This window comes from Plecotus auritus (genome assembly GCF_963455305.1).
Source record: "Plecotus auritus genome assembly, chromosome: 3".
Lineage (NCBI taxonomy): Eukaryota > Metazoa > Chordata > Mammalia > Chiroptera > Vespertilionidae > Plecotus > Plecotus auritus.
The window spans coordinates 188,523,069-188,667,247 of NC_137772.1; the positions used below are offsets into that span (position 1 = coordinate 188,523,069).

At 41.4% G+C, this 144,179-nt stretch overlaps 1 protein-coding gene across 1 annotated transcript; it reads left to right on the forward strand.

Annotated features, from left to right (window-relative positions):
* Nucleotides 1–23,423: 23,423 nt before the first annotated feature.
* On the forward strand, nucleotides 23,424–85,997 carry IPO8 (importin 8). Its single transcript, XM_080659148.1, has 25 exons — nucleotides 23,424–23,765; nucleotides 29,941–30,022; nucleotides 32,810–32,966; nucleotides 35,344–35,502; nucleotides 36,544–36,700; nucleotides 41,380–41,469; nucleotides 42,661–42,755; nucleotides 43,365–43,449; nucleotides 45,738–45,872; nucleotides 47,736–47,835; nucleotides 52,962–53,038; nucleotides 53,315–53,431; nucleotides 54,168–54,257; nucleotides 55,636–55,801; nucleotides 57,263–57,423; nucleotides 59,165–59,290; nucleotides 62,981–63,047; nucleotides 65,302–65,427; nucleotides 66,292–66,389; nucleotides 69,079–69,174; nucleotides 71,257–71,477; nucleotides 77,560–77,765; nucleotides 80,770–80,973; nucleotides 82,787–82,903; nucleotides 84,013–85,997. Exons 1-25 carry the CDS (start codon nucleotides 23,682–23,684, stop codon nucleotides 84,108–84,110), a joined length of 3,114 nt encoding a protein of 1,037 aa, XP_080515274.1. The 5' UTR covers nucleotides 23,424–23,681; the 3' UTR covers nucleotides 84,111–85,997.
* Nucleotides 85,998–144,179: the final 58,182 nt, after the last annotated feature.

Below are 144,179 nucleotides of genomic sequence, written 5' to 3' on the forward strand. Positions count from 1 at the left end.
AAGCTTGAGTCTCCAGAGCTTCTGAAGGTTGATTTCAGAGCCTGCTGCCTCTTTAGTCTGAGTTCCTACAACCAGATCCTACTTCACAAATGACCCTGGACAGTAATAAAACCAATAGAAGCCTGAACCCAAACCCTGCCACTGTCATAGGTTCAGTGCTTTGACTTCCTTTTAAGGAGACCTAATGTGGAGAGATTAAAAATGGTGGCAGAGTAAGTGGATGGTGCATGGACATGCTCCCAGAAACAAATTGGAATTACAACTGGAATTACAACTAAAATACAGAAAAACTTCTGGAATAATCAACAGAAGACTCACAGGAGAGAACCCTGATACTTGAGGACCAAAAGTGGAGACTGCATAGAGACTGGTAGGAGGGGTGGAGGCACGAAAGGGCTGGCCCGGCACCCATAGACGGCAACTGGAGTTCTGGAGAGAGAGCTCAGCTGTGGGGCGTTGCCACTGAGAACTCTGGGATCTAATCCCCAAGCTGGCCGCCCCCCCCCCCCCCGGACCCCCTCCAGCAGAGACCAACAAAACTGAGGAGGGTACCCATATAACATCTGGCTGTGAAAAGCAACAGGGTTGCTGTCTGCCAGGGAGTGACAGTTGAAAATTCAGGCACCCTCTTAAAGGACCAATGCACAAAATTCCTTGTGGAGTCACCCACCTTGTACTCCAGCAGAGGGAGGGCAGAGTGGACTGGAGCTGTGTGAGCAGAAGCCAGGATTAGGGGCTTGGGTGTTAGGGCTCAGAAGGCAGATACCCCCAGTTTCCTCTGCTGAGTCATCTCCTCACGCAGTGGAGGACTTCTTTCCCATACAGACATCTGCCTTGCCTGGGGAGAAGACAGTTGACCCACCCTATTGGAAAACACCTTGCCCTGAGGCAACTTAAGAGACTAAAAATAACAGCCTCCAGGCAGAAGCAAATGCCCCAAGCTGTTGGAAAAAAAAATCGAAAAGAACCAAGGTGGTGGCATAGGTAAATGCCTGTACTTGCTGCCTCCCGCAGCCACATCAAAATTACAACTAAAATACAGAACAACTATCATTCAGAACCGCAGGAAAGCTGGCTGAGTGGAAGTACTACAACTAGAGAGGTGAAGAAGAAAGAGCATTGAGACTGGTAGGCGGTGCAGAGGCGCAGAACAGGCTGGCACCGGGTGTGCCACTTTTTGAATCGGAAGAGAGATACAAGCTCCCGCTTGCTCTGAGCTCCAGTTCCGGGTGACTCTGGGGGACCCAGACACCTATGGGGAGAAACTGGATTGTTGGGCATTGGGGCAGGAACACGGGGGCAGCTTTCTTCCAGACAGAGGTGCTTGTAATGGTCATTATTCCTGTGCTGGGACCTCCCCACTGCAGGGCTAACTGGCAGCCATTGCTGTTTGCTCCATCCTGGAGATTCCCTGAGACCCTGCCCCACCAAATTTACAACCCCACCCAAGCTGTGCGCAGTGGCTTTTGCATATGAATGGCCTGTCCTTTCTCAGCCTCAAACCTGTCAAGCTGCAGCTGAGTCAGTGAGCCCCAAAGCTATCAAAAGAAGGCCCAAGGCCAGCACCAGCAGCAGCCTGCCTTGCTTCACAGCTGGGCCTCATCTGGGCACTTCCAAACCTGATCTAAAGAGGAGGAATCTGCAGATCCCTCTGTAGCACCTGCTGGGTGGCTCCAAGCAGTGGCTGACTTTGCACCTCCTTGGAGATCCAAGAGCCAGTGTACCCAGTGGTCAGTGCGAGACCATACCAGATTACAGCTCTTCACATCCTGAGGAGACAAAGAAACAACCCCCAAATGAAAGAACAAGAGAATTCTCCAGAGGAAAAGATAAATGAAGCAGAGATAAGAAATTTATCTGAAATGGAGTTTAGAGTAATGATGGTAAAGATTCTTAACAGAATGAAAAAAGATATAGTAACTATGAAAAAAGAACAGTTGGAAATAAAGAATGACATAACAAAGAACACATTGTAAGGAATACACAGTAGATTAGGGGAAGCTGAGTATTGAATCAGTGAATTAGAAGACAGGGTTGGAAAAAAATCACTCAATCAGAGAACAACACAAACAAACAAACACACACAACAAAAAACAGGAGGACAGCTTAACGGAGCTGTGGGACAATGTGAAACATAACAATATTAGAATAGCAGGTGTGCCAGAAGAGGCAGAAAGGGATAGAGAATGTGTTTGAAGAAATAATGGCAGAAAACTGCTCTAACCTGGTAAAGGAAAAAGTCACACAAGTTCAGGAGGCACAGAGAACCCCAAGCAAGAAGAATCCAAACAGGCCCATGCCCAGACACATCATAATTAAAATGCCAAAAATTAAAGACAAAGAATTGTAAAGGCAACAAGAGAAAAGCAAACTGTTACCTACAAAGGAGTTCCCACAAGGCTTACACCTGATTTCGCATCAGAAACTCTACAGACCAGAAGGGACTGGCATGAAGTACTCAAGGTAATGGAAAGCAAGGATCTGAAACCAAGATTACTATATCCAGGCTGTCATTCAAAATAGATGGTCAAATAAAGAGCTTCCCAGCCAAAAAAGGCCATAGGAGTACATCACCACCAAGTCAGCATTACAAGAAATGCTAAAAAGACTGCTGTAATCAGAAGAAGAAACAGAGTGAGAAACCTAGGCATACAGAATTAAAATGGCAATAAATAAGCACCTATCAATAATAACACTAAATGTAAATGGATTAAATGCTCCAATCAAAAGGCAGAGGTAGCTGATTGGATACAAAAACATGACCCAACTATATACTGTCTACAAGAGACCCACCTCAAAACAAAAGACACACACAGGATGAAAATGAAGGGAAGGAAAAAATTTCCATGCAAATGGAAAAAGAAAAAAAAAAAAGCTGGAGTAGCAATACTCATATCCAACAAAATAGACTTTAAAATGAAGTCCGTCACAAAAGACAACAAAGGTCACTACATAATCCCAAAGGGATCGATCCAACAAGAGGATATAAACCTGGTAAACATATATGCACCCAATATAGGAACACCTTAATATATAAAAAAAACTTCTAGAGGACTTTAGTGGAGAGATCAACAACAATACAGTCATAGGAGGGGACTTTAACACCCTCCTGACCTCACTGGATAGATCTTCCAGACAAAAACTTAACAAGGAAACACTGGATCAGGTGGATTTGACATTTATAGGACATTTCACCCCAATGCAGCAGAATACACTTTCTTCTCAAGTGCACATGGATCATTCACAAAAATAGACCACATGTTAGGACACAAAACAAGAATGTACAAGTTCAAGAAGATTGAAATCATATCAAGCATCTCCTCAGGTCACAGTGGAATGAAATTAGAAATCAACTACAGTAAAAACACCCCAAAATATTCAAACACACGGAGGCTAAATAGCATGTTATTAAGCAATGACTGGGTTACCAGTGAGATAAAGAAAAAAATAGAAAAATTTCTAGAAACAAATGAAAATGAACACACAACAACCCAGAACCTCTGGGACACAGCAAAAGCATGAAAATTTTTTTTCCATCCCTTCACTCTCATCCTGTGTGTGAGGGAAGTTCATAGCACTACAGGCCTACCTCAAAAAACAAGAAAAATCAGCAATAAACTATTTAACCCTGTAACTTAAAGAACTAAAAAGAGAACAACAAGAAAAGCTCACAGCAAGTAGAAGGAAGGAAATAATAAAGATTAGAGCAGAAATAAATAACATAGAGACTAAAAAGGCAATACAAAAAAATCAATGAAATCAAGAGCTGGTTCTTTGAAAGGATAAACAAAATTGACAAACCAGAGAGGGAATAATGGCGGCGGAATAGACAGACGTGTTCCGAGCCTTGTCCCGGAGCAGAAAGAAAGAACAGCTGAGGGTCGCGCAAGGAGTGTTTGTTGGCTGGTTGGGAGACAGCTGAATTCCAGAAGGAGGTGGGGGACTGCTGAACGGGGTTCCCCTGACCTGGCAGCACGAACTGCGGCTGGGTCCCCTCCCGGAGCTGCGGGCTTGGACGCGGAGTCTGCGCCATCTTGATCCGGAAAGTGGAGCTTATCTGAAGCCTGAGAATCCACAACGGCGGCACCCCAGGAACAGCTGCGAGCCCCAGAACAACGCTCCCCAACTGGCGCAAGCACACGGGTTCAGAGAAGCTCTACACTCCACTACGGAAAGGTCAGATTTCGCCTGGGATAAGGTGAGGTCTCTGGTCCCGGCGGGAGAGAGGAACGCGCGTTTTGCGGGAGCTGGAGGACCAGGGAAGTCTGTGCCTAGAAAAATCCGTGGCTGTAGGGGCTGGCGTGATCTGTGACTGTGGAAAGGGGTCCTCAGAGCTGCTAAGAGAAGGGCACTCTAAAAAGCAACCCATTTTGATCTGAAGTGCAGGGACACCCTAAGAATTTCAGGCAGTCCAGACTTACGCGCAGCCCGTGCGCTCCCTGGGTGCCTGGGCTTACTCGCAGTCCCGGAATTCGCACACTTGGGCTTTTTCCTCTTCAAATCCTTGCATCTGATTACTAAGCCCAATACATAGGATCACCCAGTTGGGGACACCCTGGGAGACTGCAGGGGAAGGTTGTTTTTCTGGAACCTGGGGATCGGAGCGGGGAGTGACCATCAGAGAGCCAGCTCTGAGGCAGCCCACTCCCACAGGCCCGTGGCGAGTGCCACAGGGAAAGAAGGCTCTAACACTGCCTAGAGAGGCCATAGATCGACCCGGAAGTCAATCCAGAAACACTGCCACCCAGGGGCTGAATCACAAATTGACTCTTGTGTAATCAAAAATAAAGGAATACGAGAAATTAAGACACACAGCCTGCTTAAAATCAGGACTGGCTTACAACACCGAAGAGCAGTGGATCGCAGGGAACTGCAATACTGCCTGGACTGAGAAACAGGCGTGCCAAACAGAAAAACAGAGGAAGTGAATGACCTTCACTACTCCACATTTTATTTTTACCTTTTATTTTTTTTTATTTTTTATTTTTTTTAAATTTTCATTTTTTGCATCTTTTAATCAAGAAACTTTTTTTTCTTTTTTCATCACTTGATTTTACCTTTTTAATGATTACATTTTTATTTTCAATCCGTATTATTACTACTGCTATTTTATCTTTTTTTTTTTTTTTAAAGTGTCATTTTATTTTCTCTTCATTTTATTTTGGGATTAGGGTTCTACATTCTATTTTTTATCTTTCCTTTAGCATCGTTTTACTCTATCTCAACTCTACCTTTAGGCCATCACTCTCTTCCTAACCTCCCCCTTTTCAGTGTCCTGTTTGTCTTACCCTTTTACTGCTTTAGATTTTCCCTATTCTTTCTGTTTACCCCTTGTTAAAATTTCACCCTACTTACATATCTAATCTCCAATCCCCTGCTCCAAGTCCACATACACCTTTCCCTTCGCTGTCTGAGTTATCCATAAACTTGTCCTTATCTCTGTCCTTTTGTTGTTGTTTGCTTGAATGTAGATTATATCCAATTTTTATGCTTTTTTGTGAGATTGTTTTGCTTATTCTTCTTTTATTTATTTTTTTGTTTGTTTTGTGCTTCAGCTTTCCCTTGCCTCAATCCATATTAGTTGGTGTTGTAGTTTGTACTAATCCCCAGGCACTTGTTGCTGGCATTTGCTGGGATTAGTGATTGTTCTATTGGAGTTTTATCCCCAATATATATAGTCTGTTCCCCTTTCTCTCTTAGTCAATTTCTTGTCTCTCTTACTTTTTTTTTTTTTCTCTTTACTTTCCCTTTTCCCAATTTCATTTTCACACTCCTTTTTTCTTTCTTTTTTCTTTCTTTCTTTTTTCCTCTTCTTCTTTCTCTTCTATCACCTAATTTGCCTTTCTCTGGTGGTCACCTTTATTGGAGGTTATTAATATCGTGAATACATTCCTGTTCAGTGCCTTGTGAGTTGTACCTGGTAGTGCTGTATTTTGTGCCTTTAAATCAACCCAGGAGAGAGAGAACTACATAACCAGACACCCAGAGAAGAGAGACCATGGGGAGACAAAGAAGCAGCCCGCATATGAAAGAAAAGCAGGCATCACCAGAAAAGGAAGTAAACGAAATGGAGGCAAGCAACCTTCCAGAAAAAGAATTCAGAGAAATGGTCATAAGGTGGCTGAAAAGAATGGAAGACAAATTCGACAATATGAGCAAGAACCAAGAGGAAATGAAGAAGAACCAAGAAGAAATGAAAAATGACATCGCTGCTGTAAAGAACTCAATAGAAAGCATCAAGAGTAGACTAGAAGAAGCAGAGGACCGCATCAGTGAGCTAGAAGACAAGATGGAAAAAAATACCCAAGAAAAGCAACTTCTAGAAAAAAAAATTAAAAGGCAGGAGGAGAGTCTAAGGGAACTTTGGGACAACACGAAACAAAACAACATCCGCATAATAGGGGTTCCAGAAGGAAAGGAAGCTGAGCAAGGAATAGAAAACCTCTTTGAAGAAATAATGACAGAAAATTTCCCAGATATAGGGAAGAAAAAACCCACACAAATCCAAGAAGCTCACAGAGTCCCAAGCAAAATGAACCCCAAAAGACCGACGCCAAGGCACATTATAATTAAATTGGCAAACACCAACGACAAAGTAAGAATCTTAAAAGCAGCAAGAGAGAGACAGAAAGTTACATACAAAGGAACCCCCATCAGACTAGCAACTGATTTCTCAACAGAAACTCATCAGGCCAGAAGGGAATGGAATGAAATATACAAAGTCATGCAAAGGAAGGGGCTGAATCCAAGAATACTGTACCCAGCAAGGCTGTCAATCAAAATTGAAGGTGAAATCAGGAGCTTCACAGACAAAAAAGGACTAAGGGAATTTATTACCACCAAACCAGCAATGCAAGAAATGCTAAAGGGTCTACTGTAAAAAAAAAAAAAAAAAAAAAAAAAAAGAAAGAAAGAAAGAAAGAAACAGGAAGCGAAGAAGTAACACAGGGGTAAAGAATAGGAATGGCGACAAATAAGTACCTATCAATAATAACTTTAAATGTAAATGGATTAAATGCCCCAATCAAAAGACATAGGGTAACAGATTGGATAAGAAAACACGACCCATATATCTGCTGTCTACAAGAAACCCACCTCAGAAAAAAAGACGCACACAGACTGAGGGTGAAGGGATGGAAAAAGGTTTTCCAGGCAAATGGAACTGAAAAAAAAGCTGGGGTAGCAATACTTATTTCTGACAAATTAGATCTCAAACTGAAGGACATAACAAGAGATAAGGAAGGCCATTTCATAATACTAAAGGGAGCAATCCAACAAGAAGAAATAACTCTGGTAAACATATATGCACCCAATACAGGAGCACCCAAATACATAAAAAAACTCCTGGAAGATATCAAGGGAGACATTGACAGCAATACAATCATAGTAGGAGACTTTAATACCCCACTATCACCATTGGACAAATCCTCTAAACAAAACATCAGCAAAGAAACATCAATCCTAAATGACTCACTAGACCAGATGGAATTAATTGACATCTTCAGAACATTTCACCCCAAAGCCACAGAATATACATTCTTCTCAAGCGCACATGGGTCATTTTCAAAGATAGACCATATGTTGGGACATAGGCAAAGTCTCTTCAAATTCAAGAAGATAGAAATCATATCAAGCATCTTCTCAGACCACAGTGGCATAAAACTGGAAATCAACTACAATAAAAACAACCCAAAGAAATCAAACACATGGAGACTAAACAGCATGCTATTAAACCATGACTGGGTTACCAGAGAGATCAAAGAAGAAATAAAAAACATCATGACAACAAATGACAATGAAAACACTACAATCCAAAATCTATGGGACACAGCGAAAGCAGTCTTGAGAGGGAAGTTCATAGCTCTACAAGCCTACTGCAAAAAACAAGAAACAGGGGTAATAAATTACCTAACCCAACAACTCAAAGAGTTAGAAAAAGAGCAACAAGAAAAGCCCAGTGTAAGCAGAAGGAAGGAAATAATAAAGATCAGAGCACAGATAAACGACATAGAGACCAAAGAAACAATACAAAAGATCAACAAAACCAAGAGCTGGTTCTTTGAAAGGATAAACAAGATTGATGAACCTCTAGCCAGGCTCACCAAGAAGCAAAGGGAGAGGACCCAAATAAACAAGATCAGAAATGAAAGAGGTGAAATAACAACAGATCCCGCCGAAATACAAAGGATTGTTAAAAAATACTACGAACAACTCTATTCCAACAAACTGGACAACCTGGAGGAAATGGACATATTCCTAGAAAAATATAACCTTCCAAAACTCAATCAGGAAGAATCTAAACAGCTCAACATGCCAGTAACTATGGAAGAAATTGAAGCAGTCATCAAAGAGCTTCCGGCAAACAAAAGCCCGGGGCCAGACGGCTTCACTGGAGAGTTCTACCAAACATTCAAGGAAGAACTAAAACCTATCCTCCTCAGACTATTCCAAAAAATTCAAGAGGAAGGAACACTTCCAAGCTCCTTCTATGAAGCCAGCATCACCCTAATACCAAAACCAGATAAAGACAACACAATGAAAGAGAATTACAGGCCAATATCCCTCATGAATGTAGATGCCAAAATCCTCAACAAAATTCTAGCAAATAGGATCCAGCAGTACATCAGAAAGATCATACACCATGACCAAGTAGGGTTTATCCCAGGAATGCAAGGATGGTTCAATATCCGCAAATCAATAAATGTGATACATCACATAAACAAATTGAGAGATAAAAATCACATAGTCATATCAATTGATGCAGAAAAAGCATTTGACAAAATCCAACACCCTTTCTTGATAAAAACTCTCAACAAGGTGGGAATAGAAGGATCATACCTCAACATCATAAAAGCTATATATGATAAACCCACAGCTAACATCATACTCAATGGGCAAAAACTAAAACCATTTCCCCTAAGAACAGGAACAAGACAGGGATGCCCACTCTCACCACTCCTGTTTGACATAGTACTGGAAGTATTAGCCACTGCAATTAGACAAGAAGAAGAAATAAAAGGCATCCAAATTGGAAAAGAAGAAGTAAAGCTGTCCTTATTTGCAGATGACATGATATTGTACATAAAAAACCCGAAAGACTCCATCAAAAAACTAACAGACTTAATAAATGAATTCGGCAATGTAGCAGGATACAAAATTAACACCAAGAAATCTATGGCATTTCTATACACCAACAATGAACTTACAGAAAGAGAGACTAAAAAAGCAATCCCATTTTCCATCGCACCAAAAAAATTAAGATACTTAGGAATAAACCTAACCAAGGAGGTAAAAGACCTATATGCGGAAAACTACAGGACACTGAAAAAAGAGATAGAGGAAGATGTAAACAGATGGAAGAACATACCATGTTCATGGATTGGTAGAATCAACATCATTAAAATGTCCATACTACCCAAAGCAATCTATAGATTCAATGCACTCCCCATTAAAATACCAACGGCGTATTTCACAGACCTAGAAAGAACTCTCCAAAAATTCATCTGGAATAAAAAAAGACCCCGAATAGCCACAGCAATCCTGAGAAAGAAGAATAAAGTAGGAGGGATCTCAATACCAGATTTCAAGCTGTATTACAAAGCCACTGTCCTCAAAACAGCCTGGTACTGGCACAAGAACAGACATATAGATCAATGGAACAGAATAGAGAATCCAGATATCGACCCAAACCAATATGCGCATTTAATATTTGACAAAGGAGGCATGAACATACAATGGTGTCAAGACAGTCTCTTTAATAAATGGTGTTGGGAAAATTGGACAGATACATGCAAAAAAATGAAACTAGATCACCAACTTACACCATACACAAAAATAAACTCAAAATGGGTACAGGACTTAAATATAAGACGGGAAACCATAAAAATACTAGAGGAATCCACAGGCAGCAAAATCTCAGACATATGCCAAAAGAACTTTTTCAGTGATACTGCCCCTAGGGCAATGGAAGCCAAACAGAAAATAAACAAATGGGACTACATCAAAATAAAAAGCTTTTGCACAGCAAAAGAAACCATCAACAAAACAACAAGAAACCCCACTGTATGGGAGAACATATTTGCAAATGGTATCACTGATAAAGGTTTAATTTCCAACATCTACAGGCAGCTTATACAACTTAATAAAAGGAAGATAAATGATCCAATAAAAAAATGGGCAACGGACCTAAATAGAAGCTTTTCGAAAGAAGACAGAAGGAAGGCCAAGAGACACATGAAAACATGCTCAAAGTCACTAATTATCCGAGAGATGCAAATCAAAACAACAATGCGATACCATCTCACACCTGTCAGAATGGCTATCATCAACAAATCAACAAACGACAAGTGCTGGCGAGGATGCGGAGAAAAAGGAACCCTCGTGCACTGCTGGTGGGAATGCAGACTGGTGCAGCCACTGTGGAGAACAGTATGGAGTTTCCTCAAAAAACTGAAAATGGAACTCCCATTTGACCCAGTAATCCCACTCCTAGGAATATATCCTAAGAAACCAGAAACACCAATCAGAAAGGATATATGCACCCCTATGTTCATAGCAGCACAATTTACAATAGCTAAGATTTGGAAACAGCCTAGGTGCCCATCAGCAGATGACTGGATCAGAAAACTATGGTACATCTACACAATGGAATACTATGCTGCCGTAAAAAAGAAGGAATTACTACCATTTGTAGGCACTTGGATGGAATTAGAGAACATTATGCTAAGTGAAATAAGCCAGTCAATGAAAGAAAAATACCACATGATCCCACTCATTTGGGGATAATGAAAAACATTATAAACTGATGAACAAAAAGATAGTTACAGAGGCAATAAAGCATCAAACAGACTGTCAAATTACAGTGGTAAGGTTAGGGAGAGGTGGGGGAAATAAGAGATCAACTGAAGGACTTATATGCATGTATATAAGAGTAACCAACGGATGCAAAACATTGGGGGGTGAGGGCATGTATGGGAGTGGGGTGGGGGTGGGGGGCAATGGTAAGATATGTACACATATAATACCTTAATAAAAATTTGAAAAAAAAAAAAACAAAAAAAAAAAAACAAAAAAACAACAACAAAAAAAAAATTGACAAACCATTAGCCAGACTCATGAAGAAAAAAGAGAGAGGACCCAAATAAAATCAGAAACAAAAATGGAGAACTATTCACTGACACCACAGAAATACAAAGGATTGTAAGACAATACTATGGAAAACTATATGCCAACAAACTGGACAATGTGGTTGAAATGGACAAATTCCTAGAAAAATACAGTCTCTCAAAACTGAATCAGGAGGAATCGGAAAACCTGAATAGGCCAATAACTACTGATGGAATAGAAGCAGTAATAATAATAATAAACTCCCAGTGAACAAAAGCCAGGTTTGGATGGCTTCACAAGGGAGTTTTACCAAACATTTAAAGAAGAACTAACACCTATACTCCAACTATTTCAGAAAATCCAAGAGGAAGGAACACTTACAAACTCCTTTTATGAGGCCAAGCATTATCCTAATTCCCAAACCAGAAAAATACACTACAAAGAAAGAGAATTACAGGCCAATATCCCTGATGAATAAAGATGCTAAAATCCTCAACACAATATTAGCAAATTGCATCCAGCAATATATTAAAAAGATCATACACCATGACCAAGTGGGATTTATTCCAGGGATGCAAGGCTAGTACAATATTCGCAAATCAATAAAGATGATAAATCTCATAAACAAATTGAAAGACAAAAATAAAAACATGATCATATCAATAGAGGAAGAAAAAGCATTTGACAAAATTCAACACCCATTTTTGATAAAAACTCTCAGCAAAGTGGGAATAGAGGGAGTATATCTCAACATGATAAAGGCCGTATATGAGAAACCTATAGCCAACATCATACTCATTGGGCAAAAATTAAAAGCATTTCCCCTAAAAACAGGAACAAGACAGGGATGTCTGCTTTCACCACTCTTATTCAACATAGTACTGGGAGTCCTAGCCACAGAGATCAGACAAGAAGGAGAAATAAAAGGCATCTAAATTGGAAAAGAGGAAGTAAAACTCTCATTATTTGTAGATGACATGATATTGTACATAGAAAACTCTAAAGACTCCACCAAAACTACTAGATTTAATAAATGAATTCGGCAATGTAGTAGGATATGAAATCAACATCCCAAAATCTATGGCTTTTATATACACCAATAATGAATTCTCAAAAAGAGAAACTAAGCAAACAATCCTACTTCCCATTGCAACAAAGACATTAAGATACTAAGGAATAAACCTAACCAAGGAGGCAAAAGACCTGTACTTGGAAAACTACAGGATGTTGAAAAAAGAGAAGGCGATATAAACAAGAGGAAGAATATACTGTTTTCATGGATCGATAGAATCAACATCATTAAAATGTTCATACTACCCAAGGCAATCTATAGATTCAATGCACTCTCCATTAAAATACCAATGGCCTATTTCACAGAGCTAGAACAAATACTCCAAATATTCTATATAATAAAAGCCTAATATGCTAAGTGTCCAGTTGGCCGTTCAACCAATCAAAATGTAATATGCTAATGATATGCTAAGGCCACTCAACTGCTCACTATGACATGCACTGACCACCAAGGGGTAGACAGTCAACCAGTCGACCAGTCGCTATGACATGCACTGATCACCAGGGGGCAGACGCTTGGGGTTAAGGTAACACAACCCTTGATATTTTAGAATTACAGCAGCATATTGTACAATTATTGCAGGCAAACTTACTAATTCCTTGGATGCTGGGCAGCAATTTAAAAAGGACATGAAAGAATTTAATCCCTTCCACTGGATCTCCTTACATTTGCCTCTCAGCATAACCACTATTGCTTGTCTCATTCTTGTTCTTACATGTTTATTTCTAGTCTGTAGATGCAGAATGAAGAGTCTTAAAAGAACTCGAACCCTTCAGGCAGCATTCACTTTTCAAGATTTATTAAAGAAACGAAAAGGGGGAGATGTTGGAAGCTACCCATTGTCTTCACTATCAGAAAATTGTAAACAAGGAGACTGGAATGCTGGTGAACCTTGAGCTCTGGCAAGGGCCAAAGCTATGCATTGATTGTTTAGTCGAGACAATGGTGACTCAAGCAATTTCCTGACCAAATAGTCTCAAAGTAAATCTTTACTGACCTTTAAGATAATCTGTCTGCTACCAGAATTGTCTGCCTGATTAAGGGCAATATGTGTATCTAAAATTGAATAAAAGGTTGGCAGGGCCTGGGCACCAGCGAAGTGCTTCCCCTAGAGTTGGACCTTCCGCTTGGCCCCCCATGATTTCCAAATTCATATTTCTTGTCTATTCTCATCATTTGCCTGTGGCCCTTCTCCAGGTCCTGAACCCTAACCCACACGGGATGTGGCTTGTCACAGCAGACACTTCAGTAGGTTAGCTTGCTGCTGGGGTCCGGCCCATCAGGACTTAGTGAGGCAGGCTGGACATGCCATGGAGCCCTCCCGTGGTCCCTTCCCAGCTGGCCAACCTCCCATGTCTCTCCCCGGCCCCAATTGTGCACCGGTGGGGTCCCTCAGCCTGGCCTGCACCCTTTTGCAATCCAGGACCCCTTGGGGGATGTCAAAGAACCAGTTTCAGCCCAATCCCACAGGTGGAGCACCGCTCAGCCAGAAGCCGGGCTCATGGCTGGTGAGTACAGCGACAGCACTAAGGATGTCTGACTTCCAGCTTAGGCCTGCTCCCCACAAGGGCTCCTGGACTGTGAGAGGGTGCAGTCTGGGCTGAGGGACCCCCTCAAGTGCCCGAATTTCATGCACTGGGCCTCTTGTCTATGTCTATATATATATATATATATATATATATATATATATATATATATGCGCCTAAGTGACCATTCGACCATTTCGCCAGTAGCTATGATGCACACTGACCACCAGGGGGCATATGCTCCAACTGGTAGGTTAGCTTATGGCTGGGGTCTGGCTGATTGGGACTAGGCGAGATGGGCCGGACATGCCCTGGAGCCCTCCCCGGGCGGCCAACCTCCCATGGTCCCTCTCTGGCTGGCTGGCCCTGATCGGCCCCAATCAGGACTGGACAAGATGGGCCTGACATGCCCTGGACGAATCCATGCACCAGACCAATTTCAGCCTGATTCCTGCAGGCCAGGTGAGGGACCCCACTGGTACATAAATCTGTGCACTGGGCCTCTAGTTTATATAGAATAAAAAAAGACCCCAAATAGCTGCCACAATTTTGAGAGAGAAAAACAAAGTTGGAGGAATCACAATACCAGATTTCAAGTTATACTACAAAGCCACTGTAATCAAAACACTGGTAATGGCACAAAAACAGGCATATAGATCTATGGTACAGAATAGAGAACCCAGAAATAGACCCAAACCATTATGCTCAATTAATATTTGACAAAGGAGGTAAGAGCATACAATGGAGTCAAGAGTGTCTCTTCAATAAGTGGTGTTGGGAAAATTGGACAGATACATGCAAAAAAAAAAAAAAAAATGAAACTAGACCACCAACTTACACCATACACAGGAATAAACTCAAAATGGATAAAAGACTTAAATGTAAGTTGTGAAACCATAAAGACACTAGAAGAAACCATAGGCAGCAAAATCTCAGACATTTCTTGTAGCAATATGTTTACAGATACATCTCCTAAGGCAAAGGCAACTAAGGAGAAAATAAACAAATGGGACTACATCAAAATAAAAAGCTTCTGCACAGTAAAAGAAACCATCAACAAAATGAAAAGGGAGCCCACTGTATGGGAGAACATATTTGGCAATTATATCTCTGGTAAAGGGTTAATATCCAAAATATATAAGGAACTCATACAACTTAACAAAAGGAAGACAATCCATTTTAAAAAAATGGGCAAAGGATCTAAATAGACACTTCTCCAAAGTGGACATAGAGACATATGAAAAAATGCTCAAAGTCATTAATCATCTGAGAGATGTAAATCAAAATGACAATGAGGTACCATCTCACATCTGTCAGAGTGGCTACCATCAATAAATCAACAAATGACAAGTGTTGGCAAGGATGCAGAGAAAAAGGAACCCTCGTGCACTGCTGGTGGGAATGTAGACTGGTGCAACCAGTATGGAAAACAGCATGGAGTTTCCTCAAAAAATTAAAAATGGAGCTGCCATTTGACCCAGTGATCCCACTTCTAGGAATATATCCTAAGAAACCTGAAGCACCAATCAGAAAGAATGTATGCATCCTTATGTTCATAGCATCACAATTTACAATAGCTAAGATCTGGAAATAGCCCAAGTGCCCACCAGTAGATGAGTGGATAAAAAAGCTGTGGTACGTTTATACCATGGAATACTATGCAGCAGTAAAAAAGAAGAATCTTTTAACCTTTGGGACAGCATGGAAGGAACTGGAGAGGATCATGCTAAGTGAAATAAGTCAGTCAGAGAAAGACAAGTATCAAATGATCTCACTCATATGTGGCATCTAAGTAACAAAATAAACTGATGAACGGAGTGGATCCAGAGACATGGAGGCATGGAACAGAGTGTGGAATCTCAGAGGGAAGGCGGGGGAGGGTGGATGGGTGGGAGGTAATCAACCAAAGACCTTTTATGCATATATGCATAACACATGGACACAGACAATAGGGTGCTGAAGGCCTGGGGTGAGGGTGAGGGGCTGGAGGGGTCGATGGGGGAAAAAGAGGGACATATGTAATACTTTCAACAATAAATAATTATTTTTTAAAAAACAAACTGTGGTCAGACAATGCTATGATTGAGTTCTGATTTTGCCACTTAGTAACTGCTCTTGGGCAACTTATTTTACTTCTAAGATCTCTCTCTCTCTTTCTCTAAAAGACCATTTCCACAAATGTACCATGGGGATGATGATGGATCAACCTCATATGGCAGCTGTGAAGGTCAACTAAGAATATATCCAAAGACTCAAAGACTGGCACATAAGGGTTTAATAAATGTTAGGTGCTTTAATTTTTTTCTTATTCTGAAAACGTGAGTGTTTTCTCTGTGTGTATACTGTCTGACGCAGTATAGCAGGCACAGCCAGAATTCTGTATTTATTCTAGATGTACATTCTCACACTTCACAATTTAACTTCTTTGTTTCTCATTAGTAAAAACTTAATATTTTATTTCTCAATTACTTTAAAGAATATATATATTTTTTACAGTAAGCATTTTGATTGCAATAATCTGCAATATATTAAGGGTTTGAGAAGTCCATTCTTACTATGCATCCAAGGCAAGTCACTTCCTGAGGCAGAAAGTTCTTGTTCTGATCCTCCTGTCTCTCTGAGGTGTTAACTAACTTCAGGAAGATGGTATAAGAGCATTATATTATTACTAGAGGCCCGGTGCATGAATTTGTGCATGGGTGGGGTCCCTCTGGGTGGCCTGAAGGGATCATGCCGAAACCCACAGTCCAATGCCACCTGCAGCTCCTACCTGCCACTTCCACTCATCCCGGCCCCACTGCGCCTGCCACAGGCTCACGCCCAATCAGTCCCGATAGGGAGAGGTTTGCGCTGCCGCAGCAGAGCTCGCCAGCCATGAGCCCTGCGTCTGGCACCCTCCCAAGGGGAGTGACCTGCAGGATCGGGCTGAAACCAGCTCTCCGACATCCCCCGAAGGGTCCCGGATTGTGAGAGGGTGCAGGCCAGGCTGAGGGACCCCACTGGTGCATGATTGGGGCAGGGAGGGACCGCGGGAGGGCTCCAGGGTGTGTCCGGCCCATCTCACTCAGTCCCAATCAGCTGGACCCTAGCAGCAAGCTAACCTACCAGTCAGAGCATCTGCCCCCTGGTGGTCAGTGCATGTCATAGTGACTGGTCAACCAGTTGACTGTCAGCCCCTGGTGGTCAGTGCACATCATAGCGAGTGGCTGAGCAGCCTTAGCATATTATGCTTTGATTGGTTGGTCGGTTGTTCTGCCGTTCAGTCTATTTGCATATTACCCTTTTATTATACCTGGTGCATGAATTCGTGCATGGGTGAGGTCTCTCGGCCTGGCTGGCGATCGGGGCCGATTTGGGGGGCTGGCCGGCTGGGGAGGGACCATTGGAGGTTGGCTGGCCGCGGGAGGTTGGCTGTGGGAGCGCACTGACCAGCAGGGGGCAGCTCCTGCATTGAGCGTCTGCCCCCTGGTGGTCAGTGCACATCATAGCAACCGGTTGACTGGTCGTTTGGTTGTTCGGTCGTTCGGTACTTTAGGCTTTTCTATATATAGAATAGCTAATACTTTTGAGTAGGGTGTGGGTTTAGCAATGAAACCCTGAAGACATTTAACTTTCTGTGGTGTTAAATGTTATTATAGTGTTGTCAAGATAGAGGATGTAACGTGATTCACTATTTAACAGAACCTTTTCAATTCATGGTAGGTACCTTGTGGACTAAGGATATTAGTATTCCAGTTAAATAAATTAGTTATTGCTTTTATGTCTAGAACACAAACTAAAAAGTATACAGAAATGCAGAAATATGACCAGATGATTGAGGGGAAAACTTGATGTTTAGAAACTGTTGATCAAGTTCAGTGATGACTTTCGGCCATTTTTACCCATTATGTTTTGTACTACATTAGTGTCTTTCGCTTAGTCTTTTCCCCTGCACCCAATCAATGTTTATGTAAAAGTGTGAGTACCAATCTATTTTTTAAGGTAAGTGTCACAACCAAGAAATTCATTAAGGTATCTTCTCATAATAATTATGTTCTAGGCGAGTATTTTGAATGAAATAAATACTGGTTTGCATAAAGACAGTGAGGTAGAAATTATTCTTAGGCTTATGAGAATGAAAAGACAAGATCTTTTTTTTTTTTTTTTTAAATGTTTCTTTTGGTTTTAGAGATCGAGGAAGAGAGAGAGAGAAACATCAATGAGAGAAACAGCAGCATCAGTCAGCTGCCTCCTGCATTCCCTTGGAGAGAACTTGAGGGTTTTAATTAAGCCTGGGATAATACATGGAAGAGTGTTACTATAAAACACCTAAAAACCTGCCATCTTTTACTAATATTTGCATTTCACCTCATAATTTAGAGAGTACTCTTATCTATGTTTCCCTATTTGCTCCTCACATGGCCCTTGTGAGGTCCACTCTGTTTTCGGGGATAGAAAACAGAGACTCTTGGAGACAGACTTTCTGAGGCCACCAGCAGAAGTGCCAGAGCCAGACTCAGCTCTCTCCAGTCCAAACACAGCACAGCGTTTTCTGCAGTACTGTTCCCTTTTCTTCAGTTCTGACCATATTCCCATTGCCACTGTGCACACACAGGTTTCCAGCGCACTACTCAGCTCTGCTGGCACAAACCGAGCACAGTGAACTGGAGAAAGTGGACTCACTTGAGTCTGTCATGAGGTATAGATCCTGAAGTTGAGGTAGGATGACTCCCTTTCTAATGGGAAATGTGGAAAGCCTGAGGAAACGAGGAGACATGTGGAGAGGGAAAAAACACACTAATTTGAAAGTAAATATTTCTTTTTTAGTTCTAGTTAATGCTCCTATTTTTAGCTCCTATCCCTGCCCACAACCACTACATTTTAGTCCCTTGGTGAAGGAAGTTACTGTTCAGAAACTTCCTAACCCTCTATTATTTTAGCTTTCCTAGCACTGGTTTGTTTGTTTCTTTTAAAATTCCTCTTTAACTGCGAGGTCCATCTCATTCTTTTCGTAAATCCTAATCGGAGCTTTTGGTTACATGTGACGTGTTAAAGGAGAATACTGTTGACTTCTATTAACAAAATACTAAAGATCTTACACTCATAAGATACATGTCTACACTCTTGCATATATTTCAGGTGCTATGATGTAGAGCTCTGCCAATATAGATGCTTTCTGAGTATAAGTGTTTAATCACAAACCTTTGAGCATTCGCTTACAGTTTATCTAGCATGGTCTGAAGGACATACTGTTGAACTAACGGGAGGGATTTTTGTGCATTTGCTCCCATTTTCTCTTTACCATGTGGACTAGATTCAAGCCTCGGAACAGAGCTCAGCAGATGAGCTGCAGCCTGCAGATGGGGAGGACAGCTGTGCTGTTCCATTTAGATGACTAAAATGTTAACTCTCAAAAAAGGCCACTGTGGCAGTGCTTACAGTAAAAAGTCACTTTCTGTCATTTGAGCTGTAATCATGCCAGTTCTTCTCACTGTGTGCTATATTTCTAGGGTAATGGCATCCACTTCTGTGGTGTCACCTAACCTGTATGCACAGGTGACTCACGGTTTTCTAACTCTAGCCCTTTATTCCTTCTCCCTCTTCCAGAGCTTCCTGCCTTCTCACCCAGCTCTTTTGTGAAGGCCAGATGTGGATGTCCAGTTGTCACTGGAAATCTCTAGCTGTATGACCCATAAATAATTCTAGTTCAACATGTCCACAGATAAATTCATTGTTCCTTCGCCAAAACCGGTTTGGCTCAGTGGATAGAGTGTCGGCCTGCGGACTGAATGGTCCTGGGTTCGATTCCGGTCAAGGGCATGTACCTTGGTTGCGGGGACATCCCCAGTGAGAGGTGTGCAGGAGGCAGCTGATCGATGTTTCTCTCTCATCGATGTTTCTAACTCTCTATCCCTCTCCCTTCCTCTCTGTTTCTCTCTCATCGATGTTTCTAACTCTCTATCCCTCTCCCTTCCTCTCTGTAAAATATCAATAAAATATATATATTAAAAAAAAAAGAGAGAAGAGGGCACTGATAAACAACGGACCAAATATAAGCTAAACATAAGTTATAGTTTAGGGAAAACTACTTTAAAACACTTGCAAAGAAATCTGAGAGCAGAATCAGATGACTTTTTCCTGTTGTCTTGGACAATAATTTGACAGCATTGTTTTTTAGTAACCTCACTGAGTCTAAAGCCTATGATGCTTTCATGGGAGCATCAACTCTCTTTTTTAAAAAAATATTTTTTTAATGATTTCAGAAGGAAGGGAGAGGGAGAGAGAGAGAAACATCAGTGATGAGAGAGAATCACTGATTGGCTACCTCCTGCACGCCCCCTACTGGGGATTGAGCCCACAACCCAGGCATGTGCCCTTGATTGTGACCTCCTGGTTTATAGGTTGATGCCCAACCCCTGAGCCATGACGGCCAGGCAACTCTCTTTTAAATTATATAGTTTGGTAGTTAACATTTTTATTTTGAGATAATAGTAGGTTCTCATGTAGTTATAAGAAATAATACAGATGGATCCTGTGTACCTTTTATTCGATTTGCTTCGGTGGTAACATCTTGCAAAACTGCAGTACAATATCACATGCGGGGTTTTGAGACTGATACTTTAAAGATACAGAACATTTCCATCACCACAAGGATCCCTCCTGTTGGTCTTTTATAGTCGCACCCACTTCCCTCTCGTCTCACCTCCACGTTAACCCCTCACCACCACAGACCTGTTATATATAATTTATTTTGAGAATGTTATATATGAAAAGTTACATGAATGGAATCAGTCTGTGACCTTTTGGGACTGGCTTTTTTCTCTTAACAAAATTCTCTGAAGAATTATCCAGGTTGTTGCATGTGTCATTCCTTTTGATAGCTCAGTAGTGGTCCATGGCATAGATGTCCCACCATTTGCTCACTTGCTGTTTCCTAGAGAGGTTGTACTATTTTACACACCTGCCTAAAATATATGTGTGATCCAGTTTCTCTGCATCCTCACCAGCATTTGGTGGTGTCACTATTTTTAAAAATCTATGTTCTCCTTTTATGTTATTAGAATGACATTATCAGGTCTCTCCCTACTCCAAACCATCTTTAGTGCTACCAGAGTTCAGTTTTAGACATGTGCCTTAAAAGATTTGGGCTCATTCAAGAAATGTAGTAGGCACTTGGATACATCTAGTTTGAGGAAAGACATCTTAGTTAGAAGTAGTTTTGTGAGTTGTTCCTGTTGAGTTGATGGTTAAAGTTATGTAAGTGGATGGAATGATGAAACTAGAATGGGTGGAAGAGAAAGAGAAGTGGGCTGAGAAGAAAGTTTTGAGAAGCACTAGTGTATAAGAGTTGGGTGATCAAGTCACTAATCAAAGGGATAGGAATGCATTCTTTAAGAGAAAACAAGGAAAGAGATGAAAAAGAAACAAGAGCATATAATATTGTGTCGGATACCAGAGAGAGACTTTTTAAGATGAGAGCTGAAAATGTTTCTTGCATTTAGGAAGACATTTTCATGGGAGATAGAAACATCATAAAAACATCTTGAAATTGATGAAAAATCAATGTTGATTTTTGCTTGGCAATTTTGGTGGGGATAGCTGATAGAAGCATGAATAGGAAATGTGGAAGCAGAGACAATGAAGACTCTTCTTTGGAATGTAAAGTGGAAAAGAATGAACAATAATTAGAAAGCATTACTGAAAAAATGTATTTTTTTTTAAACTGGGCAAAATGTGTTTAGGCAGAGGTTGAATCAATGGAGAAAAAGTTTTACAAATCACCAACAATGAGCATGCAAGAATGCCCAAAATTTAATGCAAAAACATATAGAAGAGAGGCGAGATATTTACGAAGCAAGGTCCCAGAGGAGGTGGGGAGGGAGTGGGTTCTGATTGAAGGGAAGGAGATTAATTTGTGTTTGCGTGAGTTGAGTCTGATGGCTTTGCTCATCTTTGCAGGTCTCGGTGAGAGGGGTAATTACTGAAGAAGGGGGAGATGATGCTGATCAAAGACATGGAATAGGGTTGTTGAGACGGAGAAAGCAACACACATTTGTAATGGTCTCAACTTGCACAGTGGGTCAAGGGTAGACTTACGAGTGAATTTGGAGTTTAATGGCAAAGAAGGATGTGTAGTCATGAACAAATAGACTAAGGAGCACTAAAAAAGTGATTGAGTTGGAGAACAGGTGTGGAATTAGAGAGAGAGAAAGAAAAATTTCAGAGGTCAAGGAGTTTTTTGTTGTTAATCCTCACCCAATTGATTTTTTAGAAAGAGTGGAAGGGAGGTGGAGAGAGAGAGAGAGAGAAACATTGATGTGTGAGAGAGACATCAATTGGTTGCCTCCTGTACTCGCCCGGATCCTGTGAGCCTGCAACTGAGATACGTGCCCGTGCCCTTGACTGGAATCAATATTGGAAACACTTCAGTTCCCGGTCAATGCTCTAACCACTGAGAAAACTGGCTAGGACCGGAAGTCAAGGAGTTTTAGATTAATTATCATGAGGTCCAAGAGAGTGGGCTAAAGAAATAGTGTGGAGATGAAAGGCACTGTGTTTTCTAAACTCCTGGAGTGCCAAGCAGTTTGTATTTTATATCTTGAAATTGATGAAAAATCATCAAGGAGGGGACATGACATTATTAACCTTTAAGAGACATGACTCTGGCCCTGGCTGGTGTGGCTCAGTTGGTTGGGCATTATCCTGTGCATGGAAAGGTTGCTGGTTCGATTCCCAGTCAGGGCACATGTCCAGGTTGCAGTCCAATTGCTGGTAGGAGGCAGCCATGTCTGGCTCTCACATCGTTGTTTCTCTCTCTCCCTTCCTCTCTATCTAAAAGTCAATAAGATGTTTAAAAAAATGAAACATGACTCTGACGGCAGTGTGGAGAATGGATTAAAGAGGGGCAAAACTGGAAGCAATCAGAAACACACAAAAGTGCCCACTACATATATTCTAGCCTCTTGATTGAATCCAGTTAATTGAACCAATCTATCTTAATTATCTGCTCCTGGAAAGACCATATCCCTGATGCATTTTGTCCACTATAAATATATAATCAGAACTCTCTTTTCTGGTTAACCTCAGGAAAAATTACCTACTTACTATTTATATGAAATTGTGGGACCAGATATGGCCATAATGCGTGGAACAGTATGACCCTTCAGTGCCTTTCACTACTTTTCTGAGGTCTGGACATTTTTCAGAAACCCAGGAGGCATGTAGTTCATTTCTCTGATCTCTGTATTTCCAGAGTTAATATATTTTATCTGTTTACATTCGTCTCTTTTATCAGATGGTAAATTCCTTCAGAGTAACCTGCATCAAATTCATGTTGTTACAATGTGGGACCTGAATATTTCAGTCCTCTGGTTCAACAACCTGTTGAACAAACGTTCAGTGACTGAATGAATGGAGGCTCCCACAGATCGAGGGGACCCTGTCCTCCTGCGGGCTGATCGCAAGGTCCCTGGAAGAGACTCCGTGGTGATGCCCGAACAGCTCTTGCACTAACAAACAGTGCCCGTCTAGCCATATAAGCTTAGTTTGGAAGCAGCTGTAAAGAGACACCTCGCCAACTGGGAGAGGAGGGCGGGGCTTTCCGAGCGCAGCCGGCGGGGAGGCGGGGAGAGCCGAGTCCCTTCGGGCAGCGGCCGAGGCTGAGCCGCACAGCCGCACGCCGGCCGCCAGGGGGCGCCGCCCTCGCCTCGCCGGGAGGAGGCCGCCGTAAAGCGCGCGTCGCTTCCTCTTCTCCCGCCTCCCGCCGACTGTCGTAAAAGGGTGAATGGAGAGCGAGTTGTGGGGGGTAGGCAGGGAGGACAGGGGGCGCGGAGTCGGAGTGGCGCAGCAAGTGGCTGCAGGTGGCGACGGGGGCGGGGGCTGGGGGGTGAGGTAGTGTGGGGGTCCCGCAGGAGGCAGCCGAGGGGTCTAGAGGAGGACGAAAGTTGCAGTCCGGCCTACGGGCCCGGGGGCCGCGGAGCCCCCTCTCCCCCGGGGAGATGGACCTCAACCGGATCATCCAGGCGCTAAAGGGCACCATCGACCCAAAGCTGCGGATCGCGGCGGAGAACGAGCTCAATCAGGTGAGGCCGGGCCCGCGGCGCCCCCCGATCCCCACCCCCGCCGGCGCCCATCCCCACTCCCGCCCCGCCCCCGCCCCCGCCCCCCGCCGCAGGGTGCGGGCTGCACCCCAGGGACCTCCCCGAGCAGCCCCCGCACCTGTTGGCTGCCTTTGCATCCTCCTGTCCTCCCGGAGCAGTGTGTGCGGCGCCGGGTCCGCAGGAGGAAGCCTCAGGCACCTTTGCGGGTGGCTCCAGGGTGTGACTGAAGTCGCGGACGCGGGGACGCGGGTGGGAAAATTCACTTACAGTTCAGCTCTGAGTCCAGCTCTTCTGCAGACCCAGCCCTTCCCGGTGCTGCTGGGGGAGCCCTGCCCGGCGCCTGCTTCAGTGGGGTTGGCCGGGCTGTGGGGCGCCGGTCGGCAGAGTTTGGGGGCGCTGGGGAGCGCCGCGGGGAGGGTGCCCTGGACAGCGGAGACAGGACCCGGGGGTACCGCCTTCCAAAAGGCAAGCGCGAGGATGCGTGTGCGGAGGGGTTTCTTTTAAAATGTGTGAGACTTTCTTTTACCCTCCATCCTCTATTCTCACTCACCAGCCTTGAGCTTGTTCCAGCGTCACCACCGACGTTTCGGAATATTACTGAACCCCAACTCTAGCTTCTGTTTTCCTCTGCACCTGCAGGGGTGGATCCCAGAGCTCCCACGAAAAGCACGAGTTCGGGTCTGCCCCCAGGAGGCAATGCCAGCTGCTGGGATGGTGCTCGTCCTTGAGCTATAATCCTAAATGAGAGGTTCTCAAAGTGTCGCCCGCGAGGGGCAGCGCCCACATCACCTGGGAACTTGCTGGAAATGCCAGTGATGGGGGTGCACTCCACACTCACCAAGGAGTCGGGAGCTCGGGTTGGGGCCCAGGTTTGTGTTAATTAGCCGGCTATCAGTGGTCGGCAAACTCATTAGTCAACGGAATCAAATATCAACAGTACAACGATTGAAATTTCTTTTGAGAGCCAAATTTTTTAAACTTAAACTTCTTCTAACGCCACTTCTTCAAAATAGACTCGCCCAGGCCGTGGTATTTTGTGGAAGAGCCACACTCAAGGGGCCAAAGAGCCGCATGTGGCTCGCGAGCCGCAGTTTGCCGACCACGGGGCTAGGTGATCTGCGCTTCCTAAAGCGTGAGAAGGACTGACCGGAGCACTGGTTTCCGTAGGAGTTCGCGAGGGTTTCCCCTGGTCCGAGGGGACCGAAAAGTGCAGGCGTGCATTGTGGATCTTTGAAATGGATTGCTTTCGTGGGAAATCTGGGCGGAGTTTGGAGTGAGTGTGAATCCCGGATTCCTGGGAGATCAAAGGGAGAATGGAAAACACTGGCTCCGGAGGGAAGGTGGAGTTGAACGGAAGCCCAAAGTGAATGGATTTATTTTTTAAAAATACAGGGACTCCCATCCAGAATAGGAAAAAGTTAAAGCCAGCACCTGTCCCAGGCTTTAAGGACAAGTACTATATGTTGATTGGTTAGAAAAACAGTAATCCAGGGGTTGGTTAGGGGGAGCAGAGCTAGAGCTGAATGGGGACTCTAGTAGCAGGAACAGGAGAGTTTGCCTGCTTGTGACCTCCTCCTCCGCACAGGGGGCAGGGTGTTACTGTGATAGTGCCCTTAGGGAGCCCCTCTTTGATGTCACCATAGCTCTCCTGCGTCTGTTAGCATGCCCTCGCTTTGTTTCTGATTCATCCCTACATACGTGCAGGTGACTTGATAGAAGTGGAAAAGGTAAGTGGGAGATCCTGTAGAACTAGAAGTGATATTTAGATTACATTTTTTTCATGGTGTTCCAGTCCAAATGCATTCCATCCTTGCCCTGCCCCGTATTCACCCAAGTCATCACAGACCGCAATTTCCTCTGTAACCTCTAAAAGTTGCTTATGGCTGTGCCACTCTTTAGCATTTATATGTCATATGGTGCTTTGGGTGGTGATATCCTCCAAATTTTGTTTTTAATGGTCTGTAAGTAGAAGACTAAGTTATGTCATATAACCTTACTGGAGTCCAGGTGCACGAAATTTGTGCATGAGTGTGTGTGTGGGGGGGTCCCTCAGCCCAGCCTGCACCCTTTTGCAATCCCGGACCCCTCAAGGGATGTCTGACTGTTGGCTCCTAATCACTGGCCTGCCTGCCTGATCACCCCTAACTTCTCTGCCTGCCTGCCTGAGCACTCCTAACTGCCTCTGCCTCAGCCTGCCACAACCGCTTCGTCTGGAAGGTCGGTTGGCTGTCCGGTCTAATTAGCATATTGTGCTTTTATTATTATAGATAGCAAAACATGGGTATAATGTTGGGTTTTGTATGCTTATCCTGTACCATCATACTTTGCTGGATAAACAGGTGGGTAATCTACCATAGGTGATTAGGGTCCAGCTCATTGATTTTAGTCTGGGTCCTCCCTCAGCAAATATGCTCTGCATAGGAAATGGGGGCAGCGTCTACAAAGTACTGATTGATTTGTCAATTGCCATGTAGAAGAAAGAAGCAGCTTTAAAACGTAATAGTATTCCAAAGGATAAATTCTTATTTGGAGCTATGTTTTTCTGTGGCCAACGCAGTGTTTGTGGTACCAGTGACTGGTCCCTTGATTGCTATTTATGATATTGTTTGTATGGGCAGATGCATTTTTATTTTTATCTCAGGATATTGAGAATGCTTCCTGTACATATTCCTCACCATCTCTAGATCCAGAAGTCCCTTGGAATGGTAGATATGTTGCTTCAGTAACTCATTCAGAAAATGGTCTTCCTTTAGTAAATAATTCTCACCATGGCCTCAACAAGGAAATAATAAAGATATGTGATATTATTGGCAGGCTTTTATTCCCTGCTTTTCTTGAATCTTTGGTATCCTTTTTATTGCCCTTTAAGGAGTTTACTTATATGAATAACATTTATTGAGTTATATTGCAAGGACTAGTACAAGACTGTGCTCTCAGCGAGTTTGCATTCTAGTGGAGGATACAGACAAGCAATATAATTTCAGGTCATAAGTGCTGTAGAGAGTAAAGCCCCAGAGTGTGTTGGGATGTATAAAGAGGGTGGTCATTCTCTGAAGAAGACATTGAGCAGAGACCTAGATGTTAGGAGTAAACCAGGTGAACTGGGAGGTGAACAGAGAGGGAAGGGCAAGTTCATTAGAAGCCTTCGACTTGTCATGTTGGAGGACTAGGATAGTTAATGTAGTTATGTTTTGCCATCATGCTTTGCTGGCGGCAGTGAGGCAGAGAATGGGAAAGCATCAGGTTTTTGCTTTAAATGAATTCTCATAAAATGCAGAGTTTAGCTAAGCAAATAAACTCTTTATTTTCAGAAAACTTCACAGATACAAAGTAAATATCCTCAAGAAATCATTGAGAAATGCCTCCCCCCCCCCACCCCGCCTTAGAAATGTGAAGCCCAGGTAGAAAAAGAAATTAGATAAATATTTTGTGAGGAAAGGAGTATGAGAATACATCGAAATTTATCATGGAATGTTTTAGCTGGCAAATTAACATAGATTGAATCAGGCAGAAAGGAAAAGATAAAAAGTTGCAGAAGTTCTTTGAAATGCAAACAGTTACAAAAAGAGGAGTTCTAAAATGGCAACAGTGTTGAAATAAAAGTAGTTTCCACAATAACTACTTTCAAATAAGTAGCATAAATTTAAGTATAAAGATTATTTTGTACTTCTGTGTAATAAGATTTAAAAAAATAAATACTAAACTACATAGATTAGAATTAAACTATATAGATATTTGATTCACTATAAAACCTTCCAGTATCTCAAAAGTTACAAACAGGAGTTATTTTATAATGTAAATGTAGAGGTGTAAAAGATTGGGCTACATTTGTGTTAATTTTGATTCCTATAAACTGCCGTTAAAAGAAATCTGTTTTCTTTAACAATACTTTAAAATTCTGGCAGTTTCAATTATGGGTAAAACAATATACTTCATATACAACAGATTTAATATTCTGAGGTTTATAAGGGTGAAAGGAAGAACAATTTTAAGATAATTCAAAATTTTGCTGAAGGATATAGAAAGGATTGGAAAGCATAATGCTCTTTCATGGAAAGGATTAATATTTTAAAGATGCCAGTTTTCTCTCTTTTTTTTTAGTCAAACATTTATCTTAATACATGCTATCTATAATAATAAAGGCATAATATGCTAATTAGGCCAGACAGCCGAATGACCTTCCGGACATCATTCCGGACATCCTTCTGGATGAAGCCGCAGCAGTGGGGGCTGAGGCAAAGTGGTTAGGGGTGATCAGGCAGGCAGGCAGAGGCGGTTAGGGGAAATCAGGCAGGCAGGCGAGCAGTTAGGAGCCAGCAGTCCTGGATTGCGAGAGGGATGTCCAACTGCCGGTTTAGGCCCGATTCCCCTCCCCACCTGGGGATCAGGCCTAAACCGGAGGTCGGACATCCTCCGAGGGGTCCCGAATTGCAAGAGGATGCAGGCCGGGCTGAGGGACTCCCCCGCTCCGCACCCCCCCCCATACGAATTTCATACACCGGGCCTCTAGTTATAAATAAACGGATAGGAAAGGTGATAAGTTAAAAAACTGAGTGGTCTGCCGTAGTAGAATCAGGCTCTTGGGAGAAGGTAAACTGGACAGACTCTGAATCATGTCTGGCTTTAGCCTTACTGAGAATTCAGGAGTCTTTTCTGGGGTTGTCAGCCGGCAAGGCCAGGTCAAAGCTCTGGGAATATGGCAGGGCTGTTATATGGTCTAGGCACCAGACAACCCATGGGAATATGGTCAGAAAGAATGGGCTTGCTCTTGATTTTTTTGTGCTTCTAAAGTCACCCTGACCAAACTCAGGAGACAGTCAAGTTAGAACATGTCTCTGGGTGAAATGACCAGGCAGCAGGCACTTCATGAGCACAGGCTCACTTGGGCATTGCTAAATTTCAGATGCTTCAGCAGCAGAGCTGATGACAGCTCCGTGCGGCGAGGCACCCTCTTGCCATCTGGATTGCGTCCTCTCCAGGGCTCATGCACAGCTATTTAATGTGATCTTCTCCTTTTCCTGTGCTGGATCTCCTGTCTTTTGTAGCACATGTTTTTCTGTTAGTCAAAAATACCATAAACTAAATTAAAGCACAAATAAGCTGGTAAGAAACACTTGAAATGTATTGGTCCCCCCAAAAAGGTTGACATTGTAAATTCATAAATAGCTCATAGAACTTATTATTTTTTTTAAAGTTTCTTTTTTTAAATATATTTTATTGATTTTTTAAAAATATATTTTATTGATTTTTTACAGAGAGGAAGGAAGAGGGATAGATAGTCAGAAACATCGATGAGAGAGAAATATCAACCAGCTGCCTCTTGCACACCTCCTACTGGGGATGTGCCCGCAACCAAGTTGCATGCCCTTGACCAGAATCGAACCTGGGACCTTTCAGTCCTCAGGCTGACGCTCTATCCACTGAGCCAAACCGGTTTTGGCTATTTTATTGATTTTTTACAGAGAGGAAGGGAGAGGGAAAGAGAGTTAGAAACATCGATGAGAGAGAAACATTCATCAGCTGCCTCCTGAACACCTCCTACTGGGGATGTGCCCGCAACCAAGGTACATGCCCTTGACTAGAATTGAACTTGGGACCCTTCAGTCTGCACACTGACGCTCTAGCCACTGAGCCAAACCAGTTAGGGCCTCATAGAACTTATTAAGACTAAAACAAATATTCCATTTACAAAAGGATAAAGGGAAGAAGGAACTTGTAGAAAAACAAACAGGCAACACACAGGAAAAATTCAACCCTGTGTGTTGCCTGTTTGTTTTAGAGGAAATGTAATTTAAAACAGGAATAAGGTTTTAAAGTTTTTGCAGGCATGATAATCCCTATATTGGGTAGACAGACACACTCATTTACTACTGTTGCTGTGGTAAATGGTAAATTGCTGCTCCCATTCTGGAGAGTGTTATGACCATATATTTGAAAAACAACAACAACAAACAAATAAGAATGTTCAGATTCTTTTATTCCCATTCTTAGTTTATTCTCAGTTAATTTTTTTTGACTTGAAGTATTTTAGTAATTTTCATTTTGGAGAATTTCTTTCACTTTAAAAGTTTTATTTAAGTAGTGTCTTTAGTAACAGGTGCTAATAGTTATTCATTTATATTGCCCTATTTTATAAAATATTTCTTTGTAATTTCAGTCCTACAAGATTATCAATTTTGCCCCCAGTTTACTTCGTATCATAGTTTCTGACCACGTGGAATTCCCAGTGCGCCAGGCAGGTGAGTTGTGCTTTTATCTTTATAATTTATTTATGGTGAAAGTAAAAGTAGAGTTTTATTTTAACATTAAAAATATTTGATTTCTTGAAAAAAACAAACAAACCAGGAAATGCACAAGAAGTATTTCTAATGCTTAAAAAAATCACTTTCCTTTAACTTGGAACTGTAGTAGATACTGAGTTCTTAAATCTCTCTTAGCTTTTTCTTTCTTCCTTTCTCTTCTGTCAATCCCTTGCCTCTGTAACTTTGCCATTTTCCCCTTATCTTTCTCAAATTTAAGAGCTTCATCTCCCTAATTTTTTATGATTCCTGGAGGCCAAGCCTTTGGGCCCACAGATCAATATCATGAATTTATATATGTGAATTTATACACTCCATTTGCGTATTAGATCACGGAGGTGTAAAGTATTGCACTGTGATGGAAAAAAATGAAATAAAATAAAGATTAAAAGAGATAAACTGGCCATTAGAACCCAAAAGGTGAAAAAAGGGAGAAAGCCTTGGAAAATCATGAGTCCTGAAAAGATAGTAACTTCAAGATAAAGGTGATAAAATAATAGCTAATTAAAAAATAATTAGTTAAAAATGCTTTTAAAAATTATTGAAGTGACATATACTCATTGTAAATAATATGGACATTGAAGAAGAACTAGAGGCCCGGTGCATGAAAATTCATGCACTTGAGGGGGGTCCCTCAGCCTGGCCTGCCCCCTCTCACAGTCTGGGAGCCCTCAGGGACGGGAGGCGACCCAGTGATCAGGGGAAGGTGACGTCCCCATCACACCTCTGCTGCTGCCACTGCTGACAGTGCAAGCCTCGGCCAGCCCTGGTTACCTGAGCCTTGGGCGGCCCTGGGCATCTGGGCAGCCGCCATCTGAGGCTTGCTTGTGCCTTGGGCCAGCCCTGGGCAGCTGGGGGGCTGAGGGCAGGTTTGGCCACACTGTGCGCCTGCTGCCCCCTCCCCCACCCCGGCTGGGCTGAAAGGACTGGGGGACTCCAGCGGGGCTGAGGGGACTGGGCGCCACCATCTTGTGGCTATGGGCACCGGCATCTTTGTGATGGTGTGATTGTCAATTTGCATATTCCCTCTTTATTAGATAGGATACCAAGAAGAAAGTAAAAAAAGCTACTCAACATTCATTACTTATAAATGAGCATCATTAGCACATGTGCATGTGTTTGGGTATAGCAATTGATGATGTTTTATAGAAATGGGGTTATACTCCACATGCTGATAAAAGTATTTAATTTTACTTGAAATAATAATGAAAAAGTAAAGAATCATTTGGGAAAATATAACAATATGTATGACTTCCTGAAAGATCCCTTTGTAGATTATAAAAATCTATGAAAACATTTGTATTGCAATTTTTACTTTAATAAGGTTTGTAAGATTTCTATGTAAAGTTTTTGAAAGTATTACTCTCAGTTTTATTTAATTTTTGTTTTATAAAATAGGCTGTTCTGAAACTACATTTTGCTATTTTAAATAACCTAAGTATTTATAGGGCCATTCTGAAGTTCCTATGAAAGCTTTGTGGAAGTAGTATTTTTAAAGATTTTAAAGCACTTTATTTAACTAATATGTCTTATTTATATGACATATAAATATTACAGAAACACAGAATTTATACATTAGATTGCTCTTAATCTCACCCCCAAATATAGCTGCCATCAGTTTAGGGGCATGTTCTCCAAATCTATTTCCCCTCCATAGATATATTGGCATTATTATTATTATTATTATTATTATTATTATTATTTTGTTAACCCTCATCCGAGGATATTTTTCCATTGATTTTTAGAGAGAGTAGAAGGGAGGAGGAGAGATAGAGAGAGAGAAACATCAATGTGAGAAAGACACATCGATTGGTTGCCTCTGGTAAGCCCCAACCAGGTCCGGCGATCCAACCTGTAACTAGGTATGTACATGCCCTTTACAGAAATTGAAACCTGGGACCCTTCAGTCCCAAGACTAACACTCTGTCCACTGAGCCAAACTGGCTAGGGCTATGCTGGCTTTAAAAAGTAACAAAGATCTGTTTATATTACATATGCTATTTTATAATTTCTTTTTTTTAAATTTAACCATGTATGCTTGGGGGATTGTTCTATGTCAGTGCATACGCATATACTTTATTCTTTATGACAATTGTTCAGTATTTCTTTGTACAGAGCTACCATACTTTATTTAAACAATTTGATGTTAATGGACATTTCCTTTATTGACCCTTATTATTGTTGTTATAGAGGCAACGCTCAAATGAGCATCCTTGGACATATATCTCTGGATACTTGTGGGAATATTTTCATAGAATAAATGACAAGAAATGGAACTGCTAGGTCAATGGATCTTAATGATGTTAACATTTAGAATTTTGAATCTTAATCACCAAGTTGCTTCTGCTACGTTTTCTATTAATAGTGTATTAGAATGAGAGGTTCCCCATATGATCACACAACCATTTTAATCCCTATAAAACTGGACTTGAAAATAAGAAGCAACCTTCAGACAACAAAGATACACACATGGTAAAATCATGGACTTACTTATAATTCAGTCATTAAATGCTGTTAATTTATAACTAGAAAATACTTTTATTATGGGCACCATACAAGATGGCCTATATAAAAGACACATTATAAGATTTATAATTGCAAGATTTTCCATTTTTTATTGGCTGTCATGTTTAACTTTGAAGGGTTTAAGCCTTTCACACTCTGACAAGCTGAATAAAGTTATCTTTTTGGTACTGCTATACTGGCATTTTTTTTTCTCTAATTTAGCTGCCATTTACTTGAAGAATATGGTGACACAGTACTGGCCGGACCGAGAACCTCCCCCAGGAGAAGCAATATTTCCATTCAACATTCATGAAAATGATCGCCAGCAAATACGTGATAACATTGTGGAAGGAATAATCCGGTCTCCAGATTTAGTGAGGTACATTAGACTATATCTACATGGTTAGTAGTCGGAAGCACAAAATATATGCATTGAGGGGGGAGGTTGGATTTAATCATCAGCCTCAGGTTTGGTTTGTTAAAAAGGTAAATTAATGAATATGGGCACTCAGAGAATACTGTTTTGCTGACTTGTCTTTGCTTTTGTAATCCTTTGCAATATTTTGGGAAAGATTCAGTTGCTTTAAGTTGCCACTAAAAAGAGTTAAGGCAAAAACCATACTTAACTAAAATTGTTGTATAAATCCCTGCTATGGATATAGCTACGTTCTTAGTTATGATCTCTTGACTTTTTCTGTCTGCTTTTCTTTTTCCTGACACAGAGAAATTCACTTCTGGGAGTTTTAACCTACCACTTTTCTTTTCTTTTCTTTTTTTTTTTTTTTTTTTGTAAATATATTTTATTGATATTTTACAGAGAGGAAGGGAGAGGGATAGAGAGCTAGAAACATTGATCAGCTGCCTCCTGCACACCTCCCACTGGGGATGTGCCCGCAACCAAGGTACATGCCCTTGACCGGAATCGAACCCGGGACCCTTCAGTCCGCAGGCCGACGCTCTATCCACTGAGCCAAACCGGTTTCGGCAACCTACCACTTTTCTTAACAGTGGGTCTCTCTTTTCATTCATTTTTATGAACTGAGTATCTTTTCCTTTGGAGAAGACAGGATAGAGTACGTATAAATAGAAGAATCACTTGTGGTTTTTCACATTCGGCTTAGGTGCTGTAGAGCAACGCTGTCCGGGAGAGCGTTCTGCCGTGATGGGAATCTCCTGCATCTGTGCTGTCCAGTATTTAGCTGTGTGGCATACATGGTATCGAGTGCTTGAAATGTGGCCCGTGTAGCTGAGGATCTGAATTTTTAATTTAACTTTGATGAGTTCATCTGCATCTGTGCTGTCCAGTATTTAGCTGTGTGGCATACATGGTATCGAGTGCTTGAAATGTGGCCCGTGTAGCTGAGGATCTGAATTTTTAATTTAACTTTGATGAGTTCATCTGCATCTGTGCTGTCCAGTATTTAGCTGTGTGGCATACATGGTATCGAGTGCTTGAAATGTGGCCTGTGTAGCTGAGGATCTGAATTTTTTAATTTAACTTTGATGAGTTCAGAGTGTGCATATGTAGCTAATAGCTGTTCCTGTCTATTGGACAGCACCGCTGTAGAGTCATAAGGATTTTGCAATCTTAAAATAGGAGAAACAAATTCTCTTCAACCTGAGCTAGTAATTAGATTCCTTTTGAAAATGGGGGAGGGAAATAGACGAAACTGAGGTAGGGGAATGAAATGGTTTAATGTCACGAGATTAGATATAACTTTTCTCCTTGTGTCTAATGTACATTATGACATAAGCAGGAGAAAGGGAGGGAAGTGTGAGGAAGAAACAGCGAGGAAGGACAAGAAACATTACACTGCTCTTTGTACAGTTACTTTGTCTGCTGAGAGGAGAAAGTAGGTGTACCGGTGAAAGAAAACCACCATTATTCTCATTGGTTGTCCAAGTGCCAAGCTGGGCAGTGGCTCCCCTATGGTGTAATCCTGGATCTATTTCTTGTCAACATCTTTACTTTTTCAGCTATCTCTGAGTCGTGCAGTGCTTCTACCTAGTAATGTATGAGAGGATGACTGCTCATAGCCATCCTTTGCTTGGTTGCAGTGAGAAGAGGATTGGGAGGGTCAACCTGAATATGAAATTTTTAAAAAGGAAAAGTTTCAGTTTTCTTGCATACAGATTTGACATACTGGTTGTTTGGGCACAGCTGCTGGTGGCACAAGGGGCGACCTTTATAACGAGACAGTTCTTTGTGGCTTTGCTTCTGTTATGTCCTGAAGCCTTGACTGTAATCACTTTGAAGAAATATTTTTAAGGTTTATTTTAGAGTTTTGCAAAGAAAGATTTTCAAACAGATTTGGTTAACATAAGGAAAAGGCATTATTTTGTTTGTTTCACTTCAGTGAATCCAAGTTATTGGCTGTTTAACTCAACACACACGTTTATTTTTTTCACTGTGGAATCCTAAGTTAGCCAGGCTCACTTTCTGACCTTTTGCAAATGACCATGTAAGGACATATTGATAGTTTATGGAAGAGAGATTCCCCCACCCTGTATTTAGGAGAAGACTGTTTGAAAGACTTATTTATTTTTCTTAGGAAATGACCTGTTCTCTTTATTTTCAGGAAGTTGAGCTACTGAGGAGGTTTGTATTTCTAATACTGTTCTTTGTCCTCCCTCCCAGATATATAACTATATCATGTAGGTAAATAGAACTTAAAGTGATTTTATGTAAAATATTAGGGGTCTTTGAAACCTGATAAACTACTTAGATTTTGGACTTTCTCCCCCCCACCTTATAGAGTCCAGTTAACAATGTGTCTCCGTGCCATCATTAAATGCGATTTCCCTGGCCATTGGCCAGCAGTAGTCGACAAGATAGACTATTACTTGCAGTCACAGAGCAGCGGAAGCTGGCTTGGCGGTTTATTATGTCTGTATCAACTGGTGAAGACCTATGAGTAAGTTGATTTCCATTGGCTAGAAATACCAGCCTTGTGGTACTTAGAAAGAATTAAATTGCATAGCCGGGTTGCTCTGGGTGTTCTGGGGAATCAGGTTAATTCAGCAAATGGTGGATGAGCACAGTCAAACATGTTTATTTACTACAGTTATTTAAAGAACCCTTAATCTGTGAATGTACATTGCTAATCTTTGAGGCAGTGATACGATAGGACAATGCCGTGCTTTTCAAAAATTATTTGCTAGTTTCAGAGGACCACTTATTAACAGCTTTCCTCGGGAATTCCGATATAGAGGTGTCTTCACATTTGTCTTCAAGTGAGCACATTATTAAGTACAGCAAACATTTAACTCTTTGGATGCAAAATAGAAAATATTAAAGTTTCTTTGCTAGTGACTTTCTTTTCCATAAAAGCTGCTTGGAAGGTGGGAGACAAGCACCACATTTAATAGCATTGTTTTCTAGTTTCTGAGAGGATTGCTACTTATTACATCCAAAGTCCTGTAGATCTTTTTACAAGCTACTTAGTTCATGCTCTGTGGAATTTTTAGAAGATATTTTAGATTTGTAGCAATTGAAGTGATCTAATGTCATGTACATTTGTAAACTACTTTAACTTCTTAATTTAGGATATTGTGAGAAGGAATGTATTTCCCCATATTATTTGTTATATAATAAGAATGTCTATTTAAACAGACATATCAAATTGTATTTCATAGGAAGGATTGTGGTATGATGAAAATTAAATTAAGTAGTAGAAAAATTTATTTAGGAAAGTCACAAAATAGACTTGAAACTAGTGTATTTATTTATAGTAAGATATTCAGTATTCTGCCTAAAAGAGGGATGTGTTCTTTTGAAGTTCTTCCAAGTTTTTTTCTAACAATTCAAATAGATAATGTAAGCCAATGGTTGGAATGTTTTTGTTTGGCTAGCTTTATATAGTTTTTAAAATATGTATATGTTTGTTCATTATTTATGGTTCTTTTGCAAGGGTGGGGGCAATTATTTTTCTCTCTTTTTGTCTTTGCTCATGTAGATATAAGAAAGCAGAGGAAAGAGAGCCTCTTATAGCAGCAATGCAAATATTTCTGCCCCGTATTCAACATCAAATCATGCAGCTCCTTCCTGATGCCTCACATTATTCTGTGTTACTACAGAAACAGATTTTGAAAATCTTTTATGCACTTGTTCAGGTAAGTGTCTAGTGCAGAAGACAAATTTGGGGACTTGCTTTTCTGCCTCACACATGGAAGATGCTCAATAAGTGTCAGTTATTGTTAACATTTCTTATATATCCTCACATGTATTTCTTTAAAAAAAATCCTTACGGGAGAACAGGCTCACAGAAATTAACTTGATTGTCCAAAGTTATCCGAGTGGCAGAGCTGAGAGTCAATGTTCGTATAGCTTGTACTCCAGTGTCTGAAGTGCTGGATATGGGAGAACCAGGGGAGTTAACTGCCCTAGAACCTGATTACTTGACTACTCTGTCCATAGCATCTGCCTGTAAATTAGTTATGATTGTAGGAGAAGAGGAAGGAAAAGAAGATACTCCCTTTTATTGGGAAATCATACTGATGGTAATTTGTTTGCATTTGACCTAATTTAAAGCTAACAAAGTAGTTTTGCACTGTTTCAGAATATTTCACTTCAATAAAGATTTATATTTTTAGCCTTTTAACCTTTTAATAGAGACAGTTTGAGGCAGATTTTGTTTTCAGCTCAGCCTTTTTGGAGGAGAGAGGGAAGGGAGAAGGAGGCAAAACTGAGGAGAGATAAGAAACTGGGATACTAGGAAAATATATTCTCCACCCTCTTTTTTTCTCTTTTTTTTTTTAAAGTAAAAGGGAAGGAAGATGTATGGTGCCTTTGCCTTTTTATTAAAGCATTGTTCAGAAATTTTCCTCAGGGGAATCACTTTACTCTGAGGCAAACCTTCAGTGAGATGTTTTGCCATTAGATATAGTAACATCCCATTTATTCCCTTTTCCACTGGGAGAAGTATAGCCAGAAATCAGGAAGTAAGACAAAGGCTGATGAAATAATTGCTCCCAAACTTCTCTGTCTACTTGAGCTAAGAGGGCAAAATCTAAAATGCTTTTTTCAACATATAAATGCTAAAACCCTAAAAAACTAATGAAAAATCTGAACATTTTAAACAATTGTGGTCATCTATTATATGCTGCTAAAGTAGTATGCTCTTGCTGGGTATCCTGGAAGCAGATTTAGAAGGCTTTCAGAGGATTACAGTGATAGTGTAAGTAAGAAGTGATTGAAAATTTGGGAAGAGGCAGAAATATATGTTTTGCAAAGTATGATACAATTAAATTGACTTTGTCTGGCATTTATTAAATACTAGAGGCCCGGTGCATGAAATTCGTGCATGGGGGTGGGGGAGGGTGTCTCCTCAGCCCAGCCTGCACCCTCTTCAATCCAGGACCCCTTGGGGAATGTCTGACTGCCGGTTTAGGGCCTAAATCGGCAGTCGGACATCCCTCTCACAATTCGGGACCGCTGGCTCCTTAACTGCTCACCTGCCTGCCTGCCTGATCTCCCCTAACTGCTTCTGCCTGCCAGCCTAATTGCCCCTAACTGCCCCCCCTGCCAGCCTGGTTGCCCCTTACTGTCCTCCCTCTGGCCTGGTTGCCCCCAACTGTTCCCCTCTGCCAGCCTGGTCGCCCCTAACTTCCCCGCCCCTGCCGGCCTGGTCGCCCCCAACTGCCCCCCTGCCGGCCTGGTCGCCCCACGCAGCCTGCTGTTCAGTCGTTTGGTCGTCCCTCACTAACCCCCCTGCCGGCCTGGTCGCCCACGCAGCCTGTTGCTCAGTCGTTTGGTCATCCCTCACTAACCCCCCTGCCAGCCTGGTTGCCCCACGCAGCCTGTTGCTCAGTCGTTTGGTCATCCCTCACTAACCCCCCTGCCAGCCTGGTTGCCCCACGCAGCCTGCTGTTCAGTTGTTTGGTTGTCCCTCACTAACCCCCCGGCTGGCTTGGTCGCCCCATGCAGCCTGCTGTTCAGTCATCCATCTGGTTGTTTCGGTCGTGACGGCCCCTGGCTTTTTATATATTAGGATTGTGTACAGAGCATTTGGGTATTTCATACATACTTTAGAACTTAGTTTGTCCAAAAGTGAACTCATGCCCTGGCCAGGTAGCTCAGTTGGTTGGAATGTCATTCATATACCAAAAAGGTTGCAGGTTCAATTCCTGGTCAGGGCACATACCTAGGTTGTGGGTTCGATCCCTGGTCAGAGCATGTATGGGAGGCAACTGATCAATGTCTGTCTGTCTGTCTGTCTGTCTGTCTCTCTCTCTCTCTTCATGCCTCTCTCTCTCAAATCAATACACATATCCTCAGGTGAGGATTAAAAAAAATGAACTCATTGTCATTGGCCCCCAACCCTCAGCCTGCTTCTCCTCTGTCCCTTTCTCAAGCCCAAACTACCCATTGCACCAAGAACATAGAATATGAACTTCTTAAATGGCCCCCAAAACCCTTCATCTCTCCACCTTATCTTTTACCATTCTCACCTTTGTGCTTTACACTAGCCATGCTGCAATTCTTTCAGCTTCATGAACAGGTCATGCCCTCTCTTCTAAGCTTTTAAAATACTGTATTTCTGCTTGGAGCACTCTTCTTCCCCTTTACATCCTGGCCGATCTGTGCTCTTTCTCCAGATCTCAGCTTGCACGTCCTTCCAGAAAGTTGTCCCTCTTACTACCAGGCTGGATTAGGTGGCCCTCTTGTATGCCTTCATCAATACTGCGCAGCTCTTACCTGTACACCATATAACACCATAGCATAATACCTTGTTTATATATGTCTCTCTCTCCCCCACCCCCCAACTAGAATGTGAGTCTCCTACTTATCATTATGTCCTTAGCAGGTAGCAGGTTTTGGAAGGCATGGATAGTATTGCCTCATCTCACTTTACCAACAGTGTAGCGAGCGGGACCTACAGTAATATAGTGGCTATGGTATGCCACAGTGTAGATGAAAGTAGTTGAAAAAATGTTTCATGAAGTAAAGATTTTCATTAAAGTGGTTAAAATGAGTTCTCTTTACAAAATAGGTAATTATGTGAGGTGTTATAGGTATTAACTGTAGTAAAAATAATCTTATTGTGGTAATCATTACTCAATATATTCATGTATCAAATCATCACATTGTGTACCTTAAATATATACACACAATGTTATATGTCAACTAGAGGCCTGATGCACGAAATTCATGCACGGGTAGGGTTCCTAGACCTGGCCAGCGATCAGGGCCGATCAGGTTCCCCGCCTCTCTGCCTCCCCGCATCCCCGCTTCCTCCTTCCCTCGCTCCCTCAGTGCCCTGCAGCCACCGCTGGTCACCCGCCATGTTCCATGCTGCCCCTTGGTGGTCAGTGCATGTCATAGTGAGTGATCGAATTCCTGTTCTCCTGGTCAAACTCCCGAGGGGACACTTTGCATATTACCCTTATATATATATAGATTATTTCTCCATATAAAAGGCTAAGTGTCCGTCTGACCGACTGGTAGTCATGACGCGCACTGACCACCAGGGGCAGATGCTCAATGCAAGAGCTGCCATGACACAGACTGGCCATTTAAAAATAAATGGCACAACGGACCTGGCACCGACAAACCAACACTTGGCTTCCCCCAAGTGGGACACAGGCCCCGCCACCATCCTGTAGTGACACCCCACCAAATCGCAGCCAATGCTGCCAAGACTTCATGGTGCAAAACGCGGCCCACAGCCCAGCCCAGCCCAGTCCAGCCTGGAAATGGTTGCTGTGGACGCCGGGTAATGACGTCACGTAGCAACGCCCAGCTTTCTCTCCCTAGTGACTAGCCTCCTGGGAGTTTCTTCAGCCCAGGAACACGATTTGCTTTATAGCCAGGTGCAAGCATTTTACACTTTAACCAAATGTCTGTGAAGCGTTTTCCCATGCCTCATCTCATTTGATCCTCACAGAAGTCCTGGAGTAGGTAGATAGGAGACTCAGTAGAATCCTATTTTCTTTTCATTAGCTGGAAAAAGGAGATTTAGAAAGTTTAGAAACTTGACCTGACTGAAATGGAGTAAGAAATGGTGGAACTTGAAAATGACTTTAGGTTTTCTCACTGCACAGAATATAGTCAAACACTGCTGTAGTTAAATATTTTACCCTTTGTTCTCCCTGCATGATCTACAATAATAATCTGCTTTGTGTTGATATTTACTGCTGTGTTGCTGACAATTACCTGAAAGAGAAGTTGGGGTGCTTCACTGGGCTGGAAAAGGTTGAGCTAAATCAGAAAGCAGGTCTAATTAAGTAAGTTTATTCTCTCTATATAAGAGGCTAAGTTGACTTGCGCATGTGTGATACATATAAAGCTCTCGCTGGCGCCAATTGCATGCGTTTGTTTTGATCTGTCATTGTTGATCATGAATTTGGTTGACACTTCTATTATAGAGAAAGGGCAAATAGTGATATTAACAAATTTCTTCTAATTAATTTCCTTTCAAGTGCATGAATCTGTGCACTGGGTCACTAGTATCTCAATAAAGTTGGGAAAAAAGTGAGTGGTTGAAGTGAAAAGTTTGACAAAGGGGTAAATGGTAAAAATCACTTACCTGGAATCTCACACTGAATAAATGAGACCTTACTATATAAAATTTTTTTTTCATTTAAAAAAGTAGCTCAGAGGAAACAATTCATAGCATATATACTTCTAGATTTTAAATTTAAAATTAAATTTTAGGTTGAACCATATGAAATTACTATTTTCATGGTCAAACGTTAGCCATTTCATGTATTTCAACCTTCCAAATGTAGCTGAGATTGCTGACTTGTGGAGGGAGGAATGACTGCTGATGGTGATGTTCTTTTGTTTTCAGTATGCATTGCCTCTTCAGCTGGTGAATAACCAAACCATGACAACGTGGATGGAGATCTTTCGAGCTATTATTGATAGGACAGTTCCCCCTGTAAGAAAGAGCTTCTATTCCTAAGAAAAACTGTGAAAACATGGGTTTGGGATATTTGTGGTAGACTGATTTATGATCTTAGCCTATCTGGGGGAAAAATTACTGTAGTGAAAATAATTAATAAAACATACTCATTTTGGGATTGTTCAGGTAAGTAAAACCAGTAAAATAACTATTTTATCCTACTAAAACCTTAAAAAACATTTTTGAGAACTGGTATTTATTCCTCTAGCCTTTTTTCCTCTGTGTCTATTACAACAATATTTTATTTATAAAAATGGTATATGTAGACACTGATTTGAAATTTATTTTTCACTTAAAATCTCTTATAAATATTTTTTATGATACAAATGTTTTTAAACTCTATCATTTTTGTTGAATGCTTCATTTGCTGGGCATTTAGATTGTTTTAGTTTTTTAGTATTTTAACTATAAGGATATAGTTAAAATTTTTATACACATACATGATTGTTTTCTTTGGATAGACTCCTGGAAGGTTTAAGACTTTGACAGATCTTGGAAAGTACTCTCCAGAAACATTGCCCTGGCTTACACTTCAATAAGCAGTGACTGAGAATATTTTACATAAAAGTCTAAGTTGACAGTTTGATGGGTGAAAGATGGCGTCTCATTTTTATCTGCAGTAACTGTGATGCTATAGTTTACTTATCAAATTAACTGAGATAACTAATGCAATTCAATTAAAAAATACAAAATATTTTAACATTTAAGCTTGTCTTCAAATGTGCAGGACTTTTCTCTTATTCATATTTTGGGACAAATTATATTTAAGTTTAAGTTATATACATAAATGCACAGAACTTATTGAACAGCTCAGTGAATTATGGCAAACATACACTTGTGTTACTGTCACCCAGATGCAGATGACATGGTAGAACCTTTCTGTCATCCCAGAGTTTCCTCAAGTGACATGGTATTTTGTATTGGTTTTCTACTTATTTGGGCCTTTTGAAGATGGGAGATAAATGTGAACAGCAGCATTCGTTAGTTGAAATTAACTTTGCTTATTTAATTTTTACCTTGCAATCTCTAAGAAGGAGTTTGCATTTGTATGACAACCTAAATTGACAATTAATATGACTTGGTCTATAGCAAGATTTATTCTGCCTGTTATTCACACAAACCTTTTTGTTATGCAGAAATGTAATCTTGGTGTTTTTGTCCTTTTAGGAGACTATGCAAATTGATGAGGATGATCGACCAGAACTAGTCTGGTGGAAGTGTAAGAAGTGGGCGCTGCATATTGTAGCTCGTCTTTTTGAACGGTAATTCTCTGTATTAGATTTATGATCTTAGGTCAGTATCTCAGTATTGGATATAATAAAGTTGTATAGGTCCCTTGATGGCCCACAGTATATGGTTATTTGTCTTTAGTGCCATAGAGGGCAAAAAGTCACCCTCTGTTTTAATTGTGATCATTGACTTTGCGATCATAATGAAGTGCTCAGTCTTCTCTGAATCTTTCTATTTTTCTGTAAAAAGAATGGAAAATGACATTGTTTAGCTTATTGGAAATATCCAGGAATTGTACAAGAAGGTGCTTAGTAATTCAGCTCCATAGGAAAGTTAGTCAAATTTAATTATAGGAGCATTTATTGGAAAACATGTTAGATATAATTTTATTTGAAATATTTAACATTTAGGGGATCATCGTTAATTAAATAGGTAGAAGTTTCTGTCTGAAATTTTAAGTATGACCCAGAGTCATAGTATAGCTTATCATGATTTCCTTTTGGGGCTTGTGAAAAGAAGGGAAAGTGTTAGTTTTCTACTCCAATAGAATGCATCTTTCAACAAGGGACCATATTTAAACTAGTGAACATGCTGGTTTAAAAAACTCACAGTATTTAAACATTTTCTCTTTCTATTTTAAGATATGGAAGCCCAGGAAATGTCACAAAAGAATACTTTGAATTTTCTGAATTCTTTTTGAAAACCTATGCAGTGGGAATTCAGCAGGTAATAAACTTACGCTTTTAAAATAGAAGTAGTTAAGGCATTTCTATCTATTTAAAAGTAGGTTGCAAACATGTTAACATGTTACATATGATAGGGGATGAAATGGTAGCTCTGGGAGTTTAATGCACTGCAATGAGCTTTAGACCCCAGTGGCCGAGGCAGCTGCTACAAGAAGTGCCCTTCTAGACAGCTAGCGGCTGGACTCAAACCTTTTAAGTTTGTTGATCCTGCTGTAGCAGTCACCAGTATTTGATTGGATTCTTCTATTGACGTTCTGACTTCCTATGAGTTTCCTACCCTCTATTTCTTTGAGCCTCACTTCTTTGTCCCAAGCTTTTATATCATAAGAGTTCATGGAATACGAATTGATCTATTTCAAGAGAAGCTGAGCTCAGAAGTTAAGAATTTCAGCCGAGAACTTACACATTTTTTATGGAAGTTTGGGAACCATTTCTATGCAGTGAAAGTTGGGCATAATCTAGCTTGATATTAGTATTAAAAAACTATGAAGGACAAGTGGACATGAAGATTGTTTGATCTGTATTGCCATTTGAATCATATTTTTGTTTATATTTCAACAAATAAAATTTAATAACTATTGAGCACTGTCTGTCAGGACCATATTGAGGAAGCAAAATTAATCAGACATAGAGATAGCAAAAGGCTCTAATGATGAGGTAGAGGGTGTTTCTAGGTTTTTGTAAGTTTATGCATATTAGTCTTCTTTATTGTAAATGATATAAAGTTAATACTTCAAACCTGTCATCTGAGACAGAATATTTCCTTTGATAGATGATCGTTTTGTCTAGTATCATTTTATGGATTACCATTTCTAAAAAGTACCTTGCAACATTTCAGGAAACCTATGGCTGTAGTTTTTTCACAAAATATTTTGTTGGCCCTTGAGACAGTCTATAGGGAAAACTAGTGAACAATGAACAAAATGATCAGTTCAGCAATTCACTATGGATACTAGCATAATCAGGTCAGCTTTGTCTTCTGCTCTTTCCACTGCTGTTAAACTTACTAAGCTTCCTAAAGTTGAAGTGTGTTCAGTAAAGTTTTTCCAGTGTCACATAAACGCGTGCGCGCGCACATACATTTAAATTTTATACCACTGCAGCCATGTCGTAAACTATTTATACTTTAGTTATTCAGGGTATATATTCCTAGTATTTAAAAATAGTTTTCTTATCAAAAACTGTTCTCTTCTTTACTCTTATGTGTCATCTGCACTTGTCTGAGCCACAGCTGTACCTGGCAGAACCTGTTCAGTAGCATCCATTTTTAGCCTGCATTGCTGAACACTGCAGAGATGACGGCAGAACTCTGACACTTTTATCAACCTGGATTTTACACAGCTTGAACTGAATTTATAAGTTCTGCACTTGTTTTGAAAGAACCCTTTTTATTCATTCACCAGTTCATTTAATGAGCTTTCTATAGAGCAGAACTCTGGAGACCAGATGTTAGAAGCCTTGGACTTCGTTTTGTTACCTCTGACTGAGAGTCCTCGGCATAGTCATGGCTGCTTTGGGCATGGTTCCTTCCATATAAACAGTCTCTCTCTTTTTAATCAATCTTTTAAAAAATGACTTCTCAGTTTTGTGTTATGTTTATAAAGACTTTCTGTTGTCTGAGATTCTAAAAGGAAGTTCTTCCGTATTCTAGGAATTTTATGCTTTCTTTCTTTTTGTTTGTTTAAATATTTCCCCATCTAGAATTTATTTTGGTATGGAGTTTAGTTAGGGAATCAACTTCATTTTTGTTCACAGGGTTAATAGAGTTGTCCCAATACTATTTATTTGAGTCTACGGCCATACCACCCTGAACACGCCAGATGTCTTCTATTTTTTTGATAACTTACTGTTTCTGTCCTGGTTTGAAATGCACCTTTATCAAATGTTAAAATCTGCTTGTGCTGTCTTTTGCTGTATGGTTTTTTCAATGTTTATTTAGTCAAGTCTGTTGTTGTTTTTTAACAGAAGTCTTAATGTATTTGAATAACTAGTATGTGGAATAGAGCGAAGACTTATTCTGAGTAGTTCCATAGGTTAGAAGTAGGACACATGGCTGGAAATTACAGTGAGACACTGTTCCATATAACATGACCCTGTCTAATAATTAAAACTGCCCTGGAACTTCCTCACAAAATATGGATTCCCCTTAACATCTGTTAGTTTTTATCTTTATGCATTCTGGGTTTTAGGTCATGCCTAAAATGCCCCTCCCCTTAACCTTAAAATTGTACATGTTCTCCTATCTATTCTCTTCCTATTTTCCTATAGGTACTACTAAAAATTTTAGACCAATATAGACAGAAAGAGTACATCGCTCCACGGGTTCTTCAGCAAGCATTCAACTATCTCAACCAAGGGGTTGTTCACTCTGTAACGTGGAAGCAGATGAAGCCGCACATACAGGTCAGTGTCAGGGAGCAGTTCTCTAAAATTATTCTCTGGTTAAATCCGGTTTTCTAGACAAAGTAAGTGTTACTAATTCCATATTTTATGCTGAGTTTATTTTTATTTCCATTAATAATTTCAAATGAGTGCAGTCATATCTGATATGAAGGGCTTGGAAATTTGAGAATTGAGAAGAGTGAAAACTTCCAAGTTTTATGAGTTGGAGGACTTGGATTCAGTTGACCTTGCTTAATTGTTTACTTAAAGATAGAATTCCACATTGTTATTTAATCAAAGGACAAATGAGAATGAAAATTTACAGGCCATTAATAAATAAATTCTTATTTGCATGCAGACAATTTTGGGTAATTCAACAATGTCAGGAACCAAATTTTTTCCCCTCTTAAAACTGTAAATTCCTGCCCTGACCGGTTTGGCTCAGTGGATAGAGCGTCGGCCTGTGGACTGAAGGGGCCCGGGTTCGATTCCTGACAAGGGCATGTACCTTGGTTGCGGGCACATCCCCAGTGGGGGGTGTGCAAGAGGCAGCTGATCGATCTTTCTCTCTCATCGATGTTTCTAACTCTCTGTCCCTCTCCCTTCCTCTCTGTAAAAAATCAATAAAATATATTTTAAAAAAAACAAAACTGTAAATTCCTGAATTCTAATCTCTAAGATGGTATCTAAAAAGAAAAAGAAATTTCTTTTCTTTGCCTTTGGTGTCTAGGTTAGAATTCATTTAGTGTTATCTTATTATAGGTGTTAACAACATAATATTTTTTGCATTGTTTTCTGTGGACATCTTAATAATATTTGCCTAAGCTCCTTGATCAAACAGGGGTCATTTCTTTGCAATTAATAGATACTAGTTTCATTTTATTTGCTGTGTTTCTATAAAGTAAGGATTAATTGCGAAGTATTTTTTCTACTTGATGCCTTTGACCTTAATTTTACATGACTGTAATGTAGGAATAAGAAATGGATCCTTAGGCTGAATTTTTTCTCTTAGAAATATTTAATTTATTTAAGAGATGGCTCTGTGGGTTTTTTTTTTTTTTTTTTTAATCCTCATCTGAGAACATGCTTGTTAATTTTAGAGAAAGAGGAAGGGAGAGAGAGAGACAGACAGAGACAGAGAGAGACGTTGATCTGAGAGAGAAACATTGATCAGTTGCCTTCCCTCCCGTGTGTGCCCTGACCGGGGATCAAACCCCGCACTTTTGGTGTATGGAATCAACTGATCCACACCGGCCAGGGTGAGATGGTTCTGTTTTTACATATTTAATTGCTGGAGCACAAAAGGGCTTAGTAGAGCATTAGCAGCAGTGGACATACAGATGTGTTTTTTTTTTCTTTTCCCCCTGAAACCTTCATTTGTAGAGTAGGAAATTAGGTTTTTGTAAATGGAAGAAGAAAAGAAAATTTTAATATTGTTGATATGCTGACATTTATAACCAAAATGGAAATGTAAAAATGCGCACAAAAAGAAATATAATAGTAAATATAACCTTTGCTTGATATTTATTTCTTCTTAAAGAGTCAAGGTATGCTTACTACTGTTTGTTAGTAAAACTTTATTATCCTTTCTATTGCTTCAAAGAGTAGCATTTACATTCATCTTTCTCTATATCTTTAATCAATTGTTGTTTAAAAACAAACTTATGTTTAACCCACCCCCTCACTCCCTCATCCCCTCAACCTCTACCCCCACCCTAAGCTCTTGCTTTCCTGCTCCCACCTTAGCTGCTGCAAGCTTAACAGGAAGATTAATAGAACAGTTTGGAAAACTAACATCATAAAGGCAGTCAGTAAATCCATTATTAGTGTTCCCCAAATTAGAATAGCTATACCCAGTTGCTGTTTTGTTTTTTTCTTTCTTAGAATATCTCTGAAGATGTCATTTTTTCTGTGATGTGTTATAAAGATGAGGATGAAGAGCTGTGGCAAGAAGATCCCTATGAGTACATAAGGATGAAATTCGGTAATCGAGATGGTTTTTTTCCTCATTAGTTCCTGGATACATAAAGTAATATACTTAAATTTGTATTTCAAGGAGATTTTATGACTTTGTTAAATTCCCAAAGTTCTGCTTTGCACGATAGATAACCTTTGAAACTCCTGAGAGTTTGATGTTCTGTTGAACCAATGAACTTGAGGCCTTTGGGTGTGGGAGATGAAAAGCACCTTTATGTATCCATCCTTTGGGGCTGAAGCAGTCTTGGCGCCATCTGTATTCTTTTCTATTGTGATGCTGATCTGCAGGGACCATCCCTCTCTGAGCCTTTTGGGGTACCCACTTGTAGATTGGGCTGTGCTTAGTCTGGCAGATCCTTTAGATTTCTGCATATTTTAAGAGCACCCCAATTTAGTTTGCCTCCTTATCTTAGAGATAAAGTTTTCCACAAGGGAATGAGATTACCTACAGTGGTCACACTATGTGGCCCAGTTCTCTGAGTGGGGGAGAGGGGAGTCCATTTAGCTTGGATTTTCCTGGAAGCTCTTGAACTGTGTAGATTGCCTCAGTTCATTTCCATATCTCTGGTTTGAATTAATTGCATCATGGAATACTCAAACACTTCACATAGCGAAATGTTATTTGTGTACCTCTGTTTCTCCCACAACTTAGAGCTATCTGAGGTCAGAGGCTGTATCTTATTTATTTGCTTTATTTTGCATTCTCCATTCCTTCTACATCTCTACAGTCCTCTACTAGTGTTTGGCTCTAGTATGTCTTCAATAAATGTTGAAATAAATAATTGATAAAACTGACAATGCATGGCTTTCTCTTGTGGACCAGGTGTCTCTGGCTACTTGAGTTAAGCCTACTGGTATTGATGCTACTGGTGTAGATGCTAGGTTGTTTTACAGTGCTCTGTGTTAGTACTATTTGACTGCGTAAATGAGGAAGTGCCTCTTATCTGGAGACAAAGTACAGAAAAAGCCAATGAATGAGAAATGATATTTACCATTTGCTTTATCCCCCCGTTCTACTTTTTCCTTTTAAAAGTCATTACACGTGGGCATGATTTCCGCCCTTCCTGGTGCTTTTGCTTTCCTAGGAACAGAGTGATTAGCCAGTCTTCTGTCTTTTTCATTGTATTCTTTTAATGTTTACCTTTTTGGTGATACCTTTATTTTTTGTAATGTGCAGAGTATTTGTTTAGCTTTCAGAAAGCTACCATTATTTCACTTATTCTTCATATAAAATATGAAGTTTTTAGAAGAAATAATTAAGAGCTATGAGTGTTGATTGACAGAATTTACATTTTATTGACTAGAAGAGAATATGGATAACGCAAGACTAGTTGAAATGCTTTTTCTTTAACCATTTCCTTCTGGAAACTAGAATGCAGTGGCTATTATTTGATATGTATATTTTACTTTGGGAGAACTATAGGGAAGAACAGCTATGGCATTCATTTTCTTTTTATATTTTTGTCACTTGCAGTTGTTTATATGAACAAAACTTTCCTATGTAAAGGTATTGTCTGCTTCTAATAATGAAGCTTTTGGATTTGGTATAAAGTTCAGGAGCTCAGGCTTTAATGTTAAGGCAACCTGGGTGTGGTGCTGGCTTGGTCACTCACTCGGGGGACTGTGGGCACAGCACTTAATGCCTCTGAAATGCGATGTTTTCAGCTATAAAGCAGGCAATGACAATAATGCTGGATGGAGTAAGTGGGATAATACACATAATTAGTTATTTAACAGCTTAGTGTAGAATGCTACATGCTGGGAAAAACCTTAGTACAGTGCCTGCCACAGAGTAAGTATTCAGAAAACGTGAGTTATTAGTATTATCATGTTGTGTTTTATATTTTGAGGCAAAGATGTAGATTTGGTTTTATTTTTATATTTAAATATGGATATATCAAGTTTTCATATCCTATCTAATAAAAGAGTAATATGCAAATTAACCATCACTCTGCTACACCCACAAGCCTCGCCCACAAGCCACACCCACCAGCCAATCAGGAGCGAATATGCAAATAAACCCAACCAAGATGGCTACAGCCACAGAGAGCAGGAGGGAGGCTTGGGTGTCCTCGGCAATGGAGGAAGCCAAGCTTTCCACCTGCCCTTGCCGGCCTAGGCCTCCACTCAAGGCTACAAAGTTTCAATGATAGAAGATACATAAACCCAAACAGAAATGGCGGCAGCCACAGAACTGGAAAGAGCAGGAGGCTAGGGTTGCCCCCGGCGATGGAGGAAGCCAAGCTTTCCACACACCCTGGCCAGCCCAGGCCTCGCTTAAGGATACAAAGTTTCAATTATAGAAGATACATAAATCCCCCCCAAAATGGCTGCCGCCATGGAGCAAGCAGAAGGCTTGGCTCTACTCCAGGCTACAAAGTTTCAATTGTAGAAGATAAATAAACTCCAGATACCAGGGCCTCTGCTTGGGTCACCAGGGGGCGTGGCCGGCCTGCAAACCACCACAGGCCCCTCACCCAGGCTGCCCCATGCCCCAAGGGAACCCCCACCCTGATCCGGGACACCCTTCAGGGCAAACCAGCTGGCCCCCACCCGTGCACCAGGCCTCTATCCTATCTAATAAAATAGTAATATGCAGATTGACCATCACTCCAACACACAAGATGGCTGCCCCCATGTGGTCAAAGATCCTGCCCCCATGCAGACATAAGATGGCCACCACAAGATGGCCAGCAGGGGAGGGCAGTTGGGAGGGACCAGGCCTGCAAGGGAGGGCAGTTGGGGGCGATCAAGCCTGCAGGGGAGGGCAATTAGGGGTGACCAAGCCGGCAGAGGAGGGAAGTTGGGGGCAACCAGGCCTGCAGGGAAAGGCAGTTGGGAGGGACCCAGGCCTGAGGGGAGAGCAGTTGGGGGGTACCAGGCCTGCAGGGGAGGGCAGTTAGGGGTGACCAAACCTGCAGGGAAGGGCAGTTAGGGGTGACCAGGCCTGCAGGAAGGGCAGTTAGGGGCAAACAGGCTGGCAGGGGAGCAGTTAGGCATCAATCAGGCTGGCAGGGGAGTGGTTAGGGGGTGATCAGGCTGGCAGGCAGAAGTGGTTAGGGCAGCCATGGGCAAACTACGGCCTGCGGGCCGGATCCGGCCCGTTCGGCTGTTCTATCCGGCCCGCGGAGCTGAAAGAGCGGAGGGTTCTCTTGCTCTCCCCTTCGCTCCTTTACTTTGAATTTATATTAATTCACACAAACACTCCATCCATGCTTTTGTTCCGGCCTTCCGGTCCAGTTTAAGAACCCATTGTGGCCCTCGAGTCAAAAAGTTTGCCCACCCCTGGGTTAGGGGCAATCAGGAAGGCAGGCAGGCGAGCAGTTGGGAGCCAGCAGTCCTGGATTGTTTTAACGGGCAGTCGGACATCCCTTGAGGGGTCCCAGATTGGAGAGGGTGCAGGCTGGGCTGAGGGACACCCCCCCCCCCCCGTGCGTGAATTTCGTGCACCGGGCCTCTAGTTCTTATATAAAACAGCCTATTCTGAAATTTTCATGTAGTTAAGTAATATGTTTTACATATGTGTATATTCAAACAAATACCCTTTGAATACCTGCTGTGTTTTACATACGTGTATATTCAAACAGATACCCCTTGAATACCTGTTGACAGGGCCAAGTGCTGTCCAGCAGTCCCTCAGGACTTTTACACTTGCTGTTTCCTCTGCTTTATCTTTAGGTTTCCATGTAGATTTCTCCCTCAGTTTCTACTCAAGTGTTACCTTAATTGAGAATTGGAGAGGCTTTCCCTGACACCCTCCCTATTTAAACTAGCACTTCACACTCTGTTTCTCTTTACCCTGTTGTACATTTGTTCTTAGCCTGACCTATTATATGTACATGTGTGTATATGTGTAGAATGTTCCTTACTCTCACCTTATAAACTCCATGAACTGTTTTTGTTTGATCTTTGTGTCCCCAGAGCCTACAAACAGTGCCTGGCACATAGTAAGCACTAAATAAAGCTTTATTGTTTTTTTATAAAGATACAGCACCTTTCCTATCCTCTGTGAAGCAGCTGTGCCTAAAATGTATTTAGTACATTTCTTTACTACTAGGGGCCCAGTGCATGAATTCGTGCACAGTGTGGGCCGTGAGGCTGTGGTGGGCACACAGGCGGGTCTTGGCCCATCCTCCGCTCCCCCGCCTGGCCCCTCCCACTGTGGCCCCAGTCCCCTGTCTACTGGCAGCCCTGTTCCTGCCGCCGCCACGCGCTGATGGCACCGGCTCCACTCACACCCGCTGATGGTGCGGAGCAGTTGGGACTAGTGCCAGCAGTGGATGTGAGCAGCAGCTGCCGCCCCGATTGCCCCTCAGGAGCAGGGGGAGGTGGAGAAGCCCTGAGGGGCGATCGGGGGCCGGCAGCTGCTGCTTGCACCTGCTGACAGCACCGAGTGATTGGGTATGAGCGGGGCCATTGCCAGCAGTGGGTGTGAGAGGCAGCTGCCGGCCCTGATCTCCCCTCAGGAGCAGGGGGAGATGGAGAAGCCCTGAGGGGCGATCAGGGCTAGTAGCTGCTGCTTGCACTTGCTGACGGTGCCAAGCGATCGGGGCCAGCGCTGGGCGCCGGCAGTGGGTGTGAGCAGTGGCTCCAGTGCCAGCAGCGGGTACGAGTGTGGCTGGCGTCGGCAGCAGGTGCGAGTGCCAGGCGGGACCGCAGTGTGTGGGAGCAAAGACTTTTCAGTAACCACCAGAGGCCCTGATGACAGTGACCTGCGCCCCGCCTTGGTCTGGTGCCCCCGCTCACCTGCTCCACCATCTCGCCACAGCTGACGCCTGCCATGTTCTGTGCGCCCCCCCTGGTGGTCAGTGCATGTCATAGCGACCGGTTGTTCAGTTGTTTGGTTGTTCTGCCATTTGGTCTATTTGCATATTAGGGTTTTATATATATAGATGATTATTTAAAAAGACAGGCCCTGTAGAGTTTGATATATACTTTTGTGCATGAAAACACTTGATGATATATCCTTAGAGAAAACACTGACAATATATCTTCTAGCTTTTTTAATTCTGTAAACCAGTGTCATATGTGGACTTTTTTTTTCTTGATTTTGGAATAGTGATTAACCAGATTTAAAATCTGTAGTAAGTAATTGTATTTTTACTAAAATGGTTTAATCTTTTAAAATCTTAGACATTTTTGAAGATTATGCTTCTCCTACCACAGCAGCCCAGACTCTCTTATATACTGCTGCAAAGAAAAGAAAAGAGGTACATAGTTATTCTTTTTAAATCCTGTGTTGATTTGATATTCCAATATGATCCTAGTATTTGAAAAATTGTCTTATTAGTTATAATCTGTCACTTTAAGAATATTTTATTATCCTAGTAAGGGCAAAGGGTTATTTTGTTTTCTTAATTATAAATACTTTATGAAACATAGTATCATAATTTTGAAAATTAGTGCATTGTATCTAGTATATAAATAATACTATAGTAACACAGGAAAGCTAATGTAGACTGAAATGGATTCTTCTATTTCTTTAGGTCTTGCCAAAAATGATGGCTTTCTGTTACCAAATCCTAACAGACCCGAACTTTGACCCAAGGAAGAAAGATGGAGCCCTGCATGTGATTGGTTCCCTAGCTGATATTTTATTGAAGGTTAAATTACTTATACTTTAATTTACTTAAAACTGTGAAGCACTGGCAGATGTGAGAATATGAAAGTTACGGATAATTTAAAACTGGTGTCTGCTTCTGCATAGTTGAGTTGACTGTAAATATTCTTTTTGTCACCTGTTTCTTGAGTTAAAAAGAACTTTTGACTTTGTTCTTACAAAAATCAATCAGTGTCAAATTATATTTAGGTACTGTTTTTGTCTCTTTTTTTAAAAAAAATATATTTTTATTGATTTCAAAAAGGAAGGGAGAGGGAGAGGGAGAGAGAAATATCAATGATGAAAGAGAATCATTGTTTGGCTGCCTCCTGCACATCCCCCACTGAAGATTGAGACTGCAACGTGGGCATGTGCCCTGATCAGGAATTGAACTGTGACCTCCTACTCAAATGGTTGACACTCAAGAAGAAGGGAGGGAGAGAGAGAGAAACATTGACTGGCTGCCTCCTGCACACCCCCTCACCTGGGATCAAGCCCAAAATCTGATCAAACCGGTGACCTCTTGGTGCATGGGTTGATGCTCAACCAACTGAGCCACACAGGCCAAGGCTATTTTTGCAATGTTTTAAAACATGCAATATATCAGTGAAATAGTTTTACAAAATTGGAAATAGAAGTACGGTAAGTGTTAAGTCATAATAAACATACTTTGTTAGGATGTAATTTTTATATATGCAAAAAAATTGATAATTTGAAACTTAATTTCTATATCCTAACAGAAGAGTTTATTCAAGGACCAAATGGAGTTGTTGCTGCAGAATCATGTATTTCCATTATTATTGTCTAATCTGGGATATCTTCGAGCTAGAGTAAGTTTTCCATATTTCCATTATGTATCTTAAAATCTTCATTTTAAGATAATTATTGAACTTAATGTTTTTGGATAAAGTGACACATATTGAGGCAAACTGACTAAAGAACAAACTGGTAGATAGAGGGATTTATGGATTTTAATTCCACCTGTTTTCATTTTTTATCCTACTCTCACTTCTTGAATATGCAAAACGTGATGAGAGTGATGATGTTACTGAAATGGTACAATGGAAATTCAGAAACTGATTAATTTTCAGTGTCCAAAAACATGAAATTCTAGTTTAGCTAAAAACTTGTTTATGATTTCTAGTATGTTAGATAGCTATACCTTAGTAGAGTGAAGAAATTAATAATCCATGTAAACTTATTTGTGTTCTAAGTGTGTATTACTTCTAGAATCAATATATTTTATGGAGAAAGAAATAAAAATAGAACTTTAATTTAAGAGCCTAGTATTTATAACTATGTCAACACACAAACAAATTTCTTGCTAAGCACAGCATATGTTAATAATACCTTATGCATTTCAAAGCATTTTATAAATAGAAGATAATCATCACTGGAGAAATATTTGGACAAATGTAGATTAGAGATGTTGAGGCCACACAAATATTTTTATAGGTAGGCTTCTATCTTTTGAGAGGATGTATAAATTGTAATTCTCTTGATAAAAATCTTTAGTAATTCAACTGTTGATTGTGTTTTATGCACATAGAGAGTTTAAGAAAGTAATATGATTCTGTGGTCTAATAGTTTAAAATTTGGTAATCTATACAAGGTTTAAATTCTTTGTACCTTATGTGAATGAAAAAAAGGAAGTTTGCTGTAGTGTAAGGGAAAATAATGTTTCATTTGTTTGCTGTAAAGGCTAGCAAATAAATGTCAAACATTGGTTTATAGTAGCTTTTATATGTAAATAATAAATTAGTTATGAATCATAATACTTACTAAAAGCATAAACAGGACTTTTTTTTTCAGGGCAAGTTCTCTGAATTTATTCAGTACATGGTTCACAGATTTGAAGGCAATTCAAGCATAGGGGCTGGGATTTATATATGAAAAAGGGTGGACATTTTTTTCCTCAGAGACACTTAAATTTGGCTCTGTTTTCTTTTTCCTGTGAAAAATGTTATTGCATATAGGTAATTTAGAAGTAATCAAACTGCCCTTTTTAAAAAACAAACAAACAAACAAAAAAACCCCCCAAAAAAACAACAAGAGAGAAATCCAGAAATTAGCAACTAAGGCTTATATGCTACCCTTTAAAAAACAAATAGTACTTGGTAGAATTAATGACATTTTAATTAGTAAGAAGTTATGCATGACATTATTACAGAGTGCCATAATCCTATTTCCTTTCTCCTTTTAACATAGTCTTGTTGGGTACTTCATGCGTTTAGTTCTTTGAAGTTTCATAATGAGCTCAATCTGAGAAATGCACTTGAACTAGCAAAGAAGAGCTTGATTGAAGATAAGGAGATGCCTGTCAAAGTTGAAGCTGCCCTGGCTCTTCAGTCATTAATTTCTAACCAGACACAAGGTAAAGCCAAAAACACCTTTTAGAATATTTGTTTGTTTGTTTATTTTTGGATGTGGCCTTCTCAAATAGTTTTATTCATTTTCTTTCCTACTAAGAATAATTCTTTAAGTCTTAAGGTTTAGGGTTTAGATTTCTGAACTTTTGCCCTTCACAGTTTTATAGAATTTTACTTTTGACCTTTTTTGGGAGTTCCTTTTTACTGTGGTTTCCAGAAAATTTTTAGATTAGGGAACAAGTTGATAATTGTTGGGCATTAGGTGGACTGGGAATTAAGAGAACTGGTGTCTAATTTTGATTGTGCTACCAGTCTATATATATAAAAGCCTAATATGCAAATTGTCCCCTCGAGAGTTCTACCGGGAGACCGGGAGTTCGATTGCTTGCTATGACATGCGCTAACCACCAGGGGGCGGCATGGAATGAAGGAAGGCCTTGGCTGGCAGCTGGCAGGCGGAAGGAAGGCCCCGGCTGGCAGCCGGAAGGCCCTGATTGGCTCTGATCGCCGGCCAGGCCTAGGGACTCTACCCATGCATGAATTTCGTGCACCAGGCCTCTAGTTTGCATATAAAGCTGGGCAAGGCACATGGCTCCTCACGACTTGGATATCTAACACATTTAAATTCAGGGGGTTGTAGTAGATGGTTTCTAGATTCCTTTCAACTCTAGGATTCTGTGGTTCTGCTACTTCTGAAAGTAGCAAGTAGTATTCTAGTGAGTGATAACTCAGATATCTCATTTGTTTGTTTAGAAGAATATTCTGTCCAAAGTTCAAATAAACCTTTGAAAGTAAACATGCACCTAGTTTACCTCCAGTCAACAGTGTTTTAATAGGGGTCTGAATATTGCATAAGAATATGGGGGAGGAGGGTGAGCAGAGATGGGGTGGGGGCAGGGGATGGGCACCATCAGTAATGTGCATAGTTTTATGCACATCATTTTTTATACTTGTGTCCTGGTATCATATCCATGTGGTATAGTCATGGTGGGCTATTGGCATTTTGGTCAGGACAGTTCTCTCCTGTGCAGGACTGGTTCTCTCTGTATTACTTTGGGGAATATTGATATATTGATGAAGATTGTTTTGGTACAGCTTTGTAAGTTACCACAGAGCAAGTATCTATCTAGAACAGCCGTGGGCAAACTACGGCCCGTGGGCCGGATCTGGCCTGTTCGGCTGTTCTATCCAGCCCGCGGAGCCGAAAGAGCGGAGGGTTCTCTTGCTCTCCCCTCCGCTCCTTTACTTTGAATTTATATTAGTTCACACAAACACTCCATCCATGCTTTTGTTCCGGCCCTCCGGTCCAGTTTAAGAACCCATTGTGGCCCTTGAGTCAAAAAGTTTGCCCACCCCTGGTCTAGAACCTATTACCCTGTGTCACTTACCTTTGTGAGCAAGTTGATTCCTTTTATCACTTGTGAATGGCTGATTTTTTAGTGATTGTGTTTATTTTATTGCATTAGCTAAGGAATATATGAAGCCACATGTGAGGCCTATTATGCAGGAGCTGTTGCACATTGTTAGAGAGACAGAAAATGATGATGTGACGAATGTTATCCAGAAGATGATATGTGAATACAGTCAAGAAATAGCCTCCATTGCTGTCGATATGACCCAACACTTGGTAAGACTGGGAGGGCTGTTTGGTATAAAAGCCTTGAATAATCTAAATAAATTAAACGCCAAAATTTGGAGTTCGGTTTTATATGTAATTGTAATCCTATATAATAAAAGGCTAATATGCAAATTGACCAAATGGCGGAACAACTGGTTGCTATGATGCATACAGACTACCAGGGGGCAGATGCTCAACACAGGAGTTGCCCCCTGGTGGTCAGTGTGCTCCCACAGGGGGAGTGCCGCTCAGCCAGAAGCCAGGCTCACGGCTGGCGAGTGCAGAGGCAGTGGCGGAAGCCTCTCCTGCCTCTGAGGCAGTCGGACATCCCCTGAGGGCTCCTGGGACTGCAAGAGGGCGCAGGCTGGGCTGAGGGACCCCCCAGAGTGCACGAATTTTGTGCACTGGGCCTCTAGTGTTAATATAAAAATGTTTGCTCTTCTAATTTTGACAGTTAACTTCTTTCTTTTTTTTAAAATATATATCCTATCCTATCTAATAAAGAGGGAATATGCTAATTGGCCCTCACACCATCACAAAGATGGTGGCACCCACAGCCAATAAGGAGGGAATATGCTAATTGACTGCAACGCCCTCAAAGATGGCGGTGCCCACAGCCACAAGATGGCGGGGCCCAGTCCCATCAGCCCCGCTACCTAGCTTTGACTTTCCCTTAGAGCACCCATAACTATTGACATGGTATTGTGTGTGTTTTTTTAATGCCTAACTCTTCTACTAGCTATGAGCCTAGGTAGTTGATTTAGAAAGTAATTCTGGGGAATGGGAGTGGGGAAAGGACATGAACAGCAAAGGAGGAGAAGCCAATACCAGGATATGCTATTGAGGAGACTATGAATAATGGCTCAGAACTCAGTCAGGGGAGAGAAGCCTGCATACTTCAGCTGCTGGCTCCTTTGGTCAAATGTGGCCCTCTATAGGTGTTTAATTCCCCTGCACTTCTGGTTTGCACATGGATCAGAAAAGCTCTGGGGCAGGAAGCAAGGGCTCAAGCCTGAGGCAAGACCATGACAGGTTGTGCATGAGCAAACCTGGTGGAATTCCTTGTGGAAGTGGTTGCTGCAGCAATGGCTACAGTGAGAGATGGGGCCAAGGGACTATTGACAGTTAATTTCTATAGTTAATTAGATTTAAATCTAATAACATTTAAGATTAATGTATTTTATCTATAATATTCTGAGATTTCATAGTGATTTTGCCTTAATGTGAGCCTTCTAAATTTTCTCTTTCTGGATTTTGAATCTTGAAACTCATTTTCTTCACTTTTAGGTAATTTCTTGTGTTACTTCTTTGATGAATTTTTCTCTGCTCTTTTTTCTGCTCTATAGTTCTGATGTAGAATATTGGACCAAGGCTGAGTTTCTGATTTCCTTACCTCTCTCTCCTGTCTTCCATATCTGTTCTTTTCGTTTCATTTTCTAGATGATTCCTTGACTTTGTCCTCTAAGCCTTCTATCCAATTTTTCATTTGAGTATTATTAGATTTCAATTTTCCCAGATTTTGGATTTATTTGTTTAATGACAACCAGAGTTAAGTATTAGCTATCTAATTGTAATAGCTAACGTATATATTTCACTCTAGTGACCAGATAAGGAAAAAAATGACTATATTTAAAACATAACAACAAAATGCATATGTTGCTGACATTTACATGTGTGATGCTGCTCTTTTGCTAACAAATAGTGAGGGGTGGGTATAAATACTAATTCTTGAATATGTTTATTTTCATAGGCAGAGATATTTGGCAAAGTTCTTCAAAGTGATGAATATGAAGAAGTTGAAGACAAAACAGTAATGGCTATGGGAATTTTACATACCATTGATACTATCTTGACAGTTGTTGAAGATCATAAAGAGGTGAGATTTCTTTGTGTTTTATTTTGTCATTATAGTAACTTTAACTGAAATGTTTATGATCAATGGGCACAATTTTAAAATTATGACTTTTAAATTGCTATTTAGTTACGTTGCTAGATTTTATAAATTATCCTCGAATTTTAAAGACAGATATTAAAATAATTGATGGGAAATATTACATGTGGTTATAAAGTGTACTAGTATACCATATCCCTTTTTTCTGAACTGAATGAACTAAGTTCAGTACATCACATCTGCCAGGCTAGGTTTTTAGGGAATACTGAATTGTAGAAGACATGAGCTCTGCCTTTCGAATCCATAGTCTAGTCTTCTCAGTGGAGAGTGATAACCATCAGAGTGGCAAATATTAAGTAATGGAACAAAATTCCGAGTAACAAATATTGTGAGGATGGAAGGGAAGAAGAGTTTAAAACATCATTTTCCCTGAACTGAATTCCAGAATAATATTGGGATAAGAACTGTGCAGACAGTCATCAAGTGCTTTCACACCCATTAGATCAGGGGTGAGGAACACCCGGCCTGTGGGCCGTATAAGGCCCCTGAAGTCATTTGTTCTGGCCCTGCCAAGGCATTAGGGGTGAGTTAATTAAATGTTTGACCAAATATAGCAGGCTAAATTTTAAGTTGATCATTTCGTATGGCCTGCAATTGATGTTATAAATATCCAAATGGCCCTTGGCAGTAAAAAGGTGCCCTACTCCTGCATTAGCTGATATAATGTTACCCACGTCACTGAGTTAGATGGAGCACGTAATGGTAGTGCCATTTTGCAGAAGTGGAAAAAGAGACTTGTTCATGGTCACCAGGATTTGTGTTTGCAGTCAAATCATCCTGATGATATATCAGTTTATCTCCACCTAAAACCCGCTGCTCTCCTCCCCAAGTGTAACATAACCTTTCCTTAATTCAAATTAGATTGTGTTTTTCTGTGAGCTCAAGTTGACTTATTTGGCAATGATGGCAACTCTTGTTTTATATAGTGAGGATTTGGGAAAGCAGGTGCCAGTTCTTTAAATAGCATTGTTAAACCCTGTGGCTGTTGATTTATCTTGTGTTTACCACATACCAATACACGATTACCAGATTCTTAAAAATGGTTCCATCTTCTTTTCCTGGGCAGGCCTTCTTTCACCCAAAAGGCTCCATGCGAATTTTAATTTCCATATTCATTATTTTAGTTTTGTATCCTTTTGAAACTATATGGGACTCTTGGAAACAGTGAGGTGTTCCAAATTAAATCACAGCAAGTATACTTGAAGATAATTCTTTCACCTCAGAGACATGAGAAATCGCCTCATCCAGTTTTCCCAAGTATGTGTGTGGAGGACAGACAGTGGTAGAATGGGCAGAAGGATTATTTTGAAAACAAAACAGCATTTTCTATTTTTGTTTTAATATTTTTACTCTTGATATTAAATTTATTTTGAATTTCAAATAAAGTTAAAGGAGCAAGTGAAGTTACTGTGAGATTATCAAGGGAGGCAAGCTAGGGGTAAAACTGAAGAGCACTAATCATATCCATCTTCCTTACCTACAGATGAAAAAACTTAGCACCTTCAGCTAAATGGCTTATGTAGGTTTTAGATCAGCGATTTTCAATGTTTCTTATCTCATGGCACACATAAAGTAATTACTAAAATTCTGTGGCACACCAAAAAAATACACTTTTTGCCGATCTGACAAAAAAATAAGTGTAATTTTGATTTATTCACATGGGACATCTATTGTGTTGGCTATTGTCAGTCTTAAATTTGATAGTCTAAGGGAGAAGAGGTTACTGCCCCTGACTAAATAGTCAGGTATTGCGTGTGTTTTTTTGAATTCTTCTTCTTCTTTTTAATTCTCACCCGAGGATATGCTTTTACTGATTTTTTTAGAGAGAGAGGAAGGGAGAGGGAGTGATAGAGAAACATCCACGTGAGAGTGAAACATCAATCGATTGCAACCTGGGTATGTGCCCTGTCCGGGAATCAAACCTGCCACCTTTTGGTGTACAGGATGACGCCCAACCAACTGAGCCACACCAGTCAGCGCAGGTATTGCGTATTTCAAAAATTCTTGGGGCACACCAGTTTGCCTCTTGTGGCACGCACACTGGTTGAAAATCGCTGTCATAGATAATTAGGGGCAAAACAAGAACCAGAATCTTGTTTCCTGATTGCCTTTCCTATGACTTTAAATTTTAGCTTGTTAAAACATTTTTGAAAACATTATTTTTGAAAGGGAAATCACATGCAAATGAATATATGTACAAATACTTCCTGTGTGAAGAGCCCAAGAGAAAGTCTAAAACATCTTAAGCATATGCAATTTTTCTTAGTGGTTTAAATATATAGACAGATTTTTAAATGGAAAAATTTGGATCATTTGAATTTTAAGACTGCAGTTTAAGTTGAATATTAAAGAATAATCTCGAAAGTTGAAATAGGGTACTTAGATGAAAAAATGTAACCCATAATGGATTTTAATTTTTTCTTATTTAAAAAATATTTAGTACAAACATGTTGAAAATTCAAAAGGTGTGAACAGGAGGATGAGATCTCATCTCCCCAGACATCTCATCCTCCTCTCAAGGGGTAGCTCCTTTACCAGGTTTTTTGTATATTTCCAGAGATTTTTCTATACTATATCCAGGCAGGAAGCGATTGTATTTTTCTTTAATGAAAATGATAGCATATATTTTCATCTGCCATTTTTTACTTAATATTTCTTGATGAGTCTTCCATATTAGTCAATAAAATTACATATTTTTAATAGTTGCATGATATCTCTTTGAATGATATACCACATTTACTTAGCCAGTCCTTGTTAATGGATATAATTTAACTATCTCTTGTTAAGTGGACATTTGGTTGTTACTAATCACAAATGTTGCTGCAATGAAAGACCTTTTACATGTCATTTTGTACATGTAATAATATGCAGAGGGCAAATTTCTTTAATTCAAATTGCTGGATCAAAAAATACATATATGAGTAAGTTTGAAGGATATTGCTAAAGTGTTCTTCACGCTCCCTACTTTTTGATCATCGCCAGTCTGATGGGTGAAAAGTGTTAATCCTGTGCTTAGAATTTTTACTCTTATTATGTATTAGAGTAAACTTTTTATAAGGCCAAGGTCCATTTATATCTCTTTTGTTGTAATCTTTGCCTTTCTTTTTGTTACTATGATTTCATGTGAGGGGAATTTTATCTTTGGAAATATTTCCTTCAATTTTTCTTTTATCTTTGACTTCCTCTTGCTCTATGCAGATATTTTTAATTTTTGATACCAAATGACTCCATATATTTATTTCTAATTTCTGGGTTTTGAGTCATTTTCCTTCTTTAGGATTACACACAATTCTTTTGATATCTTCTAGTATTTTTCATGTCTGAAGTATTAACATTGAAATATGATCTGTTAGGACTTTATTTTGGTATAAAATATGAGGTAAGGAACTTATTTAATTCATAATTTTATTATGGCTGTAATTCTCATTTCTACCATTGGTTTACTTTTCAGAATTTTTTGGTATTCTTGCATGTTTAATTTTTCACACAAAGTTTAGTATGAACTTATCAATTTCTCTAAAAAAAAAGTCTTGTTATTTTTATTGGGATAATATTAAATTTATAGATGAACTTAAGGGTTAAGATGAATTTTAAACTGTTTAAACTTGTCTTTAGGTTACTCAGCAATTAGAGAATATCTGTCTACGGATCATTGATCTTGTTTTACAGAAACATATAATTGGTAAGTTTGAAGGTTGAGTAAGAATGTAAATTGAAAATGAAAAAAAATTTGATGAACTTTCAGTGCATTGTTAGTCCTTTAGATTCAAGAAGATGGACAATTTTGAGAAAGAAAAGATGGCATTCTCTTCAGTTTTTGGATATACTTTCTAATATCTGTATTTTCATTTAGGAATGCATCCAGTTAAGAACTTTTGGTCTTAAAATTTTTAAAGCGCAGAGAATTTTAAGTTTTACATTTCTAGAAATCAAGAACTGGGATGAGGTGAGGTTACTTTAGTCTGTGATTGAAAAATGTGAAGTGGCCAAAACCGGTTTGGCTCAATGGATGGAGCGTCGGCCTGCGGACTGAAGGGTCCCAGGTTTGATTCCGGTTAAGGGCATGTACCTTGGTTGCAGGCACATCCCCAGTGGGGAGTGTGCGGGAGGCAGCTGATCAATGTTTCTCTCTCATCAATGTTTCTGACTCTCTATCCCTCTCCCTTCCTCTCTGTAAAATATCAATAAAATATATTTAAAAAAAAAAAAAAGAAAAATGTGAAGTGATGGGCATGCCTTATCAGAAGTGTGAGTTAATTGTTCTGCTCTCTATTATGGTGCTTCTGAATAGAATCAGTAACTAACGCTGGCTATTATAAACCAAAGGGAATTTGTAGAGGAGGCTACTTTTCCATGGTATCCAAGCAATTTGAAGATGCTAGCCCCAAGGCATCTGGGCATCAGGGAGGTGCAATCTGTACAGTACACAGATAGGAAGATACAAGAAAAGCATGTTACTGCTTAAGAGCAGTTGTCCCCAAACTTTTTATTACTTAGTAAAAATCAGTGAGAATTGAGCATACACTTCTAATATATATGAATATATTTACATACATAAAAATAGAAATGCGAAAGGATAAGATTAAAAGTATTCTAATACATTCTTCTTCCATCTAGTAGATTATCTTGCACACTGCCTAGGGCAGTGGTTGGCAAACTCATTAGTCAACAGAACCAAATATCAACAGTACAACGATTGAAATTTCTTTTGCGAGCCAAATTTTTTAAACTTAAACTTCTTCTAACGCCACTTCTTCAAAATAGACTCGCCCAGGCCGTGGTATTTTGTGGAAGAGCCACACTCAAGGGGCCAGAGAGCCGCATGTGGCTCGCGAGCCGCAGTTTGCCGACCACGGGCCTAGGGCATATCATCCTTATTTTTGAAGTCATTACTGTAAAGCAGTTCTTTTTTTTTTTTTAATCCTCACCTGAGGATATTTTTTTCCATTGATTGTGTTTAGAGAAAGTGGGAAGGAGAGGAAGACAGAGAGAAACACCATTGTGAGAGAGACACATCGATTGGTTACCTCCTGTATGCCCATGACCAGAGCTGGGAGCCTGCAACCAAGGTACATGTCGTTGACGGGAATCGAACCCTTCAGTCCACAGGCCGATGCTCTATCCACTGAGCCAAACTGGCTAGGCTAGAGCAGTAGTTGTTAAACTTTGGTATGCGTAAGAACCACTAAGGAGCTAGTTAACGTGAAGATTCCTGGATTGTATCCCAGAGGTTCTGATTCTTAGTTTGAGGCAGTGCCCAGGAATCTGCATTTTTATTGATTATTCCAAGTGATTCTCATGCAGGTGAAATAGTAATTAGAGGTTTTTTTTTGTTAATAGGATCTCTGGATACAAGTGCCTTTCTTTACTTTCTTACTAGAACAAATGCAAAACAGGTAACATAATCTAGTAGCCAGAAAGAGTAGTCACTAGTAATTGCAGGAAATTAGGTGACTAATTTTCAAGCCCTGGCTATTACAAAACAAAAGGAATTCTTAAAGTGTTACACTAATAAACACAATGATTTATGTGACATGAGAAGAGTCTAATTTAACATCTTATTGCCCCCATGGTCAACTTTTATAGCAAAGTATCAATTTGTATAAAGATTAGGTGAATAAGGATATTACTATAGATCCCCCTTATCCTCGGGGGATATGTTCTAAGACCCTCATGGACACCTGAAACCGTGGATAATACCAACCATATATATATAAATATAACTGTTTTTTTCTATACATGCACACTGATGATAAAGTTTAGTTTATAAATTAGGCACAGAAGAGATTAACAACAACAATAATAAAACAGGACAATTATAATAATATACTGTAATAAAAGCTGTGTGAATGGCTTTGTTATTAAATGAAATATGGCTTATGGAACACAAGCACTGTGAAACTATGCATTCTGACTAGATATTTTTTTCTTTCCAGAATTCTATGAAGAAATTCTTTCCCTGGCATATAGTTTAACCTGCCGTGGTATTTCCCCTCAAATGTGGCAGCTTCTAGCTATATTATATGAGGTTTTTCAGCAGGATTGTTTTGAATATTTTACAGGTATGGTTTTAACCATGTAACATTTTTGCTTTTCTGTGTCTAGATATTATTTCCTTTAATACTTGAAATAAAGACATAGGTGATTTCAGTACCAACCAGAAAATAATTATTCTTATTTCCCTGTCGAGGTTGGGCTGTTGTAGCAGTGATTTTCAGCTTCAGGGATATAGGCAATGGGAGGGAGCCTGTGTTTCCTATGTATCTTAAATTAGTTTGCGATCAGAGAGTATTTTCTGTACATTAATTCAATTAATATTTTCTGAATACTGTATATTCCAAGCACTGTTCTAAGCTCAGTAATACAGCAGTGAACAAAATAGCCTTTGCTTTTTAAAAATATATATTTGAGAGAGGGAGCAAGAGAAACATCCATGTGAGAGGGGAACACGGATTGGCTGCCTCCTGCATGCCCTGTACTGGGGATTGAGCCTGCAACCCGGGCCTGTGCCCGCACCAGGAATCACACCGGCAACCTTTCAGTGCATGGGAGGACATCCAACAAACTCAGCCACACCAAGCAGGGCACCCTTGCTTTTTTGATGTTTTCATTCTAGTATGGGGAGAAGGGAAGGCATGGAAATGCACAGACAGGGAAGAAAGTGTGTAGAATGTCAGATGGTGATGAGTGCTGTGGAGAAGAAGAATATTTAGAACAATCACTACATCAAATGATGAGCAATTTAATCTTTTTGATCCATATTTTCCTCATCTATAAACAGGGTAGATTTATCACTTTTGTTTCTAGTCTTGTAGTTGCAAGGGAGGATAGTAATGTGTGTGTGCAACAGAAATGTGGTTTCAGGGGGAATAATTTACTTCTACTTCTATTAGTCAAGTCTTACGGGGATTTTGAATTTTTTCCAGACATGATGCCACTCCTGCATAATTATGTGACAATAGATACAAATACTTTACTGTCAAATCCAAAGCACTTAGAAATACTTTTCACCATGTGTAGAAAGGTAAGTGGTGTAGTGTTGACTCTTTCAATTTGTTTCTTATACATTTAGTTCTTCTGTATTGCCTTCATCGACATGTATTTGTCATTTTGTTTTTTTAAATGGAGGTTGGAATTGTAATTTGAAAATTTCATATTGTGTGTTGTGCTGAAGAATGTTTGCCACTTTTCTAGCTGTGTACTTTATAATGTTCAGAGGTAAATGATTTTCTTTGTGTTTTGATTTTTCTTTCAAAATTGCAAACTTGCTACCTGGTTAAATAAACATGCTAGGAAAATAACCACCCAGTTTGTTCTCATTGATTTTTCTTTTAATTGAATGTATATATTGGAAGTCACTGGATGTAGGACGTAAGACAAAAGATTGAAATTGTTGGAAAAACAGCATCATTTAGGTCAGTCCAGGATAATTTATAAGCTACATAATAGTAACTGTTATATTTGTGCACTAACATGATTGTCTACTGTGTTATCTTTGTCACAGGTTAGATTTGGCCTTCTATTAGTTATATCTGGAATCATTAATGGCTAAATAATGTTTTCCTTCCATAGTAGAATATATGTATATGCATAAATATAAAACTGTATTGCATATAGTTGGCAGAGTTTATAAAACTCAAATAGCCAGACCTAAAAGTTTGGCCTTGGAGTTGGGAGTAAAATACTGTGTATAATCTATTTTCCTCACTGGACAGGATGTGTTTCGGGATCTGCTAAGAGTGCTGAACCAATAATCAGTATCTGATTTAGGTCTCATTCAGCTAAAAAGAGTCTGGGAGATATGGGGAAGTCACTAAGTTTCATTGCATATGAGAACTGAAGGAATAGAATCATGATTTTTAAAGATGCCTTTAGGCTAATAGTCCAGTTGATAAATCATAAGCACTTGGCATTCTTCAATTTTTCTTAAGTTACAGAAACAGCTGCTAGTGAGGAAAAGAGGAAGAGAAAGCAACAAGTAGAAAACATAACAGTTCTACATGTTCCATTAGTAATATAGCAGGTAGAATAAAAGTGATATTCACAATGATGTACTTATACTTGCCAAGTAGTGAAAATGTTTCATATTCTTGGATTTAATAATAATTAATACTTATTGAACTCTTACTGTATACCAGGTATTTCCTAAGCACTTTATAATTATAAATTTATTTAATCTTTACAACATTATGAGGAAGGCATCACTTTTTTGTCAAAGAGGAGACCGGACCACAATTTCTTGCACTGTGCCTGAAGTTTAGTAAACTGTCCTAAGTCACAGTGTGCTGCAGCCAGATTTGTTCCCAGGAAGTCTGGTTCCAGAGCTGGACTTAATTTAATTTTTAAGTCACTGAAATATATTTTGTTTTTTCTCCTTTTGAGGGAGTGGGAGCAAGAAAACAAAACCAACCAACAAAAAAACCCAAGTAAATGCAATTTTGGGAAAAAGGAGTGATTTTTTTCTTTCTTTCTGTATCATACAGCTCCATGCGGTATATATATTATCATCCTCCTTTTACAGATGGGAACAGTAAGACAGAGAGAGGTTAAGTAGCTTTTTCCAAAACACAGCTACTTAGTGGCAGATCTGTAATTTAAACCCAGGTCTTCTGATTCCAGAGCCCATTCACATTTAGAATCTAAATCTTAAACATATTGCCCTAGCGGTGGAATTTTAGATTTATGTAAATAGAGTTGATTCTTGGCTTTGGCAGTTACCTGCTTACTATTCAATTTACTGTTCCATCTGTTTTCTAGCTTCCAAAATTTTATAGCTGTCTCTTTCTTCTTTTTCTCCATCTTTATGAATGTATGCCTCTAAAATTTCTTTATTATCATTTTAATGGCCTTTTGGGAAGGAATAAAATTAAATGGAAGTATTCAATCTGTTGTTTTTACCTGGAATTTCCTTTTAATTCAGTTTTCTTAAATTGTATTTGTCCAGGAAATTATCCAGTTCATCTAAATTTTCAAATATTAAAGGAATAAAGATACTATTCCCATACTATTCCCATACTATTCTCTTACTTTTAAACTCTCCTTTATTTGTATTTATATCTTTCATTCCTAATATTTTATTATTTGGTTTTCTTTGCTTTTTAAAAATAATTTTTAAAAGTAAAAATTGTCTAATTAAATCTTTTTTCAATGAATCTGTTATCTCTTTTTGTCTATATATTTAATTTCTGTGTCAACTTTATTCTTTGGGTTAGGTTTGTTTTTTATGTGTTGTGTTTGAACTCATTAATTTTTCCATCTTTTTTAATTTCTAACATAAGCATGCCTCTACAAATTCTCTTCAGGAAACCTTTAAAAGTATACAATATTGAATTATGATGATTATTATGAAAAAAATGGGTGCATATGGACAAGAATTCAAAAAGTTTGGAAAAATTCAGGGTTTTATTGTTTAAAATTAGGAAGGTATTTTTAAAAATTATTTTACTGTTTTAGTGCCTTTAAAGAGAAGCTTCATTTATCTAGATAATTAACTCATACATCCCACTTTATTAATCCGAAGTTAAGTAAGTGAATTTTTACTCCCATGCAGAATTAGAGTAGATAAAGAAGGCAGATGGACGTTAACCTTTACTTTTTGAGTTGACAAAGTAAACTTAAAAAGCAAGCAAAGCTATGAGTTTAATGGCTGAATTTGTATGGGCTATTTGCTTCATGTGGACTCGATGAAGCTGAGCTAATTGTAATTGCGGCAGGTACTATATGGAGATGCAGGAGAAGATGCAGAATGCCATGCAGCCAAACTGCTTGAAGTCATCATTCTTCAGTGCAAAGGAAGGGGAATCGATCAGGTAATATATGTGTGGAAAGCCTCTTGATGTTTACATTTAAAATTTACATTTCCGATTGACTTATTTACATTATGATGAAAATTTAAGAATTTTGGAAATTTTATCTTGTATTTTGCTTAGAAGGAGATACACAGAAAAATATGTAGTAATTTAAGGGGCTATCAAGCAAATCATAAAGGAGATAAATGTGTAAATGCTATACAATTGGATTCTCAGAGATTTGAAACTTTTCCTGTTTCTGTGTGTGTTATTGTAGTATTCCCAGATTATTTTTTAAAACAGAAATGAAGATACTGTGTAAAAAGAAAAGTTTTTTGTTTACTGATTTTAAAAAGTATTATAAATTTTGAACAAGATTAATTTTTGACGCTATTGTGGTGTAATAATCAATTACTGAGAAAAGTGTTTAGGTAAAACTATGGAGTCATCTCTTCTTTCAGGCCTGTAACTTTTTTAAAAATATATTTTATTGATTTTTTACAGAGAGGAAGGGAAAGAGAGAGTTAGCAACATCGATCAGCTGCCTCCTGCACACCTCCTACTGGGGATGTGCCCGCAACCAAGGTACATGCCCTTGACTGGAATCGAACTTGGGACCTTTCAGTCTGCAGGCCGATGCTCTATCCACTGAGCCAAACCAGTTAGGGCAGGCCTGTAACTTTTTATAACACCTTTATTGAGATAAAATTCACATACCATACAATTTACCTATTGAATGTGTATTGATTTGCCTATTCTAGACCTTTCACATAAATGAAATCGCATGTGGTCCTTTGTGAATGACTTCTCTCTCTTAGTATAATTCTTTTTTTAAGCCTTGGCTTTATATATATTTCAGAGAAGAAGGGAGAGGGAGAGAGATAGAAACATCAATTATTAGAGAGAATCATTGATCGGCTGCCTCCTGCATGCCCCCCACTGGGTATCGAGCCCCCAACCTGGGCATGTGCCCTTGACTGTAATTGAATCCTGGATGCTTCAGTCCATAGGCTGATGCTCTATCCACTGAGCCAAACTGGCTAGTGCAAGCATGTTGCAATTGATGAACCTGCATTGACACATCATAATCACTCAAAGTCCATAGTTTACATTAGGGTTCACTCTTTTTTTTTTTTTTTTTTTTTTAATAATTCTTTATTGTTGAAAGTATTACATATGTTCCTTTTTCCCCCCATTGACCCCCTCCATCCCCACTCCCACCCCAGGCCTTTAGCACTCTATTGTCTGTGTCCATGGGTTATGCATATACACATACAAGGTCTTTGAAGGTTCACTCTTGATGTACGTTCTAGAGTTTGGACAAATTTATAATGACATATATCCATCCTTATAGTAGCATATACAGTAGTTTCGCTGCCCTAAAATTCCTCTGTTCTGCCTGTTCATCCATCCTCCTCTGAAACTTTGATTTTTAAAATTTGCTTTTAAAATGAGCTTATTTTAAAACCTCAGAATTTTATATTACACAAATGATTTCAGTCCATCCATTGTTATCGAAAATAATGATTGGCAAATATTTCTAATAAAATTAGTTCATCAATATGCATTTTTGAATTGGGGTCAGATGATTTTGCTTTATTGTACCAAGTCCACCCTGTTTTTCTTTAGTCTTTTTCTTTTACTTATATGAATAGGAATTTTCTTTCTCAAGAGAAATTCTAATCACATAATGCTTATTCTCAGCCCTATTCACTTATCTCCCCAATCTGGTTTATTACCATAGTCATTTTACCTTAAACATGGAAGGCTGAGTGCATTTGGATTACTGCCACGACTTGGGTGTGGACTCTTTAGGACAGTCTCCAGCTAACTGGACTCTGCCCTGAAAAGGGAAGAAGACTTCTGGCACTGCTCTAGCGTCTCTCTTTGGCCCTTTCATCACTGTTTTTTGTGTGTTTTTTTTTGAGAATATAAATTAAGTATCTCTCAAAATGATTTAAATAAGGAAAGGTTTTATTGCCATTAAGGGTATCTTATTTATTGATTATACTTTTTTTTTTTTTTTAACCAATATTCAGCTTTCTATAAAAGTTACTTGGTTTCTTTGTGTATGTTGATTCTCTTTTTGTGTTTTTCCTCTAGTGCATTCCACTCTTTGTTCAGCTTGTTTTGGAGAGATTAACCCGAGGCGTCAAAACCAGTGAGCTCCGGACTATGTGTCTTCAGGTTGCGATTGCTGCTTTGTACTACAACCCTGATTTGCTGCTACATACCCTAGAGAGAATTCAGTTGCCTCACAACCCTGGACCTATAACTGTACAGTTTATAAATCAGTGGATGAATGATACAGATTGTTTTCTTGGGTAAGGTGTTTTCTTAATTTTATACTGCATTTCTGTTTCTGGAAAGTTGAATTTTTAAAATGTACACATAATATTATATATAGAGATAATGTTCATATCTTAAGAATTTTTAGTGTATTGTTGACATATTTAATTTTTAGAGAGTTAGGAATGTGTTTCACCAGTATAATCTAGTGGATAGAATACTGGCTTTGAAAATTAGGTATAGCTCTTCCCTACTTGTTTTTGACTTGTGTATATTGTTATATCTCCACGTAACAAAAATTAAGTGTTCATCCTTATTCCATGACTATTAAATGTCTGTGGGTAAAAACATTATCAATGGAGTCAAGTGTTAAAGAAGTTACCAGTCTGGGATATTGAACACCTTGCAGTGTCTTGGGATATTGAACACCTTGCAGATCTCCAGGGAGCCTGTTCTCCAAGGTGAAGTCAGGATTGCTAGTTGTAGGCCAGGTGCTGCCCTGGTAGGAGAGTCTGTACTTACTAGAGGCCTGGTGCATGAAATTTGTGCACGGGGTGTGTGTGTGTCCCTCAGCCCAGCCTGCACCCTCTCCAATCTGGGACCCCTCGAGAGATATCCCTCTCACAATCCAGGACTGCTGGCTCTCAACTGCTTGCCTGCTTGCCTTCCTGATTGCCCCTAACCGCTTCTGCCTGCCAGCCTGATCACCCCCTAACCACTCCCCTGCCAGCCTGATCTCCCCCTAACCACTCCCCTGCCAGCCTGATTGATGCCTAACTGCTCCCCTGCCAGCCTGTTTGCCCCTAACTGCCCTCCCCTGCAGGCCTGATCACCCCTAACTGCTCTCCCCTGCAGGCCTGGTCCCCCGCAACTGCCCTTCCCTGCAGGCCCGGTCGCCCCCAACTTCCCTCCTCTGCCGGCCTGGTCACCCCTAACTGCCCTCCCCTGCAGGCTTGATCACCCCCAACTGCCCTCCCTTGCAGGCCTGGTCCCTCCCAACTGCCCTCCCCTGCTGGCCATCTTGTGGTGGCCATCTTGTGTCCACATGGTGGCAGCCATCTTTGACCACATGGGGGCAGCCATCTTGTGTGTTGGAGTGATGGTCAATTTGCATATTACTCTTTTATTAGATAGGATAGAGGCCTGGTGCATGGGTGGGGGCCAGCTGGTTTGCCCTGAAGGGTGTCCCGGATCAGTGTGGGGGTTCCCTTGGGGCATGGGGTGGCCTGGGCGAGGGGCCTGTGGTGGTTTGCAGGCCGGCCATGCCCCCCAGTGACCCAAACAGAGGCCTGGTATCTGGGATTTATTTATCTTCTACAATTGAAACTTTGTAGCCTTGAGCAGAGGCCAAGGCAGGCTAGGGTGTGCGGAAGCTTGGCTTCCTCCATTGCTGGGGACAACTCAAGCCTCCTGCTCTCTCCAGCTCCGTGGCTGCTGCCATTTTTGTTGGGATTTATTTATCTTCTATAATTGAAACTTTGTAGCCTTGAGTGGAGTCCAGGGCCGGCCAGGGTGTGTGGAAAGCTTGGCTTCCTCCATTGCTGGAGAAACCCAAGCCTCCTGCTCCTTCTGTGGCTGCAGCCATCTTGGTTGGGTTAATTTGCATACTCACTCCTGATTGGCTGGTGGGCGTGGTTTGTGGGTGTAGCAGAGGTATGGTCAATTTGCATATTACTCTTTTATTAGATAGGACGTGGAGCACTTGACTAGTTTTCTGACAGGAAAAGTCAGATTCCAAAGTAGTTATATGCCCACCTCCAGTGACCCAACACATAGTAGTGACCGTGTTATGCTAGAATTGGAGCTAATTTGTTTAAAGCATTAGAAATAACGAATGTTCTTTTTAAGCTTTGTAAGACATCATTTGGAAAAATGTGCTGGTGGGCAAAGACTTCCGGCAAGAGAAATAATTGGGAGACTGCGAAGTGGTGGGGAAATAACGGAGGCCCAAATTATGATGGTAGAACATCTTTATAAACTGCTGTGTTTATTCCAGTTATTCATTTTTGTAGGAAACTGGAATGTGGCCCTGCTTTAGATTTCTTATTAAATCCTAGAAGAGACGAATATACTTTAAAAAGAAATTGTGCTTCAAGTCATCTCTGACAAAGGTTTAGAGCAGCCGTGGGCAAACTACGGCCCGCGGGCCAGATCCGGCCCGTTCGGCTGTTCTATCCGGCCTGCGGAGCCGAAAGAGCGGAGGGTTCTCTTTTTTTTTTTTTTTTTAATATATTTTATTGATATTTTATAGAGAGGAAGGGAGAGGGATAGAGAGCTAGAAACATCGATGAGAGAGAAACATCGATCAGCTGCCTCCTGCACACCTCCCGCTGGGGATGTGCCCGCAACCAATGTACGTGCCCTTGACCGGAATCGAACCTGGGACCCTTCAATCCGCAGGCCGACGCTCTATCCACTGAGCCAAACCGGTTTCGGCGGGGAGGGTTCTCTTGCTCTCCCCTCCGCTCCTTCACCAGCAGCAGTGTTAACATGGCAATGTCGGGAAACACGGCCGCAACTCCTTCTTCTGAGTGGGCGGGTTTATATCCGCCCATTCAGTAGAAGGAACAACCTCTCAATCTTCCAGAGGCTCCTTGTAATGCCCGCGGACGCGTCCCCCGACATCACCCTGGGAATGCGTAGACACGTGATCGTGGTGATGTAGGGAGACACGCCCCTGGAGAGCACAGTATCAGAGCATTAGCTAAAAAGGAGACCAGCAACACTGTTCCCACTGAAGTTTATGTTTTAAAGACCAAAAACCTTTCAACCCAGTCTACATTGCCATCTACATCTATGTCCCGGGCATAATTTGGAAGTTGCACTAAAGAAAATGTTTAATTTACTGTTTACACATTTTGTTCTTTTCTATTTGTTTTAGTTTTAAATTATTTTATTATATTTAAGTTTAATTTGAAAGGCTTTTGTACCTTTCCTTTGTTAGGCAATTTTATTTTGCCTTTGCCATCTTCAATATAAGGTATGTTATTGTGCTATGATTCCTCCATTTCTTGAAGTTTCAAATTATAATAATTAGTGTTTACATTCTCCTTGTTAAAATGTTTGAAATGAATAAAACTATTGAAATTAAAAAAAAAAGACCGTACCCTTTTATGTAATGATGTTTACTTTGAATTTATATTAGTTCACACAAACACTCCATCCATGCTTTTGTTCCGGCCCTCCGGTCCAGTTTAAGAACTCATTGTGGCCCTCGAGTCAAAAAGTTTGCCCACCCCTGGTTTAGAGCGTAGGGATTTGGTCATTCACAATGATGCAGGTGGTACTCTTGTCTCTTTATTAGCATCTATAAGCAGTTTTCCAAAGATAGAAAGGCTGGCTCAGCTATTGCATGGGCTGGGCACGCTTGGATTGTGCTTCCTTAGATTGCCCCTAACCACAATCTTTAGAGCCCCACTTGATAATCGTCTTTCCTGCTGTGATCCCCTTGACACCTGGTATGCACTACTAGTTAGGGCTACATGGTGAGAAAGCCCTCAGGGAAGTATGTTCCTGTTGGAGCATACTGCTTTGGCAGTAGTAACTTGAATGAATTAAGCAATGCAAATAATGAAGAATAACAGAAGCTTGAAATATATTCATCATTGGGTTTGTTGTATATTATCCTCATTTTAAACAAATTGAATAACTGCAAATGAATTTTTTGTTCATGCCAGAGTTTTAAATGTTATGCCATACTAGGGACCCAGTGCACGAATTCATGCACCTTGAAAGGAACTGTGGGCCGCGAGGCTGTGGTGGGCAAAGGGGCGGGTCTCAGTCCATCCTCCGCACCCCCTCCTGGCCCCTCTGGCCACGGCCCCTGGTCCTCTCTCTGCTGGCAGCCCTGCTCCCGTCGCCGCTGCTCCCACGTGCTGACGGTGCCGGCCCTGCTTGCACCTGCTGATGGCGTGGAGCGATTGGGGCCGGCGCCAGCAGCGGGTGTGAGTGGGGCCGGTGCTGTCAGTGGGTGTGAGCAGTGGCTGCTGCCCCTATCGCCCCTCAGGAGCAGGGGGAGGTGGAAAGAGCGGAGGGTTGGGGCTGACAGGGCGATTGGGGCTGGCAGCTCCCGCTCGCACCCACTGATGGCGCTGAGTGATTGGGATCGGCACCGGGCACCCGCAGCAGGGGTGAGCCACAGCACTGGCTGTGGGTGTGAGTGGGGCTGGTGCTGGCAGTGGGTGCGAGCGGCATCTCCAGAGCCGGCAGCGGGTGTGAGAGGTGATTGCTGGCCCCAATCACCCCTCAGGAGCAGGGAGAGGTGGAGAAGCCCTGAGGGGCGATAGGGGCTGGCAGCGCCACTCGCATCCACTGACAGTGCCAAGCAATCGGGGCTAGCGCCAGGTGCCAGCAGCAGGTGTGAGCGGTGGCTCCAGCACTGGCAGCAGGTACGAGTGGGGCCGTGCCAGCAGCAGGTGTGAATGCCCAGAGGGACCATGGTTTGCAGGAGGAAAGAATTTTCAGTAACCACCAGAGGCTTGCCCCAATGACAACGACCGGCGCCCCACCTTGGTCTGGCACCCCCACTCACCTGCTCTACCATCCTGCCATGGCCTATGCCTGCCATGTTCCACACTCTGCCTCCTGCTGCCGATGCCTTCTGTGTTCCATGTGCACCCCCTGGTGGTCAGCGCACGTCATAGCGACTGGTTGTTCAGCCGTTTGGTCAATTTGCATATTAGGGTTTCATATACATATAGATAGTAGTCTTTTTATTCTTAATATTTTTAGTTTCAAACAATTTAGAGGAAACATTTAGTAGAAAAATGTATGTAAAGTATATTGGTCAAATTTCTTTCCTTCATAATTAAATTTTCCTTGTCTTCCTTTATAGCAGAAAATATTTAATTTAATTACTTACAGATGTTAAGTTCAGCGTATTAGATACTGAGTTTTTGAAATAAGTTTTGGCGCCTGGGATTAGTGTAGAGTGTATCTGCCAAAAAGACCAATATAATAAAGACAAAGTTTTAAGGAACTCTTCCATTTTTCTCATGGGATAGGAATTTTATGCTGTCAAATATAGGTATTCCTGCTTTAATAAAACTTATACCAAGGCTCTGATATAGCATCCTATATAATAAAGAGGTAATATGCAAATTGACCGTCACTCCAACACACAAGATGGCCGCCCCCATGTGGACACAAGATGGCTGCCACAAGATGGCCGGCAGGGGAGGGCAGTTGTGGGCGATCAGGCCAGCAGGGGAGGGCAGTTGGGGGGACCAGGCCGGCAGAGAGGGCAGTTGGGGGTGACCGGTCTGGCAGAGGAGGGCAGTTGGGGGTGACTAGGCCAGCAGGGGAGGGCAGTTAGGGGTGACCAGGCCTTCAGGGAGGGCAGTTGGGGGGAACCAGGCCTGCAGGGGAGGGTAGTTGGGGGGAACCAGGCCTGCAGGGGAGGTTAGTTGGGGGTGACCGGGCCAGCAGGGGAGGGCAGTTGTGGGGGGACCAGGCCTGCAAGGGAGGGCAGTTAGGGGTGACTGGGCCAGCAGGGGATGGCAGTTGGGGGCGACCAGGTTGGCAGGGGAGGGCAGTTAGGGGAGACCAGGCCTGTAGGGGAGGGCAGTTAGGGGTGACCGGGCCAGCAGGGGAGGGAAGTTGGGAGCGACCAGGCCGGCAGGGGAGGGCACTTAGGGGCGAACAGGCCTGCAAGGGAGGGCAGTTAGAGGTGACCAGGCTGGCAGGGGAGGGCAGTTAGGTGCAATCGGGCCAGCAGGGGAGCAGTTAGGCGTCAATCAGGCTGGCAGGGGAGTGGTTGGGAGCCAGCAGTCCTGGATTGTGAGAGGGGTTCCAGATTGGAGAGGGTGCAGGCTGGGCTGAGGGACACCCCCCCCCCATGCACAAATTTCGTGCACTGGGCCTCTAGTTTATAATAATCATAAATTGATAGTACAGTAAGATCCACTATATGAATTTCTGACTCCCATAGATCTTTGATGATAATTGGTTTACAAATCTTAACTTACATAGGATTTCATAGAATATAAATTGGGGGATATCTCTATATAATTTCAGTGAATGCACCTTATAGTACACCTTGGACATTCCTTTTTTAATTTCTTCAGAATTTGTCCTCATTCCTCACATGCACATTTATTTTTCCTTCATAATTTGTAGGCATCATGACCGGAAGATGTGTATAATAGGACTGAGTATCCTCTTGGAATTGCAGAATCGACCTCCTGCAGTAGATGCTGTGGTGGCACAGATTGTGCCCTCAGTTCTCTTCCTTTTCCTTGGCCTGAAGCAAGTCTGTGCTACCAGACAACTGGGAAACCAAGGAGATCGCTTAAAAGCAAAGAAAACTGATATGGAAGAAAATGGTAAAGTCTTCTAATTGCAGTGAATGCTAGAATTGAATTTTGTTTGAGCATGCATTTTCTTTGAATCTTAGTCTCTTTAAGTTATTAAACAGATTTATATTCTTTGGCCTATTGCACATTTAACAGATAGTTTGGGTTTGGTTGACTTAATTATATCATGTGATATAAATTTATATTTGTTCACTTTTGACACATGATTTATTATTGAGCCTTGTGAATGTTGTTACACCCTGGGAAATACATTTATAACAGGCTTAAATGATCTTGACAATAAGTTAACCCAGTATTTATTTATTTATTTATTTATTTATTTATCCATCCCAATAGTCTCAGTGAAGGCAGCAGTTATGAGTTAAATGAACTATTAGACTTAGAAGTGTCAGTACAGCAGATTCATGCATAGTGCCTGGTTTTTGAAAAATGACTCTTAGGTAACTCATCATCAAAAATTATAATTGGGAGAGATTTGTGATTTACATATCTACACTAATAAAAGAGAAACATGCAAATTAACCATCACTCTGCTACACCCACAAGCCACGCCCACCAGCCAATCAGGAGTGAGTATGCAAATTAACCCAACCAAGATGGCGGCCGGCCACGGAGCTGGAGCAAGCAGGAGGCTTGGGTTGCCCTGGCAATGGAGGAAGCCAAGCTTCCCGCCTGCCCTGGCTGGCCCTGGCCTCCACTCAAGGCTACAAAGTTTTAATTATAGAAGATAAATAAATCCTAGATACTTGCTTCCAGCACACTTAAGGAGGTACTGAAAAGAAAAAAAAAAAGAAAAAAAGGAGGGGCTGGGACCTTGGGTTGCCAGAGGGTGATTAGGCCAGGATGGGACAGCAGGGGCCGTTGGGGGTAAGCAGAATAGCAGGGGGGGCAGTTGGGAGTGAGCAGGCCATCAGTGGGGGTCAGTTGGAGGTGATCAGGACAGTGGGGAGTGGGCAGTTGGGAGTGAGCAGGCCGGCAGGCAGAGTGGTTAGGGGCAATCAGGCAGGCAGGCAGGCAGGTGAGTGGCTGGAGCCAGCAGTCCCGGTTTGTGAGAGGGATGTCCGACTATCAGTTTAGGCCCGATCCCTATAAACCGGCAGTAGGACATCCTTCAAGGGGTCCCAGATTGGAGAGGGTGCAGGCGGGCTGAGGAATACCGCCCCCTTCCCCCCCCCCCCCGTGCACGAATTTCGTGCACCAGGCCACTAGTTATATCTATAATAATAAAAGCATAATATGCTAATTAGGCCAGACAGCCAAATGACCTTCCAGAAGGGGCTGTGAGGGTTGAGGCAAGCCACTGCAGCTACAGCTGCAAGGGCCAAGGCAAGCCGCTGTGGCTGCCAGGGCCGAGTCCCTTGCACAAATTTCGTGCATCGGACTTCTAATATTTAGAATAAAGTACATAAATGAAGGTGATTTACTTACTTGAGTCAGAATAAGATTGTTAAGTCAAGAAAATTACATCTTGCCCTGTTTGATGCTCAATAGTTAGAGCACTGGCCCTTGGATGGAAGGGTTTTGGGTTCGATTTAAGGGACATATTTGGTTTCAGGTTCAATTCCTGGCCCTGGTCAGAGTGTGTGTGGGAGGCAACCAATTGATGTATGATATTTCTCTTTCTCTCTCTCCCTATCTCTTTTTCTCTTCCACTCTCTCTAAAAATTAATGGAAAAGATAACCTCTGGTGAGGATTAACAACAACAAAAAAGAAAAAGAATATTAGGTCTTTATTTTAGTTAATGTTTTTGCAAGACTTCTTGCAAGGGCCCAGGAAGTAATATTATCCAACTCCAAATGGAGTTTTTTCTCTTCTGGTTAAAAACAAAAAATTTTATGGAAAATATACAATTTTATTTTTGATGCTAAATTCTATGGAACTTCTTTTGCAGTAATGTTCCTCTACTAGAAGTTTTTTTTTTTTTCCAGCTAAGTATATGCCAACAATTATAGATTTTTTTTACTATGTTATGATGCTCTCTTTCTAATTTCTTGTATTGCTCACTTTTTATTGGCATATAATTGATATGACTTGAGGGAAATTTTTCTGCAATACTCCAGACTTTCTTGTTGAATTTCTTACTAAAGTATAGAATGATTAACTGGCAAAAGTATTTCTTGCTGTCTTTGTAATTACACTTTTGCCATATATATACATGGGGTCAAAACTGTGGTTTCTTGCCTTATTTCTAAAACTACCGTGTAGTTTAATCCTGGCATTTACTGTCTGTTGCTTATTTATAATACTGATCTAACTGATTGGAACAGATCAGCACTGAAAACAGAAATAGAGTCCATGGTGATAAACAATTCATCTTCTAACTATTCAACCCACATGTAGCTAACTACCTATTTTATTTTTCCTTTAGATTTCTATATTTTTCTGTTGCTATTACAGAAATGACCTCTTCACTCAAACATTTCTGAGCAATTCATAATCAACTTAGTTAATTGTTGAGATTCTCAGTGGGAGCGCATTGTTATTTAAAACACATTATATAATTTAGTCAGGTAATTACACATATCTGTAGAATCACTAGTGGTGTGAAATCTGAATTCTTAATGATACAGGTGTTACTCTGTTGTGTTCAGGGACCATCAGCAGCGTTGCCATTGGTGACATAATAAAGTTTCAGATTTAAAAAAATAAAACACATGTACTGACTGCACATTCATTTTATATCTTTTTTGACAAAAAAGTTCATTTGTGTATCTGTAACTAATTAGTATTTTATGTTAATGAACTTGAGGCAGCCATAACCAAACGCTAGTAATGTTCAGCTGAACCACAGATATAGGCATAGTTGGAAATGGTTTTCATTGAGGAGGATAAAGTCATTTTCAGTTTAGCAAGCTATAATAAAGATAAGGTTTATTTTTATAATTTTATGTAAAATTATGTGGTAGTTTTTCTATTTCCAGAATGTCATTTTATAATTTATTTTCTTCTATGGAATTTTATATTTTGTTCTTATATGTTTTGATTCCTTTTCAATAATGAATGGATTCACAGAGGAGATTTCAAGTGATGAAGAGGAAGCAAATATAACTGCGCAAGCCATGCAGTCTAAGAATGGGCGAGGTGAAGAAGAGGAGGAAGATGATGACGACTGGGATGAAGAGGTCTTAGAGGAAACTGCCCTTGAGGGATTCAGCACTCCACTTGACCTTGACAATAGTGTGGATGAATATCAATTTTTTACCCAAGCTCTGCTGGGTATGTCTTTATTCCCTAAATCTTCAGATTTTTTTTCTAAATTCTTTCTTCATTCCCCTTTGTTAGAAGTTTTGGGTTTCTTTTTTTTTTTTTTTTTACTATGTAAGCAATTTATCAAATTTGTACAGCAAGGGACACTATGCTAGTAAATACAGTTAAGGACTTATAAAAGATTGGGAGAAAATATTTAGCATATACATATATTATGCTTAAGATCCACAATTAACAGAAACCTTCTACAAATGAATGAGACCAAAAACCCAGTATAAAAATGGGATATGTAAATGGGAAATTTATACAACGTAAATAGTAAACCAATGAAAATATTTAGAAAATTATAAAATCATAATGAAAAAATTTTATTAATACAGATCTTTTTGTTTTATAGTTACACTAGAGGCCTGGTGCACGGATTTGTGCACCGTTGGGGTCCCTCAGCCTGGCCTGTGGGGATCAGGCTGAAACCGGCTCTCCAACATCCCCTGAGGGGTCCCGGATTGCAAGAGGGTGGTTCTTGGGTGACACAGCCCGGAATCTGGCTCCCTCCTCTCTGGTTCCGGGTGCATCACCCGAGAACCGCAGCTGCCAAGTCACCGCAGCTTGGCAGTTCCTGTGTTGAGCATCTGCCCCCTGGTGGTCAGTGCACATCATAGCTACTGGTCGGCCGGTTGAACAGTCGGCTGGTTGCTTAGGCTTTTATATATCTAGATAGTATTCCTATGATTGTATCATAATTTATTTCCATTGATGAACATATGAATATTTCTAGTGTTTTTGCTATTATAAAGCAGTATTAAAGTGGGCACCCTTATGTATAAAATATTATTACCAACAAGGTAATGCTAGCATATAATATATTGGCATTATTTAGTGTTGCTACAAATACTATTAATGAAAATAAAACCACCTCTATGTTTTGCTGAAACTTAGCAGGAACTAGAGGTAGAGAGTACAGGGAAGGACATTCCGAAGCACAGGGAAAATAAGGGCATAAGTGTGGAGATGGGAATAGGGCAGGGATGCTCTGAGGGAGCCGCTCCCACACACGGGTGAGCATCATTATGAGCAGAAGCCTTTAGGTCTTGGGTGGGATCTTGGGATATGTATTTTAAAATGCCCCTCAAGTCATCTTTGGATCAGTATGTGATGGGAAGAAGCATGTAGGTGAAAGACTAAGAAAGCAGCAGAGGATTGGGTGGGGAGAGGACATGGTTAAAGATGTTGGGGATTTATAGTGGTTGACTAGGAGAATCATGGAATTATGTTGGAAATAGGGAGGTGAAGAGAGGTTGGGAGGTAAAATGTTAAATTTGTTTTCAGTTGTGCTGAATTTGAGGCAAGTTATCCAAATGGAAAGGTCCAGGAGGCTTAGGAAATGATTTTGCCTAAAGATACAAATTTGAGTTCTTGGTATAGGCTTGATGCTGAAGCTGCAGGTAGTTTGAGAATTCTGGAGGAAAATGGTAACCAGAGGGTACAGGTGTTTCCCAAGATCTGGATTTTAGGGAGCATTCATACTTGGTAAAACCCTAGGAAGAAGAGGAGATGGTGAAGGAGGCAGAGAACTAGGCAAAGCAGAGATTTTTGATGTTGTTTGATAGCCCTCACATAGTTGGCTACTGAATGGGTCCTCAGAAATAATCCATTGTTGGGATAAGTTTCATTACCTTGTGTTTGTCTGTATACTTCCTGTCTCTCCCTGTCTGCGATCAGTTCATTATAATTAGATCTGTCATTATGGTCTGAAATAATAGTCACTGGGCTCCCTTATCTTTTCCTCCTCCACCTACCACCTTCCCTCCAAATGCACCAGCTGTGCAGAATCGGGACGCTGCCTGGTACCAGCTGCTGATGGCCCCTCTCAGTGAGGACCAGAGGAGAACGCTGCAGGAGGTGTACACCCTGGCAGAGCACCGGAGGACGGTGGCAGGTAGGCCAGTGTGGTTCTCAGATGAGAGTGCATGGGTCAGAGTGCACCTACAATCGGCTTTCTAAATTGTTAGAGGCCAGCCTTTCAGGACAATAAGGAATTATTATTGTATGGTCTTTTTAAACTCATGGTATCTTAACTGTATAAAACACTGTGCATTAATATGTGTCTTTTAATGGTAGTGTCATTTGTATCCTCATCCTGTTTTGGAACTAAAGGTAAGACATAAGGGTTGGAATGAGTCTTGCTGAGGAGAGTGAATCAGCTGGATCACCCTCCTAAACATCTTAAGCACAGATGACCAGAGGCCCTTTTTGAGTTCTTGTAAGGAGCTTATATTCCTAGAAATGAAACTATTCATTTCTATTTGTTGGGCTTTACATGTTGGTGATTCTTGTTGATTTTCAGTTTTTGAGCTGGAGACATTATTTTATGCAGACATTATTATGGTCACTCCTAGGAAATCAATGAAAAAGATTTTGTAATTACAAAAATATTTTTCTGGGAAACATCATGGAATAGGCATCTAGAGTTTAGAACCCAGGTTTTATTTTTCTTTTTAAATATTTTTTTATTGATTTTGAGAGAGAGGAAGGGAGAGGGATAGAGAGATAGAAACATCCATCGATCGGCTGCCTCCTGCACTTCCCCTACTGGGGACTGAGACAGCAATCTGGGCATGTGCCCTGACCGGGGAATCAAATCGGAGACCTCCTGGTCCATGGGTTGAAACTCAACCATTGAGCCACACTAGCCGGGCAGGAACCCAGGTTTCCTTCGTTGACTTAGATTTTCAGTGCTGCACAGATCCTCTTCCTGGTAGGAGAGGTGTGGGGTCCTTTCAGCGGTAGAGATTATGGAGCTGGCGGAACTCAACTTTGAGACTTGTTTTCATTTTGCTCATTGTTAGCAAACAGTTTTTCCATGATGGTAAACATAATTACTTACTGCCCTGAGTCTGATAAAGCCAATGCTCAGTAGGACACTTAATGCCATGAGTGACATTGCTTCACAGTGCTAAGTATAAAGAATCTGGCTCCTTTGAGGTGGATTCCAGCTTTGCACTTTAAATGCTCTTCTTCTTTTCCCTTTCTCTTGGCAAATGCTAGAGGCAAAGAAGAAGATTGAACAACAGGGAGGCTTCACCTTTGAAAATAAAGGCGTCCTCTCCGCATTTAACTTTGGGACTATGCCCAGCAACAACTGAAAGATGGAACATCCACCGACCAAGACGAAGTGTCATCGGGGAATTTCACTTCACCAGGGGAATGTGGGATCAAGGGGAGGAAGGGTGGGAGCTGCTGTTTGGCACCCTCCTGCTGTGCCAGTTACTGCCTGGCAAAGGGCAGTACTTTTATCCACTTTCCCCTTTGACCTTTCTCACCCTGAAATATGTATTTTAAGCAGCTACTGTAATGTATGAAATTAAAGGAAAACAAAATCATTGGACTGAAAAGGACAAATCATATGCTCCAAAGGATGAATGACCAAGGTGGTTTTAGAGGATTGGATCAATTGCACGTCTCAGGTTTTTGCCATGCAGAATCAGTGGATTTATGCAGATAACAGTGCCTTCTGTTGTACATGAATTATCTGAAAACATTTTTTTGGAGTGCATTGTGATTTTTTTTAAAGCATAAAACATATTTCTAGATATAATGTACTTTGGCGATATGTTGACTTATTCTGCATTTTACTATGTGAATCTACTCTTAGGCAGTTAGCTCCAACTCACTCTGGTTTCAAAAACGTCACCGCTCCCCTTGCTTACCCGGTGGCCGGGGCTTTTTTTCAGGGGCTGTAACGTATGCACTGGCTCTGGGTTTTCATAAGATATTTTGTGACTGTTCTAAGTAGTGTCTTATTCCCTCTTCCATCATGCGTTTCAGCCCTGAAAGGGTGGTATTTCTTTTAGAGGCAGCAAATATGAGTATCAGTTTTATTTATAACCTGATAAGTTCAGGACTGAAAAATTTCTTGGCGGCAAGTGGCAGGGACTCTTCTGTCAGTGGAATAAATAAGTCCAAGTATATTCTGAATCATGTACTTAATGATGCAATGAATTGATAGTCATCCTAAAGCACATTGGACTTCTAGAGAAAAGGTACTACACGAGCATGCTATCTTTGGGGATGGGGCTTGCATTTTTAATAACTCATCATTCCAGCTGTGTTGGACCTGGGTCCAAAGAATTTTGTAACAATGTTTTTTATCTAGGGAAAAAAAAAGACCCAAATCTAATTTGTTGCTTTCTCACACATCTGTATTTTCTCCTGCCTAATTCATTCTAGTCTTTATTATAGCTCAGTTTGACTTCTTATATTTTTCAAGGGTCAGGGCTGTTGGTCAGCTGCACTTTTAGATGGTAATGATGTAAGAAAGCCCATTGAAAATATTGCAGATGAAAATGACAGCTATTTTTCTGAGCTGATTCATGACCAGAACGTGGGTCATAGTGTTTTCATTCAGTAAAGTGAAAGTGTATTTTCAGAACTTAATATATTACTGTATGTGATACAGTTTTCCATTTTTGTGAAAAGTCTGCAGCTGATATTTGTCATCAGCAACTGGAGGAATTTCTCCGGGTGCTTCTCATTGTACCGTCTCTTATTAACTCTTTTTAGAATGTCAGGTTATTTAAGTAGTTTTTATAGAAGTGGCCCAAGAAGCCATGTGTTTTGGAGCTAAATGATCCCCTTTTATCCTCTGTCCCTCTCTTCCCCAGGCTTTGACGGTGAATAAGCCAGCTGATGGCTAGAAGAGAAGGATGGCATTGGAGGGGGGCGGGGGGGGGGAACTCTTCTTATTCTTCTCATGCCCCAAATCATTTAATTTTAACGTAAATAATATGCCTTCACACTGGATTGTCAAAGGCATGTGATTGCATTTTTGTAATGTGTTGTCTCCTGCAGTATTAAAGGGAAGTAATTGTTAATGTGTATCATCCCATCCTGTTTTTGAAGCCAGGGTAGTTGTATAATTTTGTTACCAGCAGTGCTAACCTGAATGTGATCTGGCTATCTCGGACATGCAGGAACTTACATGAATGTACTGTAAAGTAAAATGCGGACTGATCCCCAGGATCCTGAACTTTTCTGTGCGTAATGTTTGCTGAAATGTGGCAGGTGATTCAAACCCCATAGTGTGTCCCTGACTTCTGAGGACCTGGCGCAAGGCGGCTCTGGGTCTGGGAGGTAATCAGGGCCCATCAGGAGCAGCTAAAGGGTGGGGGCGTTGTTGGGACTTGAGAGCCCATCTCCTAAACCAGGATGTCTGCCTGAGTGTGACAGAAGCTCTGGCAAAGCAAAGGTTCCTTCCACAGCAGGACCTGGAGGGAAACGAGGTGCTCAAACTGGAGCCATTTTCTAATGGGCTGCCATCAAATTGGGAGCCATCACAGCCGAGTGAAATGGTACATGTTGGCCTTTAGATTCTAAAATTCTTACCTAGCATGGCCATGAAAGGGTGGTATTATAGCTCGTTTGGCTCCTTCCCACTTACCATTTCTGTTAAGACCACATAGAACGAGTAAGTTATTAAGCAGGGAAAATTTTTAAGCTAGAAAACAGTTATTTTAAATTCTGTCATTTAAGTAATATAGTGAATTACAGACCCATTTTCTCTTCAGCAGTTGAGACTGAAAACTGTAATAAATTCATGGAAGAAATCGGGGGAAAATTGGCTGCGTGGTCAGAGACCACCGGTGTGTGTGTGTGTGAGTGTGTGTGTGTGTGTGTGTGTGTGTGTGTGTGTGTGTGTAATCCAGTCCCTGTTTGATGCTCTTCATTGAGATGAATGTGCAAGTGCTGATGGGTGGTTGGAAGCTGGGCAGTCCACTAGTGAATAAGGCCACATAGTCAATGAACAAAGGGTTGGATGAGGCTTCAGGAAGAACACCAACATGAGGGCAACTGTGACCAGGAGAGAGAGGGCCGTTTGCAACAGAAAGCAAGTGGTTGGGCTGTGTTGTGGAGAAAAGGGAGTGTAAGGCTCTGCCATTGGGGGTGGGGTGGGGGAGGTGAGTGAATGCACCTGCTCCCTGGAGGGCACCTGAGAGGACCTTCACTTTGGATATATCACTCAACTTGAAAATTACACAAGGAGATGGGTGCCTCACAAGACCTAGAAACTGGAGGCTTCCAAAAGGATTTAGAATTTGCAGGGCAACTCATGGAGGAGTGACCTGATGGAGACTTTTCCCCAAAGGACCTCCTTGGGCATGAAGGGAAAAGCCCAGGAGGATGAGAACTTCACAGCAAGGCCTCGTGGGCAGCTTTCAGCTGAGGCCCAGTGTCCCACCAAGCTCTTGTGAGTTTAGAGTGGCCCACCATTCCCACTACCCGGCGAGAGAGGGTAGTGCCCTCATTTCTCTTCCTTTGCAGCCACTCTCCTGGGAGCTTGTGCAGCTTGACCTTCACCTGCTGGCCTCCAGACAGTCTGACTCCACTGGGCCCTCTCCTTATGCATGCCAGTGGACTGGAACTCCTTCAAAGTGGTTAGCCTCTGGCCTTGGAATAAGCTCCCCATTCTTCTTCTTCTTCTTTTTATTTAAATTGATTTTAGAGAGGAAGAGAGAGAAGGAGGGAGAGGAATATGGATGTGAGAGAGATACATCGATTGGTTGTCTCCTGTGCGCACCCCTGTGCAACCTAGTTATGTGCCCTGACCGGGAACCTGAGACCTTCCAGTGCAAGGGACAACGCTCCAACCACCTGAGCCACACCGGCCAGGCTCCTCTTTCACAGCACTTGTTTGTTTGTTGTTTCACCTTGAGCTGCTCATACCATTGATTATAGTTTGAAGGTGAAGACTATGCTTTACGTAGTATTTTATACACATTTTGTCTACATACCCTGCATCTGGTGGTCAAGCATAATTAATATGAACAAATGAATGTATATGTGAGGTTCTGCCAATGAACTTGGAATTTGGAGGCATCTTGGAGGCCACAGATAGGATCTCAGAGTCAGGTAGGTTCCAGTGGAAGCACCTGGCTTTTAGGAGAAAACAAATTGGCAGCAGCAGCAGCAGCTGGAAGGTGAAGTAAGTAGATGCCACTGAAGGTAAGATGTGGTCTGTGGATCACTGTGGTCCTGCTGATCCTCCTATTTCTAAACCCAGCACCTGGGTTTTATGTGTAGCTGCATCCTGGGCAGTGGAGTCCTCTTTTTTCAGACCTCTAGTTTCCATGACAAAGAACCCCTTTTCCTAACACTGGCTGTTTATTTCCTCTCCCCTATGGGTTCATTAGCCTCTACTTAGTTTTTAAGAACCTATTTATTTATTAATCAGTTAATTATTTTGTAGAAAGCTCTTCTGAGACTGATCCTAGGCTCTCTCAGACTTTTTTGACCTCTCCTCTGGCATTCAGACTTTTAGAACCAATTGCCATCTCTTGAGGGTCACATGTATCTCAAACTCCACATGTCCACATAAAAAAATCATAGTTTTTACTCTTTATCTCCAACTCCACCCTCTCCCAGTGGTTCTTCATTGGTAGTACCAGGCACCCAGTTCTTGTTAGATAGTTGGGTGTCAATGTTGATGACTCCCACTTCTTCACTCCTCATACTGATTATCTCTTCAAAAAATATTCTGAGTCTATTTCTTTCCATATTATCTGACTGTAGGCCACCCCCACTCCTTGCTGGAATATTCTAGTGTCCTCCAATCTGAGATCTCGCACCTGCTCCTGCCCCTCCTCACTGCCTTTGCCTATTTGCTAACGAGGCAGAATGATTTTCAAAATGCAGGTTTTGATTGTATCACTAACCCGAGAGAGTAAGATCTCTCATTGGCTTTTAGAGTATAGATAAAATCATTAACCTGGCCAAGACACCCTGAGTGGCTGGGCCCTATTTCAACTATTTGTCCTGTGCTACTTCCTTAGCACCTTCCAGCTGCCTTTTTTTCCCCACCTCCGATTCACTGGTTTCTTCTCCCTCCTGGAGGTTCACAGATACGATTTTCTTTTCCTTCCCTCTGCTCTTTATCTGGTAAATCCCTCTTCACTTCGGAACAGAAACATTTCCTTAGAGAAGCTTTTCTGCTCTTAGGACCCCTCTGTCAATCATGTATCCCACTTACAATCAAATAATTGTGTAATATGAGCTTGAGAGCCAAATCAGTATCGTACTTACTGCAGAAACCCAGCACCTAGCGTAGTGCTTTGCTGGGGGTGGTTTTGTCATTGGTAGCCTGCATGATCCAAACCCTGTCAAAGGAAGACTCCCTGGTAATAGCTAAGTTGGAGACGTCAGTGGGACTGAAAATATCCCACTTGAAATGGAATTACTTGCCCAGTTGCAGCCAGACATGTAAAGAAGGTCAATAATTTGGTTTTCCCTTTGATCTAGTGATATTTAAACATTTCTTCAACATTTATTTGGTGGAGTTAAGGAGAAATTGATCTGTTTCTAATAAAACTTGAAAACTTCTATTTTCAGAATACGGAATTTATAGTATGCATTTATTACACACAGTTTTTCAAACCACATAACCCAGTTTGGATCATTCCCAATAACTAACACTGCAAATTCAATGCCATAATTTTTTTTAGCTCCCTGATGCTGCTGATGTCAGACAATGCTCAGTGGGTGGTATCGGGATTGGTAGCATTTTTACATAAAACAAAATGTCCAACATTGGTAGACACCAGCAAGAAGTGTGCATTTCCTCATGAGGGCATTGCCTACTTTGGTGGGAGCAAGAGCAGTTTTCATTTCACCAGTTGCATGAGGAGTTGTATTTGGAAACCTCTACTACCTGGGATCATGTTTCCAGTGAATTCCATGAGGTCTGAGCACTCCTTACAGTTGGTGTGCAGGCTCTCCCCAGCTGACCAGCCCTTAACGGGGCTGTGGTTGGGCCGTGGAGCCAGAGACTCCCTGAAGGCAGCAACAAGCAGGTTGTTCACTCTCTCAACGTGCCTACAACTGATGGTGTTCAGCCTCTTTCAACCCAGGTTTGAAGACTATGCTATGACCCAAACCAGCTGCAACTGCCAGGTGATGCTATTTCCCTGTCCCCCTGTCCCCCTGTCCCCCTCCCCCCCCCCCCCCCCTCCGCCCAGCACATGATCCTGTTGCCTTATATTGATCCTCACCAATGGTGTCCTTTGTTTGGCTGCTGTATTACAGGCTGTGATAATGACACACCACCACCACCTGCATCCCCACCCCCAAGATGTGGAAATCCTAATCCCCAGAATTTGTAAATGTAACCTTACAAGGCTAATGAGGTCGCAGATAGAATTCGGTTTAATAATCAGCTGATCTTAGAATAAGGGAGGGTGTTGTGGGTTTCCAGGTGTGCCCCATATAATCACAAGATTTCTTAAACGTGGAAGAGGGAGGCGGAAGAGAAGGTCCGGGTGATGAGGTGAAGGACGGAAGCCGGCATTGCTGGCTGTGAAGGTGGGGGAAGGGGGCCCTGAGCCAACAGAGCCTCTGGAAGCTGGAAAGGACTAGGAAATGGATTCTTTCCTGGAGCTTCCAGAAAGGAATGCGGCCCTGCCAACACCTTGATTTTAGCCCAGGGAGACCTGTCTGGGACTTCTGATCTTCAGAACTGTAAGATAACAAATTTGTCATTTAAGCCTGATGTTTGTGGTAATTTGTTATAGCAGCAATAGAAAACTCATACAGGCCCTGGTGGGGGGCAGATGCAGGAGGCTCAGCTCTGAACACTGAGATATTGATTAAGATTTTGGGCTGGACATTTTAACTTATAAATCAAGATCATGTTGTGCAGTACAATGTGGTTATGGGGCTTATTACCTAAGCGTGATCAGAAAATTATTGGGCCTGCTGGGTGTTTTCATCTAAAATCAGGGACAAACTTTCTGCAGTAAATAGAATTTAGAGCCAGTGGAAGGTAAAATAAATGTGCATTTTGCTTGTATTCCATAGGTTGTGATTGTTTCACGCCCCTCTTTTAATAGTACAGCATCCAAACTAGTGTAAAACATTATAGTTTGTGTTTATATTCAAATACCTCTTGGCTCCCCACATTTTCTGAGGGAGCTTCCTTTGTGAGCTTTCCTTTTGGTTCTGTGAGAGACTAAGGTTCTTCCATTAAATGCCTTTCCTCCTTAAGTCAGCGAGGCTGGCTGCTGTTGCAACTAAGAAGGCTAAGTGATGAGGAACAAAACAGTACATTTTACCTAGAGCGTTGTGTGACTGCAGATGGAGTGTGCTTTGCTCGTGGTAGCCAGCCTCCAAGATGGGCTGTATGGTCCTTGCTGTCCTTTGGGTTATTCACTTCCCGCCAATGGACACATGAGCAAATTAAGAAGTAGATGCTTCAACCCTTGTCAAGTCTTCAGAGACTGCAGGCCTGGCTGACAGCTTGAAAACCCATTGAAGTGCCCGAAATCACATCACCCAACGAAGCCACTCCTGGAACTCTGACTCTCAGACACTGTTGAGCTAATAAATGATTTTTGTTTTCAGCTGCTAAGTTTGGGGACAATTTGCCACTATCCGTACATGCCTAATTCAGAGTTCATTAAAACTCTCTTACACTTTGCAATTTGAAGAAAGGCAATACACCCTGAACTGCTAGGAACACATCAGTTATTTCTCGTACAGGAGCCCTGGGGAGGGGGTGCTGGCATCTGATATGAGGCAGGACTAGGGAATCACCAACCCAGGATCCCACAAAAGACTGAAACTGAAAAGTGAATACGATAACTGAATTTTTCTAAATGAGTCTTATTGTCTACTTTCAAACTAAGCTTTATCTAAAGACAGATATGACAAAATCAGTAGGCTCAGTTTACATCTACTTTCAAATGGTAGGCATTTGTTCTCAGGGACTATCATTTATTTTTATTTATTTTAAGTCAGTTTTATTTTTAATGTGCAGAATGTTTTACAAACGAAAAGGCACGATCTAATTTATAGGCTATATTTATATGAACATAAAACCCCTTTGCAGCCATGGCTGAATTAACTGTTCGCATATCCAGGCATTATCTCTGTTACACTGACTCCAGGGTCAGCTCTTCTAACCCATGCAATTGAGACGGTTCTTCAATAGATCAGTTTAATGTGCGTGAAGAGCTTGCATTGCTGTAAAGCTATTCCTGTCTCTTTCAAAAGCATTCACATGGACATGCCTCTCGGCCCCTGGGCTGTATTTTTGCCATCTCATGTTTATATTCAACTTGATTTTCAGACACGTCTGGGTTTAGGAGGTACTGTGGGGTTTGAACAGCAGAACATGATTGCTTGTGTGATATAATAACTCGGGCATTGGCCTCCCTCGGCCTATTGTTGGGCTGTCACTTGGCGATGGTTATTTGGCGATGCTGTTAATTTTATTCTGCCATGCGGAGAACCACTAAATTAGAGGAATGGATTATGCTGTCAATCAGGTTTGTCAGAACCTCCAAAGATTTGTGATGGAATGAAATCAACACGGTCCAGTGGTGCTAACTATGATAAGCAGTAGACCTTAATAATTAAATGGCTGAAATGTAAAAATGCTGTAAAGTGCATTTCTCTATGGGGGAGCTATTTTCCCACTGCATACTTTTATAAGATTGTAAATGTGGTCCTCAGGTACACACTCTCCTACACTTTGCAATTTCAATACAGGCAATAAAGTTTACTTATGACACTTTCAAAGCAAAGTTTAAGTGTGAAGTTTAAAGGCATTTGATGATATATATGTATGTATGTGTATATATCTATATATGTATGTTTGTGTATATATGTGTTTGAATACATACATCTATACATCCATACATCCACACATGCACACAGTTCAATGATGGGGTGCTTGAGAATTAAACTAACAAAGGATAATTAACAGGAGAAAAGGGACAATGTTTATTAATATTCAGGTGCATGGGAGTTCACAGAAAAGAAGTGAAAATTCAAAAAGGAGTTAGATTTAGGGGATTATATACCATTTTAACAAAGGAAAGCAGGTTTGGGCTTCAAGCAATGATAAAGTCGTGGGAGAGTGACTAGGAGATATATGCAGAAAACTAATGGAAGATGAAAGGTACTTTAGTGAAGTCTGATTATGCAAACTTATGTACATGTTGACGGTTCATCTCTGGCGATAAATTGCTCTCCCCGTGGTGGTGGGCACGGCTTCACAGAGGGAAATGTATGCCTGGCTTTCAGGTGGATTGCCTTGTCCTCAAAATAGTTCTTATGACCACGTGGCATATTCTGCAGTGACATATCCTGGTCCCCTTCATGGGAATGTACCTTTGCATACTCTGCTATTTTGAAAGCTGTAGACATGTTCAGATGTCACAAGAAATAGAGAAAGAAACTTCATCTCAAGGAAAAATGTCTAAAAGTAAGAAAATAAGAATATGAGGTGGGCAGGAGCTTGCCAGCTTCTGCCTTTCCTCACGCACAGAGGGCAGCCAGGAAGAGCTGGCTGGCTGTTCACCTAACCTCGAGGCTGCCTCCATTCTCTGTTACCAATACCAGGCACAGGGCGACTTTCCTTGCCCTCAGAATTTCAAAAACTATTTTGCCCACACAAGTGGCTTTTTTTTTTTTTTTTTGCTATTGATATTTATTGATATTTAACCTAAATTTTTTTGGGGGGAGGGGGGCTTGAAGAGAGATGTGTTTTATTTTTTTTTTGTGTGTGTCTATACCAAAAAGTATTTATTAAATAAATGAAAATACAATTCATTCCATCCTATCACAATTCTTCTATCTCAAACTCACTATATTTTAAAATTCCCTGTTATTTTGTTTCTTTTTTTTAATTGTTTGAAGTATTAAAAATAATAGTACATATGTCTCTTTTTTTCCCCCATTGACCTCCCCCCCACCCTCCCCTTCCCCCCAGTACATGCCTTTACCTGCCCCCCCACAGTGTCTTTTATCCATTGGCTATGCTCATATGCATGCGCACAAGTCCTTCAGTTGATCTCTTACAGCCCCCCACCCCAAAACCTCCTCTGCCTTCCCGCTGTAGCCTGACAGTCTGCTCAATGCTTCTTTGCTTGTGTATCTATCTTTCCCCCTTTTCTTTCCTTTAAAAAATCTTGCCTCTGCAGACTAGGAATAAACATATAATAACAAAAAATGTTTGAGTCCCAATTTCAATGTCCAACAGTTCTGAGTCCCCGTTTCAGTGTCAAACAGTTCCTTAAGTGTACATGTCAGCAATGGTATCTGGATGGTGGGCACATGGTGGCAATGCAGGTCCGACCCTCTCTGGTTTGGTCCTAGGCAACCTGCAGCGTCGCACAGCTTCTGACTGCCAGCGTGGCAAGGCGTCATCAGCGTCTCCCATCTCTGGACTGTTTCTCCTCTTGTCTTCGTGGTTGGAGCAGACCTGTCAATTCCTCTCTGTTGCAGGACACACAAGTGTCTTGATGGTCTGTAAAACATTCTAAAATTCTTTATTCTCGGTGTGTCCTTTCTTGCTTTGGTAAAGAACATTTAGGGGCCAACATGACTTTAAAAGTTCATTGACACCAGTTATGGCAAGCTTTTATATTCATTATCCTCATTTATTTTCTCCTTCAGTTTCTAATTTTTCTTGAGATTTCTCCTTATTCTACTCTTATCTGAAAATTTAGTTTGCATTAGAAACATGCCAACCTCATTAAGTGCCTGCTAGAATTTTAGAGACGGAATGATTGTTAGTCTGGTTCACTCTGAATATTTTGACCACTTAGTAAAGAGGAAGGGAAGAGAGGAGATGTGACAACAAGGTGGATAATGGTATAAATCATGCTGCCGTCATTTGGAGAGCTAGGAACAAAGTCAATTCCTTCCAATGAAAATGTCACCTCACCTGTCCAGCCCCCAAGACCCTGACATCAGAGCAGGCTGTGTGCTGTGTGTGTCTATAGCAGTGGTTGTCAACCTTTCTAATGCCGCGACCCTTTAACACAGTTCCTCATGTTGTGATGACCCCCAACCATAAAATTATTTTCGTTGCTACTTCATAACTGTGATTTTGCTACTGTTAATGAATCGTAATGTAAATATCTGTGTTTTCTGATGGTCTTAGGCGACCCAGCTAGCAGTTCTCAACCTGTGGGTCACGAACCACTGCTGCAGAGCCTAAGACCATCGGAAAACACAGATATTTACATTACAATTAACAGTAGCAAAATTACAGTTATGAAGTAGCAACGAAAATAATTTTATGGTTGGGGGTCACCACAACATGAGGAACTGTATTAAAGGGTCGCGGCATTAGGAAGGTTGAGAACCACTGGTCTATAGGGTGGTGGTGGTGGTGGAGGGATGCTGGAGCTGATGCCGAAGATGCCATGGTGAAGCACATTGAAGATGTTCATCTCTCTGCCCCACCCCTGCCTCAGGGGCCTGCTCTGTGCACAGTATTAATTGTCAGTACTTATAGTCAGTACTTATTATTTTCTTACTTGATACTCTGCCATTTTTTCCTCTCTAACAATAGAAAATAGCCAATAAGAGATCATTCCTACAGCCCTCAAAGTAGAATATGAAGTGACTTCATCATTTTGTATTCTCTCTATCTCTATCTCTGTCTCTGTCTCTGTCTCTATCTCTGTCTCTGTCTCTATCTCTATACCTATATTTATGTCTATCTGGTGTCTATCTATCTATCTGTCTATCATCTATCATCATCTATCTAGAGAAGGGGTAGATGTTATAAAAAACTGACTCACAGGATTATGGAGGGTGATATGCGGTCTGAAAGCTGAAGACTTAGGGGAGCCAATGGTGTAAGTTCCAGTCCGAGCAGGAAAAGACCAATCTCCCAATGCAAAACTGGCAGAGAGCACAAATGATTCCTTCCTCCACCTTTTTGTTCTGTTCAGGCTCTCAATGGATTGGATGATACCCACCCACATATAGGAGGGCCATCTGCTTTACTCAGTGTACAGATTCAAATACGAATCTCATCTAGAAACATCCTCACAGACACACCCAGAAATAGTGTTTAAGCAAATACCTGGGCGCCTCATGGCCCTGTCTAGTTGACATAGGAGGTTAATAATTACTCATCTGTTTGTGAACGCAGCTCCCTGTTATGGTTTTAGGATGGAGTGGAGAGAAAAAGTATGGGAGAGGTGTGTCCATGGTGGGCATGCCAGATGAACTTCTGCAGGATGACTTGAATTTTAATATTTTAGACATAAAAAATATTGGAAAGTTTTCTTCCTTTGGAAGCTAACGGCTGCAATCAACTTGACAGCAGTTCGTGAAACAACTTGAAAATAGCAATCATTGGGTTATCTTTATTTTTTATTTCCAAAATTGCAGATGAGCTTTGTGGCCTGAGACTCTTAAAAAAAACTGCCAATTTCTGTTTTGATTTTAATGAAAATTAAAATCAAAGGATAAAAGGTAAAATGACCATGTTTTTGTTCTTAGAAATTAAGCCAAAGTATCATAGTAATATCTTATGATGGGATAGTTTCACATTCCCTATTTAGGACATTAGCCAAGAACTAAATGATTCCCTGTTTTATAGAATTTTATATTTTTTAATAGTGTTATTATATATTACTAATGAATTATTAGCCAAAGTTGTTCAGGCAGGAGAAGGGTAATTTTTCACAAACAATTTAGGAAATCTGAGTCTCTCTATTTTGACACTGGCTTGTTTAGAGTTTCTTTATCTGGAGACTAGAAATTTGGCTGGCTGCCTTGGGGAATTGTACCCTCATAACCATAATTCTGACATGTCTTTATTTTTAGTTTCATTTTTTTTTAACTTTGAAATTTAGAATTAAAAGCAGGGAGAAAAAAAGTAGAGAGATTATGCAAAATTATTTTACACTTTATTAATTATTAAAATTTATCTTTATTGTTGAAAGTATTACAGATGTCCGTCTCCCTTGCTCCCCCAGTGGCCCTCCTCTATTCCTCACCCATCCCCACCCCACCCCTGCTAGGCCTTCACTACACTATTTTCTGTGTCCATAGGTTATGCATATATGCATATAAGTTCTTTGGCTAATCTTCATTTTTAAAACGAAGTTGTTCCATATTTTGAAAATGCTCTATTTTTCAAAGGAAAATGGTTCTTAAAAAATAGTGCCACTGTGCCTCAGATCATGCTATAAAAATTTCAGAAACTATGTTCATAAAGGAAACACCTAGGATATTTATAGGAGCGAAAGCAAGTTGGAAATTTGAAACTAGTTGCCTCGGAAACTGCTGACTGGGTCTGGGGAGAGGGTGGCCATTTCTGGGATTTCTGATGAGGTTATTATAAACCTCTATTACCTCCTATTGTGAATATAATTCCCCCCCCCCCCCCTTCTGCTAGGCTATGAAGACTGAAATGAATTTTGAAGGGCAAAGTAGTTCTTGTCCCTGAGAGATGGGAAGCTGAAAGTTGCCAGCACTCTGGGTAATTCACAGCGGTGCGGTGCTGGATGGTAGCTGGAAGGTTGGGATGGGGGAGCTTGGCTGCCTCCTCTGCTCCAACTTCTATGATGTATTTTGGGAAAATTGCATCTATCTCCATCTTTTTTTTAAAAATATATATTTTTATGGATTTCAGGGAGAGAGAGAGAGAGAGAGAGAGAGAGAGAGAGAGAGAGAGAGAGAGAGAGAGACATCAATGATGAGAGAGAAGCACTGATTGGCTGCCTCCTGCACACCCCACATTGGAGATCAAGCCCACAACCTGGGCATGTGCCGTGACCAGGAATTGAACTGTGGCCTCCTGGTTCATAGGTCGTCACTCAACCATTGAGCCATGCCACCGGGCTAGATCTTCTTACTAAGCCCCTCTACATATTTGTTTGTTTCTGTTGATTATTAGCATATGGTTCTTATCTTTGCATGCTTAGTAATTTTTAATTAGGTGCTAGAAATTGTGTAAAAAAAATAGAGGTTCCAGGTGATAACGCCTTTCAATGGAGAAAGTTCAAACTTTTCCTCTGCTAAGAACATAGAGTGGGAGAGAGAGAAACTCATTTTAATCCAGTCAGGGGCTGAGTTGGGTTGGAGCTGCATTGCAGTTCCAGGAAGATTCAGTCCACTTGTTTGCCCATCCCTAGGGCGTGTTCCTTCAGATTTTTAGTTAAGCGATGGGACGGTCTTTGTTTCTTAGCACCAATGAACCATGGGAGTGCTGCTGACTTGCTTTTCTGCCCTGCTTTGCAGAGGTTTCAGTTTAGCTCTTTGATTTCCCACCATTCACATCTTTGGAATTAGTTGAATGACTTGAAGGGAGAGACCAGCTCTCAGGTTTCCAATTTTGTCATTTTAGTCCTGAATGCTCACTAAAAGCACCATGAGTTTCTCTGCCTCCCTAGCAGAAACCCCTGTGTCTGGACCAAGCCCAGATCCTAAGCCTTTAGCCTTTTCAATAGGTAGATGTATATCTTATATTTCAGGAATATTTTCTATGATTATATTTTCAAATATGTGTCCTACTCCACTGTTTTGACTTTCTTCTATGCATATGCAGGCTATCCTTTGCCTGTCTTCTGTATCTATAGTTTTGTTTCTAATTCCTTCTATCTCTTTCTGTTTTGGTTTCATTTTGCTTGCTTTCCCCATTTTTTCTCCTACCTCTTACTGTGCTTTTCATATCTATTTTCCGTTGTAAGTTGTTTTGTTTGTGTTATTTCCTGAGTCTTGCCAGTTTCTCTTTCTCTTCTTCCTGTTATCTAGCAACCTACCATCCATTGTCTCTTCCTTTTTTCTCTAGTTATTCTATTTAGCTTTGCTGTCTTCCTTCATTATTATGATCTTATTTGAATACAGTTCTTATCTGATCTATGACAACTCTTTCTGGTGGATTCTCTTTTTTACAGGACACATTTGCTGTGCCTTCCCACATTTTTCTTATTGTGTAGAATTTAAAAATGGATACGGTATCATTTATTTTTGTAATTCATATTTGAATGCATTGCGCGTTCCTGAACTGGCAGGTGATAAGGGGAGTGTGCGTGAGTAGGGGCAGGGGTTACCTCCTCAGCCGGTGTAGTGAGACACTTGTCTTTAAAACCTCATGTCTGTTTTTGTTTCTCCTTTATCACCTTCATTTGTATTAAATAGATATATTCTGGTACACCTTTCAATTCCTTTCTTGGTACTTTTTACTATATATTTTTTGAATTATTAGTGGTTGCTCTGGGGATTACAATATGCATTTTAACATTAAACAATCTAGTTTAGAATAACACTAATTTTTTTTACAGTAGCATATACACATTTTGCTTTAATATAGCTCCCTTTTTTCCCACCTTGTGCTGAATTGTTTTTCTCTTGCTATGTTAAAAAGAATTCTTTATTCTCATGGCAGTTTGAACAAGATGTGTCTAGGTGTGGATCTGTTGGAATTTATCTGCTTAGAATGTGTTGTGCTTCTTGGCTGTGTAGATCAAGCATGTCAAACTCGTGGCCCGCGGGCCGCATGCCTCATTTATTTGGCCCGTGTTAGCCTTTGAGTTTGACATGCTTGGTGTAGATTAATGTTTTTCATCAAATATGGGAAGTTCTCAGTCATTACTACTTCAAATCGCTGCCCCTCTTTCTTTTGTTCTTTAAATATGGCGCCTCTGTGTACGCTCCTCTGTGCTTCACCCCGTTCACTATGGTACCTACAGTCTGTTACATCCCTCTGCTTGCTTCACCAAATACTATTCTTACCTGGGAAGGTGACCCTTCACTTTTAGAGGGTGTGCTGAGGTGCTGCTTTTGATACTTACTACCCTGGGTACCCCTGGCACCTGCCACCATTCCTCTCTTCCCTGCCCTGGGGACCTATGCAACCCCAGTCCTGCCACAGCAGGTCTCAGTCAGGGTGAGGTCCTCCCCTTCTGGGAGAATTCTTTTGCTGGTGATTTTGGAGGCCTGTTGCCACCACCTCCCTCTGTACTCTCCTTTTATTCTCTTTTTAAAATATATTTTTATTGATTTCAGAGAAGAAGAGAGAGGGAGAGAGGTAGAGACATCAATGATGAGAGAGAACCATTGATCAGCTGCCTCCTGCATGCCCTCTGCTGGGGATCGAGCCCACAACCCAGGCATTTGCCCTGACCGGGAATCGAACTGTGACCTCCTGGTTCATAGGTTGATGCTCAACCACTGAGCTACCCTGGCCAGGCTCTCCTATCATTCTCATTTCTGCCTTCTGCCTGGACTCCTGAAGAGTTTTGCTGAACTCAGCTGCTTTACAAACACTCCCGTTCAATTTAGACTGAGGTTTTCTAGTTTCATGAAAATTGGATTTGTGGCTTTAAAAAATGCTTTGTGTTTTTCCCTGTGGTTTTTAAGAGAAGTCATGGGAAGATTCATAATGAAATACCACCATAATTATACCAAATGTCCTACAGGTATGTTAAAAATGTCTAGCATGTTTGTAAAATCTATTATTGTATTCAGAAGAAAGACAAGACAGTTGGCCCAAAGTTTTAGTCAGATGTTGTGACTGTCATTTACTTCAGGGCACAACTTCCAAGGGTTTGGAATCAGAGTGATGTTTTATGTCTAAGTTGCATTTTGAGCAGGACTGGGAAAACCTCAATGGAGCCAACATCAAGTATGAGAGTATAACCATTTCTCAGTGATTTCCTTCCATTTATCTTGGAGAAAGAAGTCGGAGAGTAAAGAAAGAGAGAAGGAAATGGAATTTTGCAAAGGGAATGGAAGTTGTAAATGGAGAAGATAGATGCTTTGGGCTAATGAGTAGGACAAAAGATTTATTTCTCTAATTAGATAAGCAAGCACATAAAAGTGGCTAGTTGAGGTTTTGATATAAAACATAGTTTCAGAGTCTTGTGATATTCTCAGAAAAATTTCATTTTAAGTTTATAAGCCAAGAGTAAGTCAAGTTTTAATTGATAAACTCTAAGTTAAAGAGGTGTCATGTAATTCTTTTTTAAAACAATATATATTTTTTATTCATTTCAGAGAGGAAGGGAGAGGGAGAGAGAGATAGAAACATCAGTGATGAGAGAGAATCACTGATCGGCTGCCTCCTGCACGCCCCTCTCTGGGGATCGAGCCTGCAACCTGGGCATGTGCCCCAACAGGGAATCGAACCATGACCTCCTGGTTTGTAGTTAGACGCTCAACCACTGAGCCACTGCAGCCAGGCTCATGTAATTCTTTTAAATCTTGCTATGTATTATATTGTACTTAGCTAGTGTTCATTTTAACAAAAAAGGCATAAATGGCTGGATTATGAACCCCATTATGTACCAGTTATCCATTCCAAACTCATTGCATTACTAGTACTGCACGCATCACCATCCCCCAGGTGACAGGGACACTCTGCCAGTCCTGTGCGTTGGAGAAAGAACCCACCAGCCTCATAGCAACAAAAACATCAGGAAGTCTGAAGTGCCTTCAAGACCTGGATTTCAGATACCCTATAAAAAGGTAGAGGAGATATATTTGTAAAAGATGCATCATTTCTATATTTCTCCAAACCAGTGTAGATGGATGACTGCTAATTCTTGACCCCTCAGTCTAGTCCTAACAAACCCTGATAAGATGTGCAGGCCTACCCCAAAATGCTGAGATGAGATGACAATGACAGCAATGCCTGCTGCTGTAGTGTGATCTCTCCAGAAGGATTCTTTCATCTTAAGCACAAGGTCAGTCCTAGGATCTCGTTCTTCTTTTGCAAACATTACAACACTTGACTTCAGTATAGGACTTAAGGTCTCTGATTTAAGTGATGTAATGTTGGCAATCCTTTTGTATTCCCATGTTGATGCAACGACTGCTCTGTATATGCTTTGACTTAATAAAATGTGCTGGCGTAGCTTGTAGATCCTTGAATTCCAACAATAGCAATTGCTCTATGTACAGTGCAGCTGTTGAGCTGTTAATGCTTCCTCATGGTGGAGTTAGAACTGACTGATACTAAGATACTCCGAACACACAGGAATGGCTTAATTTGTCTGTACAATATTAAAAATATATATTAAAATATATTTGTATTTTAAGAAGTCATGTCTTTCTTAATTTGAGAACACTCAAATCTTGAGTTACAGATCAGTTTGTTTCATGATTTTTCATGAAACTTTAAAATATCCTATATAATAAAAGGGTAATATGCAAATCAACTGAATGGTGGAACAACCAGTTGCTATGATGTGCACTGACCACCAGGAGGCAGACGCTCAATGCAGGAGCTGCCCCCTGGTGGTCAGTTCACTTTCCACAGGGGGAGTGCCACTCAGCCAGAAGCAGGGCTGACAGCTGGCGAGCGCAGTGGCAGTGGTGGGAGTCTCTCCCACCTCCTGTGGCAGTGCTAAGGATGTTCAACTGCAGGCTTAGGCCCGCTCCCCACGGCTTAGGCCCACTCCTCACGGGGAGTGTGGGCCTAAGCCGTCAGTCAGACATCCCCCGAGGACTCCCGAATTGCAAAAGGGCACAGGCTGGGCTGAGGGACCGCCCCCCAGCCCCCTCCCCCTGAGTGCATGAATGTTGTGTACTGGGCCTCTAGTAGTAAATAATATAAGCCACCGATAATTTGTATTAGTTTTTACAAATGATATTTCAGGGACCTTTTTAAACCATTCATGGTAAGTGATACCTACATTTGAATGCTGCTTTTGAATTGGGCTCAAAATCATTAAAAAAATAGTAGCGTGAGCCCTAGCTGGTCTTGCTCAGTGGTTAGAGTGTCAGCTCACAAACTGAAGGGTCACAGGCTTTGATTCTGGTTAAGGGCATGTACCTTGGTTGCAGGCTTGACCCCTAGCCCTGGGTTGGGGTGCGTGCGGGAAGCAACCAATCAATGTGTTTCTCTCCAACAATAGTCTTCCTGGACTTGTAAGTCTATTTCTTACATTGATATTTCTCTTTCTGTGTCTCTACCCCTCCCTTCTACTCTGTCTAAAAAAATCAATGGGAAAGGTATCCTCGGGTGAGGATTAACAATAATGACAAAATAGCGTGGTTGTTTCTCTTCCCTTACTGGCTAAATGCTGGATCAACATACTCTTGAGGGGCAAAGCTAAGAGAATGCAGTGGAGAAATAGTGTGTGGGTAGGGAGAATTAAAAATAAGTGCTCTGAAGTGTTGAGATGCCTGAAAGAATTTATTTATTTATTTTTTTTAAAAAAAATAAATCTTTATTCAGATTATTACAATTATTTCTCCTTTTCCCCCCATAGCTCCCCTCCACCCAGTTCCCACCCCACCTTCTGCCCTTACCTCCCCCCCACTGTCCTCATCCATAGGTGTATGATTTTTGTCCAGTCTCTTCATGAACCCCCCCATACCCCTTTTCCCCTGAGAATTATCAGTCCACTCCATTTCTATGCCCCTGATTCTATTATATTCACCAGATTATTCTGTTCCTCAGGTTTTTAATTCACTTGATTTTTAGGTTCACTTGTTGATAGATTTATATTTTTTGTTCATAATTTTTCTCTTTACTTTTTTCTTCTTCCTCTTCTTTAAGAATACCTTTCAGCATTTCATATAATACTGGTTTGGTGGTGATGAACTCCTTCAGCTTTTTCTTATCTGTGAAGCTCTTTATCTTCCCTTCAATTCTGAATGATAGCTTTGCTGGGTAGAGTAATCTTGGTTGTAGGTTCTTGCTATTCATCACATTGAAAATTTCTTGCCACTCCAGTCTGGCCTGCATAGTTTCTGTTGAGAAGTCAGCTGACAGTCGTATGGGTGCTCCCTTGTAGGTAACTAACTGTTTTTCTCTTGCTGCTTTTAATATTCTCTCTTTGTCTTTTGCTCTTGGCATTTTAATTATGATGTGTCATGGTGTGGTCCTCTTTGGGTTCCTTTTGTTTGGGGTTCTGTGTGCTTCCTGGACTTGTAAGTCTATTTCTTTCACCAGGTGGGGGAAGTTTTCTGTCATTTTTTCTTCAAATTGGTTTTCAGTATCTTGCTCTCTCTCTTCTTCTGGCACCCCCATAATTCTGATGTTGGTACGCTTGAAGTTGTCCCAGAGTCTTCTTACATTATCTTCAACTTTTTGAATTTTTTTTTTTTTTTTCGGTTGAGTGTTTTTTGCTTCTTTGTATTTCAATTCTTTGACTTGATTTTTGTGTTCCTCTAGTCTGTTTTTGGGTCTCTGTATAATATTTTTTATTTCAGTCAGTGTATGTTTAATTTCTAGTTGGTCCTTTTTCATATCTTCGAGGGTCTCGTTATATTTATCAGCCTTTTCTAGGATATTCTTAAAAAGCTTTATAACCGTGGTTTTGAATTCTATATCCAGTCGTTTGTTTTCCTCCATTTCTTTCGTTTGTGATCTGATTCTTTGATGCCACATTTTCACTGCTTCCCTGAGTTGGTAAGGTAGATTTGTGTGCTAGGTTTCCAATATGGCCCAGTAGGTCTGCCTCCCCAGTTAACCTGAGGTGGACACTCTTGGTGCACCCCTTTGTGGACTGTGTGTACAGCCTTGTTGTAATTAAGTTTTTATTGTTGTTGGTATCACTGGGAAGAATTGACCTCCAGGCCAGTTGGCTGTAAGGATCAGCTGTGTCTATGCTGGGAGAAGTTCGGTGCTGGAGACAGCCTTATAGGATTAGACTTGCCAAATTGCAATAGCCTCTGTGCTCAGTTTGGATGGGGTGGAGTCTCAGTCTTGGCTTCCCGTCAGCCTTGCCCTTGCGCGCACGTGGGCGCCTTCAGACCTCTGCCTTCCCGGCTCCCGAGTCTCCGCCTGAGAGTCCAGACTCCCCCCACAAGAGTGTGGGTCCCCAGGGGCTCGCCTGGAACTGGGGTTCACTGCAGTCAGAACTGGGGCTCAGTGCAGTCAGGAGCCTCTGACTCCCTTCCACTAGGGAAAGCCTGTGGCAACCTCCGCAGCCTTTGTGCGCACTGGCACGCGCGCACCTTCAGACCTCTGCCTTTCCTGGCTCCTGAGTCTCCACCCGAGAGTCCAGACTCCCCCCACAAGAGCGTGGGTCCCCAGGGGCTCGCCTGGAACCGGGGTTCAGTGCAGTCAGAACTGGGGCCCAGTGCAGTCAGGAGCCTCCGACTCCCTTCCACTAGGGAAAGCCTGTGGCAACCTCCGCAGCCTTTGTGCGCACTGGCATGTGCGTGCCTTCAGACTTCTGCCTTTCCCAGCTCGAGTCTCTGCCTGAGAGTCCAGACTCCCCCCGTAAGAGCGTGGGTCCCCAGGGGCTCGCCCGGAACTGGGGTTCAGTGCAGTCAGAACTGGGGTTCAATGCGGTCGGGGGCTTCCTTCCCCCTTCTGCCAGAGAAAGTCAGCCAGGCTCTCAGCCGCCCTTCCTCTCTGCGCGCACAAAGACCCTTTGCCGTACCTCCAATTCTCTGTGAGCTTTTCTCTTTCCTTCTAGTTGTAGAATTTTCACTCAGCCAGCTTTCCTGTGGTTCTGGATGGTGTCCGTTCTGTCTTTTAGTTGTAGTTTTGAAATTGTTGTGCGAGGCAGCAGTTTAGGTGTTTACCTATGCTGCCATCTTGGTTTCTCTCCGCCTGAAAGGATTTAAAACAAAAATGGAAGAGTTGCTACAGTAGCCAAAACAACAACGAACAACAACAGCAGCAACAACAAAAAGCCCCAAACCAAAGAACCACATGCCTGGAGATTGACTATTCAGGAAATACAGCCCCAAAGCAGGGTTACTAGTATTGTAACCCTCCCCGCTTGGCACTGCCTACCACACTCCCAGCCCTCTTCTGAAGACAGTGAGGGAGGCCAGATGCCTTTGTGGGGACTTAGGCAAAACTGTTCTAGAAATAAACTCCATAGGGAGGGTAACAAAGGGATCAATTTGATGCTTTCATTATGATAAATATGGATTCCAGGAGATATGCAGAAATGGACGTTTTACCCCAATGTTTGCTGAGGTCTGTGCTGGTGGTCCCCAAGGCCTGCTGTGTAGTTTTGTCTTTGGGACCAAGAGTGAGTGCCTAGCCAAGAGGAAGATGATGAGCCGGTAGACCTCTGCTCCTGGATCTTAGTGCGAGACCCTCGTCACTGATGGTACCAGGCATCTTGTCATCCTGAAAAGCCACTGCACACCAGAATCTACACTGCAACTTTCTTCCCAGACCAGAGAGAGCAAGAGGTTGCAGGAGGAAGAAGAGGACAAGTTCTGAAGTCCCTGGGTTCAGATTCTTGCCACTGAGCAGAGTCACTTAGTTCAGATAGTACAACTACAGCCTGCCCTGTTTACCCAATAGAGTTCTTACAAAGAGCCTATCAAACATGCTAAGATTGTAAAAGGGAATAAGAGGTTGTACAAGTGTTATTATCATCTCTCAGCTAATCAAATGTCTTTAACATTGTCTTTTATATATTTTGCCTCCCCTGGGCTGCAAATAAGACATGAGATCTCCAGAGGGTGTTTAGTAAATGTCTGTTGCATGTATGATCATCTGTAAAACGTGACCCTCAGGGTTCATGCAGAAGTGGAGCCACATTCAAAGAACAGAACAAATGGGAATTCAAATCACATGCAAATCAAACTCTAAGGCAGTTCTTACTAAAACCCCCTTTCCCTCCTATTCTCTAGCACCCTGTCACTCTGGGGCCTGTTACTGTCCCCCCACAGAAGGACCCTGTCCCTCACCCTTCCTGGCTCACCTCATACTCTCTTAACCTAGTGGTTGTCAACCTTTCTAATGCCGCGACCCTTTAACACAGTTCCTCATGTTGTGGTGACCCCAACCATAAAATTATTTTCGTTGCTACTTCATAACTGTAATTTTGCTACTGTTAATGAATCGTAATGTAAGTATCTGTGTTTTCCGATGGTCTTAGGCTCTACAGCAGCGCTAGCAGGGTCGCCTAAGACCATGGGAAAACACAGATATTTACATTACGATTCATAACAGTAGCAAAATTACAGTTATGAAGTAGCAACGAAAATAATTTTATGGTTGGGGGTCACCACAACATGACGAACTGTATTAAAGGGTCGCCGCATTAGAAAGGTTGAGATCCACTGCTCTAACCCATCCCTCTCCTTCCCCCAGCTCTCCCAGCCCTGCGCTGGGCCCTCCCCACAGGTGAGATCCCCTAGGACCGTGGTTAGCAAACTGCTGCTCGCGAGCCACATGCGGCTCTTTGGCCCCTTGAGTGTGGCTCTTCCACAAAATACCACGGCCTGGGCGAGTCTATTTTGAAGAAGTGGCGTTAGAAGAAGTTTAAGTTTAAAAAATTTGGCTCTCAAAAGAAATTTCAATCGTACTGTTGATATTTGGCTCTGTTGACTAATGAGTTTGCCGACCACTGCCCTAGGACATGGGGCTTCTTCTTACTCTCACTGCTAACATCATGAGAATAGACCTTTAACCCTCAGCTTCTTTTCCAAATTCTGCCTCCCAAGAACTCAAATCCTGCTTTATCCTGCTCAGAGGGAGAGGGGGGAACTCAGCAGTGGGAAGAATTGGAATCTGATTGATTTGGCAGGAACAAGGGCTGCTGATGCAGGTAGCAATTAAGGTTTTATTAGAATAAAGAAGTTCTGCCTTTTTCTGGCAAATGGAGAAAAGACAATTTGATCTTTGTGTAAATTAATTTCATTAAACTGAGAAGTCATAAAAGTTTGGCATCTGTCTTACTATAATTTATTAGATTACAAATAGATTTTTGGGGGGCCAGAAGCTGCAGTTTGCTGAGTCATAATTCTTTTGTTCCATTTGCTGCTGCTTCATAGGCGGTGTCCAAATCACAGGTTTTGGAATTAGGTGAAACGTGCTGAGCTGGGCATTTCGTAGCTAGGACAGGCAGCGAGGCTTGCAGCGGATTTTGGGTAGAGGAGTAGAGGCCCTGGCTGAATGATGTCTCAGGTCTCAGCAGTGTTTGGCTGCCATCCTTTATTCAATCAGTCTTCTAGAAGACAGGTGGAATTCAGGGAATTCAACTAGGAAAGAGTAGTAAAAAGGAGGGATCGCTTGCCCTTTGGGACAGCATGGATGGACCTGGAAAATATTATGTACCAATTGTTTTCTCCAAAGAAATTCACCGAGGCTCCGTTCTATGTCAACACTCTCTCAACTCTTTGAAATTGCCTCACTATGGTGGCCTGTCTTATGATCTCTTAGCATCTGGTATTCACTGTATCTGGGTGCCTTCGTTGAAACTTCTAATACAAGCTTATACTCATTTACCTTTTCGCGTGTCTGCTTTGCATCTAAAGCATTTCCCAATCCACCACAAAACTCACTTCCCCCAACAAACGCCATTATTACTCTTTTTTTTTTCCAGTTGCTTTTGAGGTAAAACCTGTAAAAAAAAATCTAAATTGTTATTGCACAGTATTTTTTTAAAAAAATGTATTTTATTGATATTTCACAGAGAGGAAGGGAGAGGGATAGAGAGCTAGAAACATCGATGAGAGAGAAACATCGATCAGCTGCCTCCTGCACACCTCCCACTGGGGATGTGCCCGCAACCAAGGTACATGCCCTTGACCGGAATCGAACCCGGGACCTTTCAGTCCGCAGGCCGACGCTCTATCCACTGAGCCAAACCGGTTTTGGCTGCACAGTATTTTTAAAAAAATATATTTTATTGATTTTTTTACAGAGAGGAAGGGAGAGGGAGAGGGGTAGAGAGTTAGAAACATCGGTGAGAGAGAAACATCGATTCAGCTGCCTCCTGCACACTCCCCACTGGGGATGTGCCCGCAACCAAGGTACATGCCCTTGACCGGAATCGAACCTGGGACCTTTCAGTACGCAGGTTGACGCTCTATCCACTGGGCCAAACCGGTTAGGCCTGTTGCACAGTATTTAAGTTATCTTGCACAGTATCTGGCAGTTGGTGAGTACTCAATGCATGTTAGTTTCTGGTTTCCTTTGATACTAATCAGCACTGGATGGGAGGGCGGGGGGAGGGCGTATTTCTGAAAGGTTAGCTGCAATGTGGAATCTGAAACTACAGATAAACCTTTCAGACTCTGTTACATTAAAATCCATTGGTCTATCTTGCACTGTGAATGAAGCTTTTACCCAGGGATGGTTTGTTAACATCATCATGCATTGTTCATTTAGAAAATGTGATTCACAGAGTTATGCAGATCTTCCCAATGCACATTTCATTATTCCATATGAAAAACCATCACATACATTGATATCACCACGAATCTCCCCCAAAAAGCCTTTGAGCATTGGGAAGCTGGTGATGAATACAAATGAATGCAGTAATAAACACAAATTTTTCAAAATCTCAATTTTTGCTTGGAAGTTGAAATTTTATCATTGGTAACAAATCTTTCTTTTTTTTAAAAAAATAAATCTTTATTCAGATTATTACAATCGTTTCTCCTTTTTCCCCCCACAGCTCCTCTCCACCCAGTTCCCACCACACCTCCTGCCCTTACCTCCCCCGCACTGTCCTCATTCATAGGTGTTTGATTTTTGTCCAGTCTCTTCCTGAACCCCCCCATACCCCTTTCCCCCTGAGAATTATCAGTCCACTCCCTTTCTATGCCCCTGATTCTATTATATTCACCAGATTATTCTGTTCCTCAGGTTTTTAATTCACTTGATTTTTAGGTTCACTTGTTGATAGATATGTATTTGTTGTTCATATTTTTTTTTTGTTTTTTTTTTTAAATAAATCTTTATTCAGATTATTACAATTATTTCTCCTTTTTCCCCCCATAGCTCCCCTCCACCCATTTCCCACCCCACCTTCTGCCCTTACCTCCCCCCCCACTGTCCTCATCCATAGGTGTATGATTTTTGTCCATTCTCTTCATGAACCCCCCATACCCCTTTCCCCCTGAGAATTATCAGTCCACTCCCTTTCTATGCCCCTGATTCTATTATATTCACCAGATTATCCTGTTCCTCAGGTTTTTAATTCACTTGATTTTTAGGTTCGCTTGTTGATAGATATGTATTTGTTGTTCATAATTTTTCTCTTTACTTTTTTCTTCTTCCTCTTCTTTAAGAATACCTTTCAGCATTTCATATAATACTGGTTTGGTGGTGATGAACTCCTTCAGCTTTTTCTTATCTGTGAAGCTCTTTATCTTCCCTTCAATTCTGAATGATAGCTTTGCTGGGTAGAGTAATCTTGGTTGTAGGTTCTTGCTATTCATCACATTGAAAATTTCTTGCCACTCCCGTCTGGACTGCATAGTTTCTGTTGAGAAGTCAGCTGACAGTCGTATGGGTGCTCCCTTGTAGGTAATTAACTGTTTTTCTCTTGCTGCTTTTAATATTCTCTCTTTGTCTTTTGCTCTTGGCATTTTAATTATGATGTGTCTTGGTGTGGTCCTCTTTGGATTCCTTTTGTTTGGGGTTCTGTGGGCTTCCTGGACTTGTAAGTCTATTTCTTTCACCAGGTGGGGGAAGTTTTCGGTCATTATTTCTTCAAATAGGTTTTCAGTATCTTGCTCTCTCTCTTCTTCTGGCACCCCCATAATTCTGATGTTGGTACGCTTGAAGTTGTCCCAGAGTCTTCTTACATTATCTTCAACTTTTTGGATTTTTTTTTTTGCTTTTTGCTTTTTCAGTTGAGTGTTTTTTGCTTCTTTGTATTTCAATTCTTTGACTTGATTCTTGGGTTCCTCTATTCTGTTTCTGGGTCTCTGTATAATATTTTTTATTTCAGTCAGTGTATGTTTAATTTCTAGTTGGTCCTTTTTCATATCTTCGAGGGTCTCGTTATATTTATCGGCCTTTTCTAGGATATTCTTAAAAAGTCTTATAACCATGGTTTTGAATTCTATATCCAGTCGTTTGTTTTCCTCCATTTCTTTCGTTTGTGATCTGATTCTTTGACCCCGCATTTTCACTGATTCCCTGAGTTGGTAAGGTAGATATTTGTGCTAGGTTTCCAATATGGCCCAGTGGGTCTGCTTCCCCAGTTAACCTGAGGTGGACACTCTTGGTGCACCCCTTTGTGGACTGTGTGTACAGCCTTGTTGTAATTAAGTCTTTATTGTTGTTGGTATCACTGGGAAGAATTGACCTCCGGGCCAGTTGGCTGTAAGGATCAGCTGTGTCTATGCTGGGAGAAGTTCGGTGCTGGAGACAGCCTTATAGGATTAGACTTGCCAAATTGCAACAGCCTCTGTGCTCAGCTTGGATGGGGTGGAGTCTCAGTTTTGGATTCCTGTCAGCCTTGCCCTTGCGCGCATGTGCGCTTTCAGTCCTCCGCCTTCCCCAGCTCGAGTCTCTGCCCGAGAGTCCAGACTCCCCCCACAAGAGCGTGGGTCCCCAGGGGCTCGCCTGGAACTGGGGTTCACTGCAGTCAGACCTGGGGCTCAGTGCCGTCAGGAGCCTCTGACTCCCTTTCACTAGGGAAAGCCTGTGGCAACCTCCGCAGCCTTTGTGCGCACTGGCACGCGCACGCGCGCTTTCAGTCCTCCGCCTTCCCCGGCTCCCGAGTCTCCGCCCGAGAGTCCAGACTCCCCCCACAAGAGCGTGGGTCCCCAGGGGCTCGCCTGGAACTGGGGTTCACTGCAGTCAGAACTGGGGCTCAGTGCAGTCAGAATCCTCTGACTCCCTTCCACTAGGGAAAGCCTGTGGCAACTTCCGCAGCCTTTGTGCGCACTGGCGCGCGCGCGCACGGGCTCTTTCAGTCCTCCGCCTTCCCCGGCTCCCGAGTCTCCGCCCGAGAGTCCAGACTCCCCCCGTAAGAGCGTGGGTCCCCAGGGGTTCGCCCGGGACTGGGGTTCAGTGCTGTCAGAACTGGGGTTCAGTGCGGTCGGAAGCTTCCTTCCCCCTTCCGCCAGAGAAAGTCAGCCAGGCTCTCAGCCGCCCTTCCTCTCTGCGTGCACAAAGCCCCTTTGCCGTACCTCCAATTCTCTGTGAGCTTTCCTCTTTCCTTCTAGTTGTAGAATTTTCACTCAGCCAGCTTTCCTGTGGTTCTGGATTGTGTCCGTTCTGTCTTTTATTTGTAGTTTTGAAATTGTTGTGCGAGGCAGCAGTTTAGGTGTTTACCTATGCTGCCATCTTGGTTTCTCCCCCATAATTTTTATCTTTACTTTTTTCTTCTTCCTCTTCTTTAAGAATACCTTTCAGCATTTCATATAATACTGGTTTGGTGGTGATGAACTCCTTTAGCTTTTTCTTATCTGTAAAGCTCTTTATCTGCCCTTCAATTCTGAATGATAGCTTTGCTGGGTAGAGTAATCTTGGTTGTAGGTTCTTGCTATTCATCACTTTGAAAATTTCTAGCCACTCCCGTCTGGCCTGCATAGTTTCTGTTGAGAAATCAGCTGACAGTCGTATGGTGCTCCCTTGTAGGTAACTAACTGTTTTTCTCTTGCTGCTTTTAATTTTCTCTCTTTGTCTTTTGCTCTTGGCATTTTAATTATGATGTGTCTTGGTGTGGTCCTCTTTGGATTCCTTTTGTTTGGGGTTCTGTGCGCTTCCTGGACTTGTAAGTCTATTTCTTTCACCAGGTGGGGGAAGTTTTCTGTCATTATTTCTTCAAATTGGTTTTCAGTATCTTGCTCTCTCTCTTCTTCTGGCACCCCCATAATTCTGATGTTGGTATGCTTGAAGTTGTCCCAGAGTCTTCTTACATTATCTTCAACTTTTTGGATTTTTTTTTTGGTTTTTGCTTTTTCGGTTGAGTGTTTTTTGCTTCTTTGTATTTCAATTCTTTGACTTGATTCTTGGGTTCCTCTATTCTGTTTCTGGGTCTCTGTATAATATTTTTTATTTCAGTCAGTGTATGTTTAATTTCTAGTTGGTCCTTTTTCATATCTTCGAGGGTCTTGTTATATTTATCGGTCTTTTCTAGGATATTCTTGAAAAGCCTTATAACCGTGGTTTTGAATTCTATATCCAGTCGTTTGTTTTCCTCCATTTCTTTTGTTTGTGATCTGTTTCTTTGAAGCCGCATTTTCACTGCTTCCCTGAGTTGGTAGGGTAGATTTGTGTGCTAGGTTTCCTATATGGCCCAGTGGGTCGGCCTCCCCAGTTACCTGAGGTGGACACTCTTGGTGCACCCCTTTGTGGACTGTGTGTACAGCCTAGTTGTAGTTAAGTCTTGATTGTTGTTGGTATCACTGGGAGGAATTGACCTCCAGGCCAGTTGGCTGTAAGGATCAGCTGTGTCTACGCTGGGAGAAGTTCGGTGCTGGAGACAGCCTTATAGGATTAGACTTGCCAAATTGCAATAGCCTCTGTGCTCAGCTTGGATGGGGTGGAGTCTCAGGGCGGAGCAGACAGTCTTGGCTTCCAGTCAGCCTTGCCCTTGCGCGCGTGCGCCTCCAGACCTCTGCCTTCCCCGGCTCCCGAGTCTCTGCCAGAGAGTCCAGATTCCCCCCACAAGAGCGTGGGTCCCCAGGGGCTCGCCTGGAACTGGGGTTCAGTGCAGTCAGAACTGGGGCTCAGTGCAGTCAGGAGCTTCTGACTCCCACTATGGAAAGCCTGTGCCAACCTCCTCAGCCTTTGTGCGCATTGGCACACGCACGCCTCCAGACTCTGCCTTTCCCGGCTCCCGAGTCTCCGCCCGAGAGTCCCGATTCCCCCCGTAAGAGCGTGGGTCCCCAGGGGCTCGCCTGGAACTGGGGTTCAGTGCAGTCGGAACTGTGGTTCAGTGCAATCAGGAGCTTCCTACTCCCTTCTGCTAGAGAAAGCCTGTGGCAACCTCCACAGCCTTTGTGCACACTGGTGCGTGTGCTTCCAGTCCCCTGCCTGCCGGGGTTCCCCCGGGTCTCCTCCGGGTCTCCGAGTCTCCGGGTGCCTTTCTCTCTACCTGACAGTCCAGACTCCCCCTGTATGAGCCTGGGTCCACGGGGTTTTGTCCGGGGCTGGGGTTCAGTGCAGTCAGAACTGGGGTTCAGTGCGGTTGGGGGCTTCCTTCCCCCTTCCGCCAGAGAAAGTCAGCCAGGCTCTCAGCCACCCTTCCTCTCTGCGCGCACAGAGACCCTTTGCCGTACCTCCAATTCTCTGTGAGCTTTTCTCTTTCCTTCTAGTTGTAGAATTTTAACTCAGCCAGCTTTCCTGTGGTTCTGGATGGTGTCCGTTCTGTCTTTTAGTTGTAGTTTTGAAATTGTTGTGCGAGGCAGCAGTTTAGGTGCTTATCTATGCCGCCATCTTGGTTTCTCGGTAACAAATCTTATTAGTGATTTCCTTGACGGGCTCACAGTTTATCCTTTGAGAAACTGTCTGCCAGTCACCCAAGTGTGAGAAACCACGAGCCTGTCAGTGTTCTGTCAGGTTACAATTGTGTCCGTGAATAAAGGGACCAGTGCGCCTGCAGACAGGGGTCAGCCGTGGCTCTTCGGTTCACAGAAAGGTGTTAGATGTCCTTTCCATGTTGCCACACAGAATATTGAAATGATGTGTACTCAAGAGCTGAAGTTTTATAAAATTAACAATTTTGACTGTTTCAAGGACATTCTCAAGTGAAACTGACATTTATTATTTATTTATTTTAGAAAAATATATGTTTTATTGATTTCAGAGAAGAAGGGAGAGGGCGAGAGAGATAGAAACATCAATGATGAGAGAGAATCATTGATTGGCTGCCTCCTGCATGCCCCACACTGGGGATCGAGCCTATAACCCAGGAATGTGCCCTGACTGGGAATCGAACCCTGACCTCCTGGTTTGTAGGTCGAAGCTCACACTGGCCAGGCCTGGCATTTATTTTTTAATTGCCAGTGCCTGGTGGTGAAGAATATGAGTCCTAGTACAATTTGCTGCCATGTCTGATTCATGCTAAGGTGTCAGCAGCTTCAGCTACCACTGCTTTTGCACCATCCCTACAAATTTCAACATGCGAAAAAGGCAAATAATCTATTAATATTATTTTGAAAATAGACTTCCTAGTCTCACAGCCTCCCCCCTCCCCCTGCCAGGCATCCTCAGACCACACTGAGAATTGCTGATGTAGAACATTCCCTCAATCCCCAAAAATCTTTTTTTTAAATAAATCTTTATTGTTCAGATTATTACAATTGTTCCTCTTTTTTCCCCCCATAGCTCCCCTCCACCCGGTTCCCACCCCACCCTCTGCCCTTACCCCTCCCCACACTGTCCTCATCTATAGGTGTATGATTTTTGTCCAGTCTCTTCCTGCACCTCCCACACCCCTTTCCCCCCGAGAATTGTCAGTCCACTCCCTTTCTATGCCCCTGATTCTATTATATTCACCAGATTATTCTGTTCATCAGATTTTTTATTCACTTGATTTTTAGATTCACTTGTTGGTAGATATGTATTTTTTGTTCATAATTTTTATCTTTACCTTTTTATTCTTCTTCCTCTTCTTAAAGAATACCTTTCAGCATTTCATATAATACTGGTTTGGTGTTGATGAACTCCTTTAGCTTTTTTTTATCTGTGAAGCTCTTTATCTGACCTTCAATTCTGAATGATAGCTTTGCTGGGTAGAGTAATCTTGGTTGTAGGTTCTTGCTATTCATCACTTTGAAAATTTCTAGCCACTCCCGTCTGGCCTGCATAGCTTCTGTTGAGAAATCAGCTGACAATCGTATGGTGCTCCCTTGTAGGTAACTAACTGTTTTTCTCTTGCTGCTTTTAATTTTCTCTCTTTGTCTTTTGCTCTTGGCATTTTAATTATGATGTGTCTTGGTGTGGTCCTCTTTGGATTCCTTTTGTTTGGGGTTCTGTGGGCTTCCTGGACTTGTAAGTCTATTTCTTTCACCAGGTGGGGGAAGTTTTCTGTCATTATTTCTTCAAATAGGTTTTCAGTATCTTGCTCTCTCTCTCTTTCTGGCACCCCCATAATTTGGATGTTGTTATACTTGAAGTTGTCCCAGAGGCTCCTTACACTATCTTCATATTTTTGTATTCTTTTTTCTTTTTGCTTTTCTGGTTGGGTGTTTTTTGCTTCTTTGTATTTCAAATCTTTGACTAGATTCTTGTGATCCTCTAGTTTGCTGTTGGATCTCTGTATATTATTTTTTACTTCAGTCAGTGTATGCTTAATTTCTAGTTGGTCCCTTTTTCATATCCTCGAGGGTCTTGCTAAATTTATCGGCCTTTTCTAGAAAATTCTTGAAAAACCTTATAACTGTGGTTTTGAACTCTATATCCAGTCGTTTGCTTTCCTCCATTTCTTTCATTTATGACCTGTTTCTTTGTCTCTGCATTTTGGCTGCTTCCCTGTGTTGATAGAGTGGCTTTGTGTGCTAGGTGTCCTATAGGGCCCAGTGGCTCAGCCTCCCCAGTTACCTGAGGTGGACACTCTTGGTGCACCCCTTTGTGGGCTGTGTGCACAGTCTTGTTGTAGGTAAGCCTTGATTGTTGTTGGTATCACTGAGGGGAATTGACCTCCAGGCCAATTGGCTATGAGGATCAGCTGTGTCTATGATGGGAGAACTTCTGTGCTGGAGACACCCTTATGAGACAAGACTTGCTTCAGTGGGGCTTTGGTGTTCACTGAGTCTGCCCCCTGAGTGTGTCCCTTATGGCTAAGGAGTTGTAATCTGGATGGTCCCACTCTGACCCCTGGGTACACTGGCTCTTGGATCTCTAAGGAGGTGCTAATTTAGCCTCTGCCTGAGGCCACCCAGCAGGAGTTATGGAGAGATCTGCAGATTCCTCTTCTTTGTTTGGGTTTTGGAGGTGCCCAGATGAGGCCCAGCTGTGAAGCAATGCAAGCTGCTGCGGGGCCTTGGGCCTTATTTTGGATGTTCTGGGTCTCACTGACTCAGCTGCAGTTTGTCAGGTAAGTTTAAAATTCAAAGGACCATGCCATTCCTATGCAAAAGCCTCTGCACTCAGCTTGGATGGGGCTGAGTCTTAGGGTGGAGCAAACAGCAATGGCTTCCCGTCAGCCCTGCCCTAAGAGGCCCCTGGTTCTCAGTGTAATCGCTGCAAGGACTTCTGAGAGAAAGCTGACCTCGAGTTTTGCCCGCTGCCAGACAGTCCAGTTTCTCCCCGTATGAGTCTGGGTCCCCAGAGTCTTACCCAAAACTGGAGTTCAGAGCAGTTGGGAGCTTTTGTCTCCCTCCCGATTGAGAAAGCCAGCCGCATACTCAGTTGCCAGCCCTCTCCGCATGCATGCCTCCATACCTCTGCCTTCCGCAGCTCCTGTGAGTCTCAGTGTGCTTTTCTCTTTCCTTCTAGTTGTGGAATTTCCACTCAGCCAGCCTTCCTGTGGTTCTGGATGATGTCCATTTTTGTCTTTTAGTTGTAGTTTTGAAATTGTTGTGCGAGGCAGCAGTTTAGGTGTTTACCTATGCTTCCATCTTGGTTTCTCCTCCCAAAAAATCTTTTATGAGATTGACATTTTGACAAATTCAGGTCAACCCTGTAAAGAATGTCTCACAATTTGGATTTTCTGATTTTTCCTTCATGCGTAGAATTCAGGTTAAATATTTTTGGCACAAATGCTGTACAGGTGATGTGTGCTTCCTATTCTATTTCATCAAGAAGCACTTACTGTGAGTTTGTCCAATTATTGATGATTCTACACTTTTTGTTTTTTAAAATTCAGTGAATTAATTGGGCAAGTGAGAACACTTTTTTAAAGTGGCCCTGTCTCCTTTTAACATGTCTCCATCAGTCTTTAAGCAATTCCTTGTTTTCTGGCATACAATATTGAAGATTCACTTTCCCCTTTCCCTGAAATCAGCCATTTGTCCAAGGAGCTTTGGTTCCTTTTAGTGGGAATGGTATTTAGAAATCAAGATTGGGGCACTATTTGTACTTATTGCTAGATGGGTGTCATTGCTTTTAGGGCCTTTCAGTAGACAGAGCTAGAATCTATCTATCTATCTATCTATCTATCTATCTATCTATTTATCTATCATCTATCTAGTTAAAATTGATCAATTTAGAATTACCTCATACATGCAACATGGATGAACTTCAAATACATTACATTAAGTAAATGAGACCCTAAAAATATGCTCTACAGAGCAGAACCAGGATCCTGGAGTCCCACTTGGCCCAGCTGAGCCCAATCTAAATCAGCTGAGCCATAGCCCACCTTCAGATCTGTGAGTGAGAAATGCAATGGTGGTTTTTGCAAGCCCCTAAGATTTGGGGATTGGTTGCTGTGCAATTATTTGTTTGTTATTGCAGCCAGAAAATGAGGAATAAGAAAGAAAGCCAAGAGCACGTGATCTTGGAAGTTAAAAAGTGCTTCAAGGAGGGGAAGCAATGAACTGTTTCAAACACCTCTGTTAAATCTATGACATTTCAGACTAGAAATGGACAATGAATTTAGCAGCATGAAGTTATCAGTGAATCTAATTAGAACAGTATCACAGCAATGGGGATGGATGGATGGAAAGTCCAATTAAAATAGGTTCAAGAGAGAATGGGAGATGAGGAATTAGAGACAGTGAGCTAGAAATATCTTTTTAAGAGTTTTGGTGAAAAGAATAGAGTAGTAGCTGGAAAGGGAAGTGGGGTCCTAAGAAAGTTTTGTGTTGTTTTAAATTTAGGAGGTAGAAATAGCAGTGTGTTTGCATCCTGATGGGCAATCCAGAAGAGAGCAATAAGCGATGGTGTGACAATGTCAGGGGTGATGGAGAGTTACTGGAGGGATGTCTGGAGTAGCAGGAGTGCATGGAATCTAGTGCTCCAAGGGCTTCTTAAGGGCAGACTCTAACGAGTGTCCACCCCCGCATCTCCCACAGTGCTGACTTCTCTATAAACTATAGTTGAATTTACTGGGTTGAACATATTTCCAAAAAGACTGGTCAACAGCAGTGTGGTACCAACATTGTTGGGCCTGAAAACCAATTCAGGTGATGGCCTCTCCTCAGGCGGATGCAGGCCTCATCAGAGTTTGGATACCAGCTGTGAAGAAGTGGCAGCTTTCATCCAAATGTGTGGGTGGGGGGAGCGGGGAGGAGAGAATGATGGGTCAGCAATTGTAGCTTCTAATCCATTAAATGCAGTGGGACACATGCCAAACTGTTATGGTTCTTTAGTTCAATCTGACTTATTTCCCTCAAATGGAATTCTCATCTCTGCAGGATATCTTTCTTCCAATAAAAACAATTACCACCATCATCCAGCTCCCTAAAGACAATCTGAAATCACTGTGATCGCTAACTGTTGTTTCCCACACACCCTGTTGTAGCGGTCTTATGAAAGCCTCACAAGTATCACTCACTCCCCAAGCACCTGCAAAGATTTCTGGAGTGCTCACTCTGCATTAGATACTGTGAAGTGCTCTGGGCACCCAGGTCTTCAAGGATGGGTGATGTAGCTTACTTCTTTCATATCAGCCCTGGAGCCAGACTCCCTGTGGGAATGTGACGCATGCTGACTTGACTATTCTCCATCCAATCATTCCATGGCATGGGACAAAATGACAAACATGGGCGAGTGTTCCGAGCTGAAGGAGGACCACCAGATCTACAACAAACAAACAAGCAGCAGGACACCCCACTAAATTTGAATTTCAGATAAAGAATACTTGTATTTTAGAATGGTACGTTTCTGGAGGATCACATGAGCCTCCTCTTGGTAGCATTCCCCAACTGGCTTACCCGTGGAGGATTTGCCCACTTTGAAATATCTCACTCCTTCAAGTATGAGTGCTTTTTTATTTGTGAACATTAAAGGCTGAATTAGAAATGGAATAAGATCCCCAGGTTGCAATTGTAGAGAAAGGTATAAATGAAGCCCGAAGTGAAACCAAGCATAAATGAATAAAACATTAGGTTTTTCTCCATTCCCTCTCCCTAGTTACCCTTTACATCTTCTGCCACCGAAATGCAAATTGCTTGCACCAGGGCTGGCAGCACGTGTCCCCAGATGCGCCACCCCAATTGGGAGTGAGAGGAAAGCTTCACCGGTTGCGCCCTCGCTGATGTGAAGGCCAGGCCCCCATCACTTCTTTCTCACCCAGAGGCACAGCGTGGCCCGCGAGAGGCTCCGCCACTACAATTGTTGTCCAGGTGGGGAGACTGACTCCTGGTGCTGCCCACTCACCCTCTTCCCAGAATCCTCTGCCCCATCTGCTTTGCTTCACTCCCAAGAGCTCCGCTGAGCTGGAGAGAGCTGTGCTGTGAGGTAATGGAAGAGCTGACGCAGATGACAAGCCAAGATGAAAGAACAGCCAAGCCTTTACACATAACTGCGATAGTGCGGCCAGGAGGCTGAGCCAGAGACAGCGCCAGCTCCCCCTTGCTGCTGTTCCCGGTGAAAGGCTTGCTGGTCCAGGGTTGGTGGGCCAGTGGCAGTCTCACTGCTAAGGAAGCCCCCAACGAAAGTCTCTGGCCCTTTAATGGGGCGGGGTGGGGGAAGGCTAGGAGTGGGCAGGGATGGAGTACTGAGTCAGAGCGGAGAAAAATGGACAAAAGATAGCTTTTATTAGATAGAGCCAAAGTAATTTTCAGCATTCTTGTCTGGAAGAGTCATCAAGTGTAGTTCTTCTCTGGAAAAAAAACAAGAGGTGCGGGGGAGGAAGAAGCAAGATTATTTACTAGTAAAAGGTCAGAAAGAAAAGAAAAAAGACAAGTCTAAGAAATAGAAAATAATATTTAAAGTGAACCTTTAGTATTGACATTTGAATAGAACTGGAAAATGAGTCAATTAAATTCTGGTAGGTATTTAGTTCACACCAGCTAGTTTGTGCTGGCTGGGTACTAACTCTTCCTGGTCCATATGGTTCTATTTGTGATCAGTCAAATCATGGTGCCTCTTATTATTACACCTTTTATTTATAGAAAAACAAGGGATTCCTGGTAGTCAACATCCAGATGCAGAAAGCAGACCACAGACTGCTAATTTCACTTTTAAACGTCCATGCCATGGTCTTCAAAGAGTTCAATGAAAATAAAGGTTTGTAATCATTTCAGAGAGAAGAAATACAGAAAGAGAAAACACAACGGGGACCCCAGTCCTCATGGAAGTGGGTTATTTCTTCCATCCTGACGGGCTCGGTTTCACCCACGTTCACCCAGGCCTGGGCTTGACCTGGAATTAGTTCCACGGTGGCTTTATAGCTCTAAATACATAAGAAATATCATCAGATGAGGAAATGAGAAGCCGTCTTTAACACTAGAGGGCTGTGCAAACCACTCTCTTCACAAACAAGCATTTAAATGGTTAATACAATAATTATCAGTATTATTTTCTATTATTTAAATAGTAGAAAACCAGTCACTATTATTTTCCAAAATGCCATGCCCAGCACAAGTTTTTGATTCTACAGTAAAGGAAGCTGGAATGTGTAATTTCCCTGCAGAGCTAATCTTGTGGATTCAAAGAGACTGAGATGCCTGTAGGGCATTCTGGGCATTTCTATTACAGTGCATCATTTCCCGCTGGCCTTGACCTGTAAGAAAACTGTGGTTTTCAGCTGTTCTAAAAATGCTTATAATGGAGTTGGTAAGAAAAACTTTTCCTCCCATTTTTTTTTATTGTGATAAAATACACTTAACATAAAATTTACCAAATTAACCATTTTAAGCATACAGTTCAGTAGTATTACATACTTTTATATTGTTGTACTATCATTTCTCACCTCTCCCCGTCCCCTCACAACCACCATTTTACTTTCTGTATCTATGAATTTGACTAATCGGGGCACCTCATGTAAGTGGAATTACAGTATTTGTCCTTTTGTGACTGGCTTATTTCATGTAGCATGATGCTATCAAGGTTTATTCATGTCAGTAGCCTGTGTCAGAATTAAACTTCCTGCTTAAGGTTGAGTAATATTCCATTGTATGTATATACACATTTGCTTATCCATTCATCCATTGATGAACACTTGGGTTGCTTCTACCTCTTAGCAATTATAAATAATGCTGCTATGAATATGGTATGCAAATATCTCCTTGTGACTCTGCTTCCTATTCTTTTGAAGCAATTCCAGAAGTGGAGTTGCTTGAGCATATTATAATTTTATTTTCATTTTTTTGAGGGACTGCTATACTATTTTCCATAGCAGCTACAATATTTTATGTTCCTACAACAGTACACAAAGTTTCCAGTCTCCCAATATCCTCACCAACACTTTTTTTTTTTTTATAGTAGCCATCCTAATGTGGGTGAGGTGGTATATTCTTGTAGTTTTGTTTTCATTTTCCTAATGAGTAGTGATGTTGAGCATCTTTTTATGTGCTTATTGGCCATTTGTATATCTTCTTTAAAGAAATGTCTATTTAAGTTCTTTGCCAGTTTTTGAATTGAATTGTTTCTCTTGTTGAATTCTAGGAGTTCTCTATCTCTTCTAGATATCAACCCCTTATTAGATAGACTAGAGGCCCGGTGCATGAGATTTGTGCACTCGGGTGTGGGGGTTCCCTCAGCCTGGCCTGCACCTCTCGCAGTCTGGGAGCCCTGTGGGGAGTGTGCCTAAGCCATCAGTCGGACATCCTTAGCGCCTCTGTGGAGGCGGGAGAGGCTCTTGCCACCACTGCTGTGCTTGCCAGCGTGAGCCTGGCTCAGGGCTTCTGGCTGAGTGGCGCTCCCCCTGTGGGAGTGCACTGATCACCAGGGGGCAGCTCCTGTGTTGAGTGTCTGCCCCTGGTGGGCAGTGCGTGTCATAGCGACCGGTTGTTCTGCCGTTTGGTCAACTTGCATATTAGCCTTTTATTATATAGGATGATTTGCAAATATTTTCTCCCATTTTGTGGGTCGCTTTAAATTTTACTCTGTTATAGTGTCTTTTGATGCACAAAGTTTTTGATTTTCATAAAGTCCAATATGTCTATTTTTTTCTTTTGTTACCTGTGCCTTGGTGTCATCTTCAAGAAGTCATTGCCAAATCCAATGCTGTGAATATGTTGCCCTATAAAATCTTTTCATTGCCCTGCTGGTGGCTCAGTGGGTGAGCATCAACCTATGAACCAGGAGGTCAGAGTTCTATTCCTGGTCAGGGCACATGCCAGGGTTGTGGGTTTGATCCCCAGTGTGGAGGCAGCTGATAAATGATTCTCTCTCATCATTGATGTTTCTATCTCTCGCTCCCTCTCCCTTCTCTGAAATTAATAAAAATATATTTAAAAATCCACTTTCCATTATCACAGAATCTTAGAAAAATTGCCTCAAGACCCAATTTAGTAATATATTTTTATTTCATCACTAAACTGTTCACCTGGTCTATGCTTAAATATCTCCATGACAAGATGCTCAATACTTTCTTTAAAGTTTAATAATTTTTTTTATTGATTTGAGAGAGAGATAGGAAGGGAGAGAGAGAGAGAAACTTTGGTTTGTTGCTCCATTATTTGTACATTCATTGGTTGATTCTTGTATGAGCCCTGACTGGGTATTGAACCGCAATCTTGGCTCTAACCAACTTAGCTGAACTACCTGGACAACACCAAGATGTTCAATACTTTCTAAGGAAGACAGGGTCATTCATGAAAGAAAGTGTCGAAAGATTAAAAAGTGTCTTTTTTTTTTTTTGTAATCATAGAAAAGCCATTTTATTTTATATATATATATATATATATATATATATATATATATATAATAAAATATATATATATATAGAAAAGCCATTTTATTTTATATATATATATAATAAAATATATATTTTATTAAGGTATTATATGTGTACATATCTTACCATTGCCCCCCCACCCTACTCCCATACATGCCCTCACCCCCCAGTGTTTTGCATCTGTTGGTTACTCTTATATGCATGCATATAAGTCCTTCGGTTGATCTCTTATTTCCCCCACTTCTCCCTAACCTTCCCGCTGTAATTTGACAGTCTGTTTGATGCTTTACTGTTTTTTATTATCCACAAATAAGTGAGATCATGTGGTATTTTTCTTTCATTGACTGGCTTATTTCACTTAGCATAATGTTCTCTAATTCCATTCAGGTTCCTACAAACTTTATTTTAAGTTGAAATGTTTATGCCTTTAGTATCTACTATTCAGTTTTTTTTTTTTAAAATATATTTTATTGATATTTTACAGAGAGGAAGGGAGAGGGATAGAGAGCTAGAAACATCGATGAGAGAGAAACATCGATCAGCTGCCTCCTGCACACCTCCCACTGGGGATGTGCCTGCAACCAAGGTACATACCCTTGACCAGAATCGAACCCAGGACCTCTCAGTCCGCAGGCTGACGCTCTATCCACTGAGCCAAACCGGTTTCGGCTACTATTCAGTTTTAATTGATCCTCAGTCTGCAAAATAAATTTCTCCTGCCACAGTAAATGTCTTCAAGTGTTTGAAGAGCATTATCCAACCTCTCCCAAGATTTTTTCTTTTTTGATTTGAAAAATAAATATCTTATAGAATACTAGTGCCCTGGTGCATGGATTCGTGCACATTGAAAGGAAATTAATTAGAAGGTGGCCGACGGGACAGGACTGGGCAAAACAAGCCAGACATGCCCTGGAGCCAACCTCCTACAGTGCCTCCCTGGCCGGCTGTACCTGGGGCGGCGCCACAGCTTGAAGGGCGTCTGCCAAGTGAGCGGGGTCCCTCCAGCAGGTGGGGTCCCTTGGCCTGGCCTGTGGGGATCAGGCCAAAACCGGCTCTCTGAGATTCCCTGAGGGGTCCTGGATTATGAGAGGGCAGTTCTCGGTTGACACACTCCCCCAAGAACCGACGCTGCCAAGTCACCGCAACTCGGCAGCTCCTGCATTGAGTGTCTGCCCCCTGGTAGTCAGTGTGCATCATAGCTACCTGTCAGATGGTCGCTTAGCCTTTTATATATGTAGATTATATCTGTTAGGAATTAAGAAATTGTTTGTTTTGAAGCAAAGGAATACTCACTGTGATTTTTCAATTTTCTTTTTTTTTCTTTTTTTTTCTTTTTTTCTTTTTTTATTAAGGTATTATATGTGTACATATCTTACCATTGCCCCCCCCACCCCACTCCCATACATGCCTCACCCCCCAATGTTTTGCATCCGTTGGTTACTCTTATATACATGCATATAAGTCCTTCAGTTGATCTCTTATTTCCCCCACCTCTCCCTAACCTTACTGCTGTAATTTGACAGTCTGTTTGATGCTTTACTGCCTCTGTATCTATCTTTTTGTTCATCAGTTTATAATGTTTTTCATTATCCCCAAATGAGTGAGATCATGTGGTATTTTTCTTTCATTGACTGGCTTATTTCACTTAGCATAATGTTCTCTAATTCCATCCAGGTGCCTACAAATGGTAGTAATTCCTTCTTTTTTATGGCAGCATAGTATTCCATTGTGTAGATGTACCATAGTTTTCTGATCCAGTCATCTGCTGACGGGCACTTAGGCTGTTTCCAAATCTTAGCTATTGTAAATTGTGCTGCTATGAACATAGGGGTGCATATATCCTTTCTGATTGGTGTTTCTAGTTTCTTAGGATATATTCCCAGGAGTGGGATTACTGGGTCAAATGGGAGTTCCATTTTCAGTTTTTTGAGGAAACTCCATACTGTTCTCCACAGTGGCTGCACCAGTCTGCATTCCCACCAGCAGTGCACGAGGGTTCCTTTTTCTCCGCATCCTCGCCAACACTTGTCGTTTGTTGATTTGTTGATGATAGCCATTCTGACAGGTGTGAGATGGTATGGCATTGTCGTTTTGATTTGCATCTCTCGGATAATTAGTGACTTTGAGCATGTTTTCATGTGTCTCTTGGTCCTCCTTCTGTCTTCTTTCGAAAAGATTCTATTTAGGTCTGTTGCCCATTTTTTTATTGGATCATTTATCTTCCTTTTATTAAGTTGTATAAGCTGCCTGTAGATGTTGGAGATTAAACCTTTATCAGTGATAACATTTGCAAATATGTTCTCCCATACAGTGGGGTTTCTTGTTGTTTTGTTGATGGTTTCTTTTGCTGTGAAAAAGCTTTTTATTTTGATGTAGTCCCATTTGTTTATTTTCTCTTTGGCTTCCATTGCCCTAGGGGCAGTATCAGTGAAAAAGTTCTTTTGGCATATGTCTGAGATTTTGCTGCCTGTGGATTCCTCCAGTATTTTTATGGTTTCCCGTCTTATATTTAAGTCCTGTACCCATTTTGAGTTTATTTTTGTGTATGGTGTAAGTTGGTGATCTAGTTTCATTTTTTTGCATGTATCTGTCCAATTTTCCCAACACCATTTATTAAAGAGACTGTCTTGACTCCATTGTATGTTCATGCCTCCTTTGTCAAATATTAAATGCGCATATTGGTTTGGGTCGATATCTGGATTCTCTATTCTGTTCCATTGATCTATATGTCTGTTCTTGTGCCAGTACCAGGATGTTTTGAGGACAGTGGCTTTGTAATACAGCTTGAAATCTGGTATTGAGATCCCTCCTACTTTATTCTTCTTTCTCAGGATTGCTGTGGCTATTCGGGGTCTTTTTTTATTCCAGATGAATTTTTGGAGAGTTCTTTCTAGGTCTGTGAAATACGCCGTTGGTATTTTAATGGGGAGTGCATTGAATCTATAGATTGCTTTGGGTAGTATGGACATTTTAATGATGTTGATTCTACCAATCCATGAACATGGTATGTTCTTCCATCTGTTTACATCTTCCTCTATCTCTTTTTTCAGTGTCCTGTAGTTTTCCGCATATAGGTATTTTACCTCCTTGGTTAGGTTTATTCCTAAGTATCTTAATTTTTTTGGTGCGATGGAAAATGGGATTGCTTTTTTAGTCTCTCTTTATGTAAGTTCACTGTTGGTGTATAGAAATGCCATAGATTTCTTGGTGTTAATTTTGTATCCTGCTACATTGCCAAATTCATTTATTAAGTCTGTTAGTTTTTTGATGGAGTCTTTCGGGTTTTTTATGTACAATATCATGTCATCTGCAAATAAGGACAGCTTTACTTCTTCTTTTCCAATTTGGATGCCTTTTATTTCTTCTTCTTGTCTAATTGCAGTGGCTAATACTTCCAGTACTATGTCAAACAGGAGTGGTGAGAGTGGGCATCCCTGTCTTGTTCCTGTTCTTAGGGGAAATGGTTTTAGTTTTTGCCCATTGAGTATGATGTTAGCTGTGGGTTTATCATATATAGCTTTTATTATGTTGAGGTATGATCCTTCTATTCCCACCTTGTTGAGAGTTTTTATCAAGAAAGGGTGTTGGATTTTGTCAAATGCTTTTTCTGCATCAATTGATATGACTATGTGATTTTTATCTCTCAATTTGTTTATGTGATGTGTCACATTTATTGATTTGCGGATATTGAACCATCCTTGCATTCCTGGGATAAACCCTACTTGGTCATGGTGTATGATCTTTCTGATGTACTGCTGGATCCTATTTGCTAGAATTTTGTTGAGGATTTTGGCATCTACATTCATGAGGGACATTGGCCTGTAATTCTACTTCATTGTGTTGTCTTTATCTGGTTTTGGTATTAGGGTGATGCTGGCTTCATAGAAGGAGCTTGGGAGTGTTCCTTCCTCTTGAATTTTTTGGAATAGTCTGAGGAGGATAGGTTTTAGTTCTTCCTTGAATGTTTGGTAGAACTCTCCTGTGAAGCCGTCTGGCCCCGGGCTTTTGTTTGCTGGAAGCTCTTTGATGACTGCTTCAATTTCTTCCATAGTTACTGGCATGTTGAGCTGTTTAGATTCTTCCTGATTGAGTTTTGGAAGGTTATATTTTTCTAGGAATATGTCCATTTCCTCCAGGTTGTCCAGTTTGTTGGAATAGAGTTGTTCGTAGTATTTTTTAACAATCCTTTGTATTTCGGCGGGATCTGTTGTTATTTCACCTCTTTCATTTCTGATCTTGTTTATTTGGGTCCTCTCCCTTTGCTTCTTGGTGAGCCTGGCTAGAGGTTCATCAATCTTGTTTATCCTTTCAAAGAACCAGCTCTTGGTTTTGTTGATCTTTTGTATTGTTTCTTTGGTCTCTATGTCGTTTATCTGTGCTCTGATCTTTATTATTTCTTTCCTTCTGCTTACACTGGGCTTTTCTTGTTGCTCTTTTTCTAACTCTTTGAGTTGTTGGGTTAGGTAATTTATTACCCCTGTTTCTTGTTTTTTGCAGTAGGCTTGTAGAGCTATGAACTTCCCTCTCAAGACTGCTTTCGCTGTGTCCCATAGATTTTGGATTGTAGTGTTTTCATTGTCATTTGTTGTCATGATGTTTTTTATTTCTTCTTTGATCTCTCTGGTAACCCAGTCATGGTTTAATAGCATGCTGTTTAGTCTCCATGTGTTTGTTTTCTTTGGGTTGTTTTTATTGTAGTTGATTTCCAGTTTTATGCCACTGTGGTCTGAGAAGATGCTTGATATGATTTCTATCTTCTTGAATTTGAAGAGACTTTGCCTATGTCCCAACATATGGTCTATCTTTGAAAATGACCCATGTGCACTTGAGAAGAATGTATATTCTGTGGCTTTGGGGTGAAATGTTCTGAAGATGTCAATTAATTCCATCTGGTCTAGTGAGTCATTTAGGATTGATGTTTCTTTGCTGATTTTTTGTTTAGAGGATTTGTCCAATGGTGATGGGGTATTAAAGTCTCCTACTATGATTGTATTGCTGTCAATCTCTCCCTTGATATCCTCCAGGAGTTTTTTTATGTATTTGGGTGCTCCTGTATTGGGTGCATATATGTTTACCAGAGTTATTTCTTCTTGTTGAATTGCTCCCTTTAGTATTATGAAATGGCCTTCCTTATCTCTTATGTCCTTCAGTTTGAGATCTAATTTGTCAGAAATAAGTATTGCTACCCCAGCTTTTTTTTCAGTTCCATTTGCCTGGAAAACCTTTTTCCATCCCTTCACCCTCAGTCTATGTGCGTCTTTTTTTCTGAGGTGGGTTTCTTGTAGACAGCAGATATATGGGTCATGTTTTCTTATCCAATCCGTTACCCTATGTCTTTTGATTGGGGCATTTAATCCATTTACATTTAAAGTTATTATTGATAGGTACTTATTTGTCGCCATTCCTATTCTTTACCCCTGTGTTACTTCTTCGCTTCCTGTTTCTTTCTTTCTTTCTTTCTTTTTTTTTTTTTACAGCAGACCCTTTAGCATTTCTTGCATTGCTGGTTTGGTGGTAATAAATTCCCTTAGTCCTTTTTTGTCTGTGAAGCTCCTGATTTCACCTTCAATTTTGATTGACAGCCTTGCTGGGTACAGTATTCTTGGATTCAGACCCTTCCTTTGCATGACTTTGTATATTTCATTCCATTCCCTTCTGGCCTGATGAGTTTCTGTTGAGAAATCAGTTGCTAGTCTGATGGGGGTTCCTTTGTATGTAACTTTCTGTCTCTCTCTTGCTGCTTTTAAGATTCTTACTTTGTCGTTGGTGTTTGCCAATTTAATTATAATGTGCCTTGGCGTCGGTCTTTTGGGGTTCATTTTGCTTGGGACTCTGTGAGCTTCTTGGATTTGTGTGGGTTTTTTCTTCCCTATATCAGGGAGATTTTCTGTCATTATTTCTTCAAAGAGGTTTTCTATTCCTTGCTCAGCTTCCTTTCCTTCTGGAACCCCTATTATGCGGATGTTGTTTTGTTTCGTGTTGTCCCAAAGTTCCCTTAGACTCTCCTCCTGCCTTTTAATTTTTTTTTCTAGAAGTTGCTCTACTTGGGTATTTTTTCCCATCTTGTCTTCTAGCTCACTGATGCGGTCCTCTGCTTCTTCTAGTCTACTCTTGATGCTTTCTATTGAGTTCTTTACAGCAGCAATGTCATTTTTCATTTCTTCTTGGTTCTTCTTCATTTCCTATTGGTTCTTGCTCATATTGTCGAATTTGTCTTCCATTCTTTTCAGCCACCTTATGACCATTTCTCTGAATTCTTTTTCTGGAAGGTTGCTTGCCTCCATTTCATTTACTTCCTTTTCTGGTGATGCCTGCTTTTCTTTCATATGCGGGCTGCTTCTTTGTCTCCCCATGGTCTCTCTTCTCTGGGTGTCTGGTTATGTAGTTCTCTCTCTCCTGGGTTGATTTAAAGGCACAAACTACAGCACTACCAGGTACAACTCACAAGGCACTGAACAGGAATGTATTCACGATATTAATAACCTCCAATATAGGTGACCACCAGAGAAAGGCAAATTAGGTGATAGGAGAGAAAGAAGAAGAGGAAAGAAGAAAGAAAGAAAGAAAGAAAGAAAGAAAGAAAGAAAGAAAGAAAGAAAGAAAGAAAGAAAAAGAAAAAAGGAGTGTGAAAATGAAATTGGGAAAAGTGAAAGTAAAGAAAAAAAAATATGAGAGACAAGAAAGTGACTAAGAGAGAAAGGGGAACAGACTATATATATTGGGGATAAAACTCCAATAGAACAATCACTAATCCCAGCAAATGCCAGCAGCAAGTGCCTGGGGAATAGTACAAACTACAACACCAACTAATATGGAGTGAGGCAACGGAAAGCTGAAGCACAAAACAAACAAAAAAATAAACAAAAAAAGAATAAGCAGAACAATCTCACAAAAAAGCATAAAAATTCGATATAATCTACATTCAAGCAAACAACAACAAAAGGACAGAGAGAAGGACAAGTTTATGGATAGCTCAGACAGCGAAGGGAGAGGTGTATGTGGACTTGGAGCAGGGGATTGGAGATTAGATATGTAAGTAGGGTGAAATTTTAACAAGGGGTAAACAGAAAGAATAGGGAAAATCTAAAGCAGTAAAAGGGTAAGATAAACAGGACACTGAAAAGGGGGAGGTTAGGAAGAGAGTGATGGCCTAAGGGTAGAGTTGAGATAGAGTAAAACGATGCTAAAGGAAAGATAAAAATAGAATGTAGAACCCTAATCCCAAAATAAAATGAAGAGAAAATAAAATGACACTTAAAAAAAAAAAAAAAGATAAAATAGCAGTAGTAATAATACGGATTGAAAATAAAAATGTAATAATTAAAAAGGTAAAATCAAGTGATGAAAAAAGAAAAAAAAGTTTCTTGATTAAAAGATGCAAAAAATGAAAATAAAAAAAATAAAAAAAATAAAAAAATAAAAGGTAAAAATAAGATGTGAAGTAGTGAAGGTCATTCACTTCCTCTGTTTTTCTGTTTGGCGCGCCTGTTTCTCAGTCCAGACAGTATTGCAGTTCCCTGTGATCCACTGCTCTTCAGTGTTGTAAGCCAGTCCTGATTTTAAGCAGGCGGTGTGTCTTAATTTCTCGTATTCCTTTATTTTTGATTACACAAGAGTCAATTTGTGATTCAGCCCCTGGGTGGCAGTGTTTCTGGATTGACTTCCGGGTCTATCTATGGCCTCTCTAGGCCGTGTTAGAGCCTTCTTTCCCTGTGGCACTCACTACCGGTTTGTGGGAGTGGGCTGCCTCAGAGCTGACTCTCCGATGGTCACTCCCTGCTCCGATCCCCAGGTTCCAGAAAAACAACTTTCCCTTGCAGTCTCCCAGGGTGTCCCCAACTGGGTGATCCTATGTATTGGGCTTAGTAATCAGAAGCAAGAATTTCAAGAGGAAAAAGCCCAGTTGTGCGAACTCCAGGACTGCGCGTAAGCCCAGGCACCCAGGGAACGCAGGGGCTGCGCGTAAGTCTGGACTGCCTGAAATTCTTAGGGTGTCCCTGCATGTCAGATCAAAATGGGTTGCTTTTTAGAGTGCCCTTCTCTTAGCAGCTCTGAGGACCCCTTTCCACAATCACAGATCACGCCAGCCCCTACAGCCACGGATTTTTCTAGGCACAGACTTCCCTGGTCCTCCAGCTCCCGCAAAACGCGCGTTCCTCTCTCCCGCCGGGACCAGAGACCTCACCTTATCCCAGGTGAAATATGACCTTTCCGTGGTGGAGTGTAGAGCTCCTCTGAACCCGTGTGTTTGCGCCAATTGGGGAGCGTTGTTCTGGGGCTCGCAGTCGTTCCTTGGGTGCCGCAGTTGTGGATTCTCAGGCTTCCGATAAGCTCCACTTTCCGGATCAAGATGGCGCAGACTCCGCGTCCAAGCCCGCAGCTCCGGGAGGGGACCCAGCCGCAGTTGGTGCTGCCAGGTCAGGGGAACCCCGTTTAGCAGTCCCCCACCTCCTTCTGGAATTCAGCTGTCTCCCAACCAGCCAACAAACACTCCTTGTGCGACCCTCAGCTGTTCTTTCTTTCTGCTCCGGGACAAGGCTCGGAACACGTCTGTCTATTCCGCCGCCATTATTCCCTCCTCTGATTTTTCAATTTTAATAGGACAATCACCATAGACATATTCATTCAAAATAATGAAGCCCAAGGTTAGCAATGTTACCCTCAATTCCAAACACTTATTTGTGCATATTAAAACTGATACATGTTATAATGTTTACAACATTGTGTTTTGCATCTTGTAGTTGTTCAATGTCTATAACATTAAAATAAAATTTATATACAGTTTGCTTATTGATGAGACATTTATAAGCAGAAATGTTATAGAAATATCAAAATATGGTTCATCTGTTTATTAGGTTAGTTTCATTACAATAAGAAATAGTGAAGAATATGATCTTAAAAGAAACTGTTAAACTTGTAAGGCATGTTTTTGAGATTAATTAATATTTAAGCAGAAAAAGAATATAGTGTAGTAGTTAAAATCTCAGGTTCAAATCCCATCTCTGTCACTTATTAGCTGTGTGACCTTGGACAAATTACTTAGTCTTTTTGTATACTAGTTTGTTTATAAGATGGGGATAATCGTATTACCTATCTTATAGGGCTATTGCTGAGCTTTAATTAGTTAATACATATAAAGTTCTTAGGATAGTGTATGTCATACATTAAGTACCCAACACATTTTAGCTATTATTATTAACTCAATGATTTACTTGCTGTATTTTTTCTTCCATATTATGATCATTTGATTCACTGGTCAATCATCAAATACCTTTATTTCAAAGCAATGTCTTTATAATTTTAGTAACATGACAACATACATACTTATAGGTTTATGATAAAATTATGTTAGTAATAAGAAATTTAGAAGACTGGTATTGAAAATGTTTACCAAATAAAAGAACATCCAGATAATTTCTATCTCAAATTTGACATTATTATTGCTGTTGATGGTTCATATCAAATTAATTTCTCCAAATATCTTTGTACTTGATTTTCAATATTTTAAGTCATTTTTTTTTTCATTTTCATCCACAATTATATCACCTGGAATTTGATCCAAAATATAATTGGTATGATCTTAAGATATCACACATTCCAACTATGGGCTTTGCCTAGTGAAAGAAAAACACATGGTGTCTCTGACTGTAAATTATCAATGAGCAGACTGTGTCCACCTTTTATTTTTGTGCTGTAAATATTAAACCCCTACCCGATGTAAAATGCAGTGTCATAAATATAGAAAGAAGCAGTCTTTCTCCTCAAAGAACTTCCAATCTGGTAGGAGACCTAAAATGTACTTAGAGAGACTGAACTCCACAATTCAATAAAATGACTTTCAGATTACTGGCATAGACAGTAAGTGTTTGAAGAGTCAAGAAGAAGCAAGGAAAGAGTAGCTGCACTGGTCAGGAAAACTCCCAAGAGAGGGAGGAACAGGGTGCATCTTCGTGGATGGGTGCAATGAAGCCAGGGTGTGGTGGGCTATTGGAAGGACATGTGCAGGCACAGAGGCAGAAATCCCCATCACATACTGTGTTTCCCCGAAAATAAGACATCCTCCGAAAATAAGACCTACTTACAGGTTTCCTTCTGAGTGGAATATAAGGCATCCCCCGAAAATAAGGCCCCCAGGCTCTGTCTCAGAATGAAAATTAATTTACCGTAAACTGGTCGCTAGGGCCGCCCCGACTGGCATCTAGCAACCAGTGACGTTACGTGGAGTCCTGACATCACTGCTGTGTGGAGGCGGAGCGGAGGTCGGAGTGAGCGGTGAGCATGGGGTGGGAGAGAAGAGGAGACTTTCGCAGATGCATGTAGAAGAACAGGAGGATTAGAGCGGACGGGACACGGCGAAGGTGGTGAGTGCTGGTCTGTCTCTGGTGACACTACCTGATGCTCGTGGCCGCCCTCATGATGACTGAAGGTTCTCAGTCAGTGGCAGACCCTGCTCCAGCCCAGATCCAGGCCCCAGCAAGCCCAGTGACAGTCCCCAGGCAGGCCCCAGGGGGTAAATGTCTGATAAAGGGGTAGGGGGGATGTCTGGTGAAGGTGTTCAGTGGCACAGGGGTGGGGGGAGGGGGATCACTTAAAATGACACAGGAGGATCAAAAGGGGTTACTAAAATGGTAATCCCCCCTCTGATTCTCCTGTGCCATTTTGATTCCCCTCTCTGATCCCCCCTGTGTCATTTTGAGTGATCCCCCTCCCCACACCTTGATACCCCAATTCCTTTTCTTTTACCCCTAGAAATGAGCGCAAAAAAAAAAAAGCTACTCCGTGGAGTACAAGAAAGGAATCGTGGAAGACTCTTGGAGCCAAAATCTTACTGCTTTCTGCAAAGAGAAGATGTTGAGTATCCGATTGGTCTGAAAATGGCGAGCAGAGTATGGTAACCTCATTGAACAAGTGGACAAGGGAAATGCTAAAAAGCGCAAGTGTGGATCAGGTCGGCAACCATTATTTTCCGAGCTGGAAGACCTGATCTGTGAATGGGTTGTTGACAGGAGAGCAAAGGCTTTGGTTGTGAATAGGGCTCATATTCAAGAATTTGCCCTTGCAATGGCACCACAGTTTGACATAGCCCCCGAAGACTTCAAAGCATCACAACACTGGCTGGATAATTTCCTTCAGCGAAGTGAACTGTCTTTAAGAAGATCTACAACATTGTTTAGGTTGGAAGATACTCAAGTTATTAAGCGAGCACTTGCATTCAAGTCCTTTATTGATGATGCTGACTTCTCTAAATACAATCTTTCCAACATGATTGCTATGGATGAAACTGCAGTGTTTATGGGCCAATCATCTCAAACAACAATTGAGCAGTGGGGTGCCTCCTTAGCGTACATTCCCTCCACTGCTTACAAAAGTGCACGTGTTTCCTGTATTTTGGCAATTCGTCTGGATGGCACTAAAGTCCCACCTTTAATCATTTCTAAGGGCAAGAAGGAAAAGATTGAACGTGTTTTGGGCATTTTTATTCTTGAAACTGAAAAAGCCTGGGCCACACAAGCAGTTATAAGGAAGTGGGTCGATTTAATGCTGCCGCTTGTTATGCGAGGGAGCCAAAGAGGTCTGCTAGTCTGGGATGCAGCCAGCACTCACCGCGCTAAAGACATGAAGACATTTCTTCACCAAAGAAAAATAGATCAGATAATGATTCCCGCAGGAATGACGGCCTATCTCCAGACTCTTGATATTGCAATAAACAAGCCATTCAAAGACAATTTGCGCATGGAAATTAATGACTACATTGAAAATAGAATGGAGAGAAATCAGTGTGGAAACTTTGTGAAACCTAAACTGCAAGAAGTTGTGACTTGGGTGAAGAATTCATGTGAGAAAATCACTGACAGTTGCATTGCAAATGCACTGCGAGCAGGCTACCTTGACAAGAAGTACTCATTTAAAGACAGTGCTATTGCTAAACATGACAGATTTGGTCCACTGATTCTGAAAGAAATGGAGTCACAAGAAATTCACCAGGAAATTCAGGAATTGGATTGTTATGATGATATTCCAGAAGATGATGACATGATTGTCATTGAATAAATGAGTAAATTCTTGATACTGTAAGATTCAGTTTGTCTGGTTTGTGTTGACAACTACTGTACTACCGTACCGTATACAGGTAATAAATTTCCTTTATTTTCATTTAACAATAAATGTGTACCATATTCCTTCTTCATGGAAAAATAAGACATCCCCTGAAAATAAGACCTAGCGTGTCTTTGGGGGCAAAAATTAATATAAGACACTGTCTTATTTTCGGGGAAACAGGTATGTAGGGACCAGTGAAACTGGAAAGGAAGCTTTCATAGGAAAACAAAGAGAAAGCTGAAAATGAGGTCCTGTGGGATTCTGAATAAAAAACTGAAAACAAATTTAAACTATCTTGTCAATTAACAAAAAGATTCATCAGACAAGCATGCCAATGAAGTTAGATTTTACTGCATATGCTTAAAGATTGGGATATTGATATTAATTCATAAACTTATTGCCTTGACTCAAATGTTTCTTCCAGAACTTTGTCAGGGAGGTTTTTCTTTTTTAGTTAGTTACTGTGTGTGAACAAAAGCTCAGGAGTTGCAAATTAAGACAGAATGAAAGCATATTAAGTAAAACCTGCTAAAACAATAAACACATACTTCTTATTCTTATGTTATTAGCTGGCATGGTATGTCAGATAGCACAGTGGTGTGAGAATCAGAACACTCACATTCTTCATTCTTCTTGACTTTCTCATTGAGAAATGACCTGGCCCTGACAGAACAATTTCCCTGTACTCCAGGTTTCCAATTTACAGATTGGTGACAGGGAGGTCATGTGATAGAGTTGAAAGAAAACAAGATTTGGGGTTGGATGTTTTGCTCTCATCCATGTTCATCTGGACCCTCCACCAGCCTCCTCACAGGTCCCTGGTGCCCACTCTGCCACCAGCATTCCCTGCCCCACTCCTGCAGCCAGAGATCCCTTCAAAGCACAAATCTGACCATGTTGCTCTTCTCCTTAAAATCTCAAAGATTTTCCCAGCAACCTCTGCGGCCCCATCTCATATTGCATCCTGTTCGAGCATGCTTATCCTTCAGACAGGCCACTCACTGTTGCCGCAGGGCCTTTGTATGCACTGTTTTGTTGCCTCTTTTCCCTAACTTCTATTCATCACCCAGCCCTAACCTCCATATCACGCCACTAGAACAGCTGACCTCTCACACCACTGCAGCCCCCTGATTATATGCTCTTTAGGGACCATGCCACCCTTTATGACATCAGAGAGCATGCCTATAACTCTACATTGGTTTTGTGATTACTTGTTCAACATCTATTTCCCTCTCTGGACTGTAGGCTCCATGAAGACACAGGTGGTGGTTTTTTTTTTTTTTTTTTTTTATTCTTATTATTCAATTCTTGGTACCCACACAGTGTCTAGTACATAGCAGACCTTCAAAAATGTTTGCTGAGTTTATTTGTGAATTTACTGCTTGCGTGGCTTTTACAATTGAGACAAGTAATAACAGCTTCTACAAAAGGTGGTTCACCTGCTTTGAAGGATTGTAATCAAGATTAAATGTATAACACGAGGATGACAAGCCACATTGTGCACAAATGTTAGTCTTTATTTATTACAGGGATCACCGAGAACAAGATGAGATAATGCCACAGGAAATCTTCAGCTCAGCAGTGAGCTGAAAGTCATACCTCAAATGGAAATCTAAGATTGAAAGTTTATCTGTGAAAAGCTTCCACAAGAGAGATTATTTTGCAAATTGACAATATTCAAGATTGCGCAGTGTTTTCAATGTGCAAGCTCATGAATTATTTACGTCACTTATTTTTCTAATTTTGAGTTCAAACGCACTGCCAAGAGGGGCTTTCTTGTTGTGGTGCTCACTTGTGTTGCCTGTAGATTGCCTGTAGCATTCGAGGCACCCAGTGTCCTCTGACACAGTGTGATTGAGCATCTTTCAGCTTTTGTCTGACCCATCATGGCCAAAACTTGAGCCTGCAAAACCACACTGACCTTGGCTTAGAAGACACTTTGTTGTTGCCTCACGAAATAAAGCGTCCCTGAAGAGAGGCAGTGGGAAAATGCCTTAGGAGAACTATATTACACTATAATATATCTATTTTATATGCATATACTAACTACTTTATATAATAAAAGCCTAATATGCTAAGTGTCTCACTGTTCAACCATTCGACCAGTTGCTATGACGCGCACTGATCACCAGGGGGCAGATGCTCCAACTGGTAGGTTAGCTTGCTGCTGGGGTCCGGCTGACCAGGACTGGCCAAGAGGGGCCGGTCATGCCCTGGAGTCCTCTTGTGGTCCCTCCCTGGTCCTGATCGTGCACCAGTGGAGTCCCTTGGCCTGGCCTGCTGGGATGGGGCTGAAAATGGCTCTCTGACATCCCCCGAGGGGTCCTGGATTGCGAGAGGGTGCAGGCTAGGCCAAGGGACCCCACCAGTGCATGAATCCGTGCATCAGGCCTCTAGTATACTAGTACTATACATCCTATTTAACAAAGAGGGAATATGCTAATTGACCGTCACACTTTCACAAAGATGGCAGCGTCCACAGCCAATAAGGAGGGGATATGCTAATCAACTGCCATGCCCTCAAAGATGGTGGCGCCCACAACCTCAAGATGGCAGCATTCAGTCAACTCAGCCCCGCCGGGGCGGCAGGCGCGCGGCATGGCTGGCCTGCCCTGTGCACCTGCCTCCAGAGTCCCTCAGTCCCCTCAGCCCCCAGCCACCCAGGGCCGGCCTGAGGTGCAGGCAAACCTTGGATGTCAGCTGCCCAGCTGCCCAGGGCTGCCCCAGGCTCAGGTAACCAGGGCCCGCCAAGGCTTGCGCTGCCAGCAGTGGCAGCAGCAAAGTTGTGATGGGGCATTGCCTTCCCCAGATTGCCGGGTCACCTCCCACCCCTGAGGGCTCCTGGACTGTGAGAGGGGGCAGGCCGGCTGAGCGACCCCCCTCCAGTGCATGAATTTTCATGCACTGGGCCTCTAGTTACTATATAAAAGATATACATATAATGTGTATATAGTATATTATTTGTTTATATATGTGTATATATATAATGTACATATAGTACATTGTATTTGTTTTTCTAACAAAAACTTTCAGCATCTATTTAGTGCCACACAGATAGGACTGTATGTACCACAGTTTATAGTTTGTTTGTTGTTGTTGTTGTTGTTTTCGTGTGTGTGTGTGTGTGTGTGTGTGTATTTAGCAAGGATGGCCAAAAGAAACTCACAGAAATAGCTTGTACTTTTAAATAAAAAGTTGACTAAGTATGTCAAGTCATGACCTAGAGCCATACTGCTAAAATATTTTTTAATGTTTTTCACACAGCAAGCATGTAAGAAAAGTTTCGTTGATTGCATTTAAGAAAGACCTTATCTTAAAATATTTTTTATGAAATCAAAAAGCATTTTTTTGTGATGTCAGCTAATGGAGCTAACATGAGTGGCACACTGATCTTTGTAAAATGGATATACTGTAGTTATCCTGGTTCTGTTTTGAGGGTTATCAAAGCCTCCATATGTCATACGCTATACTCATTTTCTGTTTTCCTTTTTTTAAAAAGTGCGTGGTGGCCTTCCACCCACCAGCATGGAGTCCCCGTGAGAAGGCTGAGGTGCCACAGCTTCCTGGTAAATCGGCAAAGCCTCTTGAAACCGCCACTGTTGTAATGTAGCGCTCCCACGGCTGACCAAGGGCAATGACAGCATAGCCCAGGAGTGGGCAAACTTTTTGACTCGAGGGCCACAATGGGTTCTTAAACTGGACCAGAGGGCCGGAACAAAAGCATGGATGGAGTGTTTGTGTGAACTAATATAAATTCAAAGTAAACATCATTACATAAAAGGGTACGGTCTTTTTTTTTTTTTATTTCAATAGTTTTATTCATTTCAAACATTTTAACAAGAAGAATGTAAACACTAATTATTATAATTTGAAACTTCAAAAAATGGAGGAATCATAGCACAATAACATACCTTATATTGAAGATGGCAAAGGCAAAATAAAATTGCCTAACAAAGGTACAAAAGCCTTTCAAATTAAACTTAAATATAATAAAATAATTTAAAACTAAAACAAATAGAAAAGAACAAAATGTGTAAACAGTAAATTAAACATTTTCTTTAGTGCAACTTCCAAATTATGCCCGGGACATAGATGTAGATGGCAATGTAGACTGGGTTGAAAGGTTTTTGGTCTTTAAAACATAAACTTCAGTGGGAACAGTGTTGTTGGTCTCCTTTTTAGCTAATGCTCTGATACTGTGCTCTCCAGGGGCGTGTCTCCCTACATCACCATGATCACGTGTCTACGCATTCCCAGGGTGATGTCGGGGGACGCGTCCGCGGGCATTCCAAGGAGCCTCTGGAAGACTGAGAGGTTGTTCCTTCTACTGAATGGGTGGATATAAATCTGCCCACTCAGAAGAAGGAGCTGCGGCCGTGTTTCCCGACGTTGCCATGTTAACACTGCTGCTGGTGAAGGAGCGGAGGGGAGAGCAAGAGAACCCTCCGCTCTTTTGGCTCCGCGGGCCAGATAGAACAGCCGAACGGGCCGGATCTGGCCCGCGGGCCGTAGTTTGCCCATGGCTGGCATAGCCCCTCTGGGCGCCACCGGCAGCGTGCTGAGTTTTAAGAACAGAGCATAAAATTCCTTTTTAAACATAAGCTACATTTCAAACTAGGTCTAAATTTAGAATTAGGGAGGACTGCCTAGGGATTGAATCATGTGCCAACATGGTCTTTGAGATTATGTCCAGAGAAAGGTTTAAGAAAAAGGTCATGATGTCTCCCTTTGTATATAACAATGCCTGCCTCTGCTGAGCTACCAACACGGACCACAGTCCAAGGGTCCATCCCATCAAGGAGGGTAGACTTATTCTGAGCTCTCTGCCATCCTCGTCTACTGCATTGTTAAAGTAGCCAGTGCCATATGGGAATTCATTCCAGCTTTGGCTTCATTAACCCCATGTTCTAACCAGTCATTAGTTAGGATAACATTTATAATACTTTTTATATTATTCTCCTTTTTATACCATCCAAATAGATGAAATTAGCAAATATTCTAAGAGCACATCTCCTCCAATTAATTTTTAATTAAAAAGTGCATGGGCAATGCTGAGGTCTCTGAGCAACTTGCAAAGCGAAGAAGAGGCATTTTGTCATTTGTGCCATTTTTCAGCAGCTATGCTCTCTCTCCATGACCGGCAGTCTCCTTAGGCTCACCATGGCTGGGATGACTGAGGCTGGGTTCGACGGACTGCTGGTAATGGGCACTGCCTTCTCTGGAGAGCCTTCACCTCTTATGAGTTGAAGATCAGAATAGTCCTTATTTATAAAACAGTGGAGTTCTTCAATCTTTCTCTGGCATATCGTTTTTCCTCATTATTATAGAGCCATCCCATCAGTTACTCAGTTTGTAAATTAGCTTGCTCTTTAAATTTTTCTCCTTGCTATTGCTTAAGACCATTTTACTATTTACTTCTATCCTCCAATAAGATAATAGCAAAGCAACAATAGTAATGATGACAATAGTTTTTATGTGTAATAAAATTATGTACCTAATTATAAAATTAATAAGAATTAAAATATCTTGTTTGCTTTGTGAGGTGTTTTAGTAAACATTTTTGTAGGCCGACATGCCAGCAATTATGACATTTTGAGATTATCAGTGACTCATTTATTCAAATATATGCATCTGTTAAGAAAGAAAATCATTGTGCAGCCACTTCTAAGGGACTAAGTTACTATCCTTAGCAAATATATTTGAAGATATTGCTTTTAATCAATGTCTGTCAATTAAAGTTTGAACCACCTAAAGCTAAAATTTTATTTTAGTGATATTTACTTTAACAAGAATTTTTTAAGTTGTTTTTTTAGTGTTAATCATTTTTAAAAAATATGTTTTTATTGATTTTAAAAAGAGAGGAAGGATGAGAGAGAGAGAGAGAGAGAGAGAGAGAGAGAGAGAGAGAGAGAGAGAAACATCAATGATAGAGAAACATCAATCGGCTGCCTTCTGCATGCCCCCTACTGGGATGGATCCCACAACCTGGGCATGTGCCCTGACTGGGATTCAATCCAGTGAACTCTTAGTTCATGGGTCGACACTCAACCACTGAGCCACACCAGCCAGATCTTCAATAGGACTTTTAACCATCCTATATAATAAAGAGGTAATATTCAAATTGACCATCACTCCAACACACAAGATGGCTGCCCCCATGTGGACACAAGATGGCCGTCAGGGGAGGGCAGTTAGGGTGACCAGGCCGGCAGGGGAGGGCAGTTAGGGGCAATTGGACTGGCAGGAGAGCAGTTAGGCGTTGATCAGGCTGGCAGGAAAATGGTTAGGGGGTGATCAGGCTGGCAGGCTGAAGCGGTTAGAGGCAATCAGGCAGGCAGGTAGGCGAGTGGTTGGGAGCCAGCACTCCTGGATTGTGAGAGGAATGTCTGACTGCCCATTTAGGCCCGATCCCAGGCAGTCGGACATCCCTTGAGGGGTCCCAGATTGGAGAGGGTGCAGGTTGGGCTGAGGGACACACACACACACACACACACACACACCCGTGCACGAATTTCGTGCACCGGGCCTCTAGTATAATTATAATACCGTGTTTCCCCGAAAATAAGACAGTGTCTTATATTAATTTTTGCCCCCAAAGACACGCTAGGCCTTATTTTCAGGGGATGTCTTATTTTTCCATGAAGAAGAAATATGGTACACATTTATTGTTAAATGAAAATAAAGGAAATTTATTACCTGTATATGGTACGGTAGTACAGTAGTTGTCAACACAAACCAGACAAACTGTGAATCCTACAGTATCAAGAATTTACTCATTTATTCAATGACAATCATGTCATCATCTTTTGGAACATCATCATAACAATCCAATTCCTGAATTTCCTGGTGAATTTCTTGTGACTCCATTTCTTTCAGAATCAGTGGACCAAATCTCTCATGTTTAGCAATAGCACTGTCTTTAAATGAGTACTTCTTGTCAAGGTAGCCTGCTCACAGTGCATTTGCAATGCAACTGTCAGTGATTTTCTCCCATGAATTCTTCACCCAAGTCACAACTTCTTGCAGTTTAGGTTTCACAAAGTTTCCACGCTGATTTCTCTCCATTCTATTTTCAATGTAGTCATTAATTTCCATGCACAAATTGTCTTTGAATGGCTTGTTTACTGCAACATCAAGAGTCTGGAGATAGGCCGTCATTCCTGCAGGAATCATTATCTGATCTATTTTTCTCTGGTGAAGAAATGTCTTCATGTCTTTAGCGCGGTGAGTGCTGGCTGCATCCCAGACTAGCAGACCTCTTTGGCTCCCTCGCATAACAAGCGGCAGCATTAAATCGACCCACTTCCTTATAACTGCTTGTGTGGCCCAGGCTTTTTCAGTTTCAAGAATAAAAACGCCCAAAACACGTTCAATTTTTTCCTTCTTGCCCTTAGAAATGATTAAAGGTGGGATTTTAGTGCCATCCAGACGAATTGCCAAAATATAGGAAACGTGCACTTTTGTAAGCAGTGGAGGGAATGTACGCTAAGGAGGCAACCCGCTGTTCAATTGTTGTTTGAGATGATTGGCCCATAAACACTGCAGTTTCATCCATAGCAATCATGTTGGAAAGATTGTATTTAGAGAAGTCAGCATCATCAATAAAGGACTTGAATGCAAGTGCTCGCTTAATAACTTGAGTATCTTCCAACCTAAACAATGTTGTAGATCTTCTTAAAGACAGTTCACTTCTCTGAAGGAAATTATCCAGCCAGTGTTGTGATGCTTTGAAGTCTTCAGGGGCTATGTCAAACTGTGGTGCCATTGCAAGGGCAAATTCTTGAATCTGAGCTCTATTCACAACCAAAGCCTTTGCTCTCCTGTCAACAACCCATTCACAGATCAGGTCTTCCAGCTCGGAAAATAATGGTTGCCGACCTGATCCACACTTGCGCTTTTTAGCATTTCCCTTGTCCACTTGTTCAATGAGGTTACCATACTCTGCTCGCCATTTTCAGACCAATCGGATACTCAACATCTTCTCTTTGCAGAAAGCAGTAAGATTTTGGCTCCAAGAGTCTTCCACGATTCCTTTCTTGTACTCCACGGAGTAGCTTTTTCTTTTTGCGCTCATTTCTAGGGGTAAAAAAAAAGGAATTGGGGTATCAAGGTGTGGGGAGGGGGATCACTCAAAATGACACAGGGGGGATCAGAGAGGGGAATCAAAATGGCACAGGAGAATCAGAGGGGGGATTACCATTTTAGTAACCCCTTTTGATCCTCCTGTGTCATTTTAAGTGATCCCCCTCCCCCCACCCCTGTGCCACTGAACACCTTCACCAGACATCCCCCCTACCCCTTTATCAGACATTTACCCCCTGAGGCCTGCCTGGGGACTGTCACTGGGCTTGCTGGGGCCTGGATCTGGGCTGGAGCAGGGTCTGCCACTGACTGAGAACCTTCAGTCATCATGAGGGCGGCCGCGAGCATCAGGTAGTGTCACCAGAGACAGACCAGCACTCACCACCTTCGCCGTGTCCCGTCCGCTCTAATCCTCCTGTTCTTCTACACGCATCTGCGAACGTCTCCTCTTCTCTCCTGCCCCGCGCTCACTGCTCACTCCGACCTCCGCTCCGCCTCCACACAGCAGTGATGTCAGGACTCCACGTAACGTCACTGGTTGCTAGATGCCAGTCGGGGTGGCCCTAGCGACCAGTTTACGGTAAATTAATTTTCATTCTGAGACAGAGCCCGGGGGCCTTATTTTCGGGGGATGCCTTATATTCCACTCAGAAGGAAACCTGTAAGTAGGTCTTATTTTCAAAGGATGTCTTATTTTCGGGGAAACACGGTAGTACCTTTCATTTGTCTAGTGCAACATATATGTTAAAACACTTGCATATGTGATCCTAGCAAGTATTAAAAAAATTACATACCTACGGTACCTAAAACCCCTTTGAATGAGATAAAATGAATAGACAAAATTATGCTTCAGGGGTACAGAAGCTAAAGTGTAAGAGGTTT

Coding starts and splice junctions, on each gene's coding strand:
- IPO8 (XM_080659148.1), top strand. CDS start 23,682: ATGGACCTCAACCGGATCATCCAGGCGCTAAAGGGCACCATCGACCCA. Junction 43,450..45,737: donor ATGCAGTGGGAATTCAGCAG/GTAATAAACTTA, acceptor ATTTTCCTATAG/GTACTACTAAAAATTTTAGA. Junction 57,424..59,164: donor TCGATATGACCCAACACTTG/GTAAGACTGGGA, acceptor TTATTTTCATAG/GCAGAGATATTTGGCAAAGT.